This window comes from Vombatus ursinus, unplaced genomic scaffold, assembly GCF_900497805.2.
Source record: "Vombatus ursinus unplaced genomic scaffold, bare-nosed wombat genome assembly UNPS02001287.1, whole genome shotgun sequence".
Lineage (NCBI taxonomy): Eukaryota > Metazoa > Chordata > Mammalia > Diprotodontia > Vombatidae > Vombatus > Vombatus ursinus.
The window spans coordinates 15,730,470-15,841,480 of record NW_020941065.1 but is presented as its reverse complement, the minus strand read 5'-3'; the positions used below and the strand labels follow the sequence as shown (position 1 = coordinate 15,841,480).

Below are 111,011 nucleotides of genomic sequence, written 5' to 3'. Positions count from 1 at the left end.
AGAGAGAGAGAGAGAGAGAGAGAGAGAGAGAGAGAGAGAGAGAGAGAAAGAGAGAGAGATAGAGAGAGAGAGACAGAGAGAAAGAGAGAGAGATAGAGATAGAGAGAGAGAGAGAGTTCTAGTCAGGCCCACACTTGTAGTCCTTGCTGTGGGGGAGGGTATGGCTGATGGATCTCTTGAGCTCTGGAGTTCTGAGTTCCAGTCAGGCCAATGCCAATCAGGTGTCCACACTAAGCATGGCACCACTGTCATGAGCACTAGGGAGTGGAGGGCCACCAGACTGCTTAAGGAGAAGTGAACCAACCCAGGTCAAAAACAAACAAACAAACAAACAAACAAACAAACCAACCAGAGCGTGTAAAAGCTGTGGTGATTAGCACTGGGACTGGTCTGTGAGTGGCTGCTCTATTTCTCAGAGATAAGGAGACCCAGTCTCAAATAAAAACAAAACAAAATACCCAATTGCTCCTTGCACTTTCCCAGGTCCATGCTTTTCTTTGCCATGTTCCTGCTACTTGGTCCCTGCCTGATCACCTCTATCTATCTAATTCATTAAGCTCTTCATACATACACAAATAGTTAAAAATATAAACATAAGGTTTTTTTTTATTCATTGACTTTTATTTTATATTAATTCGCTTTATACTCATGCTGTATATATTTATATAGGTACTTCCTGCCTTCCTCATTAGAATGTAACCTGCGATAATCCTGTAGGGATCATCTCATTCTTTTGGGGGGATCCTCAGAACCTGGCATGGTGCTTGGCACGTCAAAGGCCTGTAATAAATGCCAGTTGATAGGTTGAGTGATTCTGTGTATTCCACTGTGCTAGGCACTGGGGATAAAAAGACAATAATGAAATGACTCAAGTAGCTTATGTTCTACTGGGTGCACATTTCATGGAGACCCTACCCAGCTCCAAGGACTCAGCTTGAAGGCCCCCTCTGTAGCATCTTCCTCCTCTGAACTCCCATAGCATTTAGGCTTTTGATGAGAGCACTCTTCTTAGTATTTTATTTGCAGTGGTGATGGGGAGGAATGGGAAGCACCGCTCCCATACCTCCTCTTTCACCTACTGCTGACTAGATGAGATCTATTAAACTCAAGGCCCACAGGCCCCAAGAGGAAATTGTGGTTTTCTAAGTCATATGTAGCCCAGGAAGATCTATTTCTATTTGAGTCTGACACCATCGCCCTAGATAAGTTTCCCCTTATAAAGGCTCCTTCTCTGATCTGGGAAGTTGTCTCAAAAGATCTTAGCAGTAATCATTAAAACAATCTGGTACTGGCTGAGAAACAAGAGTGGTGGATCGGGGAATAGGTTAGGTACATGACACACAGTATTAAATGATCATGGTGCTCTAGTGTTTGATAAACCCAAAGATCCAAGCTTTTGGGACAAAAATTCACTATTTGACAAAAACTGCTGAGAAAACTAGAAAGCATTTTGGCAGAAACTAGGTGTAGACCAACATCTCACACTGTATACCAAGCTCAAAATGAGTGCATGATTTAGACATAAAGGGTGATATCAGAAGTAAATTAGGGGAGCATGGAATATTTTACCTGTCAGATCTATGGATAAGGGAAGAATTTATGACCAAAGAGGAGATAGAGAGTATGACGGGATATAAAATAGATAATTTTGATTACATCAAATTAAACAGCTTCTGCACAAACAAAACCAATGTGGCCAAGATTAGAAGAAAAGCAGAAAACCAGGGGAATATTTTTACAGCAAGTTTATCTGATAAAGGCCTTGTTTCTCAAATATGTAGAGAACGGAGTCAAATTTATGAGAATATGTCATTCCTCAATTGATAAATGGTCAAAGGATATGAACAGGTAGTTTTCAGATAAAGAAATCAAAGCTATGTATAGTCATATGAAAAAAATGTTCTAAATTACCATTGATTAAAGAAATTAAAATTAAAATAACTCTGAGGTCCCACCTCATACCTATTAGCTTGGCTAATAACAGAGAAGAAAAATGCAAATGTTGACAGGGATGTGGGAAAAGTACAGACACTAATGTACTGTTGGTAGAGTTGTGAACTGATCCAATTATTCTGGAGAGCAAATTTGAAATAATGCCCAAAAGGCTATAAATCTGTGTATACCCTTTGACCCAGCAAAACCACTAATAGGTTCGTATTCCAAAGAGGTTAAAAAAAGGGAAAAGGGCCTATTTGTACAAAAATATTTATAGTAGTGTGATGGCAAAGAATTGGAAATTGGGGGGAGGATGCCCATCAATTGCGGAATGGCTGTACGAGTTGTGGTATATGATTGTGATGGAATACTATTGTGTTATAAGAAATGATGAGCAGGATCCTTCAGAAAAACCTTGGAAGACTTACATGAACTGATACAAAGTGACATGAGCAAAACCAGGAAAATATTGTACGTAGTCACAGCAATATTGTACAATAATCAACTGTGAAGGACAGCTATTCTCAGCAATACAATGATTCAAGACAATTCTGAAGGACTCATGATGAAAAATGCTATCCACCTTCAGAAAAAAAAAACTGATAGAGTCTGAATGCAGATTGGAGCACACTTTTTTACTTTCCTTATTATTCTTGCTTTTTTTTTTTGGTCTTCATTTTCTTTTGCAACATGGCTAATGTGGAAATATTTTGCATGACTGCACATGTACAACCTATATCAAATTGTTTGCCTTCTCAATGAGGGGAAAGAGGAGGGAGGGAGGGAGAGAATCTGGAATTCAAAATTTTTAAAAATGAATGTTAAAAAATTTTCACATGTAATTGAGAAAAAAATAAAATAAAAATTAAATGTAAATTAACCTCAGGTCATAAATATGTTTATGCCTTCCGTGTACAAAGCACTGCACTAATGACAAAAATGAAGTAGCCCCAGTCCTCAAGCAACTTAAATTCTATACAAGGTGATTTAGAATCAATCAATCAATCAATCAATATCTCTCTCTCAGAAAAAATAAATCTGTATCTTTTCTTAGCTCTGAGCCCCCAGAGAGAAACAGTGCTCTCAGTATTAGATTCCTTTCTCTAAGGATATGCTCCTCCCCCTCAATTTCCTTCTATCACTCATTTCCCAAAGTGCACCCCGACTAGAAAAACCTGTGATTAGCTGTTTTTAAAGACAAAGTTAGCACCTAACGCAAAGAAAGGTAAACAGACTTTCTTGTGCCAAGAAGGAAAGATTTCAGGCTTCTCTGAATCCAGTATTAATGCCTTATGATCCGTAATGAGGGATGGGGCCAGGGGTGCTCAGTAACACTGCATTTATCACAACACACTTTGTGCCTGATCAGCGCTGATAGCCTCACTTCTGGAGTCTTAACCCCTTTCTTTGCAGCAGGCACCTCTGACCCACTTCCATCCTCCCTGCTCCATCAGGATTCCCAAGGACTTCCCCTTCTCCAGTTTCATGCCTCTTCTGGGAGTCCAATCAGGAGCCAGACTTCATTTCTTCTCTTACTTTTTCCTGGATTGATATTTAAAAGTCACCCAGAGTGGCCTATCATTGTTCATTGAATTATTACTCTCTCTTTCTATGTTCACACTCCATAAAAGGATCACCTTTTAATTTTTACAATTACTTTAACACCCTCTAATTGGCTGTTTTCCTGCAATTAGAGCTGTGATGCTGGGCTTTCAAGAATTAATGCTCTTATGTATTTGGGTATAAAGAGTAACTTTGTTCTCTCCTTGGGTAGCTAGGTGACTAAGTGGATAGAGTGCCAGGGCTGAAACCAGGAAGACTCATCTTCCTGAGTTCAAATCCAGCCTGAGACACTTACTAGTTGGGTGACTCTAGGCAAGTCACTTCACCCTGTTTGCCTCAGTTTCCTCATCTGTAAAATGAGCTGGAGAAGGAAACGGCAAATCACTCCAGTCACAAAGAGTCAGACTGAAACGACTGAACAACAATAAAGAATGTAAGCTCATCAAAGGCAGATACTGTGTCTGATTTCACAGAATAACTAAGATAAAAGAGACTTTGGAGTTTGGTTTCATCTGCCCCTGAACAAGAACGCTTTCCACAACATCCTAATGAGGGGCCGTCTGGCCTTTGCCTGAAGACCCCCAATCAGATGGCACCCACGACCTCCTCCAACAGCCCATTCCCAGCTCTAGTTGTTAGAAAATATGAAGTCTACGCCTGCTTCATCTGCCTCTCTGGAACCTCTCTACCCATTGGTCCTAATTCTACCCCCTCGGGCCCAGCTGTCTTGAGGGAGGGATTGATGTAGTGGAAAGAGCAGCACATTCAAATTCCTGTTCTGCTATTTGGTCTCCCTCTCTGGGCTTCCAGCTCTCATGGAAATGAGCTCTAGCCTCTGTATCAATTCCTGGAGAGTTATCATGGCCTCTCTAAGTCTTCTCAGAATTAAACATCCTCAGTTCAAAGGCTCAAATATTAATAGATTTAGAGTTGGAAGGGATCTTAAAGCCTATTTAGGGCACCTAGGTGGTATAGTGGATAGAGCTCCAGGCCTGGAGTCAGGAAGACCTGAGTTCAAATGTGGTCTCAGACACTTAGCTGGGTGACCCTGGGAAAGTCACTTAACACTGATTGCCTCAGTTTCCTCATCTGTAAAATGAGCTGGAGAAGGAAATGGCGAACCACTCTAGTTAGTATCTTTACCAAGAAAACTTCAAATGGGGTCATGGAGAGTCAGACACAACTGAAATGATTGTACAACAACAACAACAGAACAGAAACCAAAGTAATTTCATGCAAGGTCACACAGTGGTAGAGCTGGGATTTGAACCCCTTTTGATTCTAAAACCAGCAGCCTTTCTCTGGTACTTTCTTCACAACCAATCTTCATGTAGCTTGAATTCAATTCAAAGTCTTTTACTATCCTTTAGCTCATTGCTGTCCTTCCTAAAATGTGATACCCAGGATGGAAGAGTACTTCAGATGATATCTGACAGCAGCATTGTCATCATCCTAATCCTGGACACCATGCCTCTCATTCATTTTTGTATTTTCTGTAGTATCTAGGAGAGTGTCCTATATCTTACCAATTGTATAAAATCCATCCTTCCATTTCTTCCATGAGGTTAGGTGGTGGTGGTTGTCCTTCATTCTCAAAGAGGATCAGAATGACATCACCACGTTGGGGTCACGCCACAGTGTGTCTGACTATGGCTGATCAGATCCATCCAAGCTCAGAGGCTCTACCACAGGGCGGGAACAAAGAGTCTGTATGAACATTTGGAGTGGGGATGTCTCTAAATTGTGCATCTCAGGTTTCTTTTGAGTTATTGCAGTTCTGCTTTGCTCTTAGGGCCCGGCACCCTCTTTGATGCTGGGTGATCCTTTGCCATGTCTCCTATGTCTCACAATCGATTCCAAAGAGCTTCAAAGAGACCTTGCATCATTTCTTCTGACTTCCACATGAGCACTTGTCTTCCGTGAGTTCTCCATAAAATAGTCTTTTAGGCAAACATATGTTAGGCATCTGAACAATGTGGCCAGACCTTCAGAGTTGTGCTCTCTGCAGTAGGGTTTGAATGCTTGGCAGTTTAGTTCGAGAAAGGACTTCCATGTCTGGTACCTTATCTTGCCAGGTGATCTTCAGAATCTTCCTAAGACGATTCAAATGGAAACGATTCAGTTTCCTGGCACGGCGCTGGTAGACTGTCCAGGTTTCACAGGCATACAACAATGAGGTCAGCACAATGGCTCTGAGAGGACAAGCTTGTAATTCAGGGTGACTTTAATGCCAGAGTGGGCACAGACTATCAGATGTGCCTGGAAGTCCTTGGGAGGAATGGAGTTGGAAACAGCAACAGCAGCGGTCACTCACAGACTTGTGCATCTCATGATCTTATCAACAACACTGATTTCCGGTTACCTAAATGCAATAAAACTTCATAGAGCTAGGTACTGAACACACAAAGACCAAAACCAATCAATAAATATTTATTAAGTTCCTACTATACGCCAGGTACTGTGCTAATCTTTGGGTATACAAAAAAAAAAAAGCAAGAGACAGTCCCTCCCCTTGGGGAGTTTACAATCCAATGGAGGAGATAACATGCAAACAAATATATACAAAGCAAACTCTATATAGATAAATGGGAAATAATTAACAGAGCGAAGGTGCTACAATTAAGAGGGCTTGGGGAAGGCTTTCTGTGGAAGGTGGGATTTTAGCTGGCACTTGTTTTTCCATCTTTCCTTTTTCGAAGAGGAACAATCACATCACGGGGCGATGTCTTGACTTGCGGGCGAATTAGATTTAAGTGAGGCAGAGTTGTACCAAGTCATCAAGAAAGTCAGAGAGGTCAGTAGTGAGAGCAGAAGAGGAAGAGCATTCCAGGCATGGGGGACAGCCAGAGAAATGCCCAGAGCCAAGAGATCCAGCGTCTTGTTTGTGGAACAGCCATGGAAACTAGATGGAAGAGTAAATGGTGGGGATTAAAGTGCAGGAACACTGAAATGATTATCAGTTCCTGTCCTCAATAAACTTCCGCAGTTAAATTAAATACAAAGTTATACAAAGTAATTCGAAGAAGGAGGAGGGTCTAACAACGGCAGGGCAACTCGAAAGGTCTCAAGTAGAAGGTGACACCTGGCCTGGGCTTTGATGGAAGCCGGAGATTCTAGGAGGCAGAGGTGAGGAGGGACTGCATTCCAGACATAGAAGTCAGCCTAACAGCCAAAACAGCAGCTAGCTTTTGTACAGGCTTTAAGTTTTGCAAAGTGATTTATTCATACATATTATCTCATTTGATAGTCACAACAACCCCACGAGGGGGTGCTATTAGGATCCCCATTTTACAGATAGGCAAACTGAGACACAGAGAGGTTCAGTGACTTGCTCAGGGTCACACAGCGAGTAAATGTTTGAAGCCAGATTTAAATTCAGTATAGAGACTATAAATTAGATCCATAGGAGCTGACGAGATCTCCAAGGAGCATATAGAGAGTAAAGAAGAGGGCCCAGGACAGAACCTTGAGGGACACCTGGGGTCATGAATCTGGAGGAGGATCCAGCAAAGGAGACAGAGAAGGAGTGGTCAGAGAGGGAGGAGGACAACCAGGGGAGAGATAGAGGATGTCCTGAAAACCGAGAGAGGAGAGGATCAAGGAGAAGAGGGTGACAGATAATATCAAAGGTCAGAGAACTCAAGGATGAGAACTGAGAAAAGGTCATTGGATTTGGCCATTAGGTATTGCATTTTTGAGTCTAGTCCAAGATTTTCCCCAAAATGAGGGAAGCACAAAGGTCCTCAATATGCAAACATGAATCTAATATAGCACAGATGATTTATTCTTACTGGAAAACAAGGTTAAGCTTAATAAAACCATAGTGTGCATTACAGAATGACTAGACCAGAATTCAGTGGCTTAACCTATTACTACTAGAACAGTTAGCTAGGAAACTAAAAGGCCTCATGGCACACAAAACATAACCCCTTGCTGAAATTCCATCCTGTCACCTGGAAGGCTTTATCCAAGAGGCTACCAGCCAAAAATTGCCTCTTCTTTTAATACCTATGGAACTCTGAGTCATCAACTCTTCTATCTCAGCGACTAATCTTCAATCTCCCAGCAATGGGTCATACATGGCTTGAAACTGGTCCTCTATTGCTCCAACACGTGCCACTGAAAACAGGCAGTAAATATCAGTGCACACTCTGTGGCAAGGGCCCCATTACATGTTTATGGAAAACACATGGCAGGCCAGTTTGACTGGAACTGAATTTATTTTTAAATAACATAGAAAGGCAAGTAGGAGCTATTTTATAGAGGGCATTGAATGCTAGTTTGAGGATTTTGTGTTTTTTCCCAAAGGCAAGAGTGAACTACTGTAAATTTCTGAGCAGAGTAGTGCCATGGCGAGATCCACATTTTGGAAATATCTTTTTGAAAGCTGTATGACAGATTGATCGGGCAGGGGAGAGACTAGCATTTGACTATGCCACTTTTCTATTTAATAAATTTCAGTGGTTCTCTATTACCTCAAGGATCAAGTATAAAATCCTTTGGTACCTAAAGTTCTTTATAACCTGGCCCTTTCTTCCCTTTCCAGTCTTTTCACACCTTACCCCCCTCTATGTACTCAACAATCCAATGACGCTGGCCTCCTTGCCATGTGTTGGACAACACTCCATTCACCTTCTGTGCCCCTGCCTGGAATGCTCCTCCTCCTCCTCTTTCCCTCCTCGCTTTCCTGTTTTCCTTTAAGAGTCAGCTAAAGTCCCACCTTTCTGCAAGTAAGCCTTTCCCAGTCCTCCCTAATCCCTCTGAGGCTACCCCTGATTTATCCTGTCTGTATCTTGTTTGTATACGTTATCTCCCCCAATAGCCTGTGAGGTCCTTGAGAGCAGAGACTGCTTTTTTGCCTGTCTTTATATCCCCAATACTTGGCGCAGTGCCTGACAGGTAGAAGGTGCTTAATAAAGGCTAACTGACTGGAGACCAATTAGGAAACTACTGAAATAATTTGGGTTAGAAATTATGAGGGCCTGATGAGTGGGGGCTATAAGTCAAGAAAAGGAAGTGCTGTATCCTTTTTTAATCTCTGTATTCCCAGCCTCTGGTCCTGAGAAGGTACTTAAGGAATGCTTATATACATGGATTATATACAGTGGATTTATATATATACATATACTATATATGTGTGTGTGTATGTGTGTATATAAACACACACGTGTGTATATATGTGCATGTATATGTGTAGGTATCTAATTACATATGTGTATATATACATATATATATATGTATACATACACATGCAATTGCAGAATCACACAGAATATGAGAGCTGGAGGGGGCCTCAGAAGCCATATAGGACAATCTGTATTTGAAAAAGAATCCTCCCTGTAAACATCTTGTAGCCTTCATTTAAAGACCTCCAGTAAAGGGAAAGTCCATTCCTCTCCTGAATAACTCTAATCGTTAGAAAGCTTTTTTACCTCTTTTTTTTCCCCCTAACCCACCGGGACAGAGTGGAGCATATCTAATCCCTCGTCCATGTGTCGCTCTTCAGAGATAGAGGTATTTTAGTAGGGTAGGGGACACAGCAAGGGTTAATAGACATTCTGTATTTCTCTCCCCACTTCTCCCCTCCCCTTCCTGCTTCCCTCCAGCCCCTCCACCTCAGCCAATTATCTCTCTCTGATCCCTGATCCCAGCGGTTGAGAACTCGACTTGGCAGCCTGGATCCCATCCCTGACTTAGGCAGTATCATCAGTCCTGTGAGACAAATAATGAGTTAGTGCTTATGTTTGCAAGTATGGGCCAGCCCTCCATCTTACTTCCTGGCCATCTCCATACCATGCCTACTCCACCACAGCTATCAATGTTACAACTTCCTCCTCAGTGGAAACTTGGATCCTGATCCTGCAACCACCCTGGGTTCTTTCGACTTAACTTGCCTGGGTCTACCTCATGCCACTGCCATACAGCTGAGTGGATATATGTTCACCCTCTAGGCATCATCTTTCCCATTAGACTGTAAGCATCTTGAGGGCAAGGATTATCTTGCTTGCTTATATTTGTATCCCCAACACTTGGCTCAGTGCCTAGTAAGGGATATATATGTATGTATGTATATGTATATATATATATAGATACACACACACATATACATATACATGCTTGTTCTGTCTATCCATCTGTATCCACCTATTTATCTTTCTATCCATGCATCTCTCTGTATCTATTTATCCATCTCTCTAGTCATCTATTTATCTATCTATCCATCCATTTCTATTTCTTTCTCCATCTCTCTGCTTCTCTTTTATCCAGCCATCCATTTCTCTCTTTCTCTCTCCCTTTAATGTATTCAGCTATAATAATAAAAAAGGTTTTTTTACAGTGTTGTTACTCCATGAAAATCTACAAGTATTCAGATTCTTTTTCTGTTTTCCTTTTTTGAATGGCTCTGTTCATTTGTACTTTCTCACGTCTACCACTTAATATCCCACCCTCCTCCTCACACTGTGTCTATTTAACTGGACATAATAGAGTAGTTGAATTTTATGTTGTTTTTTCTCCTGTGGACTCCTTGAGAGTAAGGACTCATTTTTGCCTTTCCTTGTAGCTCCAGTATTCAGTGTAGAATCTGGTACATAGTAGGTACTTAATAAATGCTAGTTAACTTAACTTCCCCATTGAATAGGATTTATGTTTGAGGCAGTACGGCTTTACACATTAGAGACACGCTCTAGGATAGGTTCTTTCCCCCCTAATAACCTATTATCGTCATGTCAGCTGCTAATTAACTTCAAAATTAGACCACAGGATTTTATGATACCAAAGATCATTTAGTTCATCTTTCTCATTTTATAGATGAAGAAATTAGGTTAAAGTGTAAAGGTAAAAGGTCACCTGAAGTAACGAAGCACAGGCCATATTCGAACCCAAGTCTTTCAGAGCTTTATCTAATACAGTGTCACTGCCTCCAAAGAGTGGAACAGAAGAGTCGATTGTCTTATTTCTTTAAGACAACTGAACTATTGTGTATCATCCCTTTTTCACATAGTTGAAGTAATTTTGACCTTCGCCAGCAGAAAGTTTCCATTGTCTCTCATCTCCAAGAACATAAGACCTGCCATGCTGAAATGATAATAATAATAATGATAATGATGATGATGATGATGATGATGATGATGATGATGATGGTGATGATGATGGTGATGATGATGATGATGATGATGATGATGATGATAGCTAGCACTTACATAGTGCCTACTATGTGCCAGGCACTGTGCTAAGCACTTTACAAATATTATCTCATTTGATCTTCACAACAACCCTGTGAATTAAGAGTTATTATGATCCCCATTTCATAGTTGAGGAAACTGAGGCAAAATAAAGGGAGGTGATTTGCCCAGTGGGTCACACAGCCAGTAAATATCTGAGATCCTTGATCTGAACTCAAGTCTTCCTCACTCCAGGCCCAGTGCTCTATCCGCTTTACCACCTACCTACCTAGATGTATCAATCGTATTCTATTTCTCCAGTGGAATGAAGTGACACATTGTAATAGGACCTTAAAAGTTAAAGACATACTCCAAATAACAAAAGCTAGCATTGAAGCAGTGCCTACGATGTGCCAAGCACTGTGCTAAGTTATTTCCAAATATTATCCCACTCGAACCAGCCTCTTTTCTCCCAATAACCTATCATGATCCTATCAGCCTTCAATTTATTCAAGCAAATGATCAACGAGGATTAAGAGCCTACTATGTGCCAGGTGCTGGGCTAGGTGACGGTGATACAAGTACAAAGGCTGAACTATTTCTAATGGGGGGAAACAAGCAGATGTATGCAAAGGCATAGAGGATAACGATAAAGTGAATCAACACAAATATGTCCCAAGTGGTTCATGACAAGGTAGTTTGTGGGGGATGAACCCTCACAGTGACAGGAAAGGTTTCAAATGGAAGATGGTGCCTTTTTGGGCTATTTGTATTAGCATATGCCAACTCCTTATGTTTATATTTACAACTGTTCCTACCTTTCAGTGTAATGAAATCTATGTTCCTTATCCTATTGTGTAAACTTGGTCCTATGATTTGTAAGCCTGTCTGTGAGCTTCTTTGTTAGAATGGGCTCCTTGAGAACAGGGACTGTTTTTTGACTTTCTTTCTATTCCCAGCATTGAGCACATAGTAGGTGCTTAACAAATCCAAGTAGGCTGATTATATATCCTAGATCAAATCCAGGGATTTGATGAGTCATTCTCGGCTCTCTAGAGTACCTTTAAGGACTGCAGACCCCAGGTCATGTCTCAGTCTCAGATGAAACAATCGCTATCTTTTTAGTGTGTCTTTTTCAATTCCCTTATTTGTTTTGATTGCCCTTCTCTGAATTTATTTTGAGTTTTATGAGATGCAAGCAGAATGAATGAATGAATGAATGAATGAATGAAAAAGCACTGGTTGAGCATTTACTATGTGTTCTGCACTGGAGATATAAATAGAAAAAAGTGAGACCATCCCTGCTCTCAAAAAGCTTATACCCTTCTAGGGGACACAACCCATACAGCTCTTTGGCTTAGCTTTTTTGGCTTAGATCCACTCCCAACTGGCCTCCAGGAATTCTCCTCTCTCTAATTCATCTTCTACACAGTTGCCAAACTGATATTCTTAAAGTACAGGACTGACCATGTCCTTTCCCTGCTCAAGAATGGTCAATGGCTAACTCTTCTCTTTAGTCTTTAAAACCGTTGACGATCTGTCTCTGGCATAGCTCTTCAGGCTAACATATTGCACGTTGCGCTCATGTCTTCTTCACTGTGGCCCACCTGGTCCCATTGCTGGTCCTGGTACATAGCATTCTATCTCCTTTTTTTCTGGCTTTTGGAAAGGCCATCTCCCATGCCTAGAAGGCACCATATTGGCTTCCACCTCAGGGAAATCTCTGCTTCCTTTCAAGGATCAAACCAGGTAATGTGTTGTATATATGTGTTTGCATGTTGTCTCATCCACTGGATTGTAAGCTCCTTGAAGGCAGAGATTGTCTTCTGTCCCTTTTTGTATCCCCGAGCTCTTGCACAGTGCCTGGTGCATAGGAGGTGTCTAGTAAATGCTTATTGATTGATTGATATCTTATGGGAAGCCTTTCCAGATTTGAATGAATGAAAAAAACCAACACATTTATTAAACTTTGTAAATAAAAACTGAAAAACAGAACAAAAAATAGACAAACATAGAAAAGGCATTCCCCTGTTCTCAAGAAGCTAACATTCAAATAGAGGGAAATAACACATACAGGACGTTGTAGCTACAAGTCAGATGGAAAGGCCCAAAGCAGATGGCAATACATCTCCTTTAGTATCATTTCCATAGATCTGCCCAGGTGCTGGTCCTCTCTCCCCAGAAATGACTTTGTTTATATTTTAAAGATATAAACATACATGGAAATATGTATAACATTTGTTATATTTATATGTAAAACATATACAATAAATATATAAATTACTGGTAAAATATAAACCTATAGCAATAAAAATATATAAATACATGTGTATATTTTATATAACTATATCATGTATATTTTACATACGTCTTTTAATTACTTTTCATACTGTTTTCAAAACATACTGTTTCCCCTACTGAATGCAAGCTCCTTGAGGGCAGGGACCATTTTATTTTTACCTTTCTATGCCCAGTGTCAACAAAATGCCTTGTCACATAGTGGGCCCTTAGTAAATGCACATTGAACGGAATCAGGCTTAATCACTTATTTTACAGAGAGGTAAAAAGTGAGGTCTGGAGAGGGCAAGCTGCTTGCCCAACACTGCACAGGTAGGAAATAACAGAGGTTGTATTCAAACCCATGCCTTCTGACCCCAGAGGCTAGTGCTCCTTTCCTGGGCAATGTGCTAGTAGTCTTAGGGGCTCTCTGCGAAATCACAAGGGACAGACCTTCAATTTCTGAACTAGGCGGGCAAGTCCCATATTTTTAAGCCTGCCAGCGGAAAGGATAGAACTTGAAAGAACCTGGGAATGGGCAGAAGAAGCAGAAATAATCTGTAATTACTAAGAATCACAGAGGTAATCTAGTCCAAGAGTGAGGAACCTGCGTTTAATGTTCATTAAATCAAAATCTTCCTTCACAAGAGTCCAAACAAATGGTCGTGTAACTTCTAGTGAGGGCCTTCCAGGGCACCCCCAATACTGCACCATGGGCGTCCCAAGGCTCTGTCCTGTCTCTTCTCCATCTGTATTATTTTATATGGTGATTTCATCAGCTCCCATGGATTCAGTTATCATTGCTATGGAGATGATTCTTAGATCTATTTGTCCAGCCTTAACCCCTCTCCCAGATGGGGGAGGGAGAGAACAGGCATTTCTACTATATGCCAGGCAGGGACAGCTAGGTGGTATATTGCATAGAGTGCCACGCTTGGAGTGAGGAAGACTCATCTTCTTGAGTTCAAATCTGGTCTCAGACACTTCCTGGCTGTGTGACTTTGGACAAGTCACTTCACTGTTCGCCTCAGTTTCCTCATCTGTCAAATGAGCTGGAGAAGGAAATGGCATACCACTGCAGTATCTGCCAAGAAAACCCCAAATGGGGTCATGGAGAGTCAGACATGACTGAAAATGACTGAAAACCTCTCTCCTAACTACCAATCTCACACCTTTGGCTGCCTGTTGGGACATCTAGAACAGGATGTTCCAAAGACATCTCAAACTCAACACACCCTTCAATCCAGGGGCACCAGGCCTCTGGGCTGGTCCACAAACAGGACCCTCTGTCTCCTGGCTCCCAGCATTCTCTCTGGCCATCCCTCAGGCCTGGAATGCTCTCCCTCCTTGTCTCTGTCTCTAGCTCCCTTCAAATCCCAACATCTCTCTTTCCCAAACCCTCTTAATTTTAGCTCCTTCCCTCTCTTCACTGTTTGCTAATTACCCTGCCTAGAGCTTGTTTGTACATATTTGTTTGTGGGCTGTCTTCCCCAACAGATTTTGAGGCAGGGCCTTTTCTTTGTGTCCCCACTGCCTAGCATAGTGCTTGGCATTGTTGTTCAGTCATTTTTCAGTCAGATCTGACTCTTCCTGACCCCATTTGAGGTTTTCTTGGCAGTGGTACTGCAGGGGTTTGCCATTTCCAAGGAAACTGAGGCAAACAGGGTGAAGCGACTTGCCCAGGGTCACACAGTTAGTACATGTCCGAGGCCGGATTTGAACTCAGGAAGATGAGTCTTCCTGACTCCAAGCCCAGTGCTCTGTGCACTGAGCCCCCTAGCTGCCCTGCTTGGCACCTAGTAGATGCTTTCTGTCGAACTAAATCTTGTCCTTTCTACCTTCCCAACATCTATCCCACATCTCCTCATACATCCACAGACACAGGCCCTCATCACCTCTTGCCTGAACTCTTTTAATTGCCTCCCAAACAGTCTTTATTTCCGCCATCATCCCCTATGCGGTTGTCAAGGTGTTTTTTCTAAAACACAGACCTGGCCGTATCAGGTTCACTGACCTCTGTGGGCTGCCTGTTTCCCTCACAAACTTCTGTGTGGCATTTGAAGCTCTTCCCAACCCCCCCTTTCTTATCATCCCAGACTTCTTAGACTTGACTCCCCTCCCTACATGGGGCAACCTGCTCCTCCTCCATTGGTCTCCTTCCCTGATGCCTGCCCCCCATTCCTGGAGTGTTCTGCCCCCTCTCCTCTCTTTCATTTCCTGGCTTCCTTCAAAACTAAGCTCCAATTCCACCTTCTGCCAGGAGGCTTTTCCACATCTCCCCAGCTGCTAGAGCTGATCCCTCTGAGGCCACCTTCAATCCACTCTGGAGATGCCCTGTAGGTGCCTGTCGTGTGTTGTCTCTATTAGATTATGAGCTCCTGCAGGGTAGAGAATGTCTTTTGCCTTTACTGTATTTCCAGACCTTAGCACAGTGCCTGGCCCATAGCAGGCATTGAAGAGATCCTTGTTGACCGTCTCAGGTTTTGCCTCAGACAAACTGAGACCTGGGAAAGACCTTAGCTCAAAAAGTCCAAGGCCTCCCACTGCATCTGGGGCCATCTCCAGTCATCCTGACCTATGTCTTGCCACTGGACCCTGATGACTCTGGACGAGAGAGTGAGGCTGGTGACCTTGCACAGCTCTGCCCCACTTAAATCCCATTCACTTGCAAGTCAAGACACCCTGCTGATGTCATTGGACCTCTTTGAGAACAAAGGACAAACAACATGTAGTCTATATCTAGGTTTCAGACACCTCTGTCTAAAACTCAAGACAACTGTGTGCTGTTAACCTAAAATAAATAGTTCTTCAGAAATTTTTTCCTAACCTCAGGCCTAAAACTGAAACTTCCCCTCATAGGTCCTACTTCTGTCTTCTGGGTCCAGATGGAGGATGTCTGATTCAGCGAACAGCCTTCCAAATACACTAATGAAGAAAGCTGTCAAGTCCCCCACCCCCTCTCCACCCCAGCTCCTTCAGGCCAATGCCCCGGTCCTTCAAGCAATGAGGCTAATACGGCACGACCCTGTTTCCTTTCCCATCTTGGTCAACGTCCTCTGGACCCTGTTCGGTTCATCAATGTCCTTCCTGAGCTGCTGCCCCCAAAGCCGAACATAACACTACGGATGAGATCCGATCAGGCCTCGTGCCAGGAGTCTACTACATCTGAGCGAGGTAGTGGAGAGCTGCCTCAGTCGTGGGTTCAAGTCTTGCTTCTGATTCACACCGGCTTCGGCATTCGGAACAAACTGCTTCACCCTTCAGGGCTCCAGGTGAGCCCGGCGCCCATGAGCGTTCCCTAGGTCAGTGAAACCACAGGTCCAGTCGAAGCCAAGGCTGCATTCCGCATATTTGTTTGGGGGGAGGAGGAGGCTGCTCCTTCACCCGCTGACTCATCTCAAGCCCGAGTTCCACTAAACCTCCCCGATCTTTTTCAAAACCTGCTGCCTACGCGGCCCCCCCAGCCTGCGCTTGTGGGCATCCAGATGGTGCAGAGGAGGGAGGGCGGGTCTGGGGTCAGAAATTCTGCCTCGGACACTAGCCGTGGGACCCCTAGGCCCTCCTGCCTCAGTTTCCTCATCTTAACCATGGGATAAGGACAGCCCCTCCCCCCAGGAGGCAACGTTCGCCCAGCGCCCGGAAACCACAGCTCATTCTGGCTGCCGTGCTGGCCAAGCAGTCTGTCTACACAGCGATGCAAAGCTGCATACACCCGCCTCCCTGCCGGGACAGGGCAAGTCTAGGGGAGCCAGAACTCAGCCAGGGGCGGGGCCGTGGGCGCTCCCCCGCGGGGCGAGGCCGGGGCGGGGTCCTCGCGAGGGTCGCGTGAGAGAGCCGGGGCGGAGCCTCGCCCGGGCCGGCGCTAGAACCGGAGCTCGGGCCGAGTGGAGACGTCACCATGGGCGTGGCCGCGCAGGCGCCGGGGCGCCCACCCGAGGGAGGGGGCGGGGCTTGCCCCGCTGCGCGGACGCGGCCCTCCGGCGGAAGGGCGGGATGGCGCAGGCGCCGGGGCGGGGAGGAGGGGCTGCGCAAGCGCCGTGGGCGGCGGTAGCGGCGGCGGCAGCGGCGACGGCGGCGACGGCGGCGGCAGCGGCGAGGGAACGATGGTGCTGATTAAGGAATTGTGAGTTGGGGCCGGCGGAAGCAGGGGGGGTCTCAGGCTGGGGCGGGGGGACCTTTTTTCGGCGGGCGCAGGTTCGGCGCGAGCCTCCGCAGGGTAACGGAGCCGGGGCGGGCCCGGCGGCTTCGCCCGGCGCCCCCTCCTCCCTCCGCGCGGAGAGACCCAAGCCGGCCGCTCCCGGCTCCGTGCGCGCCGCCGGCTCCGCTCCCCTCCTCCTCATACTCCCCCCTCCCCGCCCCTCGCGCGCCTGCGCACGCACGCGCCCTCCCCCTTCTCCCCCGCCCCCGCGCGCCTCTGCCCCGGGCCCGGCCCCCTGGCGCGCGCGCGGCCCCCAGCCCCGTCCTTTCCGTTGGGACTGCCGGGGGATGGGGGGGCGGGTGTGTGTGTGTGTGTGAGAGTCTGAGACGGGGGCAGCCTCGCCCGGCCTCTCCCTCGAGCCTCCTCCGGTCTCCCGGACGACCCGCGTGGGGGAGGGCGAGGCTTACGGGAAGGAGGGAGGAGTCGGGGGGGGGGCACGGAGGAAAGGCCCGGGGGGGGGGGGGGGGGTGGGTTATGCCAGGCCCTGCAGGGGGTCCTGGCTCCGGCTGTTCCCCCCCACAAACTGATGCTCGGGGTGGTGGTCAGCACGTGCCCCAGGCCCTGTGCTTGTAGGTGAGGGCTGCCGCGACCACTGCCTTCCCCGAGACCCTTAGTTGGGGTGGGGGGAGAGGGCGCCCAAGGGGAGTCATAGGCATGTGGGAGGAGTCAGAAAGCTTCATGGAGGAGGTGGGGGACCTCCCCCCCCACTTCCGTGGAAGAAAAGTTCACCAGGCAGAGGGATGGGAAAGCAATGAGAGGGAGAAGACAGGCTTGGTCATTAGGCATTTCAGTATCTATAAAGCACTTTCCTTGCAGCAGGTCTGGGAGGGATCCAGGGAGGCTTTTCCCCTGTTTGGTAAATTCCGGGATCGAAGCTGTAGAGCTGTAAGGGGCTTGGGGAACCATCTAGTCCAGCATTTTTATTTACAAAGGAGGAAATTGAGGCACAGATGGCAAGTGACTTGGCCTTGCCAAGCTTCAAAACGAGGATTTGAACCCATTTGAACCCAGGCCCATTGACTCCAGATCCACTGCTCTCTTTGCATTTGTGTTGTTTTAGAGGCCATAGGGAGCCGGGAAAGGTTTTTGAGGAGTGAAGGTGGCTGTGCATTAAGAAGTTGGTGTATAGTTTTGTTTTTTTTCTCTAAAGCCCCTGTACCCTTTCAGCATAGTGTAGTGGAAAGAATGCTTTCAGAAGACCTGGCTTCTAGTTGAATATTCTGCTTAACTAGCTCTTTGACCACGATCTAGACACTTTCTCTCAGGAGGTTTCTAGATTATGTTCACAAAGCTAGTAAGTGTGGGCCTGAGTTTCCTCATCTGCAGATGGGCTAGTAATGGGGCAGCTAGGTGGCACAGGGGATAGAGCACCGGCCCTGGAGTCAGGAGGACCTGAGTTCGAATCTGGTCTCAGACCAGACACTTGACAAATACTAGCTGTGTGACCCTGAGCAAGTCACTTAACCTCAATTGCCTCACCAAAAAAAAAAAAAAAAGGGCTACTAATATACTACCCAACTCACAGTTGTTTTGAGGAAAATGTTTTGTAAGCAGTAAAGGTCTATAGACGTGTAAATTTTTATTCTGCCACAAACACCTGGTGAAACCTCTTGCATCACATGTTATAGCCCATCGGAATCTTAGAGACCTTCTTTTACTCTCATCCTATATGAGTGAACTAAAGCCCACAGAGAGAAAATCCAAGGAAGTATTGACAAGACAATCTTTAGAAGAGCCTGGTCTCAAACCCAGCTCTTCTGTCGCCCAGCACTGCATCCTTTCTACTGTATAACATTGCCTGGCTCTCAGTGTCCCTGCTAGCTTGTCACCAGCATCCTGCAGGTAACTTGGAGTTCCAAGTGTATTTTTCCTGTTAAATACCAGTTTTAACTTAATGACTGCTGTCCTGTTTCTATTATTTACCTTCTTTTGCTTGATTTTAATGGAGATAACTGTTTGATCATGGGAACTACAGCTGGAAGAGACCTTAAGAGGTCATATAAGCCATGCCTCTCTCTTGACATATGAGAAAATCCCTTAATATGATTTCTCACTTGTGTACAAACCCTAAGGTAAAACAAACTTTTCTGTGAAAAGTGGCTTGGTTAGTGACAAGGATTTCCAGAATTTCTTCAGTCTTTTCCCATAACAATGTTGCATCCTTTTGTCTTTCACTGTAGAATGAAATGGTGGAAAATGCAGTTAAAATATTGGAAGATACATTTAAAATGCTGATGCTTTGTTAGCTTTTAAAAGTCTTTTAGATTTATGTGACATTTTTTTGGCCAAGAAGCTCCTGCTCCTTGTGGGATTATGAGATTTTTTCATTTTTTACTCCATTGTCTCTGTGGAGTGAATAAGTAGATGAACTAGTGGTATTAGAGGTGGAAAGTCAAATGTTTATTAAATGCCTACTATGTGCTGGGGAAGATTAGAAAGGCAAAGATGAGCCCATCTCTCAAAGGGACTCAGTCTAATGGGGGGAAGTAGCATACAGGTAATTATGGACAAACAAGCTATACGTAGGATAAATTGGAGGTAATTAACAGAAGGAACATGCTAGAATTAAGAGGGATGGGGAAAGGCTTCTTGTCGGAGATGAGATTTTAACCTGAACTTGAAGGAAGTCTCAAAAGGGGAGATGAGGAAGGAGAGCTTTCCAGTTGTGGAGGTCAGTTAGTGCAAATACTGAGAGTCTGGAGATGTACTTTTTGCGCAACAGCCAGGAATGTAGTGTCACCCCTAGGAGTGTAAGGTGTAAGGAGACAGGAAAGGTGGAGGGAGGTAGGTTTATGAAGACTAACCAGGATTTCAGTTTGATCCTGGGATTGGTAAGTTCCACTGGAGCAGGCCTGCACAACCTGGAGCTGCTTGTGGCAAGAGAAAGGTGGCCCCAGGGAAAAATGTAGAGGAAACCGGCCACCAGAAATCCTTTGGTGTGCCTGCTGGCTGCTCACAGCCCACAGGCAGCAGGTTGTACTGGCCTGCACTAGAGTTTATAGAGAAAGTTAGTGACATGGTCAGACCTTGGATGTGGGAAGACCATTTGGTGGGGGGGCTGATGGGATGATGACAACAACTTGTGGCTGGCAGAACCACCCATAGATGGTTGGTTGGGAGGGAGAAGACAGGCTGGTCATTAGGCATTTCAGTATTTATAAAGTGCTTTCCTTCCAGCAGGTCTGAGAAGGATCCAGGGTGGTCTTTTCCCCTATTTGCTAAATTCCAGGATCGAAGCTGTAGAGTTGTAAGGGGCTTTGGGAACCATCTAGTCCAGCACCTTTATTTACAAAGGAGGAAACTGAGGCACAGATGGCAAGTGACTTGGACACAGACTTGTGTGAGGTGATGGGGGCCTCCTCTGGGGTGGGTGCAGTGTCATGTGAGAGGAGGAGATGTGTGGGAAAGATGTATGAAGGTGAAAGTGACTGGCTTTGGCAGCAGTTGGGCTCTGGGGGGTGAGAGAGTGAAGACTGGAAGATGGCATTTAACTTGCACACCTGTCCTTAAATGGGACCCTTTCTACCCTTCATGGCTTTGCTCAGGCCCCATTCTTCTGTTCAAATTCCATTTGTCCAGAGGGGCTCCAATCAAATGTCATTTTCCCCAGGAAGCCTTTCTTATCGCAATTGGAAGGCATCTCTTCTTCCTCGGAAGTCTCCCTGGACGTTGTATCTCTCTTAGGTCCTGTCTGCTTTGTGATCTTGTGTACCTAGCCTGGGAACTCCATGGGGTAAAAAGGATTTCATCTTCAGATTTCCCTCAGCTCAGGGCAGAGTGCCCTTACATATAGTAAGGGACCAAGTGCTTGAATGAAGGAAGAAAATGTTTAGGGTATAAACCATAAGATGAATTTTGGGGATGCTTTAAGTTCCAGTTTTTCCCTGGGATGTTGGATTCTCCCAGTGACCATTCAGCTTTGGAAGGTTCTCCAGAGCTGGAAAGTCTTGGAGCACAGGCCTGGCTATAGGCTTTGTGTCTGATCTCCTCAGTACCAGCCTCCAGGAGTTCAGAGAGACCCAGCACTAGAAGATTGACTTCTGGTTTGGGAACTTTGTTTGGCCAAAGAGGGGTGGGGCAGGGAAGGCTGTGTTCTAAGGCTTAGAGGACTGACATAGCCCCCCTTCATGTCATGGCATCGTCTTCCTGATGCCATGGTCCTGACTGAGAATGAAGGCAAACGAGATGACCGACCTCTGGTTGGCTATAGTGATGGGAGCTCATTGCTGGGGGAATAAAAGATCTGCGGAATTGTTGAGGGGGCTTTTGAAGTCTCAGTGGTAAAGATGCTAGATAGACTTTAAAACGATTGGGCTTTCTGAAGAAATAAAAGTGAACAGATTTATGAGAGTTTGGAAGAAAATGTATTTTAAAAAATAATAATGGGAGATAAAACTGATGTTCTCTTTCACTAATGAATTGGGATTTTAAAAACTTTCCAAAGTACATTGAAGACTCATTTATTTCTTTTGTTAGTCACTGACTTTACAAAACTGGTGTTTCTGTGAAAAACATGTTATATAAAAGGTATCTCACAGTGTGTTTCTTCTAGTGAATTTCTTGGCAATCTCCTCAATATTCTGTGGTTGTCATACCCAGGGAATTTCTTATGAAATCAGATTGGATTGGCTATAGAATTGATTGAAATCTAGGGAATTTGTAGTTGATTGAAGTTTTAGCATATCTTGACTGTAAACATTTATTAAGTGATAACAGGGGATTTCCCAACTCTTTGGAATGGTGCTGTCTCCCGTTTGATTTCATTACTTACACAATTGTTGTGTAGCTTTTGAAATGACAACTGAGTGCTTTTGGATTTGAGGATTTTGTGACTCCACTTGATTTGCTTGGGTTCCTCTGCTCTGCTTGCTGCTCTCCAATTTCCTGCTTGTACAAACTGAAAAGAACAGAGGCCCCTGTGGTGATGATTTATTGTGTCTTCATCGAATTCCAACAGGAACTGGTAGACAAATAATGGAATATTCTGATGAGATTGGGTTTGAGCCACTGCAGACTATATTCTTCCTGTATATTTTCTCCTAGAATTAAGATTCTGTTATGCATTTTAAAATGTTGGTAGTAAGGTAGCCTCATATGTATTGAAGAAAGGTTTAGGTAAAGTATTCTGTGGTGAATTAAATGAATCCACAGCTGCATAAACAATCCTGCCTGGGACAGTGTAGTCAGATGGTCTGGAATAAAGAGGGCAGACAAATAAGGTGCTAACTGCCCCTGGCCCAGAGGCAGCGTTGCTGTGATAGGAATGGTGAATAGGTGCGATATTGTTTTGGAATAAATGACAGCTTTTTTGCACAAGCTGGACACCAGGATTCTTGGATCCTGAAAACTAGTATTAGAAAGATTCGGTGCTGGTGATGCTGGTGATGTCTTCTGCATAAGAATGTACCTTTTTTGTGGGCAGGGACTATTTTTGACCTTTGTGTGTCCAGGGGTTAGCACAGTGCCTGACACATAGCAGGTGCTTAAAAAAGCTTGTTGATTGACTAATGTGGCTGGTTAGGAAAATTAGGCAGGCTGGGGTGCTCAGAGAGGTAACTGTGGGAGTCCTTGAGTGTTGGATCATGCGTGCAAGCTGAAGAGAGGCAAGTTTAGGTGGGCATGAGGAGCCCGAGCGGAACGGGCTTTCAGGATCCCGAACCACTGCTCACACTGGCTACTGTGTCTCACTCAGCTCTGTGTCTTTGTACTGGCTGCACTTTCACCAAGAACACTCCATCTCCTGGTTCTTGCCTCTGGAAACCCTATCAATCAGTCAGCAAGTTTATTAAATGTGTGATAGGTGCTAGACCCCATAAGCAAGTGACTGAAGGGGACAGCACACACATAGATACATGTGTACAAAACCCAGAAGACCCATAGAAGGCTACTGTGGGGGTGGGGAGGCTCTAGTAGATGGGGAAGAAGCAGGAAGTGGGTGCATGAAGAAGTAGGTACTTGAATTGAGTCTTGAAGGAAACCAGTGATTCCAGGAGATGGCATTGAGGACGGAGGGCATTGCAGGCTTGCAGAAGGCCAAAGATGGGAACAGAGCGAATAAGATGCCCTGTTTGGACGAGAGAGAGACAGAGAGAGACAGAGACACAGAGAGAGGAGGGGAGAGAGAGAGAAAGAAAGAAAGAGAGACAGAGAGAGAGAGTGTATAGGAGAGTAATGTGTAAGAAAGCTGTTAAGATAGGGGTGAGTTTTGAAAACTGAAACTAAAAGACTGATGAGACTTTGTTTAAGGCTTATTATGTGCCACTTTTTTGATGCTGTGTAAGTTGGATAGTCCCTGCCTACAAGGAGTTTGCATACTAATGGGGGAGCTGCACTTGTATGGGAGCTGTGTGAGGAGGTGAGTTTGGGTCTGCTATAGACTCTGAATAAAGAGTAATTGTGCCCTCATTAGCACAACCTTCCCTCCTCCTCCTCCCCTTGCCTGGTGATGGTGATTTGTTTACATGGGGGGCGGGGCTAGCTAGGGTGAAGATAGGAACTGGTCCCATGAGTGATGCCTCCTGCCTTAGCTCCTTCCAGGCATGGTCTTTGTTGATCACCTTTGGAAGGTGGGGCAACTGTAGCTTTCTAGGAGTGTATGTGGAGGGGGTGTTCCTTGGAGTGGGCCCAGCAGAGGATGTGTCATCTGCCCTGGCAGGGTGGGGAGACACCTTGGAGCCTGCTCTTCCTGGGGGGGTTTTGGAGCCAGCCACACCTAGCCTTCCCTCCGCCCCCACTGTAGAAAGAAGCAGTCCTGAAAACATTCTGTTCTCATATTCCAGGAGATGTTTATATTTGCTCCTGGAGGGGTTGGGGTGGGGGAGCAGTAATGTGGCCAGACCTGTGCTTCAGGAAAATCATTTTGGTGTCTCTGTGGAGGGTGAATTGGAGGCAAGGAAACCGATTAGGCCACTGTAGTAGTGCAAGCTAGAGGTTCAGGGGGCTGTCCTAGGATGGCCACTGGGAGTGGAGGAAGGGGGATGGAAGAAAAGAGAAGAGAAGGTGGGGAGCTAGAAGTAACGAGATTTGGCAGCTGATTGGCCATGAGGTGTCCAGGATACAGGGTTACAAACCTGAGTGACTTGGAAAATTATGGTGGGGAAATGTGGAAGCAAAGTGGGTTTGAGGGAAAAAATCATGAGTCTTTATTCAGCTCGGGTACTGTGGTTCTACTAGAGGTCTTCCCTGACTACCCCAGTTAATGTTCATCCCCTTGTGTTTCTTTGGCATACAGTTTGTTGTGAGTTCCCAAGTATTTGATATTTACCCATGTAGAAGATGAGCTCCTGGAGAACAGGGGCAATTACATTTTGAGCTTTGTCCCCCATCATCCAACACTGACCAGCATGTAGCGTGTGCTTAATAAATGGTTGTTGGATTGAATTGTGGGGCTTTCTGGAGAAGTGTTTGTTCCCCCTTTGGCTACCCCCCAGAGGGGTTGGCTGACCTCCTGCCTGCTCTGATGTAGTAGGGGGGATTCTTTTTCCGTCATGGGCTGGGATCTGCTTGTCCACTCAGCTCCCTTCCAGCTGCAAACTTCAGTGATTCTGGACTGCGTGTTGAGTGGCGTGTTATTCCCGAAGAGAGATTCTTGGAAGAGGTAGGGGCAAAAATCAGATTGTTTACAAAGCTACAACAGAAAGCTGTCTTTAGGTATTTGAAGGACAGTCATGTGGAGGATTTGTTTCCCTGGCCCCAGAAGATAGAACTAGTGGTAATGGGTAGACACTTGGAAGAGGGAGGTCTGGCCTCATTCAAGAAAAATCTGAGCGGAGAAGAGCAGAGGTGTGTTGGCCGCTGGTACCAGGTTGATTATTGAATTATCAGTGTGAGCATTTGTACCTCAGAAACTGGCAACTACTACACATCAGGGCTTGGTTTTTGTGGTCGTTATTGATTCTCTGGACTTACGAAAGTGATGGAGAACATGTTAGTAATACAGCTTAAACTTAAAAGTGTATGAAGTGCATACATGCCTCCCCACCCCCTTTCCCACAGAGCTAGCCTAGTCCTAGGTAGGGGCAGCCCAGAGTGCTGAGTTGCCTTTGGTGGTAGTATGTTTCCTCTTGTCAGGGGTCTTCAGGCTTCTGAGGTCCTTTGCAACTCTGAAATGTAACTTGGAGGCATCTAGGTACAAATAAGGTAAATATATAGTTCAAAGAATAGGTAGGCTGGAACACTTGAAGATGCTTAATTTAGTGTATTGCTGGTTAAGCAGGCAACATTGAGGAGGAATGAGATGATAATGGCAGGACTGTGCTTTGGAAGCTCTTTGACAATAGGACTGCCTTGTTAGTGCCCAACATTGTGCCAGGCATGAGTTGTTGAACTGAGCAGGGATCCAGGGTCTGTGGGCTTTTGTGTGTATTGTGAAGGAAAAGAGAATGCCCATCCTCACCAAAGATTTTGAACAAATGCTATAGTTTAATGTATCAGGGGCTAATGCCACGGCTTTCTTTTCCCTTTTCCTCCGGGCACTTTTGGGAGTCAAAGGTGCTGTGGAATGGAGGCTCCTTGAGGGAATGGACTGTTTTTGCTTTTCCTCAGTATCCACTGTGCTTAGGTCCATGCCTGGTACAAGTGCTTGTGGGGAGATCATAATGCAATCTTTTTGGCATAGTCACTAAGCAATGCATTTTGGACCAGGTTAGACCCAGAACAGCCTTCCTGAGGTCTGCCTCATTATAGCCCACTGTGTTTGTGCAAGGTTCTGTGGAAAACTCCGGGGAGGAAATGTTTTCTTATTCAGACTAAAGAATTCGTTTCTTAATTTCTTCCAATTTAAAATGGAATAGTAAATGGATCATGAGTGAAGAAGTATACGTTTCCTGACACAACCTCAAGACTCAGGTGTATTTTGTGAGAGATACCATGGAAAGAGATGGGAGACCTCAGGTGCTCCCCATTTCCATCCACTTTTAGATGCCTTGTGCCTTAGTCTAAGTCGTTATGGTGATGACAGAATGCACATAGGTAGATAGCATACAACTAGTCCACAGTTGGGTGCCATTCCCCCAAGAGAATTGGTGAAATTCTATAAGTGAATGTCCTGAGAGCTCCCAGTTGTAGATTAATTCAGGCAAAGCTTTAAGAACCGTAGTTGTGTTTCCTGAACTAAGAGAAAACATTTTGGATTTAGAATAACGGGACTTGTGTTCAAGTTCTGACTCTTCTGCCTGTATGATGTCTTTAAAACAAGGGGATTGAATTAGATGATGTCCGAGATCCCTTTACGTTAAATCTGACAAAGTTGTCTTTTTAGTTGGGCCGTCACATCATTTGTACAGTTTGCATTTCTTCCCCATGGTATCATTGGGTATAAAGCACCCTTTATATCTCTAGGGATCTGTGATGTCAAATTAATTTTCTCAGTGATGTGATTTGTAATGTGTATTTTCTTTTTTTTTTTTCAGCCGTGTGGTTTTACCGTGTTCAGTTCAAGAGGTAAGTCCCGTTTGCTTCTAATGATACCGTGTGTAAGCATAGATATTATAGTGATATACTGTAACTCTTTATCTAAATTCATACTTTGCCTCGTATTTATTGATCTGCCCAGCTGTTAGAGTCTGAGTCCAGGAAATATTCCAGAATAATGTGTAGGGGATCACAGGCTTGTACCTCATCACTTTGTAGCTGGATTATATAGAAGCCTCCCAAATTAGTTGGCTTGTCTCATCTTTCCCCCGTGTCCAAGCCATTTTCCCCCCGCACTTTCAAAAAAAACTTTTTTTAAAATTAGATTTGATTGTGTTATTCTTCTCTCAAAAACTTTCAGTGGCTTCCTATTACCTGGAGGAGAAAAAGCAAACCTTTAGCCTGACTTTTAAGGAAAAGCATTGTTGCCTAATGGAAAGAGGTTGGAGATTTGTTTAGGACATGCTTAAGAATTGCCTTGAATCCTGACACTTCATAACTGTGTGACCAAGGATCAGTCACTTGACCTTGTGTTTCAGTTTCATCATCTGTCAAATAGGTATAATACTTGCCGTATTTTTTATATGTGTGTGTGTATGTATGTGTATGTATATTTATGTATGTATATATGTGCATATATAATATAGTACATGGTAGGGTAGTTGCAAGGAGCAGATGGGAGTGTGTAAACCTCTTTGCAAATCTTAGAAGGCTTCATCTGAAGTCCTCTTAAGGCCTCCACGATCTGACTCCAACCCACTTTCCAGCCTTCACATAGTCTGCCTTCTTTCCAAATGAGAATACTGCTAGCTAATTCCTGCCTGAACATGCCGTCTTTCACCTTCCTGCATCCTCATCCACTCTTCATTCCAGGATTGTCTTCCTTTAACACCATCTCCCAGAATCCCTCTTCCAAGGGTCAACCCAGGTGCCACCTAACTGGTGGGTTTCCCTCCCAGTGCTAGTGTTTTCTTCTTCTTCAGCTTATGTTGTATTTCTGTATCTCAGTCAATCAGTCAGTCAATAAGCATTAAGTGCCTGCCATGCCAGGCCCTGTGCTAAGCCCTGGGGATACAAAAACAACCAAAAGTCCCTGCCCTCAAGGAGCTGATAATCTAACGGGGGAGACAGCATGCAAACATATATGCACAGCAAGCCACTGACAGGATAAAAAGGAAATAATTAACAAGGGGAAGGTGCTGGAATTAAGGGGGTTGGAAAAGGCTTCTTGTAGAAGGTGGGCTTTTAGTTGGGACTTAAAGGAAGCCAGGGAGGTCAGTAGTTGGAGTGGAAGAGGGAGAGTGTTCCTGGCATGGGGGACAGCCAGAGAAAATGCCCAGAGCTGAGAGATGGAGGGTCTTATTCTTGGAACAGCCAGGAGGCCGGTGCGAGTTACTGGATCAAAGACTAAGTGTTGGGGTGTAAGAAGACAGGAGAGGGAGGAGGGGGCTAGATTATGAAGGGCTTTGAATTCCAGAGCATTTTGTATTTCCTCCTTGAGGCAGTGGGAAGCCACTGTAGTTTATTGAGTAATGGGGCAATGATCAGATCTGAGTTTTAGGAAAATCACTTTAGTGGATAAATAGAGGATGGATTGGATGAGGGAGAGACTTGAGGTAGGAGAGAAGAGGATGTATTTGGGAGATGTCGAAAAGGTGAAGTCAACAGACCTTGGCAACAGCTTGGATGGGGGAAAGATGATCCAGGGCATTTCCTAGGTTGTGAGTCTGGGGAGCTGGGAGGATAGTGTTGCCCTCAACGGTAATAGGAAAGTTTGGAAGGGGGCAGGGCTTAAAGGGAAAGATCATGAGTTCCGTTTCTAAACATGTTGAGTTTAAGATGTCTGATAGACATCCGATTTCGAGCTGTCTGAAAGGCATTTGGAAATGTGAGAATGGAGGGCAGCACAGAGATTGGGGCAGGATAGGTAGATTTGAGAATCATCAGCACGGAGATAGTAATTAAATCCACAGAACTGATGAAATCACCAAGTGAAGTAGTAGAGAGAAGAGAAGAGGGCCTAGGACCGAATCCTGAGGATCACCTACTGTTAGAGAGTGTGATCTGGGGGAGGATTCAGCAAAGGATAGAGAGGAGTGATCAGATGGGTAGGAGGAGAACTAGGAGAGAGGTGTGTCCCAGAAACCTGGGGAGAAGAGAGTATAGAAGAGGAGAGAATGATTAGCCGTGTCATAAGGCTGCACAGAGGCCAGGGAGAATGAGGATGGAGGAAAGGCCATTGGATTTGAAGACCAAGAGATCATTAACTAATTAAGAGTTCATTGTTCCTCTCTGTACTCTGAGGTCAGTAACTCTGGAGAGAGCAGTTTGGTGGAATGATGAGGATGGAAGCCAGATTGTTAAGAAGAGAATGAGAGGAGAGAAAGTTGAGGTGCCTGTTAGTAGACTCCTTTTGAAGGAGTTTAGCTGCAAAGGGCAGAAGAGTCCATTTCTGTATCATGGTCTGGACAGTGGTCTCCATTCTTTGAGCCTTTGGTTCAGCCATCAGTTAACAAGAATTTATTAAGCACCTCTGTGTACTAAGTGCTGGGAATGCAAAGAAAGGCAGAAGACCATCCCTCCTCCCCATGAGCCCACAGCTTGATTCTGACAACAGTATATAAACAAGATGCATACAAGATAACCGGGAGAGAATCAACCAAGTAAAGGCACTAGAATTAAGGCGCTTCTGGTAGAAAGTGGGATTTTAGCTGGAACTTGAAGGAAGTCAGGGAGGCCCAGAGGGTGAGGTACCGACAGCCAGTGAAAGTTCCTGTTGTCAGGATGGAGTGTCAGAGACCAAGGTCTCTGTGTCTCAGAGTGCGCAGAGGGGAGCAACCTGTAAAAAGACTGGCAAGGTAGGAGAGGACCAGGAAGTAAAAGGCTTGGAGTGCCAAGTAGAAGATTTTGTGCTTGATTCTGGAAGAGCCTCTGGAGTTTGCTGAGAAAAGGGGGGGTGATCTGGTTAGACCCATGTTTTAGCATGATCAATTGAGTGAGTGGAGAGAGACTGAAGCCAGGGAGACCAACCAGGAGTCTAGAGCAGAAGGCTGTTGGTTCTTTCTGTGTACACAGTGAGACTGAACTCTTTGAGTGACTAAGGATCTCATTTTGTGTCTCATTTTGAACTTGGTTCTAACTGGTAGGCGATCTGACTACTTAGTTGTTTTCAGGAATAACTCCCACAGCAGTAATGACTTGTTTCCTGCCTGTGAAAATAGGATCAGTTTCACCTTTTGTGATGTTCTTTAGCGCTTACCAGGTCTTGTACCTCCTAGTTCTATTTTTTTTTCCTTTTGGTTTAGTTTGCCTTCAAGGCTTAGCTCAAATACCACTTACCTACCACTTTCTTGGGAGGCCTTACCTGGGATCCCCCAGGTGTGAGTCATTTATTCTGTACTGTTCCTGGGCTTGCTGAAATCAGTGCATTTGCCACACACAAACAGGAGTGTCTGAATGAGCTCATAGGGCATCCCTCTTTGGCCTGGACTGTGTACTGGCCTTGCACACTGTCATTGGCAGTGATAGACAGACACCTTGGGAAGCATGCATCTCCTTGTTTATGCCTCATCGGTATGAATGTTCAGAGGACTGGTGAGGACTGTTGTCTTTGGTATTTCTTTCATGGTGTCTTATATGATTTTGGCATATGGATACCAAGGACATAACTGATAAGGTAGCATTTTACTTTGCCAAAATGTAGGCTTTTCATAATTGACAAGCAGTAGAAGTACAGTGAGATATTATATAGTCTTTAATCACTTTCTCTTTTAGTCAATCGTGTGATGGAAATGTGAAATCTTGCCTGTGAAAGCCTTTTCTTGTCAATCATTTTTCAGTTGTTTCTGATTCCTCATGACCCCTTTTGGGGTATTCTTGGCAAAGACACTGGAATGGTTTGCTCTTTCTTTCTCCAACTCATTTTACAGATGAGGAAACTGAGGCTGGCAGGGTGAAGTGACTTACTGAGGGTCACACAGCTAGTAAGTGTCTGAGGCTAGATTTGAACTCGGGAAAGAGTCTTTTTTGACTTCAAGCCCAGCACTCTATCCACTACGCCACTTACCTGTCCCCTGAAAGCCAACCTGTTCTCTTCTAATGCCATCATTGAGGATGCTCTGAATTTATGTGTAGAGTATTCATGTGAAAATTTTATATAGGTAGGAAAGTAGGCCTGTGGATCATCAGTTATTGATACGCTCTTTTATCTGTTCCGCCTCATAATGAGGTCTAAGATTATTTCCTTGATCTTGGTACCTTCCCCTTTGTCATACATTTTGTTACTCAGCCCTTCAGTGCCTTCAAAAGTGTGCTGCCTGCAGCACGGCCTGCCTCTCTGCACTTATCTGGTCCAGCTGCCTTCCCAGCTTTGTTTTCTTTATGGCTGTTTTCACTTCTTCTGACAGCACATATGGGACTGTCATGTGAAGAGTCCAGATGTGGTGACTTCCATCTCCATTTCCCCATTTCCCCGAAATGGGGAAAAGTTTGTTAAAAATGTTTGTTAAAAAAAAAAATACCTTTATGGGGGCAGCTAGGTGGCGCAGTGGATAGAGCACCAGCCCTGGAGTCAGGAGGACCTGAGTTCAGATGTGGTCTCAGACCAGACACTTGACACTTAACTAGCTGTGTGACCCTGGGCAAGTCACTTAACCCCAGTTGCTTCGGAAAAAAACCCCGAAAAACCAAACAAACCTTTATGTGCATTTTGCCCGTTTTTCATCTCTTGGCCTTCTTCCAGGTTCCTCCCTAAATTGCATGGTGTGACTTTACTTGGTTGAATCTCCCAGTGGACTTTGTCTAAATTTGTTGTTCCTTCCACACTTCTTACTTTTCCAAGGTTATGGTTCCCATAGTTTTTACCATTCTTCTCTGTGAGGTTTTATAAGTGAATTTATATATTTCCAAACAGAATTGTCCTCTTTTGCCATTTGTTTCCACTTGACAAGGAGTTGCAGTTGTTTGTTGGCTGTGGCAGTTTCCTATCTTGTCGTTTTGGAAGAATTAGAGTTAAAACTTCTTAATGAATTTGTTACACTCTATATTGTTATCCTCCCATTTCACTTCTTGCAGCATCAGGACTCTCTGTCCTCCTGATGCTTCATTGAGGAGTGGTGGCTATGCAGGGTTTTTAAAGACTAGGCCGGTGGAATGGAAGCTTCAGCCCGTTCTGCCATGCTGAAAAAGGCTTCCTGGATGGCCTTGATAGCAGGCAGTGCTTTCCAAGGACCCTTCTGTCCCAGTACGTAGAGGCTTGTCAACTGTAGACTTGCCACTGAAGAATGAATTTTTTGGCAATGTCAACCCAGGAAAAAAAGAAAAATTTTAAAAGGACCTTCACTACTGTGTGGCCCCTTCTTCTGATATAATGGAGGCTGCAGGTGCTAAGAAGCATGTTGCTTGTCTATAAATCATGATTTAGCTGCTGATATTCTGAATGTGAAGTCCTTATCCAGTTACCAGTCAGTAGACAGACCAGGAGAGGCACAGATCCATCTGACAATCTGACATTCTGGCTTGAGACAAAGGCACGTTCCAGCTGAAAGGAATGACTTGAGTGGCCTCCCTGGTGAATTCAGCGCATGCGTGGTCACCGATGACTTCAGTGCAGAGTTGGGGTAGGTGGTAGGCGACACCTGATAAAATGTGTTGTTGGGCATGATGCTTCAGCAGTAAGAAACGAGAGGGCCAAAATCCTTGTGCGTCATACAGAAGCCTCCTATGCCTTCATCTTGAATATTTTCTTTGAGGAGGCAATGAGAAGGTTTGAACAGAAGATAATGGACAAGGCGTCAGAAGTTATCTAGTCTCAAGCCCTCATTTTACCCATGAGGAAACCAAGCCCCAGAGAGGTAAGTTTGCCCAGGGTCACACACCAGAGGTGGGAGTGCTCTGGCAGTGCAGCAGTGCACTCTTCATTGGACCAAATACCATCATATTTCAAAGGTGAAGTTGATTTTATTTTTAAAGAAAATATTACCAATGTAGGGGCCATTCCTGAATCAAGTCAAATCGCATTAGTGAACATTGATTAAGTGTTTTCTTTGTGCCAGGCACTATGATAAACACTGGGGATCAAAAAAGAGGCAAAAGACAGTCTCTACCCTCGAGGAAATCACAATCTGATGAGAGAGCAACAATAAGCAAACAAATATGTACAGACCAGCTCTATATGGGATAAACAGGAAATAATTAACAGGAGAGGCTCTAAATTTAGAGGGATTGGGGAAGCCTTCTCTTAGAAACTGGGATTTTGGTTGGGACTTAAAAGGAAGCCGGAGAAACCAGTAGGTGGAGATGAAGAGTGGGAGCATTCCAGCCATGGGGGACAGCCAGGAAAAAATGCCTGAAACCCGGACATGTCGCATCGTGGTCGTGGAATAGCCAGGAGGCCAGTGTCACTGGATCCAAGAGTATGTGTGGTGGTGTAAGGTGTGAGAAGATTGGAAAAGTCATAGGGGGCTAGGTAGTGAAGGGCTTTGAACAGCAAACAGGATTTTTGATCCTGAAGGTGATAGGGAGCTACTAGAGTTTATCGAGTCAGAGAGGGGTGACATGTTCAGACGTGAATCACTGGGGCTGAATGGAGGGTGGGTGTAGTGGGGAGAGATTTGACCCAGGCAGACCCATCAGTAGGCTATGGCATGAATTGATGTCCAGGCATGAACTGATGAGAGTCTGTGCGAGTAGTGGCGGAGGAGAGAAGGGGACGTATTTGAGAGGTGCTACAAAGGTGAAATCGACAGACTTTAGCAAGAGATTTTATATGAGGGTGAGAGATAATGAGAAGTTGAGGTTATGAGCCTGGGGCACTGAGAACATGGTGGTACCCTTTATTAGCATTAGGTTTAGTATTAATTTATTATTTAGTATACTTCATTAGTATTAGTATTAGAAAGGCATGAGGCAGGGAAGGTTTGGGGGAAAGGTAATGAGTTCAGTTTTAGAAATGTTGGATCTAAAGTGTCTACTGAACATCCACTTTGAGGTGTCTGAAAGGCAGTTGGAGATGTGAGATTGGAGGTCAGTGCAGAGGTTGGGGCAGGATAGGCAGATTTAATCATTCATTTCATCAGGAAGCATTTATTAAACACCTCCTATGTGCCAGGTACTTTGCTAAGCGCTGGGGATACAGGTATGAAAGAAAGACAGTCCCTGCCCTCAATAACTTACGTTCTAATGAGGGAGGACAACAGAAAAGTGGGGGGTGGCTGGGGAGGGGGCGTGGTTGAGTGGCCAGAGAAATCCAGAATGATTGTTGCTGTGTGGGAAATGAAAGATCTGAGGAGATGCCAGTCCTGTGCTCCCTCCTTAAATGGAGGAGTTTGTCTCTTCTCTGGTTATTGATGAGGTATGAGTAACAAGACTGATTAGATTTTGCAAGAAGATGAGAATTCCCAGTGAAGAGTTTAATGGGGCCATGGTGAAGTCAGAGAAATACAAAATGATTGGGAAATGAGATATTTGAGAGTCATTTACATAGAGATGATAATTATAGAGGGAGAAAGAAGAGGGCCCAGGACAGAACCCTGAGGGCATGGCTCTGGATGAGGATCCCAGGAAAAATACAGAAAAGGAGCAAAGAGTCGGCAGATAGGTAGGAGGAGAAGTAGGAGATAGCAGTGTACTGAAAACCTCGAGATAGGAGAGTGTCCAGGGGAGAGGGTGATCAGTAGTGATCAGAGGCTTTAGAGAGGTCAAGGAGAATAAGGATTGAGAAAAGGTCATTGAATTTGGCAGCTAAGAGATCATTGGTAACGTTGGAGAGGAGAGGAGAATTTCAGTAGAATGATAAGGTCAGAAGCCAGATTGTGAGGGGTTAAGAAGAGAGTGAAAGGGAAGAATGGAATTGTCTGTTGTAGATGACCTTTTTGAGGAATTTAGCTACAAAGGGCAGAAGAGATGTAGGGTGATAGTTAGCAGGGACAGAAGGAGCAAATGAGGCTTTTTGGAGGGTGGGGGAGAGATGGGCATGTTGGTAGGCAGGAGGCAACTAGTAGAGAGGGAGAGATTGAAAAAGAGTTGGGGATGACAGAAGGAGCGTTCTGTTGGAGGAGATCGGATGGAATGGGATCCTTGGTAATGAGTAAGGCCTCTCCATCGTGTGAGACAAATGTAGGAAGAAAATAGTGACAGAAGGCTTCTGAGTGTGATAGGACATGAGGAAGAGGGGGCTTATGGCAAAATGGCCTCATTTTTTTTCAGTGAAATATTAGGTTTTCAAGATTCTCCGCTGAGAGAGTGTGGGGGCAGGGGAGCCAGGAGAGGTTTGAGGAAGAAAGAGGAGGTTTGGAAGAGCTGCTGTGGAGAATGAGATAGTGAGTCAATAAGGAAGGACTGCCAAGCAGCAGTGAGGTCCAGATGAGGTTGTGTAACATGAATTTGTAGTGGACCCAGTCAAAATGGTGGCATAATTTTTTTGAAGGTGGCAGATAATGGGAATGATCCAAGGTTGAAGCTTGGCTGGGTGTAATTGTCAATATGATAAGGGGGCTAGGGATTCAGGAGAAGGGGACAGTGTAGGGTTGAACTCTTTCACCAATGAGTCAGCGTGGGAAAAAGAGGAGAGTGGGTAGTTCAGGGGTGGTGACCTGAGGGATTGGCACTTGTGATGGGAATGAAGAGTCAGGTTTGTGTAAGGGGAGCCAGAGGGAGAGGTGAAGAGCTAATAAGTTATGGTTGCATAAAGGGACTTTGGAATTCTTGAACATGGAGGTGCTGCATTTGTGAGTGATGGCAAGCTCAAGAGTAGCCCATCTTTGTGTATGACCGAGGTGGGGGGGACGGGTGAGGAAGTTAGGAACTGAGTGGTTAGGGTGTTTGAGGGAGTCTCTAAAGAGGAGGGCAGAAATTGGGAAGGAGAGAAAAATTGTGAGCCAGGTACCAACTCATTGAGGAAGGAGGGGGAGTGACCTAGGAGTCTGTAGACAACAGCTGCCAGGGTTTTGATTGGTGGGGTTTAGGATTTGATTTTTTTAACCATGTAGAGTACTTTATTAATCTCTGTAGAATCCTAAGGACTAAATTGAAAATAAATGAATACTACCATGTAAGGTGCATACCCAGGGTTTCTCCCACATCTAAACCAGCCTATGAACAGCCTATAGACACATCCCAGATCTGGGAGTTTTAGATACAAGTTCAGTCAGATCACTTGTGAGAGCCAAAGTATAAATCAGTCCTGCACAACGTATGGCAGGCAGCTGCTTGTGGCCTGCCAAAGGATTTCGGGGAGGCCAGCGAAAAATGTAGGGTTGCCATTGTGTACTTTTCCTATTTGTCACATGACCTGAGGCTACTAACCATCGTCAGTCTGTCTCTAGTCTCACTTATTTGTGGCCCAAAGAAGGTTAGCCTATTTTAATTTTGGCCCCTTCCTACTGCCAAGCTGTGCACGTCTGGTCTAAATTAATACAAAACCAGAAGAATAAAAACAAGAACAAGATGGATATGCATTTAAAATAATGTTAACTTGAAAGAGCTAAAGACTAAAGTGCTGCGTAATATTTTCAAGTGTTAAAGGCCAGAGTGGGCATTTGTTGTTTTTGTTGAGTTGTTTCAGTCACGTCTGACTCTTCACGATCCAGTTTGAGGTTCTCTCAGCAAAGATACTGGAGTGGTTTGCCATTTGCTTCTCCAGTCTATTTTACAGTTGAGGAACTGAGGCAGACAAGGTTAAGTGACTTGCCCAGGGTCACCCAGCTAGTAAGTGTCTGAATTGAGATTTGAACTCAGGAAGGTAAATCTTTGACTCCAGGCCTGGCACTCCATCCACTGTGCTACCTTGCTGCTCAGAGTAGTATAGTCCCTTATTTTCCAATAACATGTAAAAACAATTTTTAACATTTTGTTTTTTAAATGAATTCCAAATTCTCTCCCTCTCTCTTTCCCCTCCTCCCTCATTGAGAAGGCAAGCAGTTTGATATAGATTATACATGTACAGTCATGCAAACACATTTCTATATTAGCCACGTTACAAAAGAAAACACAAACCAAAGATAAAGTAAAAAAAAAAGTATACTTAAGTCTGCATTCAGACGCCATCTGTTCTTTCTCTGGAGGTGGATAGCATCTTTCATCACGAGTCCTTTGGAGCTGTCTCGGGTCATTGTATTGCTGAGAGTCATTCACAATTGATCATTGTACAATATTGCTGTTACTGTGTACACTGTTCTCCTTTGTTTCACTTTACTTCACTTTGCATCAGTTCATATAAATCTTCCAGGTTTTCCTGAAACCATCCTGCTCATCATTTCTTTTTAGCACAACAGTACCCTCACAATCATATACCATAACTTGTTCAGCCATTTCCCAATTGATGGGCTTCTCCTCAGCTTCCAATTCTTTGCCACCACAAAGAGAGTGTCTATACATAGTGTTGGACAAATAGGTCCTTTTCCTTTTCCTTTGATCTCTTTGGGATACAGGCCTAGTAGTTGCTCGGTCAAAGAGTACGCATGGTTTTATAGCCCTTGGGGCATAGTTCCAAATTGTTCTCCGGAATCCTTGGATCAGTTCACAATTCCACCAGCAGTACTTTAGTGTTCCTATTTTTCCACATCCCCTTCAGTATTTGTCATTTTCCTTTTCTGTCATATTAGCCAATCTGATAGGTATGAGGTGGTACCTCAGAGTTGTTTTAATTTGAATTTCTCTAATCAATAATGATTTACATTTTTTTCCCATGACTATAAGTATAGCTTTGATTTCTTCTGAAAACTGCTAGTTCATATCCTTTGACTATTTGTCAACTGGGGAATGACTCATTTTATAAATTTGACTTCAGTTCTCTGTATCATAAGGCCTGTATCAGAAGCTTGCCTGAGTTTTCTGCTTTCTTTCTAATCTTGCCTGCATTGATTTTGTTTGTGCAAAAGCTTTTTAATTTGATGTAATCAAAATTATCCATTTTACCTCCTGTAATGCTCTCTTTCTCTTGTTTGGTCATAAATTCTTCCCTTCTTCATAGATCTGACAGGTGAGCTATTCCATGTTCCCTAATTTGCTTGTGGTATCACCCTTCATGTCTAAATCATGTACTCATTTTGAGCTGTTGAGATGTTAGTCTATACCTAGTTCTGTCAAACCGCTTTTCAGTTTTCCCAGCAGTTATGTCAAATAGTAAATTTTTGTTCCAAAAGCTTGGATCTTTGGGTTTATCAAACATTAGATTACTATGGCCATTTACTACTGTTTTGTGTACCTAATCTATTCCACTGATCCACCACTCTATTTCTTAGGCAGTACCAGATTGTTTTGATGATTACTACTTTGTAATACTGTTTGAGATCTGATAGAGCTAGGCCACTTTCCTTCACATTTTTTCTTTGATTCTCTTGAAACTCTTGACCTTTTTTTTGTTCTTCCAGATGGATCTTGTTATTTTTTTCTAGCCCTATAATATAACTTTTTGGTAGTTTAATTGGTATAGCACTGAATAAGTAAATCAGTTTTGGTAGAATTGTCATTTTTATTATATTGACACAGCCTCCCCATGAACAATTAATATTTCTCCAATTGTTTAGCTCTGTTTGTGTGAGAAGTGTTTTGTCATTGTGTCATATACATAGTTTCTGGGTTTGTCCTGCCAGGTAGATGCCTAAGTATTTTATATTATATATAGTTTTTAGGTGGAATTTCTCTTTCTGTCTCTTTCTACTGAACTTTGCTGGTAATATATAGACAGACTGATGATTTATGTGAGTTTATTTTGTATCCTGCTACTTTGCTGGAGTTGTTAATTATTTTAACTAGTTTTTTACTTGATTCTCTAGGATTCTTTACACATACCATCATATCATCTACAAAGAGTGATAGTTTTGTTTCCTTGTTGCCTGTTCTCATTCCTTCAGTTTCTTTTTCTTCTTTTATTGCTATAGCCAGCATTTCTAGTACAGTGTTGGCCTGTCTACTTTTTTTTTTAAGGCAATTGGAGTTAAGTGACTTTCCCAGGGTCACACAGCTAGTTAAGTGTCAAGTGTCTGGTCTGAGACTGGATTTGAACTCGGGTTCTCCTGACTCCAGGGCCACCTAGCTCCCCCCTTAGAGGATTTTACTGGGTTGGCCTGTCTACTTTTTAAACATAATTTTGACAGTACAGTTGTCCTTTCCACATTGTGGGGGTTAGGGGTACAGTACCCCCGCCATCTGGAAAATCTGTATAAAATTTTTTGGCCCTTCTTTTGTACCAGAGAAGAAGTTGGAATTTTTTCTTTTCCTTTTATGGGGTGTTTACAGTACTTTGGGCTAAGTATTTGGCCACAGGTTCTGTGTCGTCTGCGGCTTCTGCAAAACTCCCCATTCCCATTTAATTTCTTAAGCTGACCCGTGATACGTTGAAACCATGTTGGGGAAAGTCATCATGTAGAGGGGTAACTGTATCTGTTTTTTGGCTTCTGACCCCAGAGTGGAGAAGCTGCAGATTAGAAGAAGGGAGAGGGAGGGCCTTCTAGCAACAATCACATTGACAGTAGCAAGAAGCAGCCGTTGGCAGCAGGAGACAGAGCTGAGGGCGGCTCACACATCCGAGCAGCCTTGGCTTGTTTAGGCTGGAGCCCCCATATCCAGCAGCCCCGCTAAGAGTGTTACTGTGCAATTGATCTTCGTATAGGTTACATTTTTATATTACTTGTTTTCTAAGGTGAGGAAACGCGTGATTTATTTTAGCAAGTTGTCCATCTAATATGGTTAAAATTAACTTTTAATAGTTTGGCACTCAGCCTTTGCTTGTGCCAGCTCCCAGAACCACCCTCCTTGTTCAGGGCTTCATCCTCTCTTTGCTGGACTATGGGAATAACTTCCTGATTGGTCTCCTTACCTCTGGTCTTTGCTCTCTTCAGCCCAGCTGCCAAATTGGGATCCTGAAAGTGTGGGGCCTGAGAAAGGCCCTTCATTGGGCAGAAGGCTTCAGTGCCTTTCCTCTCTGGCTCCAGGCCTCTCTTTCAGGTTCCTTGTGTCTTGCTTCCTCTTCCTGGCGCGCTGGTTCTGACCAAAAGATCTCCTTGCTTTTCCTGGGCGTGATGTTCCATCCCCTTGTCTGTCCCCTTGCGCAGGCTGCCCCCGGCCTAGAATGCCTTCACTCCTTGAACCCTGGGCTTCCTTTCAGGCTGGGCTCCAGGGCCTCCCTGACAGGGCCCCCTTCCATTAACTTTGCCTGTGTTTTGTAGTGAACTTTTCTGTATGTGTTCTCTTCTCCAAACTGCGCACCCCTGAATGAAAGCTTCCTGAGAATAAGGACTTTCTGGCTGGCCTCTCTGTCCCCGGCGTCCAGCGCGGAGCCGGCACATGAGCCGTGAGGGCTTGCCCAGTGAAAGGATAGGAAGAGCATAGGGTTGCATTCAGATGATGCCCATGTCTCAGGCCATTGATGCAGCAGGAGATCTCTTGGGCATTTTTAGCGACCCTGCTGACCCTTTTACCTTTCTATATGGAGATCGTGGCTCCTTGAACTTCCGTCCTTCCCGTAGTCTTTGTTGCTGCTCAGCCAGATTTCCCTTGTGCCATAGTGCTGTACCTTTGTCTGTGGTGTGGATAAAAATGTGAACCGGAGGAAGAGAGGCCTTGGGTTGGCTTACTTTGGTTATCTCTTTATTTCTGACAAGACCTGTGACTTCACCAGTGTGCACAGCTGCCCGTGAGGGGAGAAACTCCCCCTCCAGTGACCTTCGGCTTTAAAGTCTTGTTCTCTCTGGACCTTGAGACGCAAGGTCCCCGGCCAAGCCAGTTGGAGCAGGGGCAGGACTTTGGACCCTGACTGAGGTGGGACCTCTGTTCACCACTTCACCCAGTCAGTCTCTCTTGGGAGAGTGGTCTCAGTCGTTCTGTGCAGAAATCGAATTCTTGCTGTGTTCCTGACCAAGGCTTATTTTACCCATAATTAAGTTTTGGCTGCTAAACCCTATGTCTACAGTTTGTGAAACGTGCGATAGAAAAGACATGGGGGTTTTGGCATTTGTTGTCTTTGACTTTCGAAGGAGTAGCTTTTTAACTTGGGGAAAGAAATCCAGCTCCTCTGAAATCTTCAGTTTCTTTCAGAAATCTTTTTGATGCTTTTTGAGAAACATTTGCTCTTTCCCGTGTGGACACATTGTCTGCCTGGATAGTTATAGGCTCCAGGAGGGAGGGATTGTGTTTGACTTTTGTCCTAGTACCCCGGGAGCCTGCTATATGATACAGGTGCTTAATAAGTGTTCCTCAGGTTAAATTAACTCCTGTTGTGTAAGGCAAGGTCCAGTAAGGTTGTGATAGTATGTTTTGGTAGATAGCATTCTTCCAGGCACAGCTGTTCATTAGGCCAGCCTGTGAAATAGAGCCTGCCACTTCCTGCCCAGGCCCCCCCCAGACCCCCCATTGTTAGTTCTGTTAGTGGCATTTTAAGTTATTGATAAAATCTAGGCTGTAATGGTTATTTTTTCACCAGTTGTTGTTTCTTATTGTTACCTCAGTCTTTTTTTCACTTTTTCCATATCTGTCCCAACTCTCACCCTGCAAAGGAAAAATGGTTAAGTCTCAGCAACTGCCATGAGGTGGGGGAAGAGGGGAAGGGCCTCATCTCAGTACCCTTTTTTAGTTCAGCTTCTTTTTAGGCTGCTTTTCTTCCTTCTGTTATTTAGATACTTTTTGTTTTTAAATTATTATTCAACGAATAATTTTCTAAAGGGGAGGCATGACTTGCTTGATCCAAAACTGGCCTCTGACTTAGGAAGACTTGTGTTCAAGGCCTGCTGGCCTGGTGACCCTGAGCTCTGGACATGAGGAGGGTTGCAGAGAAGGGATGAGGCTTCCCTGGAGTTGCCTTGTCTGGGAATTTCCTCTGCCAGAGGTGTCAGACATATAGCTGTAGCCCAGACCAGGTTAACAGGTAGTTGGGCAATGTTTAACAAAATAAAAATTAAAAAAAAAAACAATAAAACATAGGACATTAAAAAAGAAAAAGCATTTTAAAACTCATTTTATGTGGCCCCACAGGATCCTTGTGTCTAGATCAGAGGGCCCCCATTTTTCTTTGTGTTTGACACCGCTGCCCTGTACTTATGCTGAAATCACAGTTTTAGTGTCTATCCGTTTTTGTGTGTGTATACACATGCCCAAGAGCACACACAGACGCACGTACATTTGCATGTATATAAATACATGAAGAGTTTTGATCATAGAGGACTTATGTTACATGTATATTTCAGATGGAAATTCTTTGTTTTTTGAAATTTCAGTACCAGGTTGGACAACTTTACTCTGTGGCTGAAGCCAGTAAAAATGAAACAGGCGGTGGAGAAGGCATTGAAGTCTTAACGAATGAACCTTATGAGAAGGATGGAGAGAAGGGGCAGTATACACACAAGATTTACCACTTAAAGAGGTAAGCAAGGCCCTCACTCTCAGTAGCTATCTGGAACAGCGAGCCTCCTCAGCTGGCTCCTTAGGCATGTGCAGGCATGTTGTGACTTCCTCCCACTTGGAGATTTCCTCCAATTTCAGCAGTGCAGGGTGGGCCTATCCCTCTGTTTCTGCTGCCTTGTCTTGCATGATTTATTGAAGAATTCCAACTGGTAAGTGTGTGATCAGAACAGGAGGTGGCCAGCACAGAGCAAAATTAAGGGCCAGGTGCTGCAGGGGCTTCCGGGAAGGTGACAGGACCTCAAAGAAGGTCTCTGGTGCGTTGGGTTGTGGGTATTAGCTAAGCAGTAGAACTGGTGCATGTGAAGCTTTGAAGGACCGTGAGACTTGACATTTCCCCAAGAAGAAATGCCCTTTAGTGCCTAGGATAGAAGGCTTGTAGTCATGGTTGTTGCCTGCAGGGTTGTCATTCCAGCCTCTCCCATTTGTTAGTGAGAGAGGCCATGGATAGGTATGGCTGAGATGGGCCCAGGGCCACATTTCCTGACTGTCAGGCCTATGTTCTTTCCGTGGTATAACTTGTCTTCTTACACAGTGGACATTCCTTAAAAAAAAAAAATAGATTATAGTGGGTGTTTATTTAAAATAGAACGAACCTTGAAGGAAATCTCTGTTTTTCTCATATAACGAATAGTGCTACTTGATTGGGGGAAAGTTTTTTTTTTTTTAAGAATATAATCAGGAAGTTATAATAAAATTAGCAAGTACACAAATTAAGATCTATTCTGGTTATACACATCTCACAGGTAAATAATGGTTAATTTGGGTCTCTGGATGTTTGTGTTCGTCATGAAAATATATAATTTTACTTTTCTGTTAATGTTTTGTGAATCATTTACTGAAAAAGCTCATGTAAATTTTCATGAATTGAATTCTACCCATTATGTTACTAGAGATCTTGATATATGGTGTATCACTTCAGCCTGTTCTTTACTTCACAATTTGCAAAAATAACGTTTTGAACGTGACTAGTAGCTAAAGGATTCTAATAAAAAAAAGGAAAGAAGTCCACATGATTTTCTAGAAGGCAAAAAAAAAAATCTTGATGATAGTCATTTTCTTTGACATTAAGAATGCCGAATCAAGGGGTACTCCAAAACTAACTCATCTCACCTGCTTCTTGCTGTCCTCTGGAATGAATCCATGATTCTCTTCTTGACCACACAGAAAGCTGCCCCCATTTTACCTAGTACCTGGGAGAGAGCTCACTCAATGAGAGGTCCACTGGTATCAATAATGTCTGTATTAAATACAATTTAATGTTTCCTTCTTTTTCTTTTTTTTTTGCCTGGTTATTTTCTTTATGCCCATTTCTTCTTTGTACTTTGTTTTTCACATCTTCCTTAATGAGCCAAGTTATGCATACTTAGCCACTGAACTTGTAAACCAGCCCCTTATTCATCATCTCTGTGACCTGTTCTTGAACACCCTCCAGTTTTTTTCCTTTCCTGAGGTGCTTGCGAGAGAGTGAAACAGTGAAGATGCTCTTCTGGTTTATGTAATGAAAGACCCACGTGGATGGGCCAGGTTGTCTAGTCCAAAGGTCGCGTCTTCCTTTTCCCCATTTTTCCTTCTTTCTCCTGATTTTTCCCTAGGTTCCTCACAGGCACAGCCATGACAGGATAGAAACAGGAAAAGATGTCGAAGCTTATAGGAATTGATTTTTCTGCTAGTTAACAAGTCAAATTAAAAGGTTGAGAGCAGGTGCTTTTTGCAGTTGTTGGTTGAAATGAAGGTTATCTAGATGCCCAGCTAAAGGGCCTTCCTCATGAGGAATGATTGTTCAGAGTAAATACGGGCATTTACTTGTATTTCTGATGGCATATCCCATCAACTCCCTCCAAGTGAGATTGTGGTCAAACTGCTCTTGCTTATTAAGTAATGAGATGTGAGATGGTAGATAATGATTATTGCCATGTGTTTTGGGCTCTGCATCCTAGGAGCTGAACATCAAATCTTGTGCTCTCCCACACCTTTAATCCTTAGATTAGAATTGACTTTCTTTGTAATTTAAGGGTGCTCTGTAGCCAAAATGAAAGACTAGGTGGTTGCTGACTGAGAGCCTTGATCACCACGGGTGACCTAGTGATGATATCTCTGCGATTGAGAGTCTAGCAAATTGGAAGAGACTGAGGCCAAGAGAGATTCCAGTGACCCCCTTGGCGAGGGCAGAGATGGTATTTGAGGGCTACTTTCAGCCTGTCACTCTTTCCTCTTCACATAGAGGAATTTTAGAAACCTTCACCTTGAAATAAGCACATCCATGCCCGTAATGAGCACCTACCAGTTGACTTTATTTGTGGGCAGGGAAGAGCCTTTCGTGATGGGTGTTAGGGGGTGTGGGCTTGAGTAGGACAGTAGGAGATTGCCCTGCACTTTATCTGAAGGCTTAGGTTGGTCACTGTCACTTTTTAGTGGCCCCAGAGTACGAAAAATCCTCATTCTTCCCCTCTACTCCCTTTGGATTGCTCAGTTTGCTATGCAGGAGTGAAGGGTTATAATTAAGCAGTTTCAGAGATGCACGAGTGGCATGACTGCCCTCTAGGTGGGCGTCAGTGAAGGTCGTGGAGTCATAGAACTCGAGCTGGAAGGAACCTTCCAATGTAGATTTCTCTCTGATGGGTTATGTTCAATGCATTGGTTTTCTGTCTCTGGTGCCCCAGCAGAGGGCCTGGCACACAGCATGCACTTAACAAATGCTTGTTGATTGATTAATTGATTAGAAGCCACAGAGTCCAACTTCTTCATTTTATAGATGAAGAAATTGAGAGGCAGAAAGGTTCAGTGATTTACCCAGGGTCAAAGAGTGAATGAGTTTATGGGGTGAGACTTGAAGCCAGTTCTTCCAGATTCCAACACCCTACCCATTATGCACCTACCTCTCAAACAAACGTGGCCCCTACAGGGGAATGAATCTGTGCCATTGGCATTATCAGCGCCATGCCTTGATTAGCAGAGCTAACCAGCCCTAAAAATGAACATCTACCACTTTATGGAAAAATATGAAGTTTAATTTAATTCACACCAATTTTATCCTGTTACTGTGTCAATGTACTTGAAATTGCTTAGAAAAACATTCAGATTTATGCCTTGAGATAAATAAGAAGCAAGAGATAGCAGAGCTATGTCAAAAGATTCTGCCTTGATGAGATAAGCCAAAATGCAAAATTGGATTTGGTGTTGGGGGGAAATGTTTGGGAAGGAATTGTCTTTTGTCATTAGGATGAACGTTGTTGTTAAGTTGTAAGTATCTGATTCTTCCTGACTCCATTTTTATGGGGTTTTCTTGGCAAAGATACTAGCGTGTTTGCCATTTCCTTCTCCAGGACCCCCATTTTACAGTTGAGGAAACTTCTGAGGCAAACAGGTTAAGTGACTTGTCCAGGTCATGTACTAGTAAGTGTCTGAGGTTGGATTTGAACTTCGATCCTCCTTATTCCAAGCCCAGCCTTCTATCCAGTGAGCCACCTCACATTGACCACGTTCTTGCTGGTGTCTCTTGACCTTCATCTGCTTTGCTTTGTTTGGGACAGCAGCATTTCATAGGTTTGTAAAATGCTGTGGGAATCACCTGAAAATGCCATATGATTATCTTGTGACTCCATCTAAGAATGATTATGCCAGTTGGCATCTTGTAAATTTTCTCGTAGGTTGACCCTCTGAAAAATTGAGTTGTGCTTTTTATTGTATTTTGTGGGTGCTAAAAATTGTTGATATCTGTGGGTATTAAGCTAGGCTTTGATGACATCTCATCCTGTGTTTTGAGGAGCTCTGGTTTTCATTCTTTGGCCTGAGAAAGGGGCCTAGAATTTTTGAGTTGGAAGGCAGTGCAGTGTGGTATGAAGTGTCACTGGCCTCCAATCCCAGGTGTGCCACTCTGCCTGTGTGGCCTTGCGCAAGCCTCTTTACTTCTGAGCCTCACTTTCCTGGGATGGGACATGAGAGAGAGGGTTGGACTCACTGACCTCTGACCCTAGCAGCCCCCCACTGCTGATCTGTGAATCTTCTTGCATTTCCTAGGGTCAGGATTCTGGGATCCATTAGACATTCTTTTCATGTGGTTTTTATGTACTGTCTTCTCTGACATTAGTAATTACCCCAGCCTCCATTCCTTGAAATCTTATATCCCTTTCTCTGACCCTCTCATGAACTTGGAAGGAATAGAAACCCTGGCAGCATTTAGCCTTTGTCAGTTTTGTCCTTTTAAGGAAAGACCAATTTGGAGACATCAGTAAACATGTTTGTCTTTGTGGTCTCATTTTTTAATTCTGCCATGTGTAATATGGAACTTGAGGAACTTGAGCCACTGCCTGCTTTTGCTTGGATGATAAAGGCCCCTTAAACTAGCTTTGGTTATACTAATAGGCCAAGGGCTAAAGAGGGAGAATAAAGCAGGGAGTCCCCAAGGATTTCTGCTTTCTGCCATCATCGAGCTCCTCATATGTCCGTCCACCATGTTCAGCTTGGCCAGAGATAGAGCCCATTGCCCCCTGTCTAGTACTCAGTGCCTTGCTTTAGTGAGCTGGGCTGGACCTGATGTCCCTTCCCCACTCCCTCTCTCTCCTCGGCTAGAGCTTTCTGTATTTACCCCTCTGGTTTCCTCACCAAGAGTGGAGGCAGCCCTTAACCCAAAGGGAAAGGCTCATTGATGCCTTGGCTGCTCCTAAGTTTTATCATCTCTAGAGTCTTATTGTAGATCCTCTCGACCAATCTTGTTCATGTCTGTCTTTAAGATGAGGAGAGAAATGTTGTCCGTTAACAACTGCTGCCCAGGTTGAAGCCCTGTCCTCTCTCTTGTCTTTTTTTTTTTTTCCTTCTCTTACTGTTCTTCCTGTCTGTATTTTTAAGGTAATTCTTTATCTTCACCTACTTTAATGTAGGCTCTGGATGTTTTTAGGACACCTTGGAAGTTATGTAGATGGAAGAGAATAGCGGTAGAGCTTTATCCGCAGAGTCATTCTGACCATGATGTGTCTAGACGTTTCGATATCTGCTACTCTCCCCACTCGTGTGCGGCCAGGATTCTTGAGTGCTTCTCTTGTGCTCTCATTGCCCCCTAACCCTGGCTGTATTTTCAGTATTTGAGCTTCTCATATGGTGATTAAGTGACCTTTTTGACCCTGGAAACACCTAAGAATGACCTACACACTGTTTACTTTAGTAATGTCATCTGCATATCATTTATCATTTCATATGATTCTCAAAAATATCTTAGAAGCACCTTTGTTCACTTTCCACCTTGGAGAAGTACTCATATTCCAACTTTCAGTTATTCTGACATGCCTCTGAAGTAGTGGTTGCAGTATGGGAGGAAGTTAATACAATTAATTTTACCAGTGGAGTAGCCTTTGCTTGGCCCTTGAGTAAGAAGGGTGAGATCACGCTTTGGGCTGGGTAACCTCAAATCCGGAACTGCTTCTGTTTATATGAGCTCATCTTCCTGTTCGTTGTGCTTTTAATGGTAATGCCATTTAATTTCATATTTTCTTTCCTATATTTTCATGTGATTGCTTTAATATTGGGAAAAAAAGTCATATAGAATCTAGTTATATACAACTTGTTTAGTATAATTATTTTTGATTAAAGATTCTAATGGGCAATCAATGGGGTGGCTAAAATTGTGTTCACTGCTTTATTCTTCACAGTAAAGTTCCTGGATTTGTCAGGATGCTTGCTCCTGAGGGCTCTTTGGTATTTCATGAGAAAGCCTGGAATGCATATCCCTACTGTAGAACAAGTAAGCACGGACCCCATCAGCTGCTTCTTTGTTCCTGTGTTCTGTGACCTTGGTGACTAGCTTCACTCCCAGCAGCCAGAACCACCCTTTGGAGTGCTCACGTTCACCCTGTCCCACTGATTGGTCTGTAAGCCACGTTAGACCAGCCTGCTGGGGCTACCACGTGCTCTAAGGCAGTGGTTCTCAAACTCTTGGAGCCCTCCCTCCAAGCTTTTGTTTATGTTGGGCTAGCTCTTTCAACATTTTCAACCATTTTAGAAATTTAAACATCTCTGTGTTACTGTGGAAATAGAAGCCCCTTGGAAAGGGTCTTGGGGACCTTTGAAAACTAGTGCTCTAAAGCCACAGAACTTTGGGTTCTAGATCATGGAAGCTGTTCCTTAGCGGGCTTGTTGTTATTGCTAATAATAACTGAACTGTCTGAAGGAGCCAGGTTCCCAACCACCAGTGCCAGGTAGAGGGCTTTGTTCATACTGATGCTACTGTAGAAACAGGCAAATGGGAAATAAACTGAACCCATTCGGGAAACAGACCAGAAACATTGCTCATTTCTTGTTACTTTGGTCAGGTAATGTAATATGATGGGGAAATGTCAGATTCGCATACCCTTATGTTTTGTAATGACCCCCTAAATTAAGATTTGCATTTTTTTAAGTGAAAAATTTTTATTTTATTTTTTCCAATTACATATAAAAACAGTTTTTAACGTTTGTTTTTTAAACTATTGAGTTCCAAATTCTCTCCTCCACCCCTCTCCTCCCCCCTTCGTGAGAAGGCAAGCAATTTGATATAGATTATACACGTGCAGTCTTGCAAAACATATTTCCATATTAACCATGCTGCAAAGGAAAACATAGACCAAGAAAAAAAAGAAGATGCAAGTTTCAGAAGTGTGCTTTGATCTGTATTCAGACAGTATCACTTCTTTCTCTGAAAGCAGATAGCATTTTTCATCATGAATCCTTTGGAATTGTCTTGGATCATTGCATTGCTGAGAAGAGCTAAGTGAGTCACAGCTGATCATCGTACAATACTGCTATTGCTGTGTACACTGTTCTCCTGGCCCTGCTCACTTCACTTTGCATTAGTTCATATAAAGACTTATATTTTCAAGTTAATTTTTTGCAGTTATCTTTATGAATTGAATTTTTATTTTATCAGCTGTTTGCAGATTTCAAAAAATTAAAACATTTTCAAGCACTGAATTTCAGTACTTCTATAGGAAGTAGTGTCCTGGAGACTTCAGCTCCTAAATATTCTGTATGTGCAGATAGGATGATGTTTGTGATATTGAATCATTAGGTTGGGTTGTTTTTTATTCTGATTAATACATTCTGAAATTTCTCCCCTTTCCTCGCCTGCTGATCCATTGTGCCTCAGTTGTGACGGTGAGTAAACAGATTTATTATATGTTACGTTCCTTTGATTTCTAAAGCTTAATCCCTGTGACGTTGCTATCCACCCATTGCTCTCCTCTGCTTGTTACTGCCCACAGCTGCATGGCTTCTCCTCCTGCATGGCTGTCCTACCCTTCCCTCACCTCCTGGTGCTCTTGGGCTTCTCCCAACCATGCCTTCAGCTACCTCCCTAGTCCCTGACCCGGGCCCTGGCATGCAGGCCTCACATGTGCCTCAGGAAAAATGGGGACCTGAAAGGCTGGAAAACAGCTTCAGCCTGTGCAGTGTAGGAAGCTGGTCATCCAAGGGGAAGTCCTTCTTGCTCATGTGGGGCTGGGCACTAATGAGATGAGTTTATAGGCTCAGTGGCAGAGGCATAGATCTATCCAGAGGCCATTCCTGGTTATACTCAGGGAGGCTTAGGTTGACAGAATTTTTTTGAAATGAAACAGAAGATGGAAATACCAGTAAAGTGGTGAGATCAATGCATGTCCTTTTGATGTATTTTTCACAGAACGAATATATGAAAGACGACTTCTTCATAAAAATTGAAACCTGGCACAAACCAGACTTGGGAACAATAGAAAATGTAAGTCTCAGCTTTTTCCCTTGGTCAAACAGCAATGCCACCCCAGGGAGTATTTTTTATGGCAGGGGGTGGGGTAGGGGTAGGGGGTAGGAGGAGAGCAGAACTGCTAGTATACTGGCCTGGGGGTAAGGATGGCCCGGGCTCTGGTTCTGCCTCTGTTCTCTAGGCTGGCAAAGCACTTTCTTTCTGAGCCTTGTTTTTCTCATCTTTAAAATGGGCATCCTACTACCTATAGGCTTCATCTTGGAATTAGGGTCTTTGCGAGGCCAGGGTGAGGGAAGGTTTGTAAAGGGCTTTGTTGTTAGCAGAGCTGGCATGCCACCAATGTGACTGGCGGGGAGGTGCCCTTCGGGGCTTGGTTCGCTTTCAGCCCTGGATGGACTTGGGGATTTTCCCCAATTTATGGAGTCCCTCACATTTACATGGCCTGAAAGCTTTCTAAAGTGTGTTCCTTACGGCAGCCTGACATCAAGTCCAACACACATTCTCCCAGGCTTCTCATGATTTAGGGGAACCCGCAGCTCTGTTTTGGCCCCAAATTTCATCTGCACTTTGTAAAAACTAAGAATGCTAGTAAGCAGTAAGTTTATTTGCCTTCATCTTCCCTTTTGTTCTGTCTCCCTGAGGGAGGTGAGGTGTTAATATTTGGTCACATAACTAAAAGGCCTGATGAGGGAGGAGGCGGCAGAGGCCACAGGGCATGCCTGGATGCTTCTCCCAAGAAGTCACCCAGCCCCCAGTCTCGCCAAGGTTGACTGTATACACCAGTTCCTGTCATGTGAAAATCGTCTCTGCTTATCCTGTGAGCTGATGATGGCAAGCCTAAAGAAACTCAGTCCTAAAAGAAATTTAATAATTAACTTTTTGTTAGAGATTGATGAGTGTTTGTGAGAGACCTCTGTGTTTGTGATGAGCAGGTGCTGATGTTCTGTTTCTGCAGAATTGTAGGGATGAGTGACTATGGCTAGATGAATGTGATGGGATTACTAAATAGGTAGAGGCCGGGATCATTCCACTACCTGGTGACGAGATCCTGCCTCACATTTTAGTGAAAGCACCCAGTGACATAACGGCATTCTGAGTCTGTACCCATAGGTGTGTTCTTGGGGACCCTCATCTGAAGTGGGACTTTTTTTATAGAGTCTCATTAAGATGGGAGGAGGGGTGGTGGTACAAAAGCATTGGAATGAAGATGTGGGAGACTCTGGGCCTAGAAGGGCTGTCATTGTGAGATGTTCCTTGGCTTTCTGGGCCTCAGAGTAGACGAGATGGCTCAGGTCTCTCCTTCCAGCTTGAGAGAGCTAGGATTCATTTTGAAAAGTGTTTTCTGCTTGAAAGTTTAGTCCAAGCCACTGGTTTTAAGATTATACTTTGTACATCCTTGAAGTTCTGTGAAGTCCCCAAAAGAGTCACTTGAAGAATGTGTCACGATGGCAACCTGATTTCATTTCCATGGCCTTTGCCATTTCGAGACTTGAGGACAAAGTGCAGGAGGACTTCAGGGGAACCAAGTTTCAAAACCAGCAGCTTAATTAGTGACATGATTAGTTTTTTATTGTCCATGAAACATAGAATGGAGATAAAGAGAACTTGGTACTTGAGATCATTTGGCTTCAGATGGATCATCACAGGTCTTACTGCTTTCTTCTTCTGCAGGTACATAATTTAGATCCTAACACGTGGAAGACAGTTGAAATTGTCCATATCGATATTGCAGACCGAAGCCAAGTAGAACCTGCAGTAAGTATTGGCGTTATTTTCAGTGACCCCCTTGGGCCTAGATACATGGTCATAAAGGGGGTGTGTGTGTGTGTGTGTGTTCCCAGATTCCAACTCCTGATGGGGCCTCAATATAATCTGTGGAGGGCTCTCCTTTTTAAAAGTACAATATTGTGAAAATCTGAACGTTAAAAACTGATTGGGGAAGAAGCAGTTATTTGCCTAACAAAAGAATTTGCTTCAGAGTTTCTTAACACCTTTAAAGTGGGGTTAAAGCATCAAGAATTAATTGACATAGAGCTTTTCAGCGACACATTAAAGTAGGGGCACTCATCTATTCTGTCCCCATTGCCGGGGCTGTGAAGGGACATCAGCCCATTTGTAAGATTGTGCATAGGATGTTCTAGTGGAGACATCCTCAGGTAGCCCTTTCTTTGTTGGACCCTCCTTTCACGTAGGAGGCCGTACCTTTTATGGGCCCAATAAGTTTGGCGAGTTAGAAAATATTACATTACTTTTCAGTGAGATTTGTTTTCAGGTGATGTGTCTTTGCTTTTAATCTAACCTTGTTGATCTGATGTATCTGACTTAAACTGTGGAGGATTTAAGTTTTCAGTGGAACACCTGAACTTTTTAAATAACAAAACAAATCATATGCTGAAGCCCTTTCTCCTGATTCAGAGCCCTGAACATTGGGAATCAGACAGGGCCTTTTTGTCGTCCCCTTCACGCTCCCTCCCAAGCAAGCCTAAGCCAAGTGTAGGCCTACAGGCCTTCTCTTCTATTTCTATTTTTGGTCTTGTCTTATTCCATGATCTTGAGCTAAACACAAACTGACTCAAGAAAGTGAAGTTGTGATTTTTACTGCTAGAATCTGGTAAACATGTTGAGCAGGAATCCCCCAGTGGGGTGAGGGTGGCTTTTTGCCACTTTGCATTTCCTGGAGTTCTGTGATTCCTAAGGACCGAGCAGTGCTAGGATTAGTGTACTGTCCCTGAGCCAGAGAGGAGCCTCCGTGCTGAGGCATCTTGGGGACAGGGGAGGTGCTCGGAGAGCAGCCACTGGCTGGAAGACGGATTGTGGACCCAGCGTGCCTGCAGAGGACCCTTGTCTAGAAACTGTAGGTTAAAGAGGGTCTGGGGCAGTGAGGCTGATTTTAGGGGGTGGCTTACTTGGCCCAATAACTCATTTCTTGACGTTACCAACTGGAGGTAAGAGGATTTGGCAGGAAACCCCAGCAAAACATCTAGTGTTTATGGAACCCCTAAAAGACATTATGTTACAGTGTTTGGGGAAGTACAAATACAAGGTGTGGCCTATGGTCATGTATCCATATGTGAAAAAGATACTGACATGCACAGTACCTCAAAGATGGATAATATTGTCAGGAGGGGTAGGCTCTCCCCAGTGAAGATTCCTGCCCTTTGCCTCTGTCGGCAGTGCTGGGGAGTTACTCTGGGAGGAGTCCTTGCCCTGTGGTGATGAAGCTGTCTTACTTTAGCTAGACTGGTCTCTGCAGGGGAGATGTGGTGTATAGTCAGTCGCCAAGCCTTCCTGTCATGCTAGGACCTGCCAGAGCTGGGGCCGCTTGGCTTCCGTGGTCTTGGAGAACGAACAGCAGGTCATCTGCACACTTCAGTGAGGTATCACTGGGAGACTTTAGAGGTTGTCAATACTTAGGTCTCAGATAAGTGACCCAGGGTGTGCTGTAGGACTCCCAGGTGGAGCCAGTGGGATATTGGGGTAGGGGTGCACCTGGCGTCTTTGGGTTCAGCTGGAGTGAAGGGGTTTGGGCAGAGCACTCAGCTAGGAAAGGTGGGTTGGCCTCAGATGGAAGAGGCTTTGATGGAGGGCAGAACAGTCATCCATTTTAGGCAGATTCAGCTGGTCCTGCTGTATGTGTGGTATAGATCAGAGCAGTCATGTTCAGCGCAGATGGAGAAGGGACCCGTGCAGGCCTCCTGTTGACTTAGAGGCCCACATGTTAATATGGTCAGGGTTGTAATGTATTTTTATTTATCTTGTTAAACATTTCCTAGTTGCATTTTAAAGTGGTTTGGGCTGCCTTGGTGAGGGGGGTTTTCTGGGGATCTGCCATGAGTTTGATGCCCCAACATTGGAACGGGGGACAGAGGGAGTTCTGGAGCTGGTGGGACAGACCTGGGGCACAGTTCAGGAAGGGACTGCACTTAGCTGTGTTCAGAGAGGAAGTGCCCAGTATGCCTGGTGTGGACCAGGAATCTCTGGTCTGACTCTTTTTGTGCAGTTTGCTCATGTTCCCAGCCAATTACTTAACTTTTAAACTCTTTGTTAAGGTAGGTGTCTGCTTCCAGTGTGGAGAATGTACTGTCCCAAGCTTCAGGGGTTTTGTGCAGCTGTTTTCAGAGATACTTCTAGGGACCTGTAAATTTTCAGGTGGTATGGTCAAGGATGAGGTGTTTACTCCTTCCCTGGCCTGTGCTCTGGTCTATGAGTGACCTCAAGCACTCTTTTCTGCCTTGGAACTGTGAGAGAATTCCCTCTCCACCACGCCAGCGCTCCTCCTCACCCCAGGACCTCCACCTAGAACTGTGACCCAGATCTAAGCATAGGCAAAGCAAGAGAATCCTGCCTCAGCACCAGCAAAGAGATCCCTGCCATCCCACTCTGATCAGCCATTGGATTCCCCCTCTGTCTGTGGGCTGAGAGCTCAGGAAGCAGCTGCCGCACCTGCTGCGCTGGGACTGGGGCTCTCTCTTCTCGGTCACAGACCTTTCCTACTGACCTTCTAAGTTGTCCTTAGCGTTTGTGGGTTGAGAAGTCTGGAAACCGCTACAGCCATCCGTGATTCAGTACCCTGAGGCCTGCTCCAGATTTGCTAAGGCTTGGTCTTTGCCTTCATGCCCACTCTGAACTGCACTCCTCTCACAGCCCGGCACAATAGACCTTTCCAGTCAACCATCCAGGTTGTCTTGGGCTGGAAATGTGTTTCACTCTGTCTTTTTGTGGGTTCTGCTGCTCTCAAATTTGTTTAGAGCCATTTTTTACAGGTGTTTGGAGGGGTTCGGGGGAGAGCTCAAGCAAGTAACAGCTTTTAATCTGCCATCTTGGCTCCAACCCCCTTAAGCCAGACCAGGAATCTCTTTGAGCCCTCTGCTGTCACCCTGTTCTTGTCTGTCCTCCCTGCCTTCACACACACAGCCTCAGAGACAGTATTTTCTGTTAGGATTTTAGGGGCCTACGGTGTGCGAGGCTGGTTTGTGGGGTACAGAGACCAAAAGGGTGCAGCCCTAGAACTCTAGGAGCTTATGCTCTCTGTGGTGGATACATCAGGTGCTCAGCCAGTAAGTACAATGTTTGGGGGACGAGCAAGGAGATGCCTTATTTTCTTCCACTCAGAAAATTGTAGTATATTAGCGAGGCAGTATGAGTAGAAAGCTCAAATAATCCGTGTATAAGGTGCTTTGCAAACTTTCAAGCATTTAAAAAACTGAGCTATTAATAGTGTTAAATTCTTTGAAGATTTTAAAGAAACCAGGATTTAAAAGTAGAGTTTGACTCCTTTAACTCCACCTTGTGGTTATTTTCTGCAATTGCAGATGAATTTAATGAAAGAATTGGAGCCCAAAAGGTTTCATTTCAAGTCCAAGTGTTCGTTGACTCCTTTGAACTTAGAACCCCGTTATCCTGCTGGTGCCCAAGAAAGGGCAATCAGCCCTGCTGGGTATCTGACTGTCTTTGTTGTGGGGGTAGAATTGTACCTTCCCCTGGCCCTGAGCCCAGCTTAATCCTTCCTCTAGCCATCAAGTGCTTGCAGAGGGTTGTTTTTTCATTGCATTTCTATATAGGGTAAAAAGGTTGAGACTGCCAGAATGACTGTTCTGGATTCTGTGATCCTGGGAACTTGGGGGATTTTTTTATCTTTGGATCCGGGTTAGCATTTGGAAACTTGCGAGCTCTGGTAGTTGTACTCTCAGAATGCTTAATATTGTGCCTGGCACATAGTAGGCACTTAGTAAATGTTTTTTCATCAATCAGTTGACTTAAAATATTCTCAGACTAGTCCTTCGACTTCATTTAATCTTAATTTTCCTCATCTATAAAATGGGAATAATAATTACATGCTTATTCTATTAAGTCTCGGGATTGTAAGAATCAAGTGAGAGGATATGTGTGAATTGTACTTGGAACAGGCTTAAAATTGTCAAGAGGTCTTAGACCTGCTTGAGGAGTTTGAAAGTTTAGGTTCCAGTCCTGGGGCTCATGTTTAATGTCTTGTGACCCTGGTAGACTTGAATCTCTCACTGGGGGCATCTTCCAGAGGGTACAGCTGGGGGGTGGGGGGTGGGACCCATCCACTTCTGGAGACGGCTTGTGGTCGATCCAGGTTGGTTGGATATTGAGGGTCTAAAGAGAAGCAGCGTGAGTGAGGACAGCAAATCATAGAGGCCATGAGATGACAGGCAGAGCTGTGCTTAACGTCATTGGACGGCCCGGCCTGCCCACCTGGGGTCTGTGGGGATGGACTCCTCAGACACTTCAGGGGTGCCAGGTTCAATGTTCATAAAAGGCTTGTTCTGAAAGCTTGTGAAGGACTGACTGTTGCTTGTCTGTCTCTTTTTTGGTTGTTCCTTGATTGCTAAGAGGTCAGAAGGCATTGATGCTTACTGTAACAAGGGGAGGGAGCCAGGGGTCCCTCTCTTTGTCCATCTCCTTTCTGTTTCTGTTGTCCATTTACAGCTCTGCCATGATCTGACTTGTCATACAGAGCCATGTTTCTTTAGCAGGCAGCACCAACGTGCGGGTTAGGACTTTGGATGGTGTCAGGAGCGTGATCTGAGGAGCTCCGCACAGGCCAAGAAGGAAGGAGCAGGGTGCACATTCTGTCTGTGTAGCCTGGCCCTGAGGTCCTCATGTTCTTGAGCGATGGCCTGCATGCCACATGTCCTGTGTATTTAGGCTGTTTTATTTCCACAAACTTCAGGGTCATTTGCAAATGACCAAGTAGTTTTATGTCAAATTCAGGAGTATTTAGACTTTGTGGTTAGACAAGTATAATTTGATTGAAGGTTGACGGCATTCCATGTGAGAATGTGAAGTTTTTCAAGATTTTCATTTCAAAAGTTGTAATTGATATGTAACCAAAATAGAAAATTGGGAATTCTTTAGAGGTTCTGATGAAATGCACATGCCTAACCTCCAATTCATTTCCAAAATGGACACAAACAATTCTTTTGCATTATGCGTCTGCTTTTTAAAAGGTATAAAGTTAAATCTGCCCCCTTTTAATCATCCCCAGCACTTTGTCTAAGTAGCTTTACATGCTTTATATACAAAAGTCACTTCCCGGGAGAGGGAGTGCCTTTAAAGTCCAGGCAGAAGCATACACCCGATTGGCATCAGATGACCTAGCCTTTGGGGAACTAATTTGAAAGAAAATGAGAACAGAAACAACCCAAAGAAATTGAAACCAGATTTGTGGTATGTATATACAGTAAGAAGAAAGCATCTGTCAGTTTGCTGTAGTATAGCATTCGTGACTTAGTTTTGGAGATTGCTGGTTTTTATTTTCAGTGTTTAATTCAGGTGATTAAAGCCTTAGGAAATGATGTAACGTAACTTGGTACAATGAATGATAACTGCATAATAATAATAGCGATATTAATAGCTAACATTTCTAAATTCCCTGTGTGCCAGGTACTGTGCTAAGTACTTTACAAATATGTTTCATTTGACCCTCACAGCAACCCAGGGAGGTAGGTTCTGTTATTAACTCCATTTCCCAGCTGAGGAAACTGAGGCAAGCCTCTGAGGCTAGATAGGTCTTCCTGACTCCAAGCCCAGTGAGAGGTGGTGCCCCCTAGCTGCTCTGGTGCACATATCTGCTTAAACCACAGACATGTATAGATCAAGCTGGGAAGCTCCCCAGAGAGAATCTTTTGTGTTCCCTCATTTTACACAAGCAGAAACTGAGGCCTGGAGGGGTGGGGGGGCGCTAGCCCTCAAGGCCCGGCCTCCCAGGTCACTCAGGGCTTCTGTTGTCATCTGAAGCTCCCCAGGCCTCCCCTCCTGTCCTTGCACGTTCACTTTCTTCCACATCAGAAGTAATAGCCAAGTGTGTTGCCCTCCTCTTTTTCATAGGATTTTAGAGACAATCACATTTAGTCCCATCTTTTCACCATAAGGAAGTCAAGGTCCAGAAGGAGGACAGTGGCTTTCCTGGGCTGACTTGGCCAGAAGCTCTGAGGCAGCCTTGGAGCCCACGGGGGTCTCAGGCTCCCTTTGGCTTTTTCCTTCTTGCCGAGAGCTTGCTCCTTCAGACTGGCTTCTCATCGTCAGCTGGGCTGTGACATCTGTGCAGGAATTTATAAAAAAGGAATTAGGGTCATAGCTTTAGAGGTGGGCCCAGGCCCCTCATTTTACAGATAAGGAAACTGAGGCTCATACAGAGACAGTGACTTGCCCAGGGTCATTTAACAAGTGCTCCTCAGACTGGGGGGTACAGAGTCTAAACAGTTTGCACTTGAGCTTACATTCTATCGGGAATTGATGTGTCTACAGGTGAGTTCAAATAATATACAAAGTGTTCTTGGGGGGGAGGCCTGAGGATCTTGGGGTCAAGAAAGTTCATGTTGGAAGTGGAGATCGAGCTGAGTTTTGAAGGCCCATTCTCTTTATAGTGAAGCAGTCTAGCCCATTTCTGTTGAATCATTCAAAGTGAACTGATGTCCTGAAGCAGATGGGGTTTGGAAAGTGTCTCTGCCTTTCAAGGAAGGGTGGCTTCTCTGTTTGATTTTCTGATGGCCCCTTTGTCCTTCGTCGTTTGGCTTTGTTTGGGTGGATAGATATTGTTCCTTGGCCATCGGGCAACAGAAATGGCTTATCTGGTCAGAAAAGCACCTGTCAACTCAGAGCTACAACCTTCATTTTTATGTTATGGTTTGGGGAAGAGCTCTGTGGCCTGGATTGACATTTACCTCTTCTGTTCTGAAAGCTAGCTCTTAACCTTGTTTCACATAAACAGAACAGTAAATAAGGCCTTTGGGCCTTAGATTCAAAAATAAAGGGTGTTTTTTTGCCAACTTAACCTTCCTGCTCAAAATTCGTTACCAAATGTCCCATTGAGTTGTGTGGTGAAGCATTCTAAACCCGACTGAGCACACAGTTCATTGTTTGGGTCTTCTGAAGTTCCAGCTGACTTTGAAAGTATTTAGCAAAAGTCCTGTGTGATTCTGCATTCTCATTTTTCAAAACCCATTTTAGCCTTTTCTCCATCGTTCCATTATTCCATAGCACTGAGCTAGTGGTTGGTACTCTTTGATACTTAATTTCAGAATTCTGAGGGAGCGTAATTTGGTTTAAACCTTTGTGTAAGTAAGTTCTTGTTTTTTATGCACACATCTCTCTGCAGGCTTCCTTTTTTTCTTTGGATCTGGGCTTTGGAATGTGGATAGTTCTTGCTGAAGTTAGGTTCAGTTGCGTAAGAAGTGGCAGCTTGGGTTGTGCCGTGGGCATGCATGGTGTCATACGTGATGTTAAGCCTCTGTTTCCCACGGATAGAGCTTTCCAAGACTTGTAGAATGCCCCAATGTCACGGACTTGATTGTGACAAGGAAGAGTCAGTGGTAACATAGACCTTGGGCCTTCGTTTGGAAAACATTCAGAACCTCTTAAACGTCAACTTTTGATATAAACATTGGTGGGTTTTCCTCCTTCAGATAACTTCGTAACTCTTAAAAGGCCTACATGGAAGAAATAGAAGTGGTATTGCAGGGGCAGCTAAGTGGTGCCACCGAGTGCCAACTCTGAAATCAGAAAGGCCGGAGTTCAAATCCAACCTCAGACACTTCCTAGCTGTGTGACCCTGGGACAGTCACTTCACCCTATTTGCCTCAGTTTCCTCATCTGTCAAATGTGCTGGAGAAGGAAATGGCAAACCGCTCCAGTGTCCTTGCCGGGAGACCTCAGGTGACCAGAAAAGAACAACCACCATTGACAGGCTGTGGCCCAGGTTGCAGGCCCTGGCTCTTGCTTCTGCTCTTCAGTCACTCGCGTGGTGTTTGTTCTGGGGAAGATTAATTGGTGGCTTTTATATGTGACCTTTTTGATTTCTTAAGATGCTCTGCTCCTTGTCTGTGAACTCTGGGTCCCCACCGTTTGAGCTCTGAACAGAATGTTGGTCTGTACGTATCTGGGGTCCAGCAGGAACACCTGGGGCACAAATGTGGCTGATGTCACCACTTTTTCTTTTGTCAATGAGATTTCTTTTAGAATAAACATTAAAGGTCAGGGTTCTACCCTGAAACCTTGTGACATTTATGTTCATGAGTAAGTTCAGAAAAATGTACTTATCAAAGTTTATGACAACTTGTGACCCAGCCCCTAAAGTAGGACAGCTCTTTAAAATTAAAAATAAAAGCTAGCATTTACATAGCACTTTAAGGTATGCAGAGTGCTTTACATACGTGATCTTATTCGATCAAAAAAATCCTAGGGGAAATTTTTTGTTAAAAATCATTGAATAGGCCAGGCTCGTCTTGTTCCAAGCAGGCTGTGTAAAGGCAGTCATTCTAGTGTCCTTTTCCGATGCCAGTTAATGGTGGACAAATTGATTCCCTTTTAAAAAAGAAATTTGGAAACCTCTGGGATATTTGGCTAATATGATTGACGTATGACTTCTAGTCAATGTCTGAGGTCAGTAGGAGAGAAGTGTGTTTGACCTTCCCTGAGGAAGTTTGACAGTGCCCTCTGGTGGGGAAGTTGTGGAGTTGTTTGCTTTAACCTGAGCCCCTTTTAAATGGATTTTTTTCTCTTCATAAAATCCCCAGACGTTTGCTTGTACACGATGCCTCACTGAAGTTCACTAAACTTCACGATTATTTTAATACTGACACAGAAGTAGGAGAAAATGGCCATGAGTGGATTTAACCAATAGGCAGCTGTCTTTTTCCGGTTTGTTGCAGATGTTGGAGGAAGGGGCACCAAAAGGACCCTTGCTTCAGAGAGCATCTTTTTTCTGAACCATCTTCACCAGCAACTTATTTTTAAAACTTAGAAATTGAACGCTAAGCATCACTACAAATAATGAACCTTGTTTAGTGACCATTTCCTTTTTAGTAAATATTAGTGCATTTAAGCAGTCACTGTCAGGGGCCCCATCAGGAGATTTTTGTCTGGTCATTCTTTTCCACTTTTTATATGACTTTTCAGACTTTATCAGTATAAAATGTGAAATATGTAATCTTTGTGAGAGATGGCAGGTTAATAAGAGGGTGCCCAGAGCAATTGGCAGACATAATGAGTGATGGGGAGGACTTTTTGTGCACTGTCTTGTGGCTGTCCCATCCTCACCTCCTTTAGGGATCTTATCCGTACTTTTAACAAATGACTATAAAAAACAGCATGAAGATTTGGACTTTTCTAGGATAGCAGATGAAAGAATTTCTTACTTTACAAATCATTAACTAAAAGCAGCCTTGAAATTACATTTGATTTACATTCAGTTTTTCAGGGGTTGACATAGTAAGGTTTCTGGCTTTAGACAAAGGAGACCAAGGGACAGCACTTGGCATTTCTGTAGGAATTGATCTCCTCATGCCTACCTTGAGCCCATGACTTCCCTCATTCAGGAGACTGAAGCCATGGACCCACTTGGATCACCCATGCAAGATGCAGACCATAAAAAGAGTGTGTGGAGAGCCAGTTGCATGGTGGGGAGCTGGGCAGCTAGCAAGCAGACCGCACTGGTGGGCAGACTGCACAGATTTCTACAACTTGGCTCCCTCTACTCACAACAGACTTTGAAAACACACTGTAGCCATGTTTTCTGAATTAGCTGGCTTCCCATAGAATTTAAAGCTAGCAGCAGCCAGTCTGATGATGCTACCTATTATAGATGAGGAGACTGCGACCCAGAGAAGAAGCGATTTGGTCCTCAGCCAGTTAGAGGCAAAGCTGCTTGCTTCGTAGTTGTGAGAAGCTGATGTGGTACTTTGTGTAAAGCACTTTGCAGATGTTACAAGGTGCTGTCGAAAGCTGACTTTTGAGGCTAGGACTAGGGCTTACTGTGCTTCCTTCCCAGGCCACTGCCCCCGTTTCCACCTGTTGATCTCCTTCTGTCCCTTCTCTTCACGTTTCTGAGCCCTTTTCCTTCTGGCTTTCCAGTCCTCTTGGTCATCTCATCCCTGAGCCTTCGTGCCCTTCTCCTCTGCTGAATGGGAATGAGGCCTGTGTATTTCACAGGATTGTTGGGAGAGTTCGATGAGGGACTACAGATGTGGGCACTTACAAGCCGAGTACTTGGAATAACTCGATGCTTGTACATTTTACTCGTGAACACGGGCCCTTGTAGAAGAAGGTGTGGCCTGCTGCTTATTTTTACACTCATTTTGCTAAAATCAAATTAGAGTTTAGAAAGAGCCTGCATGATGCTTTCCTCTTGAAAAGTAATCTTATTTTCAGCCAAGTAGTACACGTCAGATTTTTTAAAAATAGCCTTTGCAATGCCGAAGTAGCTTTTCCACATCTTCTCTCTTTTAGGAAGTGCAGGTTTCCTGGAGGGTGGCTCCACATTAGGGATAGCTTCTGAAAGACCAGCAGAGCTCACACTTTACGGAAGGGTGGCAAGCCCCTGGAGTCACTTCTGAGCTTCACCCTGTGAGAGATTTCTCATGCACTATTGAATTTACACCTTGTTACCTGAAAAAGGATACTCAGTTTTTCAGTTGCTGTATCCTATCAAATGTCTCTGGTACTTTCATTCTAATAGATGCACTAAGGTCCCTCTGAAGGCGCATTGTCAGGAGCTGGAGTGTTAATTTCATGAATGGAAGGTCACTTGTGAATGTTGATTGTGAAGAGTCTTTTTGCCTGTTCTGTTTTGAAGAATTTAATGGAACAGTTGCCTGAGATTGTTGCAGCTGATGACTTAGCTTGCTAATATTCAACGGTATACATGACTTTTAATGTTAAATAAATTCTTTCTGCAACAGAGTATCACTAGTGCTTCAGGCATGTCCTAATTTAGTTGCAAGGTACATGCTGTTGTACAATATGAAACAAAATTATCCAGAGGAAATGGACTTTATTTTAATGTGATAAAGATATCTAATGCTTCATTGCAACCTTTTTCAGATCATATTTTTTCTGGAAATGGTTCATTGATTAAGACTGACAGTTATAGTGTAGAATGATTATCCACATGTGTATTTTGTGTCTAATCATCTCATCTGAAAATCAGGGAGGTTGCTATTTGTGTACAGACCATGCTTCTGTCCTTGTAAGAGTCACACAGACTAAACCTGCCTGCCACATGGGGTGGATGACAGTGAGCGGTGCAGGTGCTCAAAGGGCCCCCCACTTGCTCTGGGCCCCTCTGCACTTCACACCTGGAATACCATTCACTCCTCGTTCACTTGTGGATGGAGGATGTAACAGGAATGGTTTGTCACAGGAGTTTCTGCCTTTATCTCCTACAGTATATGTGTAAGGCTGATCTTGAACTGTTTGGCTAACTAATTTCTGATACAAATATAAAGCGACAAATATCTGGAGGGATAATTAGCCCAGCTGAATTAGTGCTGTCATTTAACATTTAAATGTCCAGCACACACTTAATCAGCTGTACTTGGTGTCGGACGTTTCCCCTGGAATGCCTCAGTTCCCCTCATGTACTCCATGAAATTGGGGGAGATTGAAGGCCGCCTGCCTTTGAGACCTCCTCAGTGTGTAAACTTCTGGCACCAGTGTAGGTGATCCCAGCTCATCTGACTGGGACACTCAGGCCTTGCTTGACTTGTCCTTGGTGCTGCATTTCCATGCAGATGATTCCCAGATCTGTATGGCCGGCTCTGATCTCTCTGTGCTTAGCACGGTGCCTGGTACATAGTTGGCGAGCTCCAGTCTCCTGTCACCACCTACCTGCCTTCTGGACATCTTGAGCGAAATCTTCAGTGTGTCACTCACACTCACCATCTCTAGAACAGAATTCCTTCTCCCCAAACCCATCCCTCGGATTCCCTGCCTCAGTGTCTTCCTCAGTCCACTCACTTTGGTATATTCTGCTCAGATACCAAAGTGATTTTCCTCAAGTGTAGGTCTGACTGTCTTCCCCACTGGTCCCTCTGAGTAAACTCGGGGATCAAATAGAAAATCTTCTGTGGAGCTTTTGAAGTCCTTCACAGTCTGCCTCTTTCCTGCCTTTCTAATGCTTTCATACTTTACTGCCCTCTACATACTCTTTATGCTTTTGGTGTCATGGCCGCATTGGCCAGTCCGATGAAGCCTTTGACTCCCTTCTCAGAATCACATTTTTAAATGCATCCAGTAAAAATAAGAAGATTGCAGAGAACCCCGGCTACCCTGGTCTTCCTCCCTCAGGACACTCCTTCTTTCTTGTCTTTCTATGGGCCTTTCTAAGGGCAGTCCCCCAGAGTTGGAATGTTCTTTCTTATCTCTCCCTCCTGACCTCCCTGGCTTCTGTCAGTCTGATCCTACCTTCTGCTCTAGGCCTTTTTGGGTTGTCCTTCCCCCCACCCCTTCCCTCTCTCACTTCACATATTTTGTCTGTACATAATTAATATTTGTTGTGTCCCCCATTAGAATATGAGCTCCTTGAGGGCTTTTCTCTGTATAACTTGCCCTTAGTACAATCAGTATCTGGCACATGGTAAACTAAGTCCTTGTTGACCGACTGACATCTGGTATGTATCAAAAGCAAAACTTGGTTTTTATTTTAAAAAATTATTTTTTGGAGACTCTTTTACCCTGGCTGGAAGTACGGTGGTATGTTTTTGGTCCCAAGAAATATTGGCAAGGAAGCTTTGATGAGCTCTTTTTTTTTTTTTTTTTAAATTCCTCCCCTCCCTGTCGCTCACCATCTTGGTGCAGACACACCCAAGTGGCTTTGGACTCCACTGCATCTCAGAATGCAGTCCTCGGCCTCACCTCCAGTATGCCTCCACCTTTCCCAGCTTAAAGGCAGAGTTGGGACCCAAATCTCCCTGGCTGTAACACTAGCCCTCCCCGACCTGGACACTGCTCGTCTTGGGTGTGCACAGATTCACCTAAATTCTTAGACTCTAAATGGAGTCAGAGCCCAGCTTCCTAAAGAGTTGTATTCTAAAAATTTGGTGTGATTGTTCCCAGAGGAAAATGGATTCTTACTTATAAGCGATGTACTAAAGATTTCTTTCAGAGCTCATAATACAGCAAGACCACTAAAGGTCTCCCTTCTTGTGGTATGGAGGTGAGTGACCCTGCGTTTTCTGAGACTTTCCCAGCTGACTGTTAGCTCTGTCAGATCTTAGCAGTCTGGGAAACCTTGGAGTGCCAGATTGTGACTGTCATCAAAGGACAGACCTGGCTAGGCCAGAAGGACTGCATTAGAAGGTTGATTTTTTTTTTTTTTAACTCATAGGCCAGTAAGCTCCTTTTCAGGTGAGCGGAAAGGGCCCCTCTCACTCCTCACCTTTTACCTCTTGGAATCTGTTGTATCCTTCAGAATCTCAGCTCTGGTACGTCGTCCAGGGAGGTGGTCTCAGCCCTCCCACATCTAACCTCCACTTGATAGAGCTTCTAAATGCTTTTATTTCTCTCTAGTGTTGATTTATATCTTTGTGTCCAGACCTTAAGAAATGATTGTTGATTGGTTGGAGGGTGTGTGGTAGGGGAAGAGGTACTACGTTGCTTCCCCAAACTCTCTGCTGTGCCCACATAGAGCCTGGGAAGCCTTTCCCTTCCAAAGTCTGTGTGACTCTTGAGGCCTGATCCCCCTGGGGATCTTGGGGTTAGCAAATGTCCTTCTTTTATAATGCCAGTAGATCAGTGTGTCCCATCCCGCCCATATATAACGAAGGGGCGGTTATATTTGAACCAGGTCTCCACTCCTCTGTTTTCTCAGCTTCTTTCTTTTCTCTGCTTGTACTCCCTGAGAATTCAGGCCCAGACTGCAGATACCCCTGGGCTTCTTGTATGGCTACACCCTTGCATGCCCGTGGGTGGGGTGATTGTGGACGCTGCTGATGAAAGCAGGAATGCCTTCCAGTACTAGGAACTAATCTGGCAAAAAGACTCGAAAGGACGGAGTCTAAAGTTAAAACTTTTAAAAAACACTGTTTTATCCCTTGAAGATACATTCAGTGTCCGAAACTGCCAACGAAGCACTGAAAATGACTTGCCCCTAGAATGGTTTCTCCTCTTCCATTGAACTCCTCTCATCCCATGAGGGCCAGTACAGATACTGCCTTGAAGGTGAGCGATCCTCACTTTTGACTTGTTGTTTGTCTTTCCCCCCTCTTGGGCAGTTAGAGAACACCTGTCTAAGAGATTCTCTAGTGGATATAACTCTTAGAGTCAGAAAAACCTGAGTGTGAATCCTTCCTTGGGTACTTAATCTCAGTAAGTCATTCAACCTATCTCAGCCTCAGTTTCTTCATACTTAAAATCGGGCTGTCTGAGAGTCAAATGCGATGACTTGTGTATAAAGCATTGTGATCCCTGTGGCCATATATTGACTTAGAAAACCACAAATTAACATGATCTGTGTTTTGTTGTGTTTTTTATTTTGTTAAATAATTCTCAGTTACATTTTGATTTGGCTTAATGTGGAGTTTGGAGGCTGCGAGGTCCAAGCCTCTGCCTTGAACTGTACAGGGTGTCCCCAAAGTCTCTGTGCAGTTATAAGCTACACAGTATACGAATGCCCCTGCTAGTATAATTACTTCTGGTGATGCACATTCTGTTCCCTTGCTTGTGGGGAAGCTGTGTGAGGACCAGACTGTGAGTTAGCCAAACTTTGTATCAGCCTCTGGGCCTTTGTCCACAATAAGCCGCTTCATTTAAAGCTTTAGCGTTGTCGAATTGGATCAAATGGTTTGTAATTAGCAGCTTCTCTTGGACTGGAAAGCTTGCCCTTGAAATGTGGAAGCTCTTGGTTTGAATCATTACTAATTGAATGACTTTGGGCAAGTCAGCATAACTTTTCTGGACTTGACTTTCCTTATCTGTAAAATGGGAATGAATATATTTATACTTCTCTGAGTTGTCGTAGGGAAAGAGCTTTCTTAAGCTGAATGTAAATGTACACGTCATTGCTATTAGCACAGTAAGCGTGAATTTCTGGAAATTGTTTCCAGCTCTTAATTTATATATCACAACTAATTTTTTATCTAAGTAGTGTTAAGAGAAACTTAAATCTGGCCCCTCCCAGAAAGACTGAATCCCAGGGTGTCAGGGTCTGAATTAATGAGGGTTACTTACATTACATATAGAAAATGAACCCTGGGAAGCTCAAAGGTTCATCGTTTGTGGATATAGTTCTAAAGGGAAAATAAAAACTCAAGTCACATATGAATAAAAGTGGAGTTTGTGTACCTGATAGAAAACTCTGGATTTCTCAGAATTGCACCTTCCTAATTATGTCTTGCATCTTCAGTTGTCTCGCTTAGAAGTGTTATTACCCCTCTTAATTTTCTGCTCCACATTCAGTCAACAAGCATTACTAAAAGTCACTACTGTGTGCCTGATTCTGTACTAGTCACTGGGACTATAGAAAATAGAAAAATGAAATCCCTACCCTTGAGCAACTGCCATTCTGTCAAGGGAGACAGTGTGTGCACGTAGATGTGATATCCAGAGTAAATGCGAAACGAGCACCAGCTAGTTAGGGGCAGAGGGCCGAGGGAAAGCTTCGTGTCGAAGGCTGCATTTTGGAAGGAAGAGAAGACTGGTTATTCTGGGCATCTGGATCAGAACGCCACTGCAGACCTAGGTGAATGTCAGGTGTTCCCAGAAGTGTGGGGCGTAGACAGAGAAACCCAGTTGTTTCTTACCTTCGGAGATCAGTAAACTCAGAACGGGCTCGATGTTATTTCTGTAGCCCTGGCTGCTGTCCAGGAACCCTCTGCAATCTTTCCCAACCCCTGGAAGCTGAGCTTTTGCATGCTGGTGTCCAGGAGTTACAAATGTCTGTCCTTGGGGTGCTTTCCCTAGTTGTCCCAATGCAGTGCTCCCATTGTGATCACGTCTGTAGTTTTTGGGAATCTGCCTTGTCTTTCAGTAGAGGTCTGAGTTTACAGGCCTTCTTTTCATCTATTATCACACCATTATCAGTCCTTTTCATTGTCCTGGGAGAAGGGCTGCTGGTGAGCTCTAGGGCACAGGACATTTGGGGGATGCCTCAGCCTAGATTTGAGGGATGGCTGGCTTAGAGCTAGCTTTCTTGGTATTCTTTGTGGAGTCTGGCTTCTTCCAAGGGGTGCAGTGATGAAGAAATGCATCCCCAAAGGTCTTAGAACCTCCACATGTCAGCCCAGGAAAAACTTTATGAGATTTTAATGAATGTCTTTCATTGCAGTGTTCACACTTACTTGTTATTTATTACATTTGATTAGCTTTCAAAAGGAAATCTTGGCTTTCACTTGCAAATAAATAGCTCGTTTCAATTAAAAAAAGTTGTATTAGCATTAATCAGAATTTGCAATGCCTGTCATTTGTATTTTTTATGTTTGGGGCACTATTATACTCATAAAGGAAGGAATAATTTCTAGGGAAATGACACCTAATCTTATAATGCTGGCTTTTCAAAGCTTCCTCTGGCCCTCCTGCCCCCTGCCCACCCGGTCCTTTGGGGCAGTACATAATTAACATTTGATCATAAAAAATTTTAAACACAATGCACCTTAGCGATCTCTGCTTCTAAACATAATTTGAAAATGCATTTAAAAATACATTTCCTTGGCCAAGTGAATTTGCTTTCTTTTTTTCCCAAGGATTACAGAAAGTGCATAGCAAATTCAGCCTTCAGAATACCCAGGAGCAAGTCGGCTACAGCTGTCTCCCCCCACAGTATTCTAAGAGAAGTAATGAGATGAGAAGTCTACAGCTGGTGGCAAGCACAATAAACCAGGAGCCAAGGGCTCCTCTTCATCAGATCCGCTTCTTTCCCCATGGGATCCCGAGGGAGAGTGAATGCTAACAAAGCCAGCAGGCTGTCTCATTCCACTCTATTGCTCATTTGCAGCTATAATTGGTAGCTGAGGTTGCATTCTGTATTCTGAAACTGTCATCCATGAAGGAATATATTTGTTCATTGTGATTTGGATATAAATCGACTGGTATCCATCCACATGGAGTAAGACCAAACTGGCCACACCACAGCGAGACTGGAGAAAGGCAGGTAGCCCAGAGATAAATAAAATGGCTGCTCTCTCAGTGTGAGTGATCGACGGTGTCTATCTCAGTACTGCGTTTACAGAGTAAGATGATAAGAAGGCAGAAATGCCCGGTTTGGGCAAGATGAAGTGTGCCCAGGGTAGAGCAGTATAAAAATGAGAGGGCTTGCATTTTGCTTGGGAGCATCTTTACTTATCTTGTTTCTTTTGAGAATGAGAATGAAGGCACAATTTGTTATCTTTTGTAGGGAACAAAGTGTCTTAGAGGAAAGATCAGTTTGGTCTCCAAGGCCTGGGAATATTGAAGTGTTTTTAAAAATAGCTTTTGAGTACTCACTTATGATGTAAATAGATTTAAAACTCACTCTGAGATCTCTCAGCCTGGGGGTGTAACCTCCCCCCACTCCCATTTTACAGATGAGAAAATTGAGACCCGAAGAGTGACTTACCTGAAAATGCACAGCATTAAGCAGAATGGGGCTTTGAATCTGGATTTTCTAACTCTATTCCTGCACTCTGTCTATGCCCCTGCCTGCCCGGATGAGAATTAGAAGCACAAACATGGTGGTTTTGTTTGTTTGTGTGAGTTTAAAAATTGCATGTGTTAGGCTGAAATCAGAAGAGTTTGGAACACCTGTTCCGCTTTATTCTAGTACTGTAGATGAAATACATAGTGCAGATCCTTAGAGGAGAGAGTGGCAGGCACGCAGTGGGGTATACTGTAGGGGGTTCTCATTTACTTCTCCCCCTTCCTCTGGCCTCTTTTGAGTTACATATTCCATGTACTGACCCCAATTTCGACCAGATCTCCATTTAAAAAAAAAAATTCAAACAATTTCTGTGTGCGTGTAGATAGATATAGATACAGATAAACACATCATTTGATTCCTTTATACAACCCCTGCCCAGTGCCTTGTGAGCGCACTCCCTCAGCTCTGTGGAGCCTTTTCTCTTTTCCCCTTGAAAGATGCTCCCTGTAGGATGTGACACATTGGCGCATGATGTACAGTGTTCAGACTCTTGTTGGGCACCCCCCCCCCCACGCACACCATGAGACCGTAAGATCATAGCATTGATAGGTTTGTCATAATGATGCTCGCAAAGCGAGCATTTTGAGAAAGAACTATTCTGCACACATCAGTATTCTTAAGGAGTTAAACTTACTGTCCAGAGCACCCACTGGGCAGTGATCAGCAGTTAATTAATTGCCTTGTGTGTTTGGTTATTTTTTTAAGGGTCTTCAGGCGGTCTTCCTACCTTGACCTCAAACTCTCTGAGAAAGAGCCCTGTCTTTATCCTTCTTTGTCCCCCTCAGACTTTGGGGCAGCCCCTTCAGCATGAACCACACAAGAAGCAGCAGCGTGATGCTGTAGGGGGGAAAAAACTGGTCCTGGTGTTGGGAGAGATCTGGGTTCTAATCTTGCCTCTCACATTTAGCTGTGTGACCATGGGCAAACCATTTAACTTTCCTGAGCCTCGATTTCCTTATCTAAGGAGACGGTAAGTGATTCCAGTAGAACTTACCTCGAAGGGCTGCACTGAAGCGCCAGTAAGAATCTAGGTAGAGTGAGCAGGAAACTCTGAGCACAAAATTTGCTTCCATTTTAAAATATCACTGGTAGCTCTTGGTCTACAAAGAAAGGCAAAAACAGGGCAATGACAGGCAGCCAACTGGACAAATGAACTATAGACAGGACAAGTTGGAGGGAATCTGGGGAAAGCCCTGAGTGGGAGCACTGCAGAAGGGAAGAGGAAGCCAAGGGAAGCCAGAGGAGGGGGAGGAGGGAGAGGAGGGAGAGCGTGCTGGGCACGGGGAGGAGCACCGAGGATCCTGACGGTCACTGGATCTCATAGTGTCAGGAGGGGGCGAGTTAGGTGCGAGAAGGCTGGAAAGGTAGGAAGAGGCCACTGTGTGAAGCACTTTGGACACCAGAGAGAAACTTTGTGTTTGATCCTGGAGGCATAGGGAGCTGCTGGTGTTTATTGAGTAGGGGGTGACATGGTCAGATCTGTGCTTTAGGAAGATCTCTTAGACTGCTGAATGGAGGATAAACTGGAGTGGGGAGAGCATGGAGGTAGGCAGACACCGCCCCCCCCCCCCCCCAGCAGCTATTGACAGTGTCAGAGGAAAGAAGGGGGCACATTCGGGAGACGTTGCCAAGGGGGAAACAACACGGCTTGACTTCTGATTGAGTGAATGTGGGGAGTGAGAGTTTGCTTCAGTTGCCTATTGGTGGCTGCTTTTGTAGGGTGTGGTGATTTGGTCTACCTTTTTGTAAAGCAATAGGACCTGGTATGGCAGGACAAGCCTTGTTTATTCATCTTTAATGCTTGTTACCAACGATGGACAGGTGTGGTGGCCAGGGGTAAGGCAGTGGTGGGCCTCCCTGAACTTTCCTTATACCCCGTCTGGCTGTCACGTGTTAGGTGTGCCCTCAGGGCCTTCAGGCCATGCCACGCCACGTGAGGGTGAGTTGAAGGAACAAGGGCTGGCCGCCCTGAAACAGGGAAGGCGCTATGATTACTGTCGTCCAGTGTTTGTAAGGCTGATGCAGCAGACATCTTTGGCTTAGCCCGGAGACAGAACTAGAGGCAGCACAGAGGCAGATTGAGGTCTGGCAGTGAGAATTGCCCCAACGGGTTACGGGCGGCCCTGGAGGTCCTGCGATAAAAGCCAGATGACCACTTGTCGGGTGTGTGCCGTGGAATAAGCGGATGACCCCTTTCGCCTCGGATCTTTGAGAAGCACCAGAGCCTCCTTTTTGAATGGGCTGTTAGTGGAGAAGCCCTTTGGGATGGGGCCCAGGGCCCAGGCTTGGGAGTCCAGACGCTTGAGTTCTAGGCTCCAGGCTTCCATTAGATGTGACCTGCTGCAGGTCGTCACTTGCCTCCTCACTGTCAATGTCTTCATCTGTGAAATGGGAGTGCAAATGCTGTTTTAAGATTTGCCTCAAGGCTCTTGAGAGGAAAACACTTTGTAAACTATGTACCAGTTATTAGAGGTGCCCCCGCTGCTTAATTACCTCTTGAAATGCTTCTCTGCTTGATGAGATTTTTTCTAAAGGCCTATTTCCCATTTGTTTCTTTTTTCAGTGTCACCCTGTTGGCCTGGCAGAAGTGACTTATAATCATCCTAGGTACATTATTAGGTGCTTTGCCCATAAATTAGGATCCTGGGTCTAGGGCTGGGAACGACCTCAGAGGCTCTGAAGCCCAAGGAAATGAAGGGACCTGCCTGCCATCATACAGGTGATCAGAGGCAAGATTTGAGCTAAAGAGAGACAGTTGGGTGGTGCAGTAGATAGTGTTGTACCTGGAGTCAGGAAGACCTGAGTTCAAATCCAACCTCATATATTTACTAGCAGGGGGACCCTAGCTAAGTCATTTGGCCTTTGTTCGCCTCAGTTTCCCTAGCTGTAAAATGGAGATAATAATAGCACCTCCGGGGTTGCTGTAAGGATCAAATGAGGTAATATTTTCAAGTGCTTTGGAAACCTTAAAGAGCTTTGTAAATGCTAACCATTATTCCTTTCACTATAATTCTGTCAGTGGTGGGGTAAATGTAGAGAATGCCTGTAGGAAGTAGTATTTACCTCTCAGATGTTACAGGACTCAAAAGAGATGATGGCAGATGCTTTGTAAACCTTAAATAAGTATCAGTTATTATGACTTATGAAGTACGTCCTCAGTAAACGTGTGCTGATTGATAGAAGTGGTTGTGTCATTGTTTTGGGTTAGAGGAAGGGGAAGGATTCTTCCATGTGTGTGGTCAGCAGGCCCATGATGTGTTCAGGACTGGTATCGTCCTCTCAGGCACGGTAGTGGGGATGCCGTGGGCTTCCAGTCAGCATTCTGCTCCCAGAGTCTGCCCCCCAGCCAGCTCCAGCTGATGCGTGGAGGAGAGGCCTCTGGGCACCGGACACATCCTGGGATCAGCAGTTTACTGCTCGGAATGTTGTTTCTTATCTGGTGATTAGTAGCTAGTTCAGCAGTTAGAGTGAAGCAGACGAACTCCTTAACCTGCTGAGTGTTTCTCTTCCTCTCCCCTGGTCGTAGGGGCAGGGCCGTGGCATTGTTGGTGTGACGCCCTTCTCCAGCGTGATTGAGATAGTCCAGAAGCGTTGCTTCCCGGTCCACCTCCGAGTCTGTCTCTGAGGTCAGGGGTGCCAGCCTGCCAACATCTGCAGCTTCTCTAGTCCCTGGACTGTCGGGGAGGTAGCTTGCCCTATCGCCTGAGGCCCAAGGAGGCCCCTGCTTCTGTAAGCCTGGGTGCTACCAGCCTCTAGCTGAGTACACGCTCCTTCTCTGTCTGCATGTAAGAGACATAGCTGATGGTGGCCTTAATAGGGATCAGAATGGAATGATGCTGAAAAAATGTGCCCCCCAGATGTGGGGGAGGGCCCCCTGGTTTTCTAACAAAACATTTGTTGTCCTCACATATTGGGGAGCTCTTCTACATGGCTGCAGCCTGTTCCTTTGGGGGGCTGCCGGGTGACTAGATGTTTTCTCATTGATTTTCTTCTCTGACTCAGAAGTTCACAGATTGAGAGCTAGAGGAGACCCTGATGTTGTTCTAGGCTTGTCCTGTTTCTTGATTGAAGAGAGGCCTGGGGCCCCCAAGGGCGGGTCACACAGCTGGGACATGAGCCCCGATTCTCAGACCCGGTCCTCTTTCCAGTGTGTCTCCATAACGTGGACTTTTATGTTTGTCTGGCAGGATTATAAAGCAGATGAAGACCCAGCATTATTCCAGTCGGTGAAGACCAAGAGAGGACCTTTGGGACCCAACTGGAAGGTACAGTCCCCGAAGGGTGCTGATGGATGTTCTTAGCAACAGAGCATTGATTGAGCAGTTAGTAAATCTTGAGAAGGGACTGGTGTTTACGGGAAAAATATAATGGGCTCCCTGGAGTTTGGTTCCCTGGAAGCAGCTAGTGGATGTATCTATCCAGCTAGTCAGCATGTGGGCAGCCCCCCAGTAACAACCGGAGTGGCCCCAAACCCACTTTAAGTGCAGCACCCTTTGGAGAAAGCTGGGTTTGGGAGGGCGGGGTTCACACTGACTGGACAACGAAACTCTTCCCTTGCAGATTTATGTTTTGGTTAGCCTTTGACAAATGCTAAATAAGTTGTCTGCCCAAAGAACCTCATTTATTTACATTTATTAATTATTCTTTAGCTGTCGGAACCAATGTTTGTGTCTAGTTGGACTAGTGTTCTGACCCAGCCAGCACTGCTGGGCACAGAAGATCCAGAGGCAAAAACAAACTAATCCCTGCCCCCAAGGAGGGTCCATTTCCTTGGCAGACAGAGAAGCATGTCCACAGTTTAAGGTTTGAGTCAGGAGAGGGAACGCTGCCCGTGGGGCTGTGAGGCTGGGCTGCTCGGAGGAGTCAGGTGGACTGTGCAGAGCATGGAGGGGGCAGGGAGAGCAGGGGCTGGGAGCCAGCAGGGAGCCCCCAGGGCTGGCATGTAGAGTTCAGGACAAGTAGTGATAATCAGGTAGCGCAAAAGGCAAGCAAAAGGCACCTGGGAAAGCCTTGGCCAGTGCTTCATCCTGGAGGCAGGAGGGACCCTCCTGAGGACCGTATTACATAGCAGTCATGCAGTCAGGCTCGATAACTTGATAGCTGTGCAGCATGGATTAGGGACCTTTGGATCATGGATCTGAGCTGGAAGTCTCCCTTGCATCAGTGCGTGTGAGGAAACTGAGGCCCAGGGAGGCTGTCATCATCAGAGCTAATGTTCTTGACCACTCTCCCTCCTTCAGGTAAAGCTGTTGCAGTTGATAACAGTGGCAGAGGATGAGGCCCTGAAAGGAGGGCAGATGGCCACAGACCACTTGTTAGGAGCATGGGGGCGTGTGGGTGTGTAAAAGAGGAAAGAATGGAAATGACTCCGGGGAAGAACAGTGGTGATCTTGTCAGGGATTGAGGGGATGGAGTTTGGAGGGGTGGGTTTGGTAGGAGGAAGAAAAGGAGCTCCATTTGGGGATGTGTCCATGGGGCATCCTGATGGAGGTGCCCAGGTTGCCTAGAGGTAATATGGACTAGCGTGATCTTAGTTTATTCACCTAAGCCTTAGGGGATAGGAGCATTAAGACAGTTGTTTGAATTTGCCTTATGAATTTAACGTATTTCAGAGTGCCCATTGAGTCACATGGCCAGCCTTAAAGGAAGCTTGGATGGATTGATGCTTATGTATTTCTGGTCATGGGACAAGAAAAGGATGTAAATACTCCCTGTAATTAAAAATGCCCAGAGCAGGTTTTCTGCCATCAGGGCTTATTTCGCAACTCATCTGCCTGTTTTTAAGCCACTCTCAGGCCACCTATAAATAGTATGTGTCTAGGTGCCAGTTGGTGCTTGAAAATAGGGATTGTTGTGATGTTACAGCAAATAACTCGTGCGGTGGCTTATTAAAGAAGCCATGTGTCTCTGGAGAGCTTGGGCCCCCCGATGGATTCCTTCTCTGTCTGACAGACAGTCTCTAGTCCTGCCTCGAGGCTGCTGCCTCCAAGACTAGCCCTGGCATTGTTTGGTAAGAGGTGGTACAATTGGGGGAATAAAACCTTATCCATCTGCAGTCTGTATGTTACTAAAATTCAGACTGATGTTTTCTTGAAACGACTTGTACAAATTAGAACCAGAGACTTGCTCAAAAGTTATCAGCAATTTCCTATGTAGGATTTTCTGTTATTTGTAAGTTAGAGGAGACACACATTTTCCTAAATTTATTTTAACATATTCTTGAAACTGTCTCACTCGTTTTGAGCTTTGTGCCAGCTATGCTGAAGCAGGCCTGAAGGCTGTCACTGGGAAGCCCTGGCTCTTCTTTGAAAGAGAAGGCCACGCTAGGAGCAGTCAGCGGGCCCACTTGCTCTCCTGTACTCACGTTTTAAAGACTTCAGTCTCACAGATACTGGCCTCTCTAGCCAAATAATTTATAGGACTTCAAATGAGCAACAGAGAACAGAGGATTGTGAGACTGAGACATTGAGACTCTCAGAGACTGTTTAAATATTAATGTATTTTATCATAAATTATCAATTCCTTTCAAATCTGTACTTGAAAAAATGTGTCACATTATCTAGTGTGATTGCTGTTACATTGGTTGTCCTAATTTTTTGTGTAGGAACTCATCTCCAATTTTGTAATCAGTCAGGCATAAAATTGGGTCCAGTATACTGACTTTCATGTGCCAACCCTTTTTTTTTTTAGCAACATGGACTGCACATATCAAATATTTAGTTTATAGTTAAAGAGACCCAAGCTGAGCTGCAGTCATGATTGCTTTATTTTCTGTAGTGCCTAAAGGTTTTTTTTTTTAAATGGGATTAGTTCCATCCTTAGGAGAATGAAGAATTTCATGATCGTTGCAGCTGTCTTTCTGTCATGAGGGATAATTTCCAGTTTCAGTAGTGGCGTGCCGTTGTTGAGTGCCTGTTGGACCCTCTGCCTACCAGTGTGAGCTGGGCAGTCCATTCTCTGGGCCAGAGAACACTCATTATATGCATTGGGTCCCTGATCACTGACTTTGTTCATTGTGGCTGTACCAGCAGCAGCTCTACTGGAGGAAAAAACGTCAAGTTCATGAACTGAATGTTGTGCTTGAAAACATAAATAGCAGTCAAATAGCATTTCTATTAAACACCTGCTGTGCCCGGCACTGTGCTGGGAGCTAGGGACACGAAGAGAAACATGAAGCTGTCTTTTCCCACAAAAGATAAAATGGATGCATGTGAGTTCGTGCAGAATATGGACAGAGTCCCTTGGGAGGGGGCTTGAGCAGCTCTGGAGAGCAGGACAGCCCCCACGTAGGAGTTGTGTGGCAGGGATGAGGACAGGCTGGCAGAGGCCCTCCCGGGGACCTGTGAGGACCTGAGGCCTGGGTGAAGGGGAGAAATGCATGAGAAACTGGGGAAGGGAAGCCAGAGCCGTGTTGTGATGGGCGCTTAGTATCAATGGCAGAAGAGTCGGGGTTGGGTTCTGGGGGATGACGTGGTCAGATGGGGGCGTTAGGAGTATGTATATCATCACTCAAGCAGTGAGGTGGGTTTGGAGGGGAGGGTGAGACAAGTCGGAGAGACAAGAAGGAGGCTCTCAGAGGAGTCCATTAGGGAAATGACAAGCACCTGACTAGGGAGGTGGCAGCATTGGTTCACGATTTATGTAGGTGCCTTTTCCTTTAATGGGCATGCCCATAGTGTTTTAGTTGGTAAGGTGTTTTCTTCACGGAAGCTCAGTGAGGGTGGTGGTGTCCAGGTAAGGAGACAGCATCAGAGAGGCCGTGCTGTGCTCCTTATCGCACAGCAAATCTTGGTGGCAAACCCGAGTGGGCCTCAAGGCCAGACCTCCACCCCTCAACCTCTGCGCGATCAGTGACCTGGGCTGTCACACACTGACTTTTAAAAAGGGGATCGGTGTGCTTCTCTCACTCTGTCCTCATCCCTTGAGCTTCGGTCTGTGGTCTGTGGCTGATCAGAGTGACTTTTGTCACCTGGTTAGCTTTAAGGGCAAAACTGGATACTCATGTGCCTTTCATCATGGCTACCAAGCCCTTTCCCGTTTCCTTGTGTGCAGGGAAGGGAGCAAGGCAGCTGTTCCAAGGTTTCCTGGCTCTGACGTTTGCCTTTTCCAAGTTTGTTTCTCTTTCAGTTGAGGCAAGAAGCCATCTTTTCTTTTTTTAAATGGGTGAGCATCTTACTTTGAATGTTATTTGTGGTCTAGTCAAGCTTCCTAAATTGGGTCATTTAAACCAACTATCTTCCAAGCATCTGGGATCTTAGCTTTGCATTTAGATAAATATGATGACAGTGATTATACCTGGCAGTGCCTTTCTGTGCCTTTCTATATAGTGAGGATTCCCCCACGTTTGTGTCTTTAAGCCTTGTGTTTGTGGCTTTTCCCAGAAACCTCAAATGGGACACTTTCTGGTTGCCAGTTAATCTCACTAAATTAAACGAAGACATCACTGGACCCAAGTGTGGCCGTTTGTATTTTCTGAGTCTTTGGTTCTGTAGTGGTGGTCATTCTGTAGCGTGTTATGTGGTGAGGAAGAACCTTGAAACCAGCCCTTTTCTTTGCCTGCAATAGGTAACTGTCTGAATTGAATAAGCAGAATTCTGACAAACCACAGTGTTCATCACCTGTACCTTTCATCAGCCATGAAAGGAGGCAGTGACGCGCCCTGGCTTGAGGGCCTCCCTGCTCTGCAGGCAGCCAGTGGGAGCAGTGGTGGCAGTCAGCGTGCTCCCAGGCTCCTTGTTGAGGGTGGGGGCTCATGAGGTTGGGAGACAGGAGATCTGGACACCCTGTGACTCAGATTGGTGAGGGGTACAGAATGACCCACACTGGAGTCTCAGTAGACCTGAGACACATCGCTCCTCACTGCTTGTCTGTTTTCTCTGCTCTGAAATGAGGATAAGCTTAAGTGCTCTCTCAAAGGCCTCTTGGCTGTAAATGTACGATCTTAGGGCAAAAAATCCAGTGATATGAAATCCCTCCAGAGATGAAATCAATGATAGAAAGGACTCCTGGCTGGCAAGGAGAATGCCCACAATTCTGAGCTCATGGAGACTGGTGCCTTCGTCCTCCTTAAGGGCCCAGCAGGGAGAAGATTTGCCAAGAGCACCGAACTAGAGACCCTGCGTCTGTGCCCACCTTTGTCATTGACCAGCCGTGTGACCTTGGGCAAACCACTTTGCTCCTCAGTACGATCAAGAGGGTTGTACCAGATCAATCAGCAAGCTTTTCTTCGGTGCCTGCTGCAGTCGGGAAGACGTGACTGTGGCCAAGTCATTTAACTTTCTCTCAGCTGTTGCTTCCTTGTCTGTAAAATGGGAATGAGAACTTAGGTCATAGGATTGCTGTGAGTAGCAGAGGAGATAACTTAGGTAAAGTGCATTTTAAGGCTTAAAACCCCCTAGCGATGTTTACCATTAGTAGCAGTAATCGGAGTTATTGGCTAGGCCCTGGGGTCCGTGTTGGAGAAGAAAAATATAAACATAAATGGACATTTTCTGCCACTCCCTTTAGGGGAGGTGCCATCTGTTTCCAATGATCTTTTAGTTTTGTTGCAGGGTCTGAAGTTCTTTGAATTGATGTATTCAGACCTGTTTGAAACCGCATCATCTAGGTGGTGTTAGGAAAGCAGCTCAAACATTTGCTTCTTGTTAGACCTTTTGAAGCACCATATTGTAGAGCTGACTTTTTTAGCACAGTTATTTTTAGAGCCTGCGTTTTCAGATATGCTTTAAAGTATGTCTTTTGGAACTCAGCAGTGAAACATGGGGTCTATTGACATTGAAGAAACGTAACATTTTTCACATTGTATTCAGTGCCTCATCCTACCCAGTGTTTATAAAGCGCTAAACCTTGGAAATACCAAGACAAGATAAAACCCAGGGGCAATACTGAATCTTCTGGGAGGTCTGCTTCCGTGGGTGTGGGTGCTCCCTACATCACAACAGGTGTCAGTCACTAGCCCCTACGGAAAGTCTGGTCAACTCGGTGGGACCTGTCCAAGCTTGCTCTGGGTTTACGTGGCCTTTGAGATCCCACGGTCGCCTCCTGACCATGATGGAGCATGCGTGGAGGAAGACATGGACAGGAATAGCTGGAGTACAAATCAGAACGGGGTTGGGTGCCATGAGGATGGAGAAAGTCCCAGGGGAGGCAGTCAGGAAAGGCTCTTGGGCTGAGCTGAGCCTTGGAGGAGAGAGGGCTCTGGAGGTCAGACAGTGGGAGACCTGGATTGGCAGGGTCGGAAAGTTGTCATGAGCTGGTTAGATTGGGGAGCCTCTGAGGGGCTTTGAACTGAGACGAGCGATAGCTTTATTTCTGTGTCCTCTGGAGCCTTCAGAGCCTTAGTTTACCTTTGGCTCTTAGATGTTCATCTTTGTTGTTCTTGTCAGCTCCATGTTATTGGTATATTTTCCACATCGGGATTGGGTATATAGCTAAAGGATGACATTTTCACAAATTTAGTTTTTTGAATGTCTTTTTTTTTACATCATCAAGTTTCTTCTAGTGTTCTTTCCTTTCCTCTGTTCAGAGAGCCATCCCCTATAATAAGGAATATTTTTAAGGAAATCAGATAAGATGGAGGAAATCAACAAAACAGATCAGTACATTAAAATGGGTGCAGTCCCCTCCCCAATCTGTGTGCACCCCACCTCTGCAGAGGGAGAGTGGAGATGCTCATGGCTCTTTTCTCGGCTGGCTTCGTTCTTTGTGAGTTCGTGGCATGCCCCTTCGTCGTTCTGTGGAGGTTCTTTGTTCTCACCGTTGTTGTCGTTTTCTTGGCGCTGCATCATTTCTGGTAGATCCTGTGATGTTTCTCGGTATTCGTGGTATTCCCTGTTGCATATGGAGTAGTAGTATTCCATGACATTTCTGTGCCGCATTTGGCATAGCCAGAGTCTCTCCAATGAGAAACTTTGTTTCCAAGTCTCTGCTGAAGTGATAACACTTTAATGTGTGTATATGATGTTTTATATAACATTTTTTCCTCTCTTTTTAAAAAATAATTAATTAATTTTTAGTTTTCAACATTCACTACTATAACCTTTTGAGTTTTAAATTTTCTCCCCCTCCTCTGACTCCCTCCCCAAGACAGTGTGCAATCTGATACAGGCTCTACATGTACATTCCTATTAAACGTATTTTCACATTAGTCATGTCGTAAAGAAGAATTAGAACCAATAGGAGGAACCACGAGAAAGAAGAAACAAAACAAAACAGAAGAAAAAAAAGAGAAAATAATCTGCTTCTGTCTGCATCCGGACTCCATCGTTCTTTCTCTGGATGTGGATAGCATTTTTTATCGTGAGTCTTTTGGAGTTGTCTTTGATCATTGAGTTGCTGAGAAGAGCCAAGTCTATCAGAGTCAGTCATCACACAGTGATTCACTCAGCATCAGGTCACATAAGTCTTTCCAGGCTTTTCTGAAGTCTGCCTGCTCATCATTTCTTATAGCACAATAGTATTTCATGACATTCATATACCACAACTTGTTCAGCCACTCCCCAGTTGATGGGCATCCCCTCAATTTCCAGTTCTTTGCTGCCACAATATGAGCTACTATAAATATTTTTGTACATGTGGGTCCTTTTCCCGTTTTTGTGATCTCTTTGGGAAACAGCCCTAGAAGTGGTATTGCTGGGTCCAAGGGTATGCACAATTTTATAGCTCTTTGGGCATAGTTCCAAATTGCTTTCCAGAATGGTTGGATCAGTTCACAACTCCACCAACAATGCATTAGTGTTCCAATTTTCCCACATCTTCTCCAACATTTATCATTGTCCTGTTTTGCCATGTTGGCCAATCTGATAAGTGTGATGTGGTTGTTTTGTATAACATATTGCTGAAGCAGTGTGGTGTTGTGGCTAGTGTGCTGGGCTTGAAATCAGAGGACCTGGATTCTAATTCTGCCTTTAGTCCTTACTTGTCATGCATCACTCAGCCTTTATGTGTTTCAAGCACTTCTCTAAGACTGACGAACTAAGATGTAACACTGCATTATTCATTTGTTCCTTCTTTTACTTGACAAGATGGTAATAACTTGCAGTCTCTGCTGGAGGAGGGAGTTCCCAAATCAGGGGGTCCTCAAACTTATACGGTTACTTAAGACTTTCAAAGATTGTTGCATATAGTACATATTAGTGATTTTTCAGTCCCATCCTTAAGACCCCCTTAGAAACTCAGGAAACCTTTAAACCTTTTTAAACCTTAATTTTGAAACAGAAGTTAGCATTTCTGAAGATTCTTTCATCACCTCCAACCCCCTCACTTAAAATCATGTTTGAAATGCCACTTGGATGTATGCCAGCAGTTATATTGTCACCAGAGCCAGTTTACAGCTTGAATTTATACTCTGCCTTCTCCAGAGGAGCTGAGAGCTTGGTGGTCCAGCTTCTTTACAGGGCATGGGTTGGGAGAGCAGGGCTGACCACCCAACAGTGAACACTCTTTCCTGATATTGTGAGCCTGGAGGATATTACCAGGCTGAGAAGGACTGGAGAGTCTTTGTAATATGGGATGGGTTTCTAGAGAAGGGGGTGGGGGAGAATACAAGAGGAAATTTAGACCGTAAAAATATCAATTTTAAAAACTTTTTAAATAATGGACGCAGATGAAATAGATACACTCTTTGTAAAAGAGATTTTTCCAGGTATAATCATGGCAGCAGTAGTTTGCATTCATCTGATAATTCAAGGTCTGCCAAGGTGCTTTGTATACATGTGCATATATGAGTATCTGGGTGCTACAGGAGGACTGGCGCCTCTGGTGTAAGGGCTGCCAAACCCTTTTCAGGGCTTCTTAACTTACCTATAGTGCCCACCTGCCACCCAACTCTCACCTGTGGCTCCAGGAAGCTGTGGCATGTGCAGTGGCCCCACCCCGGCAAAACCATCTCAACAGATAGGCTAAATCAAGTTAAAGACAGGCTTCCAACCCATCAGTGAGTTAGTGGGGTAAAACACCTCAAGCATGTGGAATGGGTGGATGAGAACAGTTGTTGTCAACGGCCATGAAGACTCTGAGAAGCAGGTGCCGTGAAGCACTTGAAGCTTGGTCGGACACTGACAATGCCAAGGTCACCCACTGCATCTCGAACCGTTGCCGCTTGTCCTGACTTTTGTCTTGCCACTGGACTTAAATGACTTTGAAAGAGAGGGAGGCTGATGACTTTGTGTACCTCTGCCTTACTTAAATCCAGTTCATGCACAAGTCAAGACCATCCCGGGATGTCACTGGTCTTCTTTGAAAAGGACAAAGAGCAGTCTGCTTTGATATCATGAAACTGTGGGGGGGAGTGATATTATCCATTTTGTAGATGAGGAAACTGAGGGTCAGGCTCAGGTAGTAAGTGTTTGAGAAAGGGTTCAAACTTGCATCTTCCTGACTTCAGAACCAGGGCTCTATCCACTAGGCTATCCACTCATTCACTCTATCCACTCATGTATTTGATCGTCAGTAAAAAGCTGAGAATTTTTTGGGGAGTTGGGGAGGAGGGTCCTTTTTCAAAATGACAGTTGCCCCTAAATGGTATGGCCAATGTCAAAACACATATGATCTATCAAAAAACAAAGTCTGGGAACATGGGTGGGAGGAATGGCCCAGTGGTTTTTGCACGTGCTTTGGATTCTTGGCCTGCCTTCATTAGTTCCTTTTACCAAAATAGGAATGTCTTGCACTGAACGCAGCGTAGATCTAGCTTGGCTGTGTCCGTAGGCTGGTGGTGCTGAATGTCGTGTCCGATAGTTCGTGTCCTGTGGGTTACTCAGTTCTAAATGCCGTGCTTTGAACGGGTCCCTCTTGGAAAGTTCCGGGCCACACACTTCTCATCTTTTCAGTAATTTCATGTCTCTAGACCTCCAGGTAGTGCTGGCAACGACCCCAGCGGGGCATCATTTATTTTTAACTTGTAATTACTCTTTTCTCTCGGCAAGCCAGGAGTTGAAAACTTGCATTCAGACAATTGTCTAAAACTGGTCCGCTCTGAGGAGAGTGTGAGCCACGTGTCTGTGCTGGGAAAGGCTCTGCTGCTGCCAGAATGGAACTGGAACTCATTGGAATGTGTGCGTATCGAAGCTTCCCCTGACAGATTTTTAAGGGGCGAGAAATAAATGTGTGCTGTGGACATCCGATAAAAGGCTGTGAGAACATTGTAGTTTGGGAAATTGAGTTTTTAGTATCCCATAGGATTTACTTTTGAAAAACATTTCCCATCACATTTGTGTACATTTATTTGTCACAGTTCTGAAAGGCGAGAGCTGGTGGATTAGACAGACTGATTGCACTCCATGCCAGTTAAACATAGAGCTTTTTGTTTGGTTACGTTATGTAGCTTGAGTATACACTACTTTGCTGAGGCCTCTTTCACATACCTTAGGGTAACCTAATATGTGTTGTTAAATTAAAAGCATGATTTGACCTTTTGGGTTTCATTTCAAGTTAGAGATGTCAAATTGAAGGAATTTGATAAAAATACAAATTACTTTAAGTACACTTTGGAGGGATTTCACAATTGGTTAGTCCTTGGGACATTACGGTTGAAATTGGAATTATGTTGTGATGGTTCATGATTTGGATTTGGGATTTTTCTCTTGGCTTCTTATTCGAACTCAGGGGATCTTGTCTCTTGATAACCAGATGACGTTTGCTCTTACTTTTGCTTTCCTGTATTTGCTTGTCAGTTTATTTTTTTAGTTGCCTGCTTTAATTTTAACTTAGCCTAAATATAACTGCCACGTAGCTAGCTACAGGAACACTGGGGTTTTTGGTGCTGTTCAAATTGTATTTTTTCTCTCATATTTTTGTGGAGGAATGAGAAGTTTGAAAAGCCAGGCTGTAAAATCTTTTATGAAATTCAATTCAGTAAGTACGTGAATGTCCATCTACCTCTTGTATAGAATTGTCTTCAGGCCCTTTGGGCAGTGTAAAAGATCTGGTTCAGTGAGGGGACAAGGTGTGTATTGTGCCCATGGAATGGCCTTAGGGGTTGAGAGCAGGAAGAGATGGGCATGAATGGGAGAAGAGTCATGTGGAAAGAGTCCTGGGCTCTCATCTTCTGGCTTTGTTTGCTTAATGTGGCTTTCTCAAAAGTTGGCCTGCTTCTTGCATTTGACAGAAGATGAAAGCTTAAGAAAACATTCAGGCTTCATGCTTGGATAGATACTCACACAGCATGAAGAACTGACATATTCCAGAGAATCGATTAGTCCTATGGATTCAAAGCTGTGTGGAATCCCTGAGATCAGCAGAGTACATCCGTCCCCTTCCTTTTGGAGGTGACATTGAGGCCAGAGAACTCACCTAGGGTCACACAGGTACTACATTATTAGAGCCAGACTTGGACCAGAGCTGTTGAGACTCCCAGCTCCTCCATTCTTCCCATAATGCCATGCTCTCTCATCCTGTTCAGCTCAGAGTGGTTATGTGCCTCCTCCAAAGCCAGAGATTGTAAGTAAGTGATAGTTTGGAGTCGAACCCAGGTCTTCTGACCCTCAAATCCAGTGCTTTTTATTTTCTTGAGTAACAGAGGAGTGTTCAGGAGTTTTTGTTTGTTTTGACTTAATAGCTATTTCCTTAGGCTACATTCCTAAAAATCAGGGAGGTGGCACAGTGAAGAGAGCACTGGGCCTGGAGTCAGGAAGACCTGATTTCAAATCTAGCCTCTGACACTTTCTAGCTGTGTGACCCTGGGTAAGTCACTTCACTTCTGCTTGCCTCGTTTTCCTCATCTGTAAAATGGGGATAATAATAGTACCTACTTCCCAGGGTTGTTGTGAGGATCCAATGAGATCATAAATGTAAAGCGCTTAGGACAATGCCTGGCACATAGTAAGTGTTATATAAATATTAGCGTTTATTAACTTAAAGAATAAATTATAACATTTTAGAGCTGAAAGAAGCATTACTGTGAATCGTTGGATAACGTTAAAGAAAGAAGCAGCGTTGTGTCTGTAGCGTTTCTTGCCCTCTTCTTCCTCCTGGGATATTTGAGAGAACTTCATTGCACCGCACAGCTTCTCTCTTTATACTTGGGTGACAAAGGGCCTGGGTGTAAATCTCTCTCTAATATATGCTTTCTGAAGGACTTTGGACAAGGTACTGAGCTCATCCAGACCTCATTTTCTTATGTCCCGATGAGGAGGCTGGATCTCCCTGTCTGAAGGAGCCTTCCGATGCTAGATTCTGGATGCTGTTTGTGGGCACTATGCACGTGACCTTGGGAACCGAACACCCTCACCCACTTTACCAGTGTGCACGGGTTCTTTTTCCCTCTTGGGCTGATGGTCGTGATTGCGGCTAAAAGAGACGGCTGCTCAGCACCCCTGCAGACTCCAGTGCTCTTCTTGAGGCCTTGCTCTGATCCTTAACTGTTGCTGCTACAGCTTTCAGGCCTCCCCTAGTCTGACTCCTGCAGCTTGTCTTCGTGGACTTGATGTCCTGGCCAGACCAGCTGCCTGCTGTGCCTTCTGCTTGACCCACAAACTACTCCCCACCACGGGAACATACTCCCACTTTGAACTTTGCCTTTCAGATGCCTTCTCTTCCACCAAAACTCGGCTCAAGCGACACTTTAAAATGTCAAATCTTAGACTTGAGTTTCAATACCAACTTCACAACAAAAAAGAAATGGTAAGATATGGTTAGACAGTAGTGTGTCTGAAAAAGATCTGGGGGTCTTAGTGGACTGCAAGTTCTTGCAGTGACTTGACCACTGCCAGCAAAGCTAATGCAATTCTGGACCTACGTTAAAAGAAGCGTAACTTGTAGGAATTCTTTGCTGTAATAAAAAAAGTGTTGCTATAAATAATTTTTCAGTAGGACTACTTTTCCCTCTTTGAGGCATATGCCTTTTTAGTTATATCACCACATATGCAATTTATTTTGGACATGGTTCCAAAATGGTTTCTTGAATGGTTTATCACCAATGCTAAGAAGAATGAATATCTCTGCAATTGAATTCCAGCTTTATTTCCATAAGGAGTGTTTTTTAGTGGTGTTTGCATAAGTCCTGAGTATGTGTGTCTTATAGGTAGACTTCCACCTGTCTACTGCCTATTTTGTAGTTACTTTGAATGGAATTTCTTTTTCTATCTCTTCCTGCTGTATTTTCTTAGCAAGGTACAGAAAGGCTGATGCGTTTGGTGAGGCTCATACACAGCTACTTTAGGAAAGTTACCGTTTCAGTTCAATTTTAGGTGACTCTCTAGGGTTCTTCAAGGCAAAATGAGACCTTTTCCACAGCCCAGCAATTTTATTGTTGTTTGTCTTTGCCCGTGATTATTTCCTCACTTTTTTTATCTGATCTTGTGGTACTAGGCATCCAACTTTGCTCTAGTCTTTCTGGAAGGGCTTCTAGCCCTGATACTAGCTGCTTACCATAATAAGGAAAGGTCTGTCTATACCTATTTTAAGTGTTTTTATCGTGATTGTGCGTTATATTTTGTCGAAAGCATTTTTTGCTTTTGTTTTTGTTCTTTTGTTGGTTAGGCACTGGAGCTAAGTGACTTGGCCAGGGTCACACAGCTAATAAGTGTTATGTGTCTGAGGCCAGATTTGAACTCAGGTCCTCCTGAATCCAGGGCTGGTGCTCTATCCACTGCGCCACCTAGTTGCCCCTGAAAGCATTTTCTACATCTATTGATATAATCATGTGGTTTTAATTGTTTCTGTTACACGGACTATTTATTGGTTTCTGAAATGTCAGGCCAGCCCTGTAAGTTTGTATAAATCCACCCTTATTATAGTGTGTGATCTTTTCAATATATTTTTTAACCTGTTGGCTTATATTTTATTCTGTATTTTTGTACTTATTCATTAGAGGTGCTGATCTCTGGCTTGCTTTCTGCTTGATCCCTCCCTTGCTTGGACTATCAGGACCATGTTAGGCTCATTGAAGCAATTTGGTTGAGTGTTTTCTTCCATTGTTTTTTGCAAACAGTTTGTGTATTATTGGAGTTAATTTTTCTTTGAATGTTTGCTAGGATTCATTTGTAAATACATCTGTTTCTGGGTTGTTTTCCTTTGGGAGTTCGTTTATGACGTGTTTATTTTTTTTCTCTCCCAAATTGAGTTATTTAAAATGTCTGCATCTTGTTCTGATAATCTAGGTGTTTTTATTTTTATAAATAATGATCAATTTTGTCACCATATAATTTTGTAAAGGAGTGGCATCATGGCATACTGAATAGAGACCTTATTTCAGAGTTGAGAAGACCTGAATTCACCTCTGAAATGTATTACATGCACACCCCTAGGTGAGTCACTCAGTATCTGTGCTCTTTTTAGTTCTCTAAGACCTTAAGTTTCAGAGAAGGTGCTGATCCGAATTGGTAAAGAAAGTTCCTTCCAGGGAGCTGTGATGAAAAACCATAGCTCCAATCCCAAAAAGTCAGGCAAAACAAAAAAAAAGAAAGCAATCCAGTATCTCTTGTGAATTCTCTTGTGAATTCTCCTTTTACATTTTGATTTTGGTCATTTGGATCCCCCCTCCCCCCTTTTTAAACCAAATTAAAATTGTTTGTCTATATTAACTTTTAAAAAGCAACTCCTAGTTTATCAATTCCACTTTTTTTTTTTGCTTTTTCAGTTTTATTTCTTTGATTTTCAAAATGTTTGCATGTTTCTTTGAGGTTTTTTGATTTGTTGTTTTTCTAAGTTTTAAATAAAATTACACATGCAATTCTTTGATTTGTTCTCTTTGGTTGATGAAAATATTTAGAGAGAACAAATTTCTCCCAAAGAACTACATTGATTTAATCCCCCAGAATTTAGTATGTTGTCTTATTGTTAGCATTTTCTTTAATAAAATTATTGTTTCTGTGATGTGTTCTTTTTCCTATCCATTCTTTAGAATTACATTATTTATTCTCCATTTAAATTTCAATCCTTTCTTCAGATTCCCCTTATTGATTGTATTGTGGTCAGTAAAAATTGTGTTTAACATTCTGCTTTTTTGTGTTTGTGAGGGAGTTTTTTAATGTTTAGACACAATACATTTTTGTAAAGTTGCCATGGATAGCTGATACATATGCACACTACCTCAATTGCTATTAATTAATCTCTAGATAACAGCTATCATGATTACTACCCCAACTCTTTTAGATTCACCTGAAACATCATAAATTCTACACAGGCCTTCAATTTAACTGTGGGAATCTTTGTTTCAATTGTGTTTCCTTTAAACAACATATTGTTAGATTTTGCTTTCTAATTCATCTAGCTATGTTCCTGTTACATGAAGAAATTAATCACACTCACAGTTACAATTGTTACTTGTAGTTTTCCCTGTTATTATTTTTCCTCCCTTTGGCCCTGTCCCCTTGAAATAAAGAAAAGGAAAGTAGGGAAAGAAAAAGGGATGGGTTCAGCACCAGTCATCTATCATTGGAGTGGTGCCATCCTGCTCCTCCGCCCATCCTTTTTTCATCAAACCCAGAGCCAGATCCCTGGTTCTTCCTGTTTGTCACCAGCTCTCTCCCTTTCCCTGTGGCTGCTCCCTCCCCCAAGCTGACCTCTACGTTAGGCTCCTTCCCACCCTTTCCCTCTCCGTACCACCTATTGATCCCCTGTTGGCTGGCACTCTTCAGAGAGAGTGCGCAAGCAGGCGCCAGTGCATAGTGTGTGTGTGTGTGTGTGTGTGTGTGTGTGTGTGTGTGTGTGTGTGTGTGTGTGTGTGTGTGTCTGTCTGTCTGTGTGTCTGTCTGTCTGTGTGTCTGTCTGTGTGTGTTTTGCAGCCACCCCTCCTTTCCCTGGCATGGATAAGAAGGAGGTATGTGAGATGACTATTTCTGGCTTACTTTAGTTATGATAAATAATACGTTTCTCTTTCATTTCTTCTTTAGTATTAGTCTTTTAGTCTTTTTCCCCTCCCTTTTATTTCTTTCAAAACTAGCAAATCAATAAAACCACACCCAGGCCCTGCATTTTTTCTTACTTTGCTTCATCTTTGACCTTTGAAGAGATAGTTGTCTCTTCTCCCCCATTAGAATGTAGTCATGTGATCATCCTTTTGCTCTGGAGCATTACTCAAATGTCTCTGCCTTTCTAGACTTCTCGTCTGCTGTGTTTTGAGTCCCCAGGATCTTGTTCTTTAAGAAAACTTGAGAGAATTCTCACATTAAAGGTGTGTCGTTTTCCCCCCACATTGGATGATACTCCTATTTTTCAGCATGAGTTATCCTCGGTTGTAGGTGTTTTCTTTTGTCTTTAGGGTGGTGCATCTGAGATTTTCTTTTTTTCTGGTAGTTGTGTAGTTTTCTTGTATGATCCTGCCCTCAGTTCTTAGACACATGAGCTTTTTCATTCTGTCTCTTGGCCCTAGAGGCCATGGATTTTGGCTGGCATTTCTGGATGTTTTCTGGTTGGAGGTGATTTGTAGATTCTTTCTCTTTTCACTTTGCTCTTTCCTGGTGCTAATATAGTTCTCGACACTTTTCTTTGGAGGATGAGGTGGCTGGGTCCTGGTCTCTCGTACCTGGTGTTGGATGGAAAAGTGGGCCATTAGGCCATTAGCTAGGACCTGGCTCTGTCCTCTTTGTTTCCATGAGCTCAGAACTCGAGATCATTATGGCTTTAGGCACCCTGAGGACCCCCTGCCCAGAGCACCTGGAAACTTCAGGTCCTGCACTAGATGGAAGAGGTTGTGCATGTTTCTCTTTGGTTTTATGGAACCTTTGCTTCATCTGGCACGCTTTTTTCATCTTTGCTGGGCTGTTTCTCAGAGTTGGGTTTGGCTGGAATCTTTCATGTTGCCTTCTTTCCATTACCAGTGTTTAATAGTTTGATTCAACTCTAGTATCCTCCCAAAAATTCCTAGAGGGGAGTAAACTTCATTAATTGTACACGTCAGATGTATATGTCCTGTTCTCGGAACCTGAGCTTGTTTGAACCATTCTGGTGTATTTTTAGCTCGTTCTTTAATTAGAGTCATACTTCAGCTCACTGTTTGTACACAAGGGTTTGACAGTTTTAAAGAGCCAGTATCCCAGCAGCAGCACGCATCCAGGCAGGCCTGCCTTCAAGCAAGCTGTGCAGGGGCCTGGACCCACCAGCCCAGGACCTGGCTGCTTCTCCGTCTGCCCCGGGGCTTAGAGCTAGAGTGGACCAGAATCCTCATCCTCCGGTGCCTCACTTTACAGATGAAGACGCTTTCCATATTTGGATTAAGTGCCTCATCTTTCAATTTGCAAACATTATTCTGGAAATAACGATGCTTCGTCAGCCTGAGAAAGGGGTCCATCACACACACACGCGCACACACACACACACAAGAACTTCTGACCTAAGGGGAGCAACAAGGTGGCGCAATGGATAGAGCACTGGCCCTGAAATTAGGAGGACCTGAGTTCAAATCCAACCTCAGACCAAACAATTGATGCTTAATAGCTGTGTGACCCTGGGGGAGTCACTTAACTCCAGTTGCCTTTAAAAAAAAAGAATTTCTGACCTAGTCAGTCCTCCTTTTACAGGTGAGGAAACTGAGGCTAATAGGGGTTAAGTGTCTTGCCCAGGTTCACCTTCTAGTAAGTGTCTGAGGTTGGATTTGAACTCATGAAGCTGGGTCTTCCTGACTCCAGGCCTGGTTCTTGGTCCACTGTCCCACCTAGCTGCCCTACAATCAGTTAGTGAAGGCTTTGACTAAAGCATGCTCTTATGGAAGAGATTTCATGAGAAAACTTAATCTGTCTCACAATTATGATAGCAGACTTTCCATCTTGGTAATATAAAAATGTAATTTTAAAAATATTATTTGTCCCTGGAATTGAGTTAAAAGCGAAACATAAAGAACTGAGAGAAAATGATGTCTAGTGTTATGCTTACATCAATCATCTTTTGAAGGCTTTAGAGCCACCCATCTAGGCTTGGTGTCTGTACAGACTTCCCCCTGTAAGGGCTGCTAGGGGCTGTCTCTGTGAGCTCAGTGGTCAGTGAATCTTGGAGAAGTTGGAGGAGCCCTTGTTGGGAAGGGAGGCTGCAGAAGGAATCCTTGCTCAGGTGGCTGCTTTGATCCCCTCCCTAAGTCCCCTCCAGCTCTTGGCAGGCCCCATGGTGATGGTGCTGCAGGACCCTTTCCTGGGCCAGAGTTCTAGTTTTAGTCCTTTGAGCATACCCCATTCCAGTGTTTGGAGCCCAGTTGGCCAATGTGTACCTGTGCAGGGTTCAGTGTTGGTGTGATCCAAATAGGTTTTGGTAGCACTTGTGAAAACTCGGTACCTCAGAAGGCCTGCCTCTTGTGCCAGATGATTTGGCCCCTCCAGAACCTTGGGATGAGGAATGCTCTCCCCAACCTCGTATGCAGTACCTTGTATTTCTTGTATGCCCAGAGCGTGCTGACTTTCAGAGGGCAGAGATGATTTTAATTTTGTCTCTGGTATTTTCCTGCATAATGCTTTGCGCGTAGTGTGACTGAATGAATGACGCATTGATGTGCCAAGGAAGCCCTGTGGATCCAAAGACGGAAGTTCCATACTTCCTGCTTGCCCTCACAGGGCCGGGGAACCTTCTTGGAGCTTACAGAAGCATCATAGAATTGTAGGTTTAGTACTCGGAGAGACTTGGAGGCCACCTACTTACGGATGAGGAAACTGAGGCAGAGAGATGAAATGATTTGTCCAGAGTTTCCAGGATGGGATTGGAGCCCTAGATATCCTGACTTCAGGTCCTAGATTAGCCACCATGTCTACTTCTCAATACATTCTTACATTCTGTTTGGAGAACTGGTGGCCAGTGATCTGAATGTTGCTAGACCCCAGCCTTTCTAGTAGGCACAGTAGTATGGATTTGATTATTGTTCCCAGAGCAGGAGGTGGAAAGCCTGTGAGATTGGGGGGAGAGAGAGAGAGAGAGAGAGACACACACACACACACACACACACACACACACACACACACACACACACACACACAGTAGGTGCTCAGGACTGCCGTTCTTCGTGGCTCACTGATTGGGCTGATTAGATACAGCGAGTTATATTTGTCTGCTCTACTACCACCACTCAGGAGAGCTTGGCCCCAGGATTAAACCCAGGATGAGTGGATTAAATAACTCTCCTTTTCCCTCTTCCTCCCAAGGAAACAGAGGACATAGTATGTGCTTAATAAATGCTTAATGGATTTGGAAGCTTAATTTCATTTTTTTCAAGTACAATTAAATAATAATTTCTCCTTTCCATTTTCCCCATCTAGAAAGACCTGGCAAATAACCAAGACTGTCCCCAAATGTGTGCCTACAAGCTGGTCACCATCAAATTCAAGTGGTGGGGTCTGCAGAATAAAGTAGAAAACTTTATTCAAAAAGTAAGTGGCCCATGAAAATGAGTGAGACCGTGACTGTCACACACACTGCCTGTGATTTCTCTGGCTTGAATCGAGCTCTGTGCTGCTTTCTGGGAAGGCCTCACTTATTCCAGGCGTTTGCAGCTGTGGGCGAACATCAGGCCCTTCCCAGGGCAGCTTTACTTCTCCTTGACTAGCATGATGGTCATTGCAAAAGGGCTTGGTGCAGCACAGCCATGTAAATGCCTTGGGTTCATTAACGTTTGTGTATTTAAGAGTGCCTCTGCCCCGTCAGCCTTGTAACGTGCCTTTATCTCTTTTATTTTCAAAGCAAGAAAAAAGAATATTTACCAACTTTCACCGCCAGCTCTTTTGTTGGATCGATAAGTGGATCAACCTGACTATGGAAGACATTCGAAGGATGGAAGATGAGACCCAGAAAGAGCTCGAAGCTGTAAGAGTGCCTTCTCTTTGGGAGTTCTTTCCTCACTTGTGGTGTTAATGCTTTCATAGGCTCTGTGGGAGAAGGGAAGGGAGCACTGGCCTGCAGAGTACCTGGGAGAGCTGATTTTAGACTGACGTTCCCTCACTTTAGTGAGCTGCATTCTTTTTTATATCTTTTGAAGACCTTCCCTTTTCAAAGGAGAGTCTGCATGAGGGCCTCCCCAGATCCAGACTTGTGAAATGTCACATTTCCGTACCCACTGGGGCTTTTCTTGCCTGCATTTCAAAATTGTGTCAGCCTGAGAGTCTGTGTCCTCACACCTATGGGGAGGATCATCCCTTCTGTAGGCGTGCAGACCTCCACAGTGGCCTTTCCTCCCATTTGACACACCCAGTAAGTCAGGGTTTGCTTGAGTTGACAAAGGCCCAGTGTGGAAGTGGATCCAGTAGAAGGTTTCCATATAGTCATCCCAGAGATGGGCCAACTAATAGGAATGTTTAGAAATGCCATCTGATGATGGGACAACGGCAGTGATTCTATTTCTCTAGCACAATAGAAAAGGAAGCTAAAGATGCTGTGTTTCAACTTGCCAGGATTTTTGTAATTAAGGAAAATCTGCTTCTAATTAGTTTTACACGAACCTTATAAAGGCCTTGGAACTGTTTTCTTTATAAGGCAATAAAATGTCTTAACCTTACCCTTCACATAAAGTAAAGTACAGGCAATCCCCAGATTACACATGGGTTTTGTTCCAAGTGTTTTTTGGAATTCAGAAAGTCTTTTCCTCTAGAAACTTCGTTATAGAGGGCAGTTCTGGCCCTGCCTACGAATGCCTGCTTAACATAATTTAATTCAACAGACATTTATAAAATACCTGCTGTATGCAAGGCCCTGTGTTAGGCACTGAGGACACAGGAAGAGGTGGAGTCATGATTTTGTCTGCATCGGGAGCTCTCTTAACCCCTGCACATGCCAGCCTGTCTCTGATTTAGGAGCTAACTCCTAAGGAATTTTTCTTGAGACATAAAGAGGCCAAGGTATGTATCCCAAATCACTGAGAATTTCTTAGAAGGAAGGACATCTCAGTGGCCATCCATACCTCGAAAAATAATGTTCTCTATCCAGCCCCTTCTTGAAGCCCTGCAGTGAGGGGAAAACCACTGCCTTCCCAAGGCAGGCCATTCTGTTTGGGCTTAGCTCTACATGTTGGGAAATTTGTCCTTACACCAATCCTAAATTGTCTTTTGTGTAGTTTCCATTGATTGTTCCTGATTCTGCTTAAGGAGGCCAGACAGAAGTTTGGTCTCTTTTTCATGACTTGACCAAATAATCTTGTTCCACAGAAATCTTTACTTCTCCATACTGGCTGGACAGTTCCTTCAACCAGTTTTCATCTGTTTGTCAATGGCCATTCCAGACTGATGCCTCAAACCGATCACAGTAGTCCTGCTTCTTGTTAGGCATGTGACCCTGGGCAAGTCACTGAGACTAAACCCATCTGGGCCTCAGCTTCCTTATCTGTAATATGAAGAGATGGTCTCTGAGGTCCCTTTAACTTTAAAGAAATCTGTGATGTGGATGTGATCTGATCAGAGTGGAGTATCCATAGCATGGCTTTCTAGTTTTGGACATTTTGTCTCAAAATGTAGTCTAAGATTGCATTCATTTTCTTACCTCCTGTGTCACACTGTTGGCTTGTATTGAGTTTGCAATCCCCTAAAATCCCTACGTCTTTTTTAGACAAACTGCTAACTGCACCTCCTCCATTTTGTGCATGTGGAATTGATTGTTTACACTCAAGTATCCCTGTTACATGTCCCACTTGATTTGGTTCAGTGTCTTAGCCGTACCAAATTGTCTCAGATTCTGTTTTACGGCATGGTAATTATCCCCTGCCTTCTGCCCCCAGCTAGTCACTTCACTTCTGCCCTACCTGTTTACCAGTTCATTTTCATGTACAAAAATATGAATAGTTGTTAATTAAGAAGGTAGTATGATAGAACTAGTTCACAATAAGGTAAGGGTGGCTGTATTTCTTTTTAAATCATTGAGGTTCCTTATTGTGGCAACATGAGGTGTTGTAACCAAGTGAAGTGAGAAACATTCAAGCAATTGGGGGAGGACAGTTGGGGGCAAGAAGGCCCACACACCAGGGACCTATCCTTGATCCCTTTTTCCGTTAGGGTCACTGTCAGGTTTTTCCCCTTCTTCCACTTCTTAACCCATGAATGCCTTAAAACCTTCAAGATCGTTTTTTGGTTTGTTTTAAAACGTACTGGCCTTCCTGACAGTAGGAGCAGCTGCTGGATGGAAGGATGGATGGATGGATGGATGGATAGATGAATTGTTTATCAGTTGGGAACTATGTGCTTATTAACAACCTGTTTAGCTAGTAAAAGGAATGTTGTAAGATAGACAAATAATTGTACAGAAGCTCAATTATTAGAAGGTCTTGTAGCTCTTAGATCTATTTAAGCTTAAGTCTTCATGTTTCCATTTCCTTCGATAAAATGGAGGAAATTGTATGTGGATATGGGTAGATATTTGGGAGGTGGGGGGGAGAGATTTTGTTGTCTAATGTTTGAAAAATTCTAATGAACCATTTTTACGCCTTCAGTGCTGATCGTCTTAATGTGAAATCTAGTTTGTTCTACTGCTCAAAGCAACTAAAAGAGCGCTTTGTTCTCTATTTTCTCACTCTTAGTTTGTGTACTAACATAATCTGTCTTTCAAGCATCCACAGATAAGGGAGGCAATGCCTGAGGGCACAGGTTCCCCTGGCAGACCCCTACTTAATGAGCAGGTTTAAACATGGAATTTCAGTTTTATTAAGGTGATATTCCACTGATGCCTGATTGATATATTTTGATCAATTGTAATTCTCCTTTTTAATCCACAGATATTTCAGGAATTAAATTTCTTTTAGGACGGGCATCGGCCCCAAAGAGAGGGACCGGGGTCGGGAGGTATCAGGTGTGAGCAGAAGACCCTTCATCTTCAGGCTTAAAGCTTAGCAGCAGCTCAGTGTTTTAGATAAACATGATACCTTGTTTCCTATCTTTTTCCCCAACTCGTGTTTCCATTGATAAGAAAAGAATAAAAAAGACAATACAGTTGTCCCTTGACGTTTGTGAGTTTCGTATTTGTGGTTTTGGTTATTTGCGGGTTGGCCATCAATAATTAAAGGCGAATTTTTGGAGAGCTATTAGAAAAAATTGCAGACAATATGCGTATACAAAGAAAACAAAAAACATGTAGTAAGTCAAATGCATAAATAGTGTATATTATGTATCTGTTCTGTCATTTACTACCATAAGTATACGTACATAAATTTATTATAAACAGTTAAATTTTGTTGAAAGTTTCAGTATGCTAAAGACCTCTAGGCTCCTCAGAATGGGAATGCCTCCTCTTTGTTTCTCCACCATCCAGACTCCACCGTGTTTCCCCCACCCGCAGTGATCTTTGTGTCTTGCGCTTTTAGTAGGAGGAGGAGATCTTTGAAGCCGTTGCTGCTGCCACACGAGATGGCTGCAAAGACTGCTTAGCATACAAGATCTCATCTCTCGTAGAAGCTGCCACTTTTGTGTGGGTGCAGCATGTTGTTTTACTTGTTTAGGGTGTTAAATATGATCAGAGTTACTAAAAATAAAGGTGTGGGGTAGCCTAGTTATTCTCAGGGGTTGCGCACCCCTTAATCCCTGCCCGCATGTCGAGGGATGACTGTATTATCTTTGCTGCCTCTCCTATCTGTCCTCTTCTTCCTCCTTCATTGCTGGTGATTGAGTCACTCTTCCAAGGAAGTCTGTGTCCATTGTCGTGCATCTGCTCTCCAGCCTTCCCTCATTCACTGCTCAGTGCCTTGCTCCCTGGTCCCTGTCGTCTGTTTCTCTAGCTCTTCCTTGTTGTCTTAGTTTTCTCCCTGATCTCTTTTTGGCCCTTTGGCTCCTTTCTTAAGCACACCAAGTGTTGCATGACACTAATCACTTTGGAGTGAATTATGCCTGAGGAGCTGCTTTTGTCAGATTGAGAGCAGCTGGAAATTCTCTGTGCCCATTCCTTCTTCTCCAGCCTCAGCAGCTGTGTAAGAGCCCAGTCTGACCTTTGAAGACTATTCACACAAATAACACGTAGATAACATTGGTGGACATTTCCTTGAGTGTAGGGCTATTTTAAAAATAATTTCGCATCATCACCCTGTGAGCCTTTTTCTTCAGCACTCAAGGACAGGTAAATACCTGTCATGCAGTTTGAGAAAGTACTCCTTACAGACTTCCCTTAGATTCAAGCATATTGGGGAGACCTAGCAACTTTCTCCCAAATGTGGATGCGACTGTAAGGCAGCTCTCACTGTATGCCATCTTTGCCGTCTTGCTTACTAACCCCAGTTTCTGAGTCTGTGATTCAGTAGCTCACGGTTTTATTTTACGTTTAGATGCGTAAGAAGGGTTCCGTCCGAGGGACAACGGCTGCTGATGTCTAGATGAATCTTCTGTAGGGTCAGAGGCCATATCAAGCTGTGTAAGTGAAGGGCGGGGTGAACAGGACTCCACCCCCGCCTCTTGCTCCATCTTCTCCAAATCCTCACATTTCTGGTGATGGGGCGTTACTGGGTGAGCACAGGCTCACCATAGTCTGTTGATTTCATTTCTAAAAGTGAAAAACTTCCACGTAGAATAAAAACCATGAACATTAGAACTCTCAGAACTTCAGTTCTTGTCATATAAAGACATATCTGTGGCACCGATTGAGATCAGTCATCAAGCCATTCCTACATTTATAAGATGGTCAAGTGTGGTTGAGTGTGGCCTTGACTTGGGAGCCCACTTTTTTTGTAGCTTAATGAGGAGACTTTGGCTGATGGGGGGAGGGGAAGTGACCTGCTGAGCATCATAGAAGTCGTGAGTTGGTGGAGCTGGAATTCCAGCCCAGGTCCCATCTTTCTAAAGTCAACAATTTTTCCTCTACATCCTGGTACCTTTGAATGCTTTATAAGGTGATACTTAAATACAATAATTACCTGCCGTATCTGCTGAGGTTTAGTTAGTCCTTCAGATGTGACAGAGCAGTTCCCCCTGCCATGCATCGTGGAACAGCTGAACTGATCTCCCCAAAATTCTCTGCCACCCCAAATCCTCAGTTCTTAAATCCCTAGGCATCTCAGCTTCTTGTGTTTGTAATTACACCCTAAGTTGAATTTTAGTTTGCAATGTAAATTTTTCTGTAGTCTTTGGAGTGGTAGTTCATCTAAAGGCCAAAGCACATTTATTTACTAAGGGACAGATGACTTTTGTGAAAAGGAAGCAGCCGTCACAATGTCCCCAGAAGCATCAGAGCCAAATAGGGCAGCACAGAGTATGCTGTTTGGTGGCCTTGTTCCTAAGTAAGATTTTTATTGGAGAAAAGAGCGAGTGAAAGGGTCCTTTCACCCTTGCTCCGTGGCCCACATTCACCGGACCTTCTGTCCAGGCCACCCACTCCTTTCACTGTGGAACCGAGACTGAACAGGCCATCTGGGCCCGAGGGAGGAGCTTCGGGTGACCTCACAGCATCCCCTGAGAGGCCTTGGCTGCAGCCCATCGTTTGTACGGCTACTTTCTGTCATCTTATCACTTTGGCTAAATTCTTGCGAAGATCAGTGACCTTTTCAAATGATTAATTTGCTTAATTTCTACCCCCAATGGGGAAGTGTTATGCCATTAATAAGACAAATCTTAAATAGGGTTTTTAAAGTGCAGCAATCTCTTCAGTTTAAATGGACTTTCTGATAAAGGTTTTGCCATGTTAAGCATTTTTTTTTTCTGTAAAATTGACGTGAAGTCTTGCAGTGCTTAAAACTTAATTTTGTCTCCCTTCCTTTCCCCTTCTCTTTCCATTTTCCTACAGTTACGTAATCAAGGTCAAGTGAGGGGAACCAGTGCTGCCCATGATGAATGAGGAGGGATCTGACCAGTAACTTGCAGTGTTGATGTTTCACAGACATGTGCGTGTGACGATCTGTACACATGTACCGCTCTCCAGACACGTGTGTATATATGTATATGTGTGTGTGTATCTGTAGCTGTCTATAAGACGCATGTGGAGCTATAGATACTCATGCACGCACTTGTGTATATATGTACATACATACATACATCTACTTAGGGGATTAGTACAATTTCTCCAGAGTACTGTACCTACAGCAAAAATGCAAAGGAAAATATTTTCATTATATATACCTGAAGCAGATTTTAATAATTATCAGAGTAATGCCATTAATGGATGAATTGACTACAATGTAATGCTAGCTGGTATGTTTCATGGATGTCAAGTTGTGGACCAATATATACTTTTTTGTTGTTCTCTTAAATGTCTGTTAAAACTTTCTATTTTAGTCTCATGAGTAAACAGACTCCCAAAGCAAAAGTTTATTCTGAATTTTTTGTTTTCCCTCTGATTCTGGAATGTAAACTATGAATGTATTTATAGCTATTTATTTCTGGATGGTCACGATCTTACAGCCAACTTTGAGGATTTCTATGAGTAAGGAATTGGCTATAATTTCATTTGTACTTGCCCTTGAAGAAAAAAAATCCTTAAAAATTGTACCTGTTTTTATTGGATTTTTGTACATTTAAATTTCAAGTATTTTTCTACATCAGAAACTGGCAAAAAAAAAGTGGAGGGAAGACGCTGGCTTGTGATTTATAATAAACACTCTAAATGTTTCAGAGAGCCTGTTAGGCACAAAAGAAATGGGTGATAATAGTATTTAGTCTCAATAAAAAAATACTGTAGGCTCATTAGAGAGGTTGGAAGTTTAGCACTTCCCTTGAATCAAATATCTTGTGTCTGAAATGACTATTCTCTGAAATTGCATTTTGGAAACTATGCAAATGGCCTCGATTTCTCACAACTTACACAATGGAATATAATGATGACTTTTAGCTCTTTTCATGTTGAAAATACATTTTAGAAGAGAGATGTTCACTTTCAGATAAGATGAAAGTGTAGAGCTTGGCCAGCCACGGGTCTCTCCTCGTTCTGTCTGAAGACACGCTATGAAGATGATGGTATAATTCCAACCCTTTTGTGGATGGTCCTCAAATCTTCAGGATTTTTTTTAAGGAAATACTCACCTGGAGCCTCTCTTAGATATCTATTAAAATGCTTGTTAGATAGAAACAAAGAAGTTATTTTAGGATCAACACATAAGTAAGAGTTTTTTGGCTTTTTTTTTTTATTGGGTTTCTTTGTCAGATTTCAACTTTTTTCTCCTCTCAGTCCTAGAAGCTTGTGTAGGACAAGGTTTTAAACCTTGAAATTGAAAATCATGCTCTTTTCCACTTAAAACATGCCCTCCTGCAGTAGATGAATCCTACCAGTCATTTAATTTGCAGAAGGCTCAGCTAGCTCCCTTGCATCTCTCCACAGTGATTTTTGTTCCTTAGTGAAATGATTGCCATGATACGGACAAGGGACGCTTTGCATCATGTTGTCCTGTTAGCCCCGCCCCAGCTCCACCTTCACACATCTTCCGCGTACTCAGGGTGAACACGATGTTTACTTTCTGTGCATCGCTGGAAAATAGGCTTGTCAAAGTGAAATTGTTTTGTCTGAGGAGTGTTTGTTGCGAAGAGGATTATTACTGATTGGTCAGGATGAAGGGTCTGGCTCTTTCCATTTCATGGACTCGATCCTCATTGGCATCTGCAGCATCATGGGGAGCGTGCACTCGAGTGGACAGGAGCACCCGACGCATGGATTTTAATGATTCACTGTGGAAATTTGAGGGATCGTATAGTGACTGTAAAATAACTTGTTTACTCGACAGTTTCTTGTGTAAATTACAGTAAGGCAAAGTAATTGAAATTGGAACCGACAATAAATTTGATCACAAAATGCCACTGACGTCTCCACTTGGGTTGTTGTTTTCACTTTGTGGTGTTGGGTTTGGGGCATGGTTCACCGCTCCCCTTGACTGTTGGTTCAGGAGCATGGTGTGTGCTTGAAACGTGCTTTGCGCTCTTCTGTGTTCTTCAGCGTGTGGGTGTCCCCCGTGACCCCGAGCTTATTGCTGAAGGGCTGGTTCCCCTTGTCCACAAGGTGTCACCTTGTGATAATGGGGATAAATCCTGAGTACCCCGTGGCTTTTCCTTTCCCTGTATTTATTAGCAGAGTTATGGGATGCCTTGTGCCTCTCATTCAGTAGTGGCATCATGGGGAAATAGAATCTGTGTGTTGTGTGGGCACCATACCCTGAAATGTCAGACCAGTGCATCTTTGGAGAGGTCTCGTGGAATCTCTTGTTCATGCCCCAAGCCAAGGAAGTCCTGGGAACATCAGTATTTATCTCACAAAGTCTGGCTTGAGCCTTTATACAGGAATGCCTCGGAAACATCTTTCTGTTTTCTCTTGTTCTCCCTGTAGAAGGACCTTTGGCTTCTCAAAAGCACTCAGACTAGTAAGATGTCAACTAAAGGATGGGTCCTGTTGACCACAACAGAAGGTGGTGCCCTTTGACCACCAAGGCCCAGGGAACCCCACCCAGGTTCCTCCTCTGTCCTTTCTTTTTAGCAGTGGCACATGGTCACATCCGCTGGATCTCCTGCCTCAAGGCCCCTCTGCAGATAGGCAAGCCTCAGGACTTCCAAGTGTCAGATGAGGATCTGAGACTTCTGTCTACACTGTTCCCTCCCCCCAGCTCTGGTGTTTGAAAGTGATGCTTGTGGCAGTGTGGGTTGTCAGTCTCTGATCACTTGGTTCTTTCCCTATGGCTGGGAAACTTCTGTCTCCTACCACACTTCCATCCTCGGGTGCTCACAAGAATCTGGCTTTCTCCAGAAGATGCCACCCCCCTGGGCATCTTTCTTAGTGCTAGTGGTGGCTTCTCGTGCTCTCAGACACATTGGGCCATGAGGAGGAGTTCCCATGTACCTTGCTCCCCACTGCCAGATCAGACCGTACCTCTGCTCCCATCGTTGCAGCCAGCCTCCCCTTTGAATTTGGCTTTGAGTGGCTTCATCCTCTGGTCCTTCTGACGCTCTTTCTCAAGGAGGCTTGGCTTCTCCCCAGTGTTCTCTACCCCAGCCCATGCCCTCATGCTAAGTTAAATTTTTAAAACTTCATCATGCATATTGAATTCCCATTGAACACTCCAATCTTAGAGTCATCAACATTCTCAGTCCCAATATTCAGTATCTTCATTCTCCCTCAGCCACCCATGGGTGGTCACATAGCCCATAACTGCCGACTCATCTCAAAACTCTGAAACTCTGTGATCTTAATCGTGGCAGTTCAGTGACCAGAGCATTGGATGTGGGAGCCAAGTTCAGTCCTCCTACCCTTACTAGCTGTATGACCCTGTGAAAGACCACCTCAGTTTTCACGTCCTTATCTGTAAAATGAAGGGATGGTTTTGATGGCCCCTAAGGTCTCTTTAGTCACTGAATCTTAGATCCTATGATCTCCCTGTGCTCTGTTCCTAAACCTGTTCTTCATCATGACCTCTGGTGCCTTAAGTCCCATTCTATTCTAATCTGTCGTTCCTACTGTGTCCTTACTGGTCTCGCTTTAGCACTTGGCCCTGTAGTTAATTGGTCAATTATACATTGCCCACTGTTGAATCCTTTAGCTTCTACCCTTCCATTCCCGCCGCCCCCCGCGCCATTCACTTTGTTTGGTCTGGCTGGAGGAGGTCCTGGGAACTCTACAGATTCACATTCTCTAGTTTCAATTGGGCCCTTACTCATAGGTGGCCATGCTCAAAACTCCTCCCCTCTGAAGTCTTTTTACTTTGATCCCAACTCCTTTCCTCTTAGCAGATGATCCAGCTTAGAAAGGCCATCAATCTAGAGCTCTTATCTCTCCCATTCCACACCCCAAAGTCCTTGTATACCTTGTGAAGCCTAACCCCTCTATTTGTGCCTTTAATCCCATCCCCTTCTTGTTTTCACCAGGAACTTTCTTCCTTCTTCCTCTTACCACCAACTCTCCCTTTCTTCTGGTTCCTTCCCTGCTATTTAAGAAAATGCTCAGTTCTTCCTCAGCCTTAAAAAATCTTTACTTTACCCTTCTACCCCTCAAGCTGTCAACCTTTATCTCTTCCTTTCACTATTGAAATCCAAGAAAGTTTTCTGATCTGACAGCCTTTACTTCCTTACCACCTGCTACTCACTTCACATCCCTTGCAGTTGAGCTCCTGACCTTCCATGTTACCAGAACTGCTCTATAAGGGAACTGGTGGCCTTTTCTAAGTCCTTGTCCTTAACTTGTGTGTAAATTTTGTTGCTGTTGATCACCTCTTTCAGCATTTTCTCTCCTTGACTTGTGTGGTGCTGCTCATTCTTGATTTCTTCTGACCACTCCATTTCACTCTTCCCTTGTTGATTTATTCTCTCTCATTCCCCATGGCAGGTGGGCCTCAAGACTATCTTGAGTCGTTTTCTCCATGCATGCGCTCCCAGTTTGTCACACTGTAGATGATTCCCAAATAACCATATCCAATTTTAATTCAGTGGCCCTGCACTTTGACATGACCAAGTACCCGCTGAACCTCACCATCTTAATGTCCCTGGAGTATCTCAGTCTTAAAATGTCTTTTAAAAAAAAAAGCAAAATTCTTTCCCCTCAGTCTGTATGACTCCTAGTCCCCCAGGGTCATCACCTTGAAGTCATTCCTAAGTCTTTCTACTCCTCAGCCCTCTCAGGCAGTTGTCAAGTCTCACTGTTTCTATTTCTGATGTCTCTTCCATCTGCCCCTTTCTCATACACCTGGATTGGGCCCTCACCAGCACTCCTGTACATCATTATCATCGCCTCCCTGATTGGTCTCTTGTAGTCTTTTACGTCTTCATCCTCTAAAGAGCGGCCCAACTCAGACCACGTTATTCCCTGGCTTAGAAGCCTTCATTAGTTCACTGTTGCCTGTAGGATAAAATAATTCTTCAACATGGCATTTAAGACCCTCCAACCATCTGGCTCCAAAAAAATCACTAGATTTGAGGTTAGAGAATCTGAGTTCAAGTCTGAAGCATGCCTTTGGTTTCCTTATCTTTAAACAGCCCCTAAGGGCCCTTCCCAACGCTAAAGCTGGGTCCTATTTCATGACCCTTGCCTCACGTTACTGCTTCCTCATGTACTGTTCTAGGCCAAACTAGGCTGGGAGGGTTATTTCCACCTCCTATTTTTTACTTTGCCACTGCGTCCTATGCCTGTAATGTACCATCTCCACCCCTTAGAATTCTTATTCATCAAGTCTTTTCTCATCCCTACTCTACTTCTCCTCCCTCCTCATTAATACAGGCATTAATACTTTATATGTCTGCGTTATAAACCACTCCCCTTCCCAGCCCCATAGCCCAGCAATATACAATAAGCTCTTTGAGATAGGGACTGAGGGTTGGGAGTTTTTTTTTTTGTCTTTTGGACTTTATTATCCTCGGTGCTTTAAACAACAATGCCAGACACTAGTAGGTTCTGGATATTGAGTGAAATAGAATGTTGTCATGAAAGGTGCGCTTAAATCAGCATCAGGATATCTGTTTTGAGTCCCAGGCAGCAAATAAAAATTCCCAATGCTGCAACAGTTCCCATTTAACTGGTGAGGAAACTGGTCTAGAAAGGTTGAATTAGGAATCAGGAAAAAAAAATGTGAAGGGAAGCCACACTAGGAAATGATAATTTGAAGGAATTTGGGGGATGTGATAGCTTCATTTGAAGTTCATTCATCTGGAAGATGGCTCCAAAGGCAGAAATAGGAGAGGGTGGAAGGTGCAGATGGTGTTCAGCCCCACATAAGTTAAACTTGCTGACAGAGCTGTCCAAAAGTGGAATGGCCAGCCTCTGAAGGGGATAAGTGCTGTCTTTTACAGTGTGTCTCCAAGTAAGGTCTGGGTGTCCACTTGACAGGGGCAGTGGATTCCTGTTAGGAAACAGGTTGGACTAGGAGGCCTGAGGACCTTTCTAATGTTATGGGAGTGTTCCTCTGTGAAAAGTCTGGATGAGATGACCAACCTTGTTTTATGACAGCGAACAAACCCTTGCAGCCTGTGTGGGCCTTTAACTCCTAGAACTGCCTCTTAGATTTAGGGCTGGAAAGGAATCTTCGAGGTCATCTATGCACTGCCTTCCTGTGATGGAGGTGGTGCATCTTTAAAACATCCATGAAGGAAGCTCTGTTGCCCTCCTGCCCTTCTGGGGTGGTTGTGTCCCATTCTATAAGGCAGATTCATGAATGAGCCCCACCGAACTGAATTGACATTCAGAAAGGGCTTTCCTACCCATCATTTGAGCCTCACAACCACCTGGGGAGGCAGGGAGGATGGTAGATGCAAATAACATGACTTACTGGCACATGTTTATACACAGGCACTGTTCTGGTCATTTTAGCATTTTTCTCAAAAGATCCTAGATTTTGCCTCAAGTCCTTAATAGGTTTATTATTATCCCTAATTTCATCAGCTGTGTAGATTTATGTACTTGTCTATTACTTGTTTTATTGGGATTAAAAAAAGAATTCAGTATTTCAAAGAAGTTCTGATTTCGGGAGTACAGGATTCCCCATAGGTGTGGAACATAATCCCCCTCACTCAATCTGAAAAGGATGTACTAGGCAGCAATGATTCTTTGTCAGAAACTGCTGGATGCTGGGGGTCCAAAGACAAGACCAAAGGTAATTCCTGCCTTTAAGTAGCATCCACGTGGCAGGGGAGGCATGATCATTTGAAGAGGGAGAAAGGATTAATAATTTGAAAGGATGCAGGAATCAGGAAAAGCTTCCTGTAGATGGCACATGAGCTCAACCCGGAAAGCAGCTAGGAGTTCTAAGACAGATAAGACAGTAAGATCTAGGTTCTGCTTTTGATTCTGCCCACTTTGGCTTGGGCAGCCACTTCACAGGTCTCAACTTCAGTTTCCTCATCTATAAAATAAAAGAATGGGATGAGATGGCCCCTGAGCTGGTCTCGAGCACTAATGTTCTGTGATTCTGATCCCCCTGGCAATATGCTTCTCCATACCTGAGCTCTTGTGAAGCCCATTTCCCCCCAACCTGCTCAGATTTGAAACCCCATCCCTCATCCCCCTATCATTGACTATCGTCCATCTGCTTTTGTTCATTTAGTGGTCTTCGGCAGTACGCACCTCGTCTGTGAAGGGCTAAAGGCTTTCTATCCATTCTAGCTTTGATTTTGACTTGTCTTTCTTTGTGATTGCGCATAAAGAGTGGTGTTGCCAGAGCTGCTGGGTGTGCCAGTGATCAAATTCTAACCGAATGTTTCCAGATTACTAGGACTCGTTGAGTACAGGGCCTAGTTTTCAATCCTGCATCTGCTTTTATTACCCCCGTGTCCTTGGCGGAGTCACTTTTGACCTCACTCTCTTTTCTGTAAATACCAGAGAAGGAATGATTGAGTCAATGATACTGGTCAGATGGGCTAAGTGCTGAGAGGGCTGCTCTGCTTGTGCGATGCTCAGGGGTGCAGTGGATGGTGTGATGCTCTGGGCAGCAGAAAGGAGTTCAGATCCCGATCTAGCCACTCACTAGCTGTCATTTAACTTCTCAGTGTCAGTTTTCTCATCTGTAAACTGGGTGTAATAATAAAAGTACCTCTCTTACAGGACAGTAGTGAGGATCAAATGAGATGGTATATATAAAAAGTGTAAGTATAAGCTATTGTGGTTATGAAGAAGTCTGATAGCTACAACTAGGGGAGAGCATCCACAGCTGTGCCCTGGGGTGCTGAAATTTAGGGAGTTCTGACTGTGTAAGATGGGCTTTCTCCTCCATCATCATCCTGGGCCTTCCCACAGCTGTTGCCTCCTGGTATCCAAGGGTCTCCACCCATGAGGTCAACACTTCAAGTCTTTGTTTTTTTGCCCCTGGCACTGTACTGAGGTCTCTTCCCCCACAGGGCCATGTTTCCCAAGGTCCAAACTCTCTCCCTACCTCCCATCTGAATTTACTTTAAACAGGTGATGTGAAGGCAACTTTTATGGTGCTCACCCCAGGTACCAGAACGGCTGCTTATGACTCCATGCTGCTTTAGTATTTTTACCGAACTGATTAGTTTAAACAAACCTAAAATGGGATTAGTTTGGATTTAGGACATTGGAGGATCTTAACGTAGATTACAAAACTGCCTCTTGTCAGTCAGGATTGTCAGAGCTGACAGGGGCCTTAGAACAGAGCATGTCAGGTATGGGTTGAACTGGCCACTTCAGTCCCTTCCAAGTCTGAAATCCTGTAATTCTGTGACTAAATCTCGTGTTCTTTCCACTGCACCACACTGCCTCCCATGTTAGAGCCAGAAGAGAACTCACACACTGTCCACATTGGACCATTCAGGACCTGGGCTCATCACATGATGAGTAAGTGCGGGGCTAAGGCTTGCACCTGGGCGTCTGACCCCAGCTCCAGGCTTCTTTCATCTCTCTGCCTGTCCTTTTACCCGAAAAGCCCAGTATTGGGGGCTCCTGGGTGAAGGAGCTCACGCATGGAGATGGAGTGAGTGACTTGCTCAGGGTCACCCAGCCAGAAGCCGGACCCCAGCCTTTCTGTCTTTGTGTGTATGTGTGTATGTATGTATATATGTATGTATACCAAGCTACTCTGCTTTTTATATGGTGCAGCCCAAGGTCACTCGAGCTTTGTCCAATCCTTATATTTTATGGATGGGGAAGATCCAAAGTGGGGAAGTGACTTTCCGAAGGTCACCCAGCTGCTTAGTTAACAGCAGAGCTTGGCCTTGACCCTAGTCTCCCAGCTCTATATCAAGTGGTCTTCCCTGATGCCTCGGCCTCTTCTTATTTAGGATATTTATTTCAGATTATGATGGTTGTCTCCAAAATACCATCTGTTGCTTTGAATTTGAAATTTCTTTGCTCACACGACAGACACCTGATTTCCTCTACATTGCCTATTGGAATTTATAAGGCGAGAAGTAGAATGCTAGTGAGGTCACCTCCACCTGCTATAATGACTCCCAGGGCCCAGGGAGGGCCCAGGCTCCTGCTGGCCAGATTGGCCCCGGGTTTCCCTGAGTCAGGGAGAATTCACCAGGGTACCATCACTGTTTGTTTGTGCAGCGTTTGAGAGGCAGTGGAAAGAACATCGGGATGTCCCCACGGCTCATTGGTCCCTAACATATTCCAGCACCGCCCATTAATCAGTCGATACGGAGATCGCCCAGCCTGTCGACTGGGAGGGGGCTTCACCGAGTGGAACCGAAAAGTGACCTGCTTAGAGTGTTTATTAACATAGGTGCTGAGCGAAAGGTTTGCCCGTGGGCATCATCGTGTGGCAAGCTGGCTGGCAAGGTTGAGGAATACTGATTCCCCGTTCTCTTAGCAGTGGGCTTGGCTGGCCTCCTGAAGCCCCAACATTGGTGTGTGCCATCTACAACGAGGGCAAATCACTACTGCCCTGGTCTTCAGCTTCCTCAACATAAAGTAGCGAGATTTCAAAAACTTCCGCAAAGTTGTAAGCAGCACAAGAAGAATTTGAACCCAGGACCTCTGACTCTGAATGCAGTGCTTTTTCATGTGAGATGGGGAAGAAACCAAAACATTGGCTCTGGCACTGTAGGGCCCAAATTCAAATCTCACCTCGTGTTCGTGGGACCTTGAACAAGCTACTTCCCTGTGGTCCTCATTTACCTCTTCTAGGTCTGGATTGAAGACCCGATGAGGTATGACATTCCCCTGCCCCTGGGAAGCAAGTCACAAGTAGCTTTATTCTCCCCAGTGGGGGCTGTAGTGAACAAGAATGCTGAATTTCTGAGCTGCAAGAACCTGTGTGACCCGGGCAAATTTCTTCACTTCTCTAGGCCTCAGTGTTCCCATCTGTAAAATGAAGGGGTTGGATCTAGACTTCTGAGGTCCCTTTTCATATAAATCTTTGTTATTGTGGAAGTGGGATGGAGTAGTAGGAAACATCTTGGGAGTTTAGAGACCAGGGTTCTAGTCCACTGACTCATCGATTCAGAGCTGGAAGGTACTCTGGAGGTCTGACCCTTCCCTCTCCCCCTCCCCTGTCACTTTATAGATGGTGAAACAGGCCTGACGAGGTTAATCCAAAGGTACGTGGGGGGCAAGTGGTAGAATTCCAACCACTGTGGAATTTGACTCCCAGTCCATGCTCTCTCCTCTCTGTATGTTCCATCTTGCTTTGTGGCCTTAGGGAAGTGGCATTTCCTTTCTGGGCTCCAGACTCTGCCTGTGGACCTTGATGGATTTGGACTTACCAAAGACAAGATAGTAATGAAGATGTCAATGATGAAAAACAGGTGACCTTGGAGTCATAAGAAACCCAGAGTACTTTATACTTTGGTGAATGCACAGTCTTTGGGGAGAACATTTTGGGTTACCTGTATAGAGCCCTGTAAGCTCCCTCCTTCCCCTTGTGGTTCTGCCAGGTGATTGGGGTGAGGGTGGATAGGCAGCTGGCAGAGCCCGGAGTGGGGGAAGGGAAGAAAGAATGGTATGGCAAGGTCCCATCTAGGTTTTTCAGCTCCCATGGTTGAAGTCCATGATCTTGTTTCTAGAGGTAATCTCTCCATTTGAACCTCCAGGCCTGGCTGCTGGTGGAGACCTCACAAGATAAAGATAGGTCCCCTGTATTCGTTTACTCATTTTTTAGAGGCCACCACCCACAATGGAAGCCTAGTCAAGGGATTTTGGGGGAAGGGCTACGCTCTTGACTATTGACACAAGATGCCAGCCCTCCCAGCCCTCATGTTTGCCTGGTCTTTTCTTGGAATATCGGAAAAGGAAGTCTGTCCAGGAGAAACAGTTCAGTGATGGCTCATTTTCAAGAAGTTACACGTGTTCCCAGGGAATGTGGATGGAGGGGGTTGAGACAATATTCCAATGGATCTGACTCCTCCTCGATGTGGATGTCCCACATTCTGAAGGTTGAGCCCCTTCTCTGCTTGCCCACCTTTGGCTCTTGCCCATGACCTCTCAGAGACCTTAGAAGGGAAGGTCCACCCCGTGTGTTCAGGCTTTCCTCGATTCTGCTGACTTTGAGAGAAGCTGTCATGCTGGCCAGCCATCATCCTTCTTCCTCAGCCACCGGGCCTGCCCATCCTTTCATTCATACATTTCCCTGGTGCCATCTTTACACACATTCGACTTCCAAGTCCTCATTTAGCTGTTGCTGCCTGCCTTCTATCGATCTCTCCATTGACCTCTAGTGTCCCTCAGTCTTCATTTCTTCAGCACTACAGACTGCTGGAAGAGCTGGAAGGAACCTCAGGCACTTTCTAGGCTGACATTTTGCAGGTGAGGAAACTGAGATTCCACGAGATTAAGTGACTTGTCCAAGGTCACACAAGCAGTCACCACTAGACTTGAGATTCCGGTTCCAGAGACATGGCTCTTTCCATGGAAATCCACCACCTCTGGGGACAGCTTTGAATTCACAGCAAAGACCAGTGCTGCCCTTGGGAGGTCATTGTGGTATGGTCCTGGAATCAGAGGACTTGGGGGTTCAAATTCTGACTTAGACCATTACAACCTGTGTGACCTTGATCAAGTCAATAATAATAATAGCTAACATTTATTTAGCGCCTACATTTGTGTAGTGTGCCAGGCATTGTGCTAAGCTCTTTACAGATATTTCATTTGATCCTCACAGTAACTCTGTTAGGTAGGTGCTATTATTATCCCCACTTTACAGTTGAGGAAACTGAGGCAGACAGGTGAAGTGACTTAACCTAGGATCACAGCGCCACTAAGTGTCTGGGACTGGATTTAAACTCGGGTCTTTCTGATTTCAAGTCCAGTGTTCTGCACACTGTGGTGCCCTCAGCTGTCTCTGCCTCTCCCCATGTGTACAGTAGCTAGTGTCCAGAATGTGGTGGTCACTGTAAGGGGACAAGGTTTCCCTCCTTCCTTCCCTCCCTCCCTCCCCAAATTACCTTGTATTCATTTTGTTTCTTTTTTGCATATTTGTATCTGTGTACATCCCCCTTCCCCCAGAACATAAGCTCCTTGAAGACAGGGGTGGTTTCCCTTTTATCTTTCTGTCCTGAGCCTTAGCACAGGGCCTGGCACATAGTAGGTGCTTAATCAGTTGTTGTTGGTTCTTTCCAAGGATGTGCCAGATAGCTACTCTTCTGTGTGAGAGGCACCGTGGATGGTATAGTGAGAAGAGCCTCAAAAGCACTAAAGCCCCTCCCAGCTCTGACATCCTGTATTCTGAGGTCCCTCCCAGCTCTGACATCCTGTGTTCTAAGGCTCCTTCCAGCTCTGACATTC

The 111,011-nt window shown here is 44.4% G+C and overlaps 1 protein-coding gene across 3 annotated transcripts; it reads left to right on the top strand.

Annotated features, from left to right (window-relative positions):
• Window positions 1–17,002: 17,002 nt before the first annotated feature.
• PITPNB (phosphatidylinositol transfer protein beta) lies at window positions 17,003–100,657 on the top strand. 3 transcript variants are annotated; one of them, XM_027864320.1, is made up of 12 exons: window positions 17,003–17,061; window positions 26,547–26,577; window positions 41,757–41,902; window positions 47,586–47,677; window positions 49,058–49,065; window positions 49,589–49,663; window positions 51,320–51,403; window positions 73,250–73,327; window positions 92,237–92,347; window positions 92,658–92,780; window positions 97,207–97,292; window positions 98,658–100,657. In XM_027864320.1, exons 1-11 carry the CDS (start codon window positions 17,042–17,044, stop codon window positions 97,252–97,254), a joined length of 816 nt encoding a protein of 271 aa, XP_027720121.1. In that variant the 5' UTR covers window positions 17,003–17,041; the 3' UTR covers window positions 97,255–97,292; window positions 98,658–100,657. The 3 variants fall into 3 exon arrangements, with proteins under 3 accessions (XP_027720121.1, XP_027720112.1, XP_027720130.1); XM_027864311.1 differs by lacking the exon at window positions 97,207–97,292; XM_027864329.1 differs by lacking the exons at window positions 97,207–97,292; window positions 98,658–100,657 and adding an exon at window positions 95,671–97,198.
• Window positions 100,658–111,011: the final 10,354 nt, after the last annotated feature.

Excerpts from the sequence above, each read along its gene's own strand:
- PITPNB (XM_027864311.1), top strand. The coding sequence starts at position 17,042 with ATGGTGCTGATTAAGGAATT. Across the intron at positions 26,578-41,756 it reads TACCGTGTTCAGTTCAAGAG|TACCAGGTTGGACAACTTTA; the intron begins GTAAGTCCCGTT and ends TTGAAATTTCAG. Across the intron at positions 41,903-47,585 it reads AAGATTTACCACTTAAAGAG|TAAAGTTCCTGGATTTGTCA; the intron begins GTAAGCAAGGCC and ends TATTCTTCACAG.